The sequence below is a fragment of the Enoplosus armatus genome, chromosome 14, assembly GCF_043641665.1.
Source record: "Enoplosus armatus isolate fEnoArm2 chromosome 14, fEnoArm2.hap1, whole genome shotgun sequence".
Taxonomy (NCBI): domain Eukaryota; kingdom Metazoa; phylum Chordata; class Actinopteri; order Centrarchiformes; family Enoplosidae; genus Enoplosus; species Enoplosus armatus.
Window position 1 is genome coordinate 12060506 of NC_092193.1, and position 144179 is coordinate 12204684.

A 144179-nucleotide genomic window follows, 5' to 3' on the forward strand; every position below is an offset into this window, starting at 1 on the left:
AAGTGATGACTTCTGTTTCCAGCATTGTTATAATTATCAATTTTGGATTTATGCAGTGGGTGGTTTTGGATAATAATTGCAGTGTAATTGTATAATGTAATTGCAAAATGCCAGTTATTATGAGAGAAATTCTGTTACAGTGCATGAACTGCTTCAGGGTTGGCTCTAACCGGTTTTTCATTAATGGGATTATTTCTTTGTTGTAGACACTGAACATGACATGAAAGAAGTAATCCATTTTCAATGCTAAAGAAAGATTTGTCGTGCTGTGTTTTCCCACCATGTTTCAGTGATTTATCAGCGGATAACAGACTGTCTCACAAACACTGACGTCATGTAGCTTATGTCGTTTACACACAGTGTGAACTGTATTGTTCAGGTGAGACACCAACTTTGGCAAAAGTGAATATGGTTCAAGGAGAGGCTGCCTCATTTCTCTCAGGCATTTAGTGTTCTGCAGTCAAACATCCTCAACCTTGAGTGAAAGAATTTAAACTTGACTGTGAGCAGCAGACACTCTCATCACAGTATTGTGTGTGGTATGTTTTAACCCTCTGATGCACAACATGGGTCAAAAGTATTATATCTTTAAATGTTATGCATTTTATTTTTCAATATTTAATGAATTCCTAAGTTGTTTTTTAATTATTTTATATCTATTATTTTATTTTATTTTTGCATAAAAAACATTTTTGTATCACCACCCCAAAAATGCACAACATGGGTCAGAAATGACCTGCATGTGTTCTCAGTAGAAGTGTTATTGTACTTCTCACCTCAGAATATACATCATGTGCAGATTCATCATTCTGTAAATATGTATATGGTTAGAAAGATGTAAGAACAACATAGTTATATGTTAAAAATCATTATTGTACTAGCTGTTAACCTGTTGTAATAGCTAGTGTGCTAGTGAGCAAGTGAGCGAGTGAGAGAGATGCAAAATCCATTGTATTATAAGGCCACATTGAGTGTCAGGAGATATGAGGACATCCAAGGTCTTCGGTTCAATGATAAGAGGACCAGGACCAGAGTCTATATCAGTATAGTCACAAATAAATAGTGGTGGACTCGGGCTGTCTGTACTTCTCAAGTATTAATTGCTTTTTGTGTAGTCAGAATTTCTGCAAAAACAATACATTTGACACAAGTATGATTATGTTTTGTCTCTTTTTAGAAAATAAATTATACTAATGACTGTCATCCTGAGCCATGTCTGCAAGTTTCAGTGAGATGTGTAAACAACATTCATTTCATTACATAGCAAGACAGAGACATTTATATAATGGCTTATGACAATAAAACAAAATTCCTAATTGTTTCTTAAAATCTTGGGTGAAGACATAATTTTGTTAAAAAGATATTACAAAGAAACATTCAGCTATGTATTACATAACATTGAAAATTATCACCCATGACCCAAAGTTTTCAATATGTTGTGCATCAGAGGGCTAAAGAGGGAAAACAGGTGATTTCAGGCGACTTCTTCTATTTGGATCCACACATTCAATTTTAGATTTTTTGTAGTACATGTTTTGTTTTTTTCTGCTGCAATCAATTCAGTTCATTGAAGTTAAAGCATGCATATTTCATGTTGAAATATTCAAACAAAACATGCCATTTCTATGGCTACACCATCAAATGAAATGAAATATTTTAGATGACTTGTGTATCAATTGATTCACGTTTTTCTAACTTGACTATAAAGGCTCATGCACACCTTCAGTTTCTTGTAGACGGGGATGAATATGCCTCTAAATAGGCAATACGTTACTATAGTACAGAATTAGAATAGCCACATCATCCAAACAGGGCTTCAATACCTGGACAATAGAAGAAGAACTCATCACTAGTGAGATCCTAACTCAAATCTGAAATACAGCCCTGTGGGTTTGAACAATGCTTGGCCAAAAATAAATAATTATCTGTGAGGCTTTGATGTTGATCAGAGTTAATAATTATTCCTCAGTTGTCATAATAACGAACATGTGAGCTCTAACTTTGATCAAGAGATTAAAGTCATGGGATTGAAGTTGGGGAGACTTTTAATGTTTCCTGTAGTAGCAGTGCGTTTGGGAGACGGATGAGATGAAAGAAACAGATTTTTAGATAGGTTTGTGTGGGTTTTAGTCTGTGCATGTGCCCTTTCCCCAGCTGATGCAGGTTGAGACAGCTGTATGTTTGCCTCTGACGGCAGCGATTGTCGTGCTCAGAAGATAGTGTCACGTCAACCTCACAGCACCCCAACACTGATTCGTCACAGTGGATGTGCGAGGGCAAGAAACAGAAAATCATCCCATGTTTCTGTGGCGCTGTTACAGGAAATGTTTATCCTTTTGTCTTGTATGAATTTCAGAAACAGCCTGTATCCCATGGTTGATGTTCAATGTCAACAAAGGCATCATCTGTAAAGACCAACATGCTAGGAGTCATATGAAATGCTCCAACCTTCATAAAATAATGGATAAAATAAAATGTGGTGCTCTTCATGGAAGAAATTGTATTGTCTGATGTTCTGTGGGTGCAGGCCTTGAAAATAGTTGGCCTCAGAGTGAGAACTCAATCAAGTGTAGATGTCCAATGCTGAATAGTGTCTTGTACCCACTCTGACCCTGTTACAACAGGCTTCACAGTAATGTGGAAAATAATTACAGCCTGACAACATCAATAATAACAAAATCCCAAAGTTCACATCAAGGTTGAGCTGATCATTCTTGCCATTAAAAAGCTGTTGTTTGGATCTCCACATCGGTCAAGCAGTGCTTTTCATAGAGCTCTTCTGCCCCCTGCTGGATGAAAGTCACTCGTCAGGAAGCTGCTGAGAAAAGAAAAGGAAGGAGAGTGTTTTTACTCTGAAGTACATAGCCTTTCAAAATAATCAAATTTCTCTTGTGAGGAGGTATTGCTGCACTCATTGTCTTGGTTTCTTCTAAAATGTCAGCTCCCTCAGTTATCGATCAAAGCCAAGTTTTAACTCGCAGAGAATATTTCAAGGCTGTGTTTTCTACCACTAGCAATGAAGCCTTAAACAATGGAGCCAGGCAAGGCAGATAAAGCTGTATTTATATAGCATTCTCCATACACAGTGCAAAAGAAGAAAAAAAAAAGGAAAATAAATGTCTGGAATTGCCTGTACATGAGAAATGTTCAATAATGAAGATGGCAGTAGTACTGATAACAATACGATTCATGTTAGGTGTCATCACATCTACACCAACATGATGTATCTGCTGCAATGCCAAGCTTCTGGTTTCATGTTTTTGGATTTCAAACTGTCAAAATTGAATATGAGTAATTGATACTTTTCCTCGGCAACAGTGAGTGAGTGATCCATAAATCACACATGCTGTGAATATTAAACTAGTGTCTGCACAAATGGTGATATATTGCAAATGTCTTTATCAGTGTTAGAATATTAAGTACATAAACACCTGCTAATGGGAAAGCTGCAGATAGAGCAATGTAGACTTTATATGTGAAGCATTACTCATGTTAGGGACTTGATAGTGTTCAAAGGTCAAAGTCAAGGGAGGATTTATTGTCATTCTCTCCATATACAGCAGTCAGTATACAGAGAAACAAAACTGTGTTCCCTCAGTGCTTTAGTGTACATGAAATAGATACAAACTGAAAAAACAAGAAACCGGTATAAAAGATGAGAAAATACATGAGTAATATGTACAACATTGAACTTATTTTGTTCCACAACTTCAAGACTTCTATTTGTCTTCAGTTTCATGTTGTTTTGTTTTACAGAGGAGATCCTGCAGACCCACATAGCCCACTGGTGGTCTCCAGACGGGCTGCGTCTGGCCTACATGACTGTCAATGACACGCTGGTGCCGAAGATGGAGGTTCCCTTTTTCACAGGAACGCCGTACCCCGCCAATTTGGAGTATCACTACCCAAAGGCAAGTCTCCAGCCACAACCTCACTCTTATTCTTAGGCTGAGCAATTTTAAAGCGGCTATAAGGGATATTTTGTAATAACAATGTAATAAATTGATGCTAATAACTACATGAGAGGCACAAACTGGGGCTACTGGATGTGTAAATAAGTTCTGCTGCCCCCAAGTAGCCAAAATAAATCAGTTATAGAACTTATTTAACTCTGAAAACAACAGAAAGACAATTCCTCACTGTCTTAAACTGAAATCCAGTCCGACCTATCAAGTTTCCTCTTGGCCCTTCCAGGCTGGGGAGGAAAACCCTGTAGTGCACCTGTCAGTGGTGAGCCTCAACGGTCCCCTGCACACCGTGGTGATGAAGAAACCTGATGACCCCCGAATAGGGTGAGTGACAGCCCAACGGTGTCTTTATTCTGTTTTGAAGTAACAAGGCACCAAAAGTAGCCGTGGAGCATTCTGTTAAGGTAGTCGAGACAGAGGTTGTCAGTGGTGGTGATGTATTCTCGCCTTTTCCAGGAGAGAATATTATATCACAATGGTGAAGTGGGCTACCAGCACCAAACTGGCTGTCAACTGGCTGAACAGAGCGCAGAACAACTCCATCCTGACACTGTGTGAGGCTACAACTGGAGTCTGCATCAAGGTGAAGCATTCAGCAAAGTGTGACATCTGCCGTCACTGTGTATTTTGTGTTTGTTAAAGGTGTTTAAATGGTGTAAACAAATGGTTAAATGGTTTCTTACTGTCAACATATCCCATGAAAAGACCAAAACCAACCATGAAAACCTACTAACAACACTCATTAGCTCACCACATCCGCAGCTGAAAATAGTCCCTAACAAATGCACCATTTAGTCCTGAATACTGTGCCCAGCTGTTTTTCAAGACCCGTTCGACTATTACTCTTTCTGGTGCAGTTAGATGAGGAGATTGATACCATGCATGGGTCTGTATGTTAAATAGTATGGCACATAACCCCCAGTAAAAAGTCAAATTGTTGTGGATTGAACAAACAAGATATACTGTGTTAAATAGTGAGATTTAGAGGCGTGTACCTTTGGACAGGCTAGCTGTTTCCCCCTGCTCCCAGTCTTTGTGCTAAGCTAAACAGCTTAGATATGAGAGTGGTATCAATCTTCTCATATAACTCTACTCCAGAAAGCAAATAAACATGTTTTTCAAAATGTCAAACAATGTAATTTGTTGACTCATACTCTCTTATTGTTTTCAGAAACATGAGGATGAGAGCGAGAGCTGGCTGCACAGACAGGTACGTGATGATTGTGTGGTAGTTAGTAAAAAAAACAGTGTTCCCTCGGTGTCTGAGCTTGAACAGGTAATAACAGGAATTAGAAATGCCCCCGCAGGCACAAACCATCGTATAGACGTGCAGATGTTTTTCTCTCCTCTCTGCAGAATGAAGCGCCACTCTTTTCCCGTGACGGACACAAGTTCTTCTTCACCAGAGCAATCCCTCAGGGTGGGAGAGGAAAGTTTTTCCACATCTCTATGTCCACCTCTATGGTAGGTCATTGCACAATGATCCTCCTAATGATTGTGTTGAAGATTTGGTGCAGTGTGTTAATTGTTTCACTTTCTTCTAGCCTAACACCAGCACAGACATACTCCAGTCCCTGACCTCTGGAGACTGGGACATCACCAGCATCTTGGCCTACAATCATGAAAGGAACCTCATGTAAGACATTTTGAAGCTTTTGCTTGCACACTTTTTTTTTTAACAGCCAATCACGGTTATTTTGTTATTTGATTGTTATACAGATACTTTCTGAGCACCGAGGACGACCCCAAAAGACGCCACTTGTACAGGTAGGATTTCATTAGAGGTTACGAGAACTTCTGTGTTTTCTGCAAGTGCTATTTAAGGTACGCAATGATACTTGTCATCCTGCAGCGCCGACACAATCCCTCCATTCAACCGCTGCTGCCTGTCTTGCGAATTTAACTGCGGCTATGTGGATGTCTCATTCAGCCACAACATGCAGTACTTCCTACTCAACTGTAAAGGTGAGCGTACTCGACCTCAAATCTCTTGAGTCAAGGCTCTTTTTACAGCAGCGGACTGAGATCATTATACATCCCAGAGAATGAAAGCCTTCTGTTCAGTAGAAACTGAATTAGTGCTCCACGTCAGGCTGAGAGCTTCTATCGAACTGGACATTAGCAGATAACCTCAAACCACTGCTGGATCCCTCCGATTAGCCACAGAAATAAATGTCTCGTCTGACGGCATGCCAGCGGTCATGTGAGTGATGCTGAGCTGCTGGCAGAGAGTGTGTGGGCTTTCTGCTTTTAGTATTTGTCATATGAAATTGAGGCCCGGTGGCTAGCATTGTGTTGTTGTTTACTCGATATTCCTCGTGTTCCTCAGAGACCCTCTGTCATTGTTTTTTTCTTGCCCTTGTGGCTTCAACACAGGGGAGTAACATCGCAGTTTCTATAGAGGCTGATTTGTTTAGGGGCCGCACTCCAGAGAGGAAAAGTGCCAGTGGCTTTCTTCATTAATTGGATCTTTGGAGAGTAGCTCCATTGTGAAATAATAAGCTACTTCCTCATGGGATGGAAGTAGATTATTAACTGTAGAGCTGGCTGAGAAGTCTGTTTAAGATGAGACAGGGAGATGCTGTTGCAGAGGAGGATTGGGTTTCAGAGGGTTGATTACTGGTGTGGTGGAGCCACTTGAGTCTTTCATCAGTGCCTTGTTACATTGAATTTAATCAACTTCTATTATTGCGTCTGTGTTAACTGTTTTTTCCCCTACATTCTTCTGTGTAGGTCCATATGTACCAACTGTGGCTATCTACAGCACCGAGGACAAACAGAGTGAGTGTCGTCTCGGCGGTGTTGTCCTCCCACATCACCATGTTCAAAAAACTGTACTGAATTCTCTGCGAAGACGTTGTCATTGATAAATAGATTTGTCATTGAGAGATTGTAAAACGGAAATTTTTACTGTGTTTAACTGCAGAGGTGTTTGACGTGGAGACAAATGAAAGGGTAAACAAGACGTACAACAACATGCAGATGCCCAAAGTGGAGAACAAGACCATCATCATAGACGACTACAGTATGTGCTCGTGTTGTGTACATCCTAATGGAATTACAGCCAATCATCTTGTATTATAACCGTGTCCTGTCTGTTGTAGCTCTGACGATGCAGATTCTGAAGCCAGCTGCATTTGTAGACACAGCCCATTACCCCTTACTGCTGCTGGTGTGAGTATGAATATGTCTGTTTTTAATATTACAGAGATTTAGTATTGCACTATACTAGTCCAGAGTATGGGTCAAGATCCAAAAATGCTGGATCCTACTTTTCCCATAATGCAATTCAAAAGGGTCTGTTGTTAGACGCTGCCTGTCTGGTAAAGGCCTGTGTCTTTCAAACTACTGCCCCCAGTTTGTAATGCCGGCTTTCTGTTAAGAAATAATAGTCTCAAAGCCCAAGCAGAGATAACCCTGGAGCGCCCCTTTAATCTGTCTATTATTTTTCAATTAATTGATTGTTTGGTCTATAAAACCTTAAAAAAATCACAATTCCTTAGGACTCCAGGTGAAGTCGTCAAATTGCTTATGTTGACTAAAACCCAAAGATATTAACTTTTTATTTTATCGTATTTAAAAAAAAAACTTCGAAATCATTCTGATGTTGAACCAGTTATGATACTGACAGTACTGAAATAAAATGTGTGTCTACCTCAGTCTCTAAAATGACCAGCATGGCTGTTTGTATTGTGCACAGCGACGGTACGCCCGGCGGACAGATGGTGTCGGAGCAGTTCCGGGTGGACTGGGCCACAGTCCTGGTCAGCAGCTTCAGCACCATCGTCATCCGCTTCGACGGCCACGGCAGCGGCTTCCAGGGCACCAACTTTCTCCACAAAGTCAGGAGGAAACTGGGAAAACTAGAGGAGAGGGACCAGCTGGAGGCGCTCAGGTAAGACTTCTGCTTTAACTGCCAGCACGACGGTAGCCGAGGCCAAAACACTGGAAGGTTTACCAGTTTTCTTTCTTTTTTAGGTTCATATCCAAAGAGTCTTACATTGACAAGACTCGAATGGGAGTTTATGGAAAGGTAAGGAGATTTCGGTTAACTTGCATGCCTTCATACAGACACGACACCTGCCCCTTTCACATGGAAGTTATTAACATAAAGTATAATTAATTAGACTTCTTGATGTGTTTCTGTGTCTGCCCTACCTTTGTTCAGGCCTATGGAGGATATTTAGCCACGATGCTTCTGAGCTCTGAGGAGTTCACCCAACTTAAATGTGGAACAGCTGTCTCCCCCATCACAGATTTTGAGCTATATGGTACAACTTTATTGTATTGATATTTATTTTTATCCTTATCTATATTTATTATCTTGGTGTTCCTGGGATGGTGTCTAAACTCCTCTCCTCTTCCTCTTTTCCAAATCGCAGCATCTGCATTTTCAGAGCGATACCTCGGCTCGAAGACAGATTCCCGAGTATACACGGTAAAGTTTTAGTCTCCTTATTCAAATCATGCACAAAGGTGTTTAGCTAAAGTGAAAGTTAAGCGTCATTATTAAGGATGTTGGTGACATACATCTTTCTCTTTCCTTCAGATGGCAAATTTAGCTCACAGAGCGGGTCAGCTTCTGCAGAAGCAGTACTTGATAATTCACCCAACTGCTGACGGTAACAGACAAATGTTTTATTTATTATTTCTCAATACTGCAGTGAGTGAAACACCAACTATTTAACTGTGATCAGACCCTGATGTGTCTCTCCAATCTTATCTTCTCCACCACCACAGAAAAGGTTCACTTCCAGCACACGGCCAAATTTATCAATCATTTAATCAGCGAGAAGGCCAATTACACTCTACAGGTGAGCTGCAGTTTCATATAACTGTGATGTTTATTAATTCTTGATATTATGACAAGCTTTCATTTCTTAGAAGGAGATTCATTTAGTGCTGAAATCATGAGTTGCTTAATTGATTTTGATGTTTTGATATTTGATTGCTCATTTAAAAGAGAGGTTCACATTTTTCTTTTCATCTTAATACAACACTGTCCGTGTGTTCATTGAAACTGTTTTTAATAATTCCTCCCCTCCACACTATCTGTGAGAGATTCCTTCCTAACATGGGGGACAAAATCCACAGATCTGAGTCCGTGCAAAAATGCAATCTGAAGTTCAGCCAAAGCTAATATGAGACTTCAGGAGTTACACAAATCAAGATGATATCTTCCAAAGTTACAGTCTTTTTAGTATGAAGTTCCCTCTTTGTGTTTCTTTAGACAGGGAGTTTTGCACTAAAAGACTTTAAAATTTGAAGAAACCCTGTTGATTTGACTAACTCATATTAGCAGGACTGTGGATTCTGTCTTAACAAAAGTCAAGCCAACGTCCATTAGTAACTGTAAGCTAATCGATTATTTGGATAAATCCTTTTGGCTCCAGTCTCCATGTTTCAATGCACATATGGACATGTGAGTGATGTTTTAAGATAGACTTAAAAAAAAAAGTGTCCTTTTAAGATGTTGTCGTCGTTGGTTCCAGCTGTACAAATGTGAGGATATGCTGCATTTTTCTGGTTTTCTATTATTGTAAATTGAACATTTTGGCAAATATCGATGGCCATTTTTCCCAATTTTATACACTAAATTAACAAAAAAAATGAATAAATTTTTTGTGAGGTGCAGCTCTATATAAATCCCGGGTATTTACCTACAGATCTACCCAGACGAAGGACACTTCCTCCACAGCGATGGGACACAGCAGCACCTGAGCCAATCCCTGGTCAACTTCTTCGAGGAGTGTTTCCAGGAGCCGGAGATACTGAAGGACGACCGGCAGGAAGACGACGAGGACGACAGTTAAACCTGCTCTCAGCAGCCCCGGCCAGCTACTACAGCACAATATGCAACAGGTCTTTCTAACCCAATCAACCCTCACCACCTGCTGTCCAATCAGATTTTAGCTCCACTCTGAAGTGCAGCACCTGCATGTGCAAAAGGGGCCTCGGGCCTTCAACCCCCTCTCCTCACCTCGTGCTGGCTGCTGGCGAGGAAACCAGTCAGAAAGACAAAAGTAATCTCAGACGTGAACAGTCACAGCTCTCTCTGCTATTGGAAGATACGGACTAGCACTCCCTCTGGTGGACAAATAGAGGATCAATATGACGTCCTTTGAGCAACGCGTCTCCTTTCCAAACCAGGCACACTAATCGAGCGCTTTGCAGCACAAAATATCCCCCTGTGAAGATCCGTTCATTATGTTGAGATTTAACTTTTGAAAGGCTGCCAGTGTCTGATAACCTTGCAGGCCAACTTACTGATTATTGTGTTCATGAGTATGATTACTGCTACTTGTTTCTCAGAATTTCTCCGTTCAGTGTCGTGTCTATGAGTGGACGTCTGGCTGCATCAGTCCTTAGTTGCTTTACAAAACAAGGGCACAATGTTTAACTTGTGTTGTGCTCCAAAAAAACAAAGTGTCTATACAAAAATGGTATGAAATCATATTTTCCCTCTGCGTATTTCTGAATTGAACTCTTGTTCTTTTAGTCACTGTGCCTTACTGTGGATGAAATGTTCATGTTAGGAGCCCACATGACACTGAGTAAATGAGTAAATATGTTCAAGCCTCGTCTGAACTGTGCATTTAAAACTCAAAACAACATGATTTCATTTCCCCTTAAAATGATAGCGAGTTATTAGTGACGGAAATCACAAAGTATGGCACATTTTATCTCAAAACATGGAAAGAACTGGACACAAAATATGTCTGCTTGAAAGATGGTATTATACTGACAAAAATGTAAGTATTTAGTTTGCAAATACAGTTCTTGGTATTTACCTTCCAAACTGACATACTGGTGAGTTAACAATGCAGAATTTTCATTATTTTGTGAATTACTTTGTGTGTGAAATGGCTTGACTCTCCCCCATGTCACTTCTGTTAGTATTGTCAGTGGTTTCTAGTCAGCTGATGTACAAAGTGTATAAATCTTATATTGTTTAAGTCTTTATGTTGTATGTGCAACTTGTATATAAAGCATTTTGAAATGTATCTTTAGTTGGCTTTATTTGTCACTTTAGTGTGTTAAACCAACAAAATATGACTGCTACTTTGTGCTGCAACATTTTATGTTTCTTCAGCCAGGATGCCCCCTTCTGTGCAGTAGAAGTATTGCAGTACCCCTGAGAGCTGATGTTTTTCTTCTCCTGAGGAAGCAAAGAAGTCATATAAAGCTTACAAGCAACTGAACTAATAGACCTTTTTCACGGTTTCATAGTGGGAAAATTCTTATTCATAACATTAACAATGGCTTGATCTGAAGCAGCTAAATGGAATTCGGTCATCTTTAATTTCATTTTTGAGTCTAAAACATAAGTTTGCTCAAATCGGATTGGTGAAATCCAGACAGCAAAGGATCATCTGAATAGATTTGATCAGACAACTGTCCAACCAGGTTAGAGTACGAAAAAAGTATTCACCCCCCTAAAAGTTACTGTTTTACAACATTGAGTCAAAGTAGATTTAATGTGTCTTTTTATTTAATGTCTTTTTTGACAACGTGAAAACAGATCTCTGTAAAGTGACCTAAATTAAACAATAGTGTCAAAAGACGCATTCTGTCTGATTTGATTCAATATTGTAAGACAATAAAACTTCCAAAGGGGGGTGAATACTTGCAATAGGCACTTTATGTTGTGTCACTCACATAATCCAAGAAAGACAAGTCCAGATGAGAAACTGGATGTTGAATTTTCTGACTGAGTTTATGAACCTGGAAAAGTTTGAGAAATAGAAAAACCTTAAATATTAAATTGAATCATTATAAACATTTGTAAGATTTAAAGATATTGCAGCCTTTCTTTGCTTACATATACTCCTGTGATGCCTTTCTACAACGTGGTAAAAAATAAATAAACATGACCATTTGCCATTGACAAAATTTATTTCCAGTGTTTCAGGAGTCTGTGCACACCGCTCTAACAATCAGAGGAACACAGCATTGGTACAAACAGTCCAGCTCAATGAAGTGTTTCCTCATGCAGGGACCTCTCTCCACAGGGAGGTGCCAAACTGCCCACAACACCCACACAGGCCACATGAGCATCGTCATCTTCATCATCATCTCACAATACTGTACTTGATCCTGCAATCTGATGGAAATGAAAAGTAAAGCAGCTAAAACATGGCATTTATATGTACATTTAAGTTACTTATTTTACAAGGAATATTTAAAATTCAAGTTCTGTTAAAATGAAAAAAAGAAAAATGATAAAAAAAAACTGGAGAAAAAGAAAAATGTATAAAACATGTTAAGACCAGAGTGGAATGCCTAAGGAATGGAAGCTCGGCATTTTGTTACATAACCTTTAGAATGACTGAGAGGTCGACAATAAAAATGTCATTCACAGTAACATCTTCGTGTGTCTCAACAAAGACAATATGGCACCCTTAACATTTCATTGTGAGGCACTTCCTATTGTGAAGAAACATGATTTTCTGATTACCCATTTTCTTTTTTTCTTCCAACTCTTTCTTCCTCTTTACAATCGAGCGCCAGTCACTGACAGACGTGTGAACCACGGACAAGAAAAACACGTTTGCATCAGAGGGATGTTGTTCACTGCTCTTTAAACCACATAGCCGGGATGAATAAGAACTCTATTTCCACTTTGCATAAGTCCAGTGTCTCTTTGTCACCTCTGTACCTTTGGAAAGGCCCCTTCGACAGCAGAGAGCTTGTAGGCAGTCCACACACAGGCTGTACCAAAAACACAATTCAAGTACACAGAAAAATAGGGATATGTACACTTTTGAATGAAACACAAGCGTCTAAAGCTTTTAGTCAGTGTTACAGCAAGCATGTCTGTACATTCTTCATTTGGTTACTGAGAGATTCACTGACTTTGAACATCGTAACTTCCTCTACACAAAAATAGTTCCTCTGCAATACTAAAAATCTGAACTTCTTTACTACTCCCTATTCTTCCTAAAAGTCAGTTCATTCTTAAAGCCACTTAGCTAAACCTAATCTTAACTCGAGTGTTCACACTTCTTTGCACAAACTTCACAGGCTCATTGTCTCATTGTTGAGCAGGTCCTCTCGTCTTCAGCATAACAGAAATTTATGTTAGGAGGGAGGAAATCCTCCTGCTGAGCATCCCAAAGTCATTTGTCATTAAAAAAAAAAAAAAGAAATAATAAAAAAAAAAGTATAAACAACATTTTGTTTCATGCCTTCTACATGAGCAAGATCAACGATCCCTGTGTGCAGTAATTCTCTTTTCACAAGCACACACACACACACCGGTTACAGACACACTCCAGACAGGTTTTGTACAACATGCTCATTCACTAACATTGGTCACACAACAGACATTAAACTGACAGACTCCCAAGTACGTACACATCTCACAGACGGAGAACATACAGTCACACACACCCAACACTTCTCACAGGCACTGATAGAAGCGCGAATGGACCACCTGGGAACTCGAGAGTTTATGTGGGTGAGCCGTGGCCGAAAGACTCAGGTTTTTACTCTGGGGGACGTCTCCGTTCAGCACCTCAGATGGACGATGTGGGAGTTCAGAAGAGGACGAGGCGCCGAGGTTCTGGGAGTTTGCGCTGCACAGCGCCCCCTGCTGTTCAGAGAGGTCCAGGCTGACCTCGGGATTGCTGGTGCGGTGGCGCTCGCGGGCAATCCAGTCCCCAATGGAGAAGTCTTGAGAGCTGCACTTAGGCTTCAGCTGGTCCACAGCTGACAGCTCAGACCGAGAGCCTGATCCAATGCCAACGTGCTGCCAGTCTCCCAAAACAGACAGCTCTGCAAAGTCCCTCTGACCGCCCATGGTGTGTCTGCGTCTGATGTTCTTCTTCTTCTTACTGCGGCCCTCCGGGGACCGGCTCCTCTGGCTGCCCACGCCAAACATGTCATCCACAGACATTCGCAGACGCACCTTCAGCCTGTCAGTGATCTTCAGCTTCCATGCCGGCTCTGTCTTATCTAATTCGCTACGAGATGAGGAGCTGAGGCTGCCTGTGGAGCGGCCTTTGGCTGACCCCAACACCCGCGACAGTCTGTTGGAATCCTTATCGCTCCACGCTCCATCCAGTGAAGACTCGCTGTTGGTTTTCTGTTGAGCAGCTTTTTTTCTGGAGAGCGTATCACACTCGATGAGTCTGTGGGAGGGGAGGGGTCGAGGAGCTTCCTGCAGTTCTCGCTCATTAGTTTTTCCGACTGTAAACACTGACAGGTCGCTCTCACTGTCCGTCTCCATCGGCCTTCCCTCGCTAATGAGCTCACTTCTCTCGTCGTCTGCATCGTCTCCGCCCCGGCTTTCCGCCACAGACTGCACTTCAGGACTGAGAGTGCTGAGCTCAGCTCCAGTCAGGAACGTCATGGAGGAGGTGGTGGAGTAGTCGGAAGTGATGGAGCAAACCTCTGCTCCTAGTCCGCTGGGGCCCGCTTCTACACCCAGAGCCACCGCCCTGCCTCGCCTCACTCTGGGCACAGATGCCTGAGAGCTGGTGCTGTTCATGGTGCCGAGGTCGGACACCGTGTCGTCGTAGTTGGACGGCGGGTCTGACAGAGAGGACTGGTGAGCCATCGGCATGCCGTAGCTGAGGTTTGGGGAGTGGGAGGGCGAGGCGTAGGGGGAACCGGTTTGATGGGTGGTGGAAATGTGCTCTGTAGGCAGGGGGGGAGAGGGCTGTGATATCAGGCTGCTAGAGAGAGACTCTTTCCTGTTGGCTTTGTCAAGCTGTTCCTCTGAGCTGCTCCCGTGCTTCTCTTTCTCACTGGTTTCATCCGTCTCCCCCTCCTCCTCGGTCCGGCTGTCTGGGGACCACAGAGGCTGCTGCTGGCTCTCCCCCGGGAGCTCCTTCTTGGGGAACACAGCGTCCAGGTCGTCGTCTGAACTACTAGGATGAACTTTGTCCTTGGGCTTCTTACGCTTGCGGCTGGCGAAGAAGGAGGAGCGCAGCATCTCTTTGCTACACTGATCCTTCCCTGACCCCCACAAGCCCTGTTGATACACAACCAAAACAGCATTAAATACTTAAGAATATAAAAAAAGCAAAGACAAAGGAGGAAAGGAAAGGAAATAAAAGGCGGACATTACCTTTGATTTGGAGGAGTCACTACATGCTGAATCTGTATTAAAGAGAAGAGAGACATTAGTAAAAGTCTGCCAACCCTCTGACTTGCTAAAAACAGTCAACAAGATAAAGAAAGAGAAGAGGCAGATTAAAAGTTTGCTCAGAGTGAAACTGACAGACATGACGAGTATAATGAGGGCAGCTGAATGAAAGCAGATGACAGATTTTCGGCTCAGAGACAGACGGACAGCAGGACGAGTAACCACACTAAGCAGTATATGGAGAAGTTGAGAGAGCGGCAGAAGAGGCCTGAGATGAAGAATGAGAGGAAAGGAGGTGAAAACCCAGCAGTAAACCACAAAAAGCAGCTCATGCTCATGTATCGATGGAACGACGGCACATCACGGACAAACACGTCAGTCACAGAGCATCACATGTAGCCACCAACCAGCTGTAGGCATTCTTTCCCAACTCAAAGACATCACAGAGGAGAGGGAATGATGAGTTTGCTCTGACTGAGAGACTTAAGGGGCCTGAGCTGAACAGATCAGTGAATGTGTGTCTTGGTCAATACAGCCGGCACAGGGAAGCCTTAGTATAATGGAAGGATTGCTCTTACTCCAAGCTAGATTAACTCCTGCGTGGGCCCTTTAACATGTAGCCTGTCAGTCTCAACAACATAAAAGGCAAAACAAAGTTCACAAAACTTTCGTCTCACTTTGCAAAAGAGAAAACACGCAAACTGCAGCTAACAGATAAGATATGCAGACTAATAGCCCCTTTCCACCAAATAGTTAGAGGAACCACAAAGCCACAAGAACTAAACTCAGGAACTGAAAATCTCCTTTAAAGCATTCCTGTTTGCATTTCCACCACATCTGAAAAACCCTGGAGATTAATCATGGCTATAATGAATGGAAGCAGAGAGTTTACAACATAACCATGATTCAGCAAACTTTCATTTTAGACTCGTCAGGAGACCGACAACATAACTTTATTGTTAACATCAGGCATGACAAGAAATGTCCGGCCCTCATCTTAATATTGTTACTAGTGGGATCCAGAGCTTCCTTATTGTCTCAATAAAGCTGCAAGTGAGTTGTACGAGCAGCGAGGTTGACGAATCAGCACTGCAAACTGGCCCTGAAAGTTCCATCAGAAAGTACCACGCATGGAGCAGGGACCTTTTTGACATCAAGAAACTAAATTTAGCCACTGGATTCTGTGGTCGAAATGCATACAAAGTTCCTGGGTTCCTTAAATGGTTCCTGGGCCCCTGAAAGAGTTCCTGAGGTGGAAAACGGGCTATTAATGGGGGGGGGGGGGGTAATTTAGGTTTACAATGTGTGTGTCAGTGTATGGTGCATGGTTGGGTCAGGAGACAGTGTATGGGATGTGATTGATGTACTGTAGGTGTTATACATTATGTAATAGTAGGAGATGTGGAATTATGTGGCAGTATTTGTCTATTGTTGACAATGTGATGTTTTTAATGTTGAATGAAGACAAAGATTCTGAAATAAGGACATCACAGATAACACATCAAACAAAAAGACACAAGAGGAGGCACCTGAAACAAAAACCTGTCGCGGCAAATACTACTACATCTACATGCTGTGAGTCCCGCCCACTGCTATCTGATTGCATGTGTGCCTCTGCATCAACAAGTCACTGCGTATCTATCGGTCGGGCGTGTGTGGTTGTATGTGTGGGTTTGTTTGAGTGTCAACGCATGTGTGCTGGGGAACATCCAGCTCAGTCCCACCACTACGACCCCCACCCTCAGACATCATGACAGATTATGCCACATGACCGGGAGAGAACCTGAGGTTGACCGTACCATGCTACTTGTCCTTGCGATCAGCTTTAGAGACAACAAGAGACAGCAGAAGGGCTTTCAGAGAAAGTACAGCAGCATCGCTCTGTATCCCCTCAATTTAGGGTATTGGTTTAAATATGAGACGTGCACACCACAGGAAAAATGACAAACATCGACTTCTCTTTCTTTCTTTTTTATCTTTTTTCCTCCTTTCGCCCAAATTTAAAAGAGCTGCGGGTTTCTGCAGACTAGGCAGCTACACTGGGCACAACACTCGTCCTTCTTCCTACAGTCCCAGCTGTCCATCACTGACAAAACAGAGTCCATCAGTGACATCATCGAGTGATAGACGCCGCCCACTTGGCCTGTGTCAAGATTGGGTAATGTGTGAGTGCTGGACAGGGATAAGGGAGAAAAACAACACACTACACACAGAAGGGCAAAGGTCAGAAGGGTTAAAACTTCCATTGTTTCTTTTTGTTTGTTAGATTTTCTTTGGGAAAGAACATGCCAGGATTATGTGAGAGACGAGGAGGAGGGGAAGAAAAGAACTGAAAGAAAAGGAGTCGTCGTCTCAACACAGGTAAAGCACAGGGAGAAAAAATGACTTGAGCAAGAGGAAATCAAGAGTAAAGCAAACAAATGAACAGAAATAAAACTTGAGGACAATTTTATCTCTTTGGGCAAAAAAAACGTCAACATCAAAACAAAACAGACTTTTATCCAAAAATAAATGAATTAATAAAAAAGGCTTGGCATACTGCAAGATGTTTTTCAACAATTTTCCAATGGTTAAACCACAAAATATATTCATTGAAAAATTACTGAAAAAGCTTGCTTCAACAGAAACACAAATCAAATTTGGTAGACTTGTTTTTGCTCAAAGCATTTAAATTTATGGAAAATAGGCATGATGTTCATTGTCTTAGCATTAAAAATCCACACACTAACATATAATCTTAAAATAGCACAAACATTTAACACTTTAATCTGCTGTAATGGTAATATATTTTCTGCTGTGATGCTTGAGTGCTGCTCCAGAAAAAGTCTCTCAGATTTACCTGAGACTTCGCCCGGTGAAGCTGCAGTCCGTCCAATGTTGGAGAGCAGGTGGTCGATATTGGGCACAGGCTGTGACTGCACTGTGCTTTCCTGCTCAGCTGTGGTCTGCAGCCGCACATGGAGGGAATAACACAGTTTTGGACACGAATAGAAGAGAAAGCAGAGAGAGGATAAGTGACTGAACACAACACAAATGGGAAACACATAATAAAGTTACATTTTATTTAAAGCCGCATTAATTGATAACTACTAAAAAGATTAATTAATTGAATTAGCTCTGTTCTGGTCAACTCCTCAGTCTCCTCTCCTTTGTCTCCTTAGCTGCTAAGTGCTCCACTATGTTCACCAATTACTTGCTAACTTCATCTTTGCTAAAAAAACAACAACGAAACAACACTGATGAGAGCGGTGAGACTGAACCAAAACAGTAAAGTTGCCTTACAATCAAAACAATGAGCTGACACTAAAAGGCTCCGGCTCTGCGAGTTCCTCAATACAAGCTACATATTTCACATTACAGTCATTTGAGCCATTGCTCATACAAAAATGTTTATTATTGCAGCTTTAAATACCCATATGTGTAAACCACACAGTATACGGTTACGTTTATCTATGATAGAGAAACAAATGAATAGCCACATACAACAGGGTCCTCATCACAGTCATCAGTGAAGAACCAGTCATATTGCTGGATGAGGTTCTCAACTATCTTGCACTGGTCGGGCATGTGATTGACCATGTTGGCCATGTTGTCCTCTGAGGTTCTGACCAGCGTGGGACCAAACACAATCGCCAGGTTTCGAGGCTCCATCTAAACAGATGAGGATAAGACAAATCAGGTTTAATGAAATAATCCACAAAAAGGGACACTGGATTTACGAAGGATTGGAGGGTGTTAGATAATGACATTAACACTAACAGATCCTGTGAACTGTCGTACCTTGTTCTTTTCACAGTTGTCAGAAACCTTCTTGAGGTGAGCACAAAGGAATTTCAGAGTTTCAAAGTGATGATCAGGTAATTCATGGATCTGAAAGCATTGACAAAATAGGGACAGAGATTCAGGATTAATGGCGTGCCTAAATGTAATACTGTTCAATTAAACGCTGCACATATTCGATTTTTCACTCACCAGCCTCTTGAGCTCCTTTAATCTCTCCACTGAGTCTTCTGTTCTGTTGGCTTCAATAAAATCTGCATACTTTTCTATGAATAGAGCAGGAAAAGCTTTACTTAGAATTGCAAAAGAAAGAATCACACAGAAAATCCAACGTTACACTAAATATTTGTTTGCAATTTCTTTATCATGACTGAGTGTATTTAAAAGATCTCACCATTTGTAAACAGAGGTTCTGGAAGTTTTCGGAAGAAGGACTTTAGTAAACTGCTGATGACATTGAGGTCCCGCCATTTCTGCAGAGGAGTGAAAGGTGGAGAGAGCATTGTGTTAAAGCAGTTCTTACAGTACAAATCTGTCACGGTTAAAAGATGTTGTCAGTAAAGTGGCACACTGATCTGTGCAACCCAACTGTCAGTCACTCACGTCTTCCTGGATGTCGATGTCAGTCATGCCTTTGCTGTTGAGCTCCTCCTGCATGCTGGAGATGGCAGCGTTGTTGCCAGGGACCCTGTAGATTCCTGTGTACTCCAGACCTCTCTCCTCCACCACCTTACAGCACACCTCCACGATCAGAGGAACAAACTAGACAAAACACAACAGGACAAAATTAGATCTGACAAATCACTGAGTATGTGGATCTGAACATTTAACAAAAACCTACAAACTGTTTGGATGAGCACAGGCGGGACATGCATGCAGTTATGTGTCATACAGCCAGCAAACATTTGCTATCTGAGCAAGAATTAGTTGTCGCTTTGGCTGACAGGTTGATGCAAAATCAATATTTTGTGTATGGAAGCAACATGCTTCTCACATCCTCTGAATGCTAAACTATATTTTCTGTCAAATACATAAAAGAGAGATTGAGTCTCACCCTGTTAGTCAGTGCAGGTGGACAGTCATCAAGCCGCACCCCGAACGTGACCCCAGCTGGAGTCTTTTTTTCAAAGGGCTTCCTCATGATGCCTGCAATGCCAATTTTCCAAGCAGCTCTGTCCCGTGGTGGACTGGAGTCATCTGACAGAGTGAACACACATATATGCACATAAAATAGCCATCTGAGATTAGAAATGTCCTCTAACCACACTTAATGGAGCTAGAGTCTTTACCTTTCAGCGCCCTCCGCTCCTCTCCTGTTTTGGGCGAATGAGGGCTATGGATCCTGCTGTCTGCTTTACCTCCCAGGAAGGCTTGTTTGATGCTGAGGGACTGGCGGGAGGTTTTGGGGGAGGGTTCAGACCTGCTGCTGGGTGCACTGATCCAGACAAATAGCAGAAAATAAACATATATACAAATATTAACACTAGGTTGGCATACAATTAAAATAGATATGTGGTCCAGTACTATGTTTGAGCCTCAGGGGGCAATGTGGAGTCCTGCATACCTCATCATGTTGTATTCTTTGATCTTTCGACTGATCAAGTCCTGACTTGTTACAGTAGCATTCTGTAAAGAGAGCAGAAATACATTAATACAGTCAAAGACATTACTAAGTTTCTTCTACATTCAACGCCGGTTATTTAGATTTTTATTTCTATGACTGAATAATTGTTAATTGCTTGATATTGCTTGTAGACCCAAGAAAATAACTTTCATAAGATGTCCTTGAAAGTCAGTAAGACATAAATTCAAATCTCTAAAAAAATAAATGTGTTACTGCGAATCTAAAACTTATACTTGGTGGCAATGAGGAAATATTCACTTGTTTGTCAGACTGGTTGACTTAACTGACTGGGACTCAACCCAAAGATAAAAAACTGAAATTAAACTGCAGACAGGCCAATAACTGTAAATGACACAAGTGACAACAGTTTGCTGTCTGGGGCCAGATGTTAACAAGACTGAAGTCTGATTACAGACCTGATTAGAAAATATTAGAGAGATCCAACCAGGAGCCTCTTATCTAAATATTCCACAGCCTGATGGGATTTAATGTTTTGATCAGTGGTCAAAATGGGCCATGCTGATGTCTTACTGGGTAGTTTCACTAAAGTACAGCACAAGTATCTCAATATGTACACTTCATGTTCGCTACATTTTCCAACACATTTCCTAATCATGTGCTGCCAGACCTCCATCTCAGATACCAGAAGATATAATTTAACGTGGTCTTACTGAAAAGGCAGCTTACTTACTGGCTCTCTCTGAAATTAAAATATTCCCATCACACCCCAAGAAGAGCCACCTGTGTTTTTTTGTACTGCCCATGTAGACATTTCCTTATTTTAGCTTTTGTTAGGCATTTCATAAATAAAGGCTGTAATCCTCTCCCTCTCACTGACATCTTCATTGTATTTCATTCAAAGACAGACTTTGGTTCACTTTGTTGTCAACCTGATGGGTGTGCCTGTTATTTCTTTCAAAAGTGAAGTCTGGTCTAAACTTGCTTGTTATTCCTGTAACCGAGAACAACTGACCACAAATGCTATGCTCTGCCTTGACTTTGCTATGCAACACTAGGGTCTTGTGAGAACACACCTCTTCATCTGGGTTACTGTTTTCCTGAATGACTCGGATCCAAGACAGCATTTCATCCCTCCCTTCTGCTTGGAACAAATACTCGCAGTCTGAGGTGGTGAGTCGCAGCACATTCTTGCGTCTTGTGTCGCTATAGGAGATGTCAATCAGACAGGCCTTGATGCTGATTCGCAGTGGGTCCTCTTCAGATGGTGTTGAAGCATGAGACAGTGCATCCTTCCTGTCTTTGTAGAGGGTTAGGGTGTGACCTTGTAAAACTGCATACATCTGCTTCCATGATCTCATTCCTCCACCAACACGCTACAGAGACAGACAGGCAGACAAGAGAGACGGAGAAAGAGAAATACTTACCCATCAAAACATTTGTGATATATATGGCTGTTAAATGAAGGCATGAGTGTACAGGCATACCTTGTTTTTATCTGTACTAAGTTGCCTGAAATTGAGCAACCCTTCTTTGGAAGAATCTGCAAAGATATCCGAAGAAGAATCCCTTCGAGATCCAGAATCCCCAGAAGATTTATGCCCGTCCAGAGCCTGCAAGTGGGAATTCATGACATTTTTTTCTTGTATTATTAGCTGACAGTAGAGGGTGACATGAAGTGAGTGAGAGAGGAAGATGACATTCAACAAGGATCCCTGACTAGAATCAAACTGTGGATGTCACAGTTACATGGTCACCGGAAATCCCAATATCTAAAACATTTGTGTCTCAAAACACTTCCCAAGGAAGCCAGTGAAGGTAAATTGAGAGAGCATCAAAGCCTGTCTGACCAACCATAAAATCAAAACTGTGTCAACAAACATATCACAAATTATGTCAAGGAGATAAAAGGATTACTTTAAAATCATGAGACCTGTAGGTTGTGTTACAGCTGACTGCATTAAGCAACAAGTTCCATATTTTGGCTCATTTTACACCTTCATGTAAGATTCATCCACATTACATTTGTAATAATGTGGATCTGGCAGTAATCTGACTGCCCAGTTGGTGCCTTCACCTATAATGTTATAGTGTTTACTTCCTCATTTACGCTCAAAACAAAACTGGATCTCAATTCTCTTTCAGTTTGTCTCTTTGGGTCTATACAATTTTGGAAAAAGACTTCTTATAAAATATGAAAAAATATTTCAATTTCCAATTGGTCATCTTTTGGCTTCTAATTGACCATCTGCTCGGGTTGTTGCAGCCATCAAATCATACTTAAAACCACGTCTTCGGTGCAGTTACACATGGATTTCTATTTGCACAAGTGTTTATAGATTGTTATCTGGTCATTCCAGATGCATTTCAATCCCAGCATAGCAGCTGGCCACTGTCAGAAAAGGAGGATGACTAATATAGCATGGTATGAGCAAAGAAAAACAAAATCAAAAGTTGTAGCATGTTGTGAGTCATTTTGTAGTTCCTCACCTTTCTCAGGCCCCTGAAACTGGGCATATGCTTACTGGAAGATCTAGAGTAGAAGAACAGCAGATTTCAAGTCAGAGATGAGGTCAGACTGATTCATAACCCAATACAAATGAGAAAAATCTAGAGCAATGATCCTAATTAAACTCACCCTCTGCCCTCCTCCTGGTAGTTATCCAGACCCTCATCGTAGGATTTGGACCGCTCTGTTTTGCTGACTAAATCAGACTCCAGCAAAGCACTTCTCAGGGACTCTATACAGGAACAAAAAATATTATGTTATTGTAATTTATAACCCATGTTATGAGTGTTAATGAGGTGGCTTGGGTCTTTAGCCATGGTATAAACAAATGTTATATAAAACCAGTGAAAATAGAATATTTCAACAATGACAACATCACTGGGTTAAAGTAATTCACCTGTATTTACTGAGAATGTGAAACTGGGAGTGCCTAAATAAATTAATTTAAGGAGTAACTAAACACTACACCCAAAATTTCAAATGCTCAAGCTAAAACGATTAGGAGTCAATTGAAAGAAAACCCATCAATGACAATTTAGGTGTGTAATCATTTAGGTAATTTCATTGAAAAAATAAAACAACCTAAAGTGTCACTGATTTGTATGTATTTCCATAGGAATTCTGTAGAGCCAAGCCTTGCCTGAGATATCCATCACCCAACCAACCCAATGCCTTTTACCTTGGTCATGTGACAGCTGACGGCGAATGGGCGGGCACGGTGAGCCTGGGCTGGAGGGACCTGTAGTTATGGATGGCGCAACAGATATCACAGCGGAGGGTGGAATAGGAGCGGCCTCCCGATCGACACTGGGGCTTATTGGCTCATCTATGATGACAATAAAACAGAGATGAAACACAGCTTTTGTTCTGTATATTTTCACATTGTGTCTGTATGTCTTACATCTGTACATCAAAGACAACTTCATTAACTATCATCTGTGGGATTTAGGGAAAAAATACTCCCATGGATAACATGCCACACCACAGCTGAGAGTCGGAACAGATCATCTTCTGATATGTTTTCTGAGAGAGAAGGAAGTTCTTAACTCTCGAGTACCACCCACTCCTGGCACTTCAGCCTGAAACAGCTCTGAGTACAAAGCTGCTCTCTGCAGCCGAGGGGCTTTTGGAGCTAAATTTAAAAGCAACTGTCCTAGATCCAGCCTGTCCCCAACTTTGAAACGGGGCAAAGGAAAAAGGATGTCACCATCTCCCTAAAAAGGCCTTTTAGACTACCTTACTAAGGTTCTGCCCATAATTGATAAACATTTAATAGAAACAACTTTGAAGTCTTCCATCTTTATCTACTTTCTCCAAAAAATATAACATGACCAATCTCTTCTGCTATACTCTGCAAAGTCCATAACAAACCCAAAGGACCTGAACTCAAATGCACACAGTGAACTTTTGTAGATGAGGCACAAATACATCAAAAAGAACAGTCAGGTTTCTTCAGCTGCTGGTTTAACACTCACACTCCTGATAGGCCATGCACCAGGCAGCTTGCTATAGCAACACCCAAGGGGTTCTGCCCCAGGCCCAAACTGTTCATCAGCTACATCATGAAGCAGTCCAGACATGCTCACTCTCTGGTCCTATGTACAACTACATCAGATAAGATAATTTTCAAAGTAAAAAGATAGTATAACGTTTGATATTCCTCCAAAAGGCTCTCACACACGGCTACTAAAAGAGGTTTCAAAAAGTGTATCCAAAATTACACATAATAGCTATAAAAATGTATTAACAAGCAAGAGCCAAAAGTAAACTTAAAAATACTAACCACTGACATCTAAAGAAGACATAAGACCTGACTGTAGATTAGCTAAATGATATGATGGATTGGGCTATAGGACCAAATTACCTCAACTGACTACGGCCTGGACGAGTGGGCTTTCAAACAGGCCATTGATGGAGGCTCAGTATCTTACACAATCAGGGCACTGTTCTCCTGGGCCGGGGCACCAGTCCCAGAATGGTGGTGTTGCGGCATCATCACTGTCACTGCCTGCTTTGTCTGCACCTGGCCTGCCAGGCCTCTCAACAACCAACATTACATGGAATACTGAAGGAACAGCGGAAATACTGTGACCTCTCAGATACTCTGTACGTACAACTTGAAATTGTCACACATTACCTAGATTCAAGACCATGATCACTTTAAATATGATACTGTGTAGAGGGGGGTCACATGACCTAGAGTAAGTAAAAGTACAATAAGCATAACTTCAAAATCAACAAATCAACAACAACAAGAAAACAAAAACATGTGCACTTGCCCACAACTGAAGGCATTCTTCCAGCCCACCACTGAATATATAAATGGGGTGGACAAAATATTAAAAACAACCCTTATTATAATGCAATACAATCCAACAGCACCACAGACTACAGCCTACAATTAAATCAGTTTAATCTTCATGAAAGTATATGTAGCGCTGTTGTATTAGCATTACTTTTAGCTGGCGTACGAAACCAAGTGGCAACTGAGTGTAGATTATTAAAGGTCTAAAATGAACAGAAGTGAACAGGCTTCTGAAGTTTTACCTGGGAGAATTGAGAATTAGGAACCACGTTGAAGTAAAATCTATTTTGCAACCTATGTTACATTTATCATACACTGAACGGCTTCAAAAGACCCAAATTTAACTCAGAAACTAACTCTTCTCCCATGGGTCAAACTAAAACCTTCCAGTACTGTGGCTGCCTGTGACCTAGTTCCTCCATACAGTATACCTGCAAAGTACAAAATGTTTCCTTTATGTCCTTCCAAAATATAAGTAGATCAGCCAACAATGATAGTTTACTTAAGTTAAAGCCACCAACAATATGTGGACTTGGATTTTTCAATTTAAAAGCAAATCTGTCTTAACTGTCTTTTCGCTATCAGGAACTGACCGTCTCACTAATCATACAGAAGTCACAATAACAGTACAAATGAGCTGTGAATAACAGCACTATCCACTTTAACAGAGCCCTTACTTTTTTCATTTTACTACATTACGTGGTCTCAAAGAAAGACTGGTAGACAGACAAATGGATAGACATAATACATATATGATGAGACAGATGGAGAGAGAAAGACAAACATGGAGACAGACAATACAGAGAGATATCTGAACATAAAAATATTGGATACATTTTCAATCTGTTTGTAGATTTCAAAGAACATTGAAGAAATCTAAAAAGGTCCTCCATCTGCATACTCAGTCTTGCTTCCAGCAATGTAACTATAGCTACGTTCTCGTCAAGACACACAAATAAGCATGCTGAGAGTTCCTATCAATTATGAATACTGTCTCACTGCTGAACTGATTACAACAGATTCACTAAAACAAGACTGCACTGAAAAGCTTTGTTGTAAAATTCAGACTAGATTTAGAAATGTGTTGCCATTTCCAAAACCTGAAACGAAGCAGCGAAAAGCAAAACATTCTGATAACCTCTGAAAGGGTATGAGTTAAAACTGCTCCTTTTCAAAACACTGCAACCAGAGATGAGATGATAACTACTTAATCACCAGGAAATGCATTATGGGGCTACTGAACCATAATGCAATCCATCCTGAAGAGAGACCATCCAAGAAAACAATGTATTAAGAGGAGAAATTCAATATTTTCCAAAAGGCTTAAGCCATCCTTCACTCCGCCCTAGTTAAGCTGAATATCCCACAAAACCTCTCTGAATGCCACAAAACCCGATTAATAACATCTTACCAGGAAAATTAATTTATTTTTGAACATCTCCCCAGCTCTGTATATACACACACCAACAATAAACTGAATCAGATTAACAATGAAACTATAGCGGTCTCCAGGCTCCACAGTCAGTTTTCCGTCCATCTATTTTGAACGGATTTCTATTAGCATCTATAGAGGAAGCCCTTTAACTACAGTACGACGAGTAATGACAGCATCAGCACTACCACTCTGCCTCATGTTACTACTGCCGGTTGCCGTTGCCATGACAACGTGGAGCGCCAAGGCTTACAACTGATCATTCTCTTACCAATGAATGGAATGGAATCCAGAGACTCATCCAGGTTGCTGGAGCAGGAGGTGTGACATTGTTCCCCAAGGCGGCGAATGTGTATCTCTCGACGTGCATCATTGGGAAGCCAGCATGCCACCACATCTGCTGTGGTATCTGCTCCGTCATCAGTTACAGCCAAGATGTAGGAGGGGTGCCGCAGAGGGCTGGGGTTCTTTCCAGAGGGGGGCTTCTCCCTTAAGACAACCCCGGTCTCTGTGGGGCTTCGGCCATTGACCTGGGTCTGGGAGTCTGGGTGAGGTGGTTTGAGGATGCTAGACCTCTGAGGCATCTGTTTCGAGGTGGAGCATGAAGAAGACCTGTGTCCTACCAATGATGTGTCTCTACCTGCCTCCACAGGCAGCATGGTTTCAGACCGCATCCTGCTCTGGCCTTGTTGGGTAGTGTGGGCCACATGGTTTCCTTTAACTGCAACTCTTTGGTCAGCAAGGGAATGTTCAGCACTTGTGCTTTTTCCAAAATGCGAGGGCCTGTCTGACAGCATGGGTGAGGATCGGGTCTGAAGAAAATCTGGTCCTTTAGAGTAGAGAGAAGGGTTGGGTGCCCCCCTCATGCCACCGCTGTATCCAACAGAGGGCCTGTAGAGCATGGCGTGTCTGGGAATAGACTGTCTGCTGGGCCTCGTACCTTGGTCTGCCCTTCCATACCCTCCTCTCCTCTCATTGGGCCGAGCAAGCTCTGCAGGGTCAACATAGTCTGTGGAGTGTGCCCGGGCTTTGTGCATTAGGCCATCTTGGGACACACTTCGAGGAGGCCAGTTTCTGGTTTGGCTCATTCTCTCTGCACCGCTTATGCGGTCCTGCGAAGCACTGCGTGGGGCAATCTGAAAGTGGGGTGGAGGTCCTTGGTATGACCGATCATGGGAGGTACTCCTCCGTCGCATTCCCTTAGGGCCCCAGTCTCCAAGGGGAACATGGTGAGCACCAAAGGTGTTCTGACTGGCAGCTCGCAAATTGTCCAGCCTCTCCTGGATAGTCCGACTAGCATGGGAATGGATTCCTTTGTTGTCAATGTACTCCCTATATGTTTGGTAAGTGCGCCAATCAATGTTTTGATTGTTGGCTGGGTAGTGAGGTGCCTGACCTCCATATGGAAGCATTCCTGGACCACTGGGATAGACATCAGCCTTTCGAGGGTGAGGAAACTGGGCCAGTGACCCGGGCCTCCCCCTGACAAAGACAGGGTCCATGTAATCTATCCTATGTACTGGACCCATGCGCCCCATGTGGGCTGTATCAGGAGGAACCACCACAGTCCTCACACTGTCGTTGCGCATGCAGACTGCCATCTGGCTTTTTGGATATGATTGAGGAGGAGGAGATGGGGGCACGGTAATCTCCTTGCGGTACCCATAGTCAGGGGGTGCTGTTGGCCCTCGGCAGACCTGCTCTGCTGAGTCTGTGGCCTGGGCCATGCCCGTAGGCTTACAGTCTACTCTGGGGTAGCATACTGGAGGTGGCTCAGGAATGTGACGGGCATTTCCACTGTAGCTGCTGTGGCCACGGATGTAGGCATCCTGGGAGTAGGCCTAGAGACAGAGCAACAAAGCAGTGTTACAAAAGATGTAGTACAAGCTGCATTTGCAAGCGTGTGTAATATTCAACAGTGTGCTACTAGATGCTTACAGAGAAGTCAAGCGTGGTATTACAAATGCTACTGGATGCATGTGTGTGGGCAGTGCATGTAGCAGTATGAGTGAGAGGAGGCGTTAGCAGTTCAGGGGTGTCAGTGGTCTTCATCTGCTCCTTATTTAGAGTTCTCATGGTAATGTTCACTATTCCGTGACAGATGATAGTACACTACATAAACCCAAGTAGAAAATATTTTTCACTAAAAAAGACTTATGATGGTGCTTCAAACCAGATTTTTATGCAACAGTCGTCTTTCTCCATTATTCCTGCCTGTGTTCTCCAGACAACAATTGCTGCCCAACCACTGTGATTTTCAGTATGAAGAAAAGAAAAAAAAAGAAAGAAAAAAAAATTAACATCTACTAAAACTGCAAACACCATACGATAAATGTGGAATGGTATTTATTTGTACTGAACTCAATATTTAGCCTGCACTGTGACATTTTCAGCAAAGATTGTGTAACAATCAATACACGTTAGTTAAGACAATCAAGTAGCGAACACTCGACATATTTGAACAAACATGTACAGTAAAACGTAAATAGATGTTGAAAGGTAACAAGCGTCTTCACTCTCCCACCTCAGACTGACAGACTGTAACCTCAGACAGACAGGAGGTCGCCCATCCCTCATAGAAAAGGTGCTATATTTAGCCAGCCTTATTATCGTCCAGGGTTTGGAAGCCTATACCATTTCACAGCAGATACTAATAAAATTATTTTAATTAATACAAAATTAAAGCTAGAGCTTGCTATGGGCTTGTAAGCCTCACTACATTTATGTGCCTTACTTGTAACATACTGCACATACAACAAGCAAAAAGGCGTGTGAAGGTATGAGGACTTTGATCCTGCTACCTGGTGTCAAATTACAATCTGTAAAAAGCTGTGTGTGTCACAGCAATCAGTTCCAGGCTCTGTTCCTCCCTTTGTAAGCATGAGTATGCAGGAAAGTTCAGAGGTCACTGGCCTTTATCACACTAATGACATCTGGCATGGAGGATGAAGAAGGGGCGAGGCTTTATTAAGATGCCAGCTGGACGCCAACTTGAGCGCTCAATCTAACAGGTACTGCAGGCACAGTCCATCGGCCATTTCTACAGTCTACACATTTGAATCACCAACACAGAGCTGCCAATTAAACAGTCAACCCTGGCAACTAAACCGCAATAATGTAAAATCTAAAGACCATGTCTTGTAATGACAATGCTGACATGCATGACATATGCAAAATGAGAAGGCAAGCACAACATGTCAACGTCAAGAGGCTAGTCAGTCTGCTGTTTGCTTACCAGATTTGTAGTTTCCCGAGAAAAAGGCTGCCGTTACAGCATGTGAAAACGAGGTGTTAAAAAAATCAAGGGAGAGAGGGTGGAAGATAAAAAGATGCCAGCTGAGCAAAATGCACACATTGTAAAAAAAACAGCCACAGCAATGCCTGGGCTTGACATGCTAAAAATATACTGGAGCTGCAGCAGCAGTACAGAGGGATGAAGAACAGACATGTAGCAGGGGCTGCCACGTTACGACCTGCCTGTTTCAGTCTGTCCTGGGTGAGGTGGCAGGAGCAGGAGCTTGCCTCTCATGCTGCTGTTAAGTCTCCATGGTTCTATCCATCTTCAGCCAGAATATTACGCTAACTGAACAAGGTGCCTCCAGTCTACGTCTCTCTCTCCCTCCCTCTGCTATTGCTCACATGACAGAAGCAGCAGCTGCTGATTATACATTCAGCTCTGATGGTACAGCTCCCCCCTCCCACTCCTTCCTCCTCTCTCTCCTTTTCCCTCAGCATCAACCTGTTCAAAACACAGAGCAGTCAGCTGATTTTATCTACTGGTTTCAGCTCATCATTCATGCTGTTCCCTTTTTTTTTTCCCTGCTCTGTATTTCCTATGCTTTTCTATCGTACAGTTCCCTCCCTTTTTTTTTTTTTTTGCTCCCTGAATGTACACTCACTCCGTCTCTTTGCTAAGCAACTGCTGCCTGTTTCCTAGCAGTCAGTGTGTGCTGCCTCCTACAGTGTAATGTCATCCTGCTAGCATCTCTGATAATCCTCTTGTTCTTATGAACAGCCCTCATCAGTTTGCCTACCTATCTTTTGTGTGGTTGCTGGCCATTTACTGTGCAATATTGTGGCCAGTGTGCACAACACATGTGTAAGATACAGTGGACTGTGTAAATGGGTACAGAGGAAAACATGGCGAGAGGGAGGACCTAACATGGAAGAGGGGTGGAGTAACAGTCCATTGGTTATAAGAAAGGAGAAAATACTGACAGTAAATGTAAAAAGAGGATGGAACATTTTATTTTTCTGTGGCATTACAAGTTTAATTTTCAATGACTGATTATAGAATGTTTTATCTAAATAATAAAGAGCATTTACACATTTTTAAATATTTAGATAAATAATGGGTGTGGTGCTTAAAGACAAAGATGACTGGTTGTTAAAATAATACATATTGATATTGCAATTCTGGATGCCATACTTAATGATTAATTGATTTATCTATCAAGTCAATTGAGGATTCAATCTGCACATAAAGGATCCACAAGGGAAAAATTCAGGTAAAGTCAACAGCCAAGCTCTTTCATTATATAATTCACAAACAGACTATCAGACAACAATATACCCTTGGGAGGAGATTCCTGAGCATCCTGACAAAGCACTTAATGTGATTCGCTATAGATATGGAACAGATGAGTGCACCTTCGCTTTGCCCAGAAGAAATGCATAGTAGCTGCGTAACAGCTGCCTGCAGCATGCATAAAAGGTTAATGAGGAGATCTAAAAGTGTACCAAGATCTGAGGGCAAACCTGACTTGAAATTAAAATGTTACAATTTGTTTGGCAGAGAAAGGTTAGGACGAAGAAAGACAAAGACTTTATATGAAGCCTAATTGCATTAGGGATGGATTATAAAAGCCAAACATTTGAATATTAATTTTCAGGAATGAGCATTGCCTTAATAGGAAAATTAACTTAATATAATGTCAATATTTTGCTATTTCATCCATTCAAAAAGATAATTTAAAAAACTTGACTAAAAAATGTAAGAGTAGCCAAACTAGAAAGACAACATTTGTATGGGCACTCTGTCCTGAATTTTAATATTGACTGCAAAAAATATGCAACTAAGGAAGTCCCCTGCACTGAAGCCTCAACTTCATTTGACAGACTTAATTTTTCATATAACTAAGAATCTCAGTCCACAGTATTTAGACATTTATCTTCAGCCTAAAATGGTATTTTCTTTTTTATGAAATATTTTTCTTTCTAATGAACAATCTATAGCCTTATTGATTTATATTAATTTAGCATTCTGTATTTCATGTGCATCTTAAGCTATTTTTAACTGTCATGGAAGTTAAGTGTCATTGCCACTAGTCTTAAACCATCTACTCGGATGTCTTACAAACAGTAACAGTACTACCCGACTGCTTTCTTGAAAGCAGTCAGAAATCCCCCGGTCCTAATAGAAAGAGCATGTCACTACACTATCACCTGATGATTACACAAACATTAATAGCAAGAAAAACATCTCTTCTTTATCTTGTTCTTGATGTTATCTTGTTCTTAATTCCCTTGTTGGGTTGCCATTTATTTAGGTATGGTAAAGGAAGCCCATTAAGGGTGGTTGATGGCCTACATCAACCAGGCATACTGTATGCCTGAAAAGCAGATTCAAAATTAGTTGATTCTTTTGACAGTAGTAAATCTGCCACAGGTAACAAACCACTGAGGCTGTCACAGCATGTGTGGCATTGATCTAAATTGTGTAAGCATGTTGAGGACTCGCAGATGCATCCAGAGTAATGAGCTTAATAACTTTTCTGCAACTCACCTGTTTAATGGAAGTCTATTCTGTATAAAAGTTTGAAGACAACTTTTTAGCAGAATACACTCTTACCTTTGTGCCTTTTGCAAGTCAAAACATATGGATGGACTGTGTATATTACTCCATGATAGTATACATATATCTGTATATGTATTTTAGATAATGCTTGTTCAACTAATCCAACTGATCCATTTCAGCAGCGGTTTGAGGACAGAAATGCTGCTCTGGCCTGATTAGGAGGCCTAGATAGAGAGCTCTGATGGGATAGGCCAGCTGCTTGCATCCCGTGACTACTGTCCCAACATGAACACCTTAAAACTAGAGCAGCTCTGTAAGATCAAATATAATGTAAATGATTGTGGAACTGGAGAAACAGGGAGATATTTCTGTTTTAAAAACAATGGTTTAAAAGAGTTTAGAAAATAGGATTGAGAAACTTACCAGTTGCAGTATATCCTCATCTTTTGGCATCACACAAAGTTCAAGAAAGTCACCACTGTTGGGGAACAAAAAGAGGTTTAAAACAGGGACAAATACACCAACTGACCAGAATCACCGATACAATTTATATTAAAACCTCACCTGTCTTGGATCAAGGATATAACATCACAATAGGCTTTCCCGATGATGCTTGCTCCATTCACCTTCACTAGTCGATCACCTAATAGGCATTAAAAAACAGTAGTAATGACATCAGTAACAGACAGGGACAGTGAAGACTGAGTTGTTTGTCTTAAGAAAGTCATCTGATGTTCATGTTTACAGTAACTATGCTGAAGGTTATCTGTGTCCACTAAAACATAAAATCACTTGGGAATCTACGTAAAAAGAGCACTTTCCCACAAATACATGGCCTGACTAATGCTTTGTGTCACAGCACGAAAGCTGTCAGGCCATGACTGAAAACTGCACTACTTGCAATTTTTTTCCTTTTGCTTGCAACACTCTAAATCATCAGTGCCAATAGCTGAGAGGTGTTCTGCTCTATATGACATTATTTACAGGATTATGCCTGAGATGTTGTAATGTCATGAGTTCCTGTGTAGTTACACTCCCAGTCAATCTCTAGTAGGTCTGGTTAAAGAAGGAGACTTGATTGTTTGATGATTAATTATTACCTGTGCAAAGTCCAGCTCCGTGAGCGGGCCCACCTTCCTTGACTTGCTTTACAAAAATGGTGTCCATTGGTTCTAGCCTATTCCGTTGTCTCCCTGATTAAAAGAAACTGGTCAGTATACATTATGCAACAAGTACACAATGCAAACACATAAAAGCGTATTACATCAGTTTGTTTTGTCTGTTTTTGAACAGATTTGGTTTACACAATGTCAACAACATGATGGTTATTTATAAAATGCTTCAAGCAGCACATAGCCCAAATACACAATACATATTTCTCACAAGTCTACATTTGAGGTTTCCTTTTTTTTTTTTTACTCTAAATGAAGGAAGGAAATTAAAACGTAAGGACTTCATATTCTGATACAAGACGCTCTAAACTGAAGGTTTATTTACAACCTCTCACTTGCGCTGAGGCTGAACCTGAAATGTGAAAAACAACAACTACAAAACCTACCAATGAGAACCAGACTGAGCAGTAAATTGTTTCATGACATTTAGGTGAGAAGAGAGAATGGCTGTGTATGAAAATGAGAGGGAACTAGGAGGTTTATCACAAGATTTGGATACATGTGAATCAACATTATGACAGTAGAACAGACTGTGTCTTGGCCAGTGCTTGCCCGCAATACAACAGTCTTGAATAGATCTAATCATTAATTGGTCCAGAGAAAAGAAAAAATCTCAATAGGCGGAAATGATGTGGTTTTAGGGAGGTAGATAAAAGCAGCTAAAGAGAGGAAACCTGTTTGCTCATGCTGCTCCTGTCTCCTAGCAGCTGCATGGCTGCAGAAAAAAAGAAGGAAAGAAAAGAAATAGGAAGGGGGTGAGAAAAAGAGAAACTGAGAGAAGGTAGAGTGACAGTGTGCTCAGCTGCACAACTCCCACTCTTTCCTTAAATGAGAAATAGCTCTGGGCACAGCCAAAGAGTAACTAAAATCCTTCCCCAGTAGTTAACATTCTGGTAGTGAGTCAGTGCACGATGGCTCACCAACAGTGGATGGAAAGGCCAGTAAGAAAACTAGATGTACTCACGTTTTTTTTTTTTAAATCCTGGTATGATCAATGAAAGGGGCTACACCTTTTCAGTGTCAAGCAAAACATGAATTAATGGCTACATGAAAGACACAATATTGTGTCTGGTATTATTATACCGGCTATTTTTGCATGTTTTGGGCATTGGAAAAGGGAACACAAGCAAACAGGTGGCGTAACATACTCAGTGGTTAATGAATCAATAATAATCAGCAATAATCTGTTAACCTTTGAAAACCTCACAAACACAGACACCTCCATTTGTCTCTCTACCACACACGTTCATGAGTAATTCATGAACAATCACATCCTGGGGACTCATTATGTAATACTGCAACAGGAGTCCCATACAACTACAGCAGCAAGACATGCTCCCTCTGGTGGTGTACTATAGAAATGCATCACTATTTCCACAATGGAGAAAGAAGAAGCCAATGTAAACATTTAAATGTATAGTGGCAGCAACTCACTGTTTTTGCCTTTGCCACCTTGACAAACATGAAATAATATATGGAGACCCCAAAAATTTGTGCTTTAATATTCTATATTCTTCAACTTCAACAACAAACTGTATCTGTACATTGAGTACAATGGTGCCTTCTTTTCACAGCACTCTAAATCAGTCTGACTAGATTTATCTGATTAGATATATCCGACTAGACTGCTCCGGGCAATAAAAATGTCCAACACCCAACCATAGATAGATACATAAACTCACCACCTAACTAGTGTTTTTGGCAGCTAACAATTTTTAAAAAGAAACACTCCCAACATTAGAAGAAATGCTTTTTGTTTTCTATATCACCGAAAGTTAGATAGGATCAATATCAATTTCATCTCCATGTGTTCAGTACAGAGACACAAAAAAAAATGCTGGAGAGTTCCTTTAAAACCATAGAAAACAAGCAAATGAAAACATTGCCAGGTTTCATTTGCACTATTTTAATCACTTGGCGACTAGAGAGAGAGAGAGGCTTGGTAATGAACACGATTTGCCTCAAGTGCCTACAGTTGGCTCATGTTTATGCTCAATCACTGTAAAGCTAATGAAGACTATTTAAAAAACAAAACACTGCAGAATGATTTGTGAGTAAAAACTAAACTTAAATCACAAAACACTCTACAAAGCCTTCATAAATTTAGCTTGCAGTTTCTAAATGAACACTGACAATAACGCCTGAACACAATGAGCACAGCCAAAGACAGACTAAAAGACAGCTATGATTGAGGGGAAAGACAGCCTCTCTCGATATGAAAGAGAACAGAGTTGACAAGACAACATTAGATCACAATTGCTCCCAAACTTGAACCCAGAGTTGTGACAGAAGAGCTTTGTCTTGGGAAGCAGCAGACTCTAATACAATAACAGAATTGATGGTGGTGCAACAGGAGTGTAACACTCATAACACTGATGCAATGTTTTATTCATAAAACCATGTTTTGGCACATGCTGCCTTCTTCAGAATATCTGAATGATCAGTTCTGTCAAAGGGCGATCAACACAATGACGTCTTTGATCTTTCCAGCAAGCAGTGGTCAAAGCAAGAGGTCTTAATTTTGTTCCCATGGCTTAGAGTGTTGAGTTTTTTTGATGGATACAAGTTTAGGTGTATTTTTATTCTGAAGAGGAAAATAAGTGCCAAAAAAAAATCGATTTATGAATAAAAAAAGACTGCATCAGTGGGTGAGTGGGCGGCTCTCTCCTCCCTCCTTTTGATCTCTGCCTATTGATAGCCAGCATTTCTTTTTCTTTGGTGGGGTACTGACGAGGCTAGCCCAGTCGGGAATTAAATTCATCACAGGTTGTCTTTTTTTGTTCTTCTTCCATTCTGGCTTGCTGCCTACGAGCCCCCGTGTCCAGCATTATGCAACTGCCAGGATTCTTTAATATTCCCTGGCTTACTCAGAGCGAAGCAGCAAAGCTCCCAACTAAAGGGTCTATGTCTTCTACAGTGTTTTAGTTTTTGGGTGAAATATAAGTCATGACTGATTTAATGGGAGCTGGCTCTTCTGTGCTGTTACATTAAGTTTAAATATGGACAAGGAGCAAGCCCTGTGTATGCTTTCCAGCATATTGCTGTTACAGAATTCACAAAGGAGGTAAAAAAAAAATACCATTACGTCATGTGGTTATGGACAGATGCTGCATAAAACAAGTCATTTCCTATTTAGAGCAGTCTCTATCAAGATTAAAAGCTATATTGTGATTTTAAACTGCCTCTCTGGATATGTGTGTCTGTGCACATCTACACGTGTCACTGTGTACATAGATAAAATTCAAAGAGTCAAATTGTGATGAAAATAAAACACCACAGACAAACTAATCAAACCATATCACCATCACATTTCTTCTAGATGGAAAGTGTTTAGGACAAAACTGATGAGTTCTGTCTTCAGCAAAAGCAGAGTCATGTTAAATGCAGTTGTTATTTCTATAAATTATCAATATTATGTTTCTGATTTCAAACTTTTTTTTCACCTTAAAAGGCCATAGTTTATTCTCAAATCCACAACCTTTCAAGTATTTTAGGGCCTGTTGGGCCCCTTTACACATTTGTGGACTGCTTGCTACCACCTTTACTTGTATTTATGTGAAAAATGACAAAGGAGTAACAACCAAAACATCTTTTTAAAAATGCAGTGTTGACAAAAAAAAAAAAAGTTTTAGGCCTTTAAGGTATGTAACTTTGTATTTAAACAAATCAACATTAGGCCAGGGGTGTGATGAGAGGTTTGTCCCTTATGAAGAGAGAAAAATAGAACAGTATGAGAATAACAAGGGGAAAGAGGGTCAAACACACACAACACAGTAAAATTGAGGCCATCTCTTTCTGGCAGCCTTTTTATGGTGAGGGGAAAAAAGCAGCAAGAACAACAAAATGGAACAATATGAAGAGGAGGGTCAGTGCAGGACAGAAACAGGTGGTGCTGACCAAACCTTTCATGCCTCCACAAAGGTCAGTGACACAGAGGAGCTACATTGTTCTCATCGCAAGGAAGCAAAAAGAGCTAAAGAGTGGATGGATTAAGAGTCATTAGAAGTCAGAGGCACTGCTCTGACTCAGCAGGGCTGAAGGGCAGGCATGAAGAGGAACAGGAGTTTTTCTGCTTACCTCTGCGGCCATGATCTTCCTCCTGTAAAAACACAGAAATACTCAAGTGACTTTGTTGCTCATGGTCATTGAATTTAGGTATCAGGCTTTTTGTTGACTCAGTGTAATCTTACATGATAAGCAAACAATACTCTGTATGAAACTCATGAAGGTGTCTGATAAGTTTAAGAACAAACGCAATACTGAAATTTACCGGAAAGCAGTGCACAGTCGACTCTGGTGGGTACACGATGAAGTGACGCAGGGTGAAGCCGAACCCTTGGGAAGTTCGACGCAAACGCACGGTTTTAGGTCTCGGCCATGAGAACTCCTCTTCTGTTGGGTATTGCGCTGCAGGGGAATCAGCCAAGCTTCTCCACTCGGGAGAGTCATTCTACACAAAGAGGAAATTGCAGAAAGGAAGTTAAATTAAGTACACTGACAAGAAGATATGACAGATATCTGCCAAAGAATGTGGTTATGAAATCTTGCAATTTAATGTGCAAATGCTGGAAAACCCCAGAGCTAAAACCCAAAAACAATTATACTAAAACTACACCACAGTCATTCATTAAAGTTGGACATGATTTAGAGGAGAATGGATTTTTGAAAAACATTACTAGGTGTACAGTCAAGTCATGGTATCCCATTTTCACAGCTGGAGAGTAGAGCATGTCAGGTTTCAGGGCTTTGGACACCCACCCCTGTGTTTACTGGCTATTTATAGCCTCACACCTTTGTGGTATCGTGTGTGCAGCAACACCCCCCTTTACTCAGATCTCCCCATATCATATTCCCTATTTCAGTATGACTTTCAGGAACACCTCTGTTCAAACAGTCTTGTATTTCCACACTGAAACAGTATTTTTCCTCACCCTGTCTCAAACAAACCCTCCCCCCCGAAGCACAGACTTTCACCCACAATGTGAGGAATTTGATGAGCTTGCATTCACACTATCTCTGCCTGGGCAGATATGTTGTATAAAATGTTAGAAAATCTGAGTGAATTACCTGCATGTTAACATAACTTGCAAGAGGTATGTCTACTTTACATTCTACAAACATTCTGGAAATCTGACCTGTATGTTTTGATCAAAAGATAAATAAAGAAATCTGAACAGCTCTCCCACTTGATCCAGCTGTTGCAGGGAAACGCGAACGAGCCAAACCACATTTCACAAAACAAACACGAGCAACAGTTTGTTCACACCAACTGAAAACCACATCATCAATTGCATCGTCCAATTGCTCCGTGTATGTCACAGGATGAACATTCAGTCTCACACTCAAAATACATTGTGTGCCTGGAGGTGTGTACCAAGTTAAAGCATGTTTCACTGTACAGAATGTTTTACTGCTTCTCAGCAACAACATTTGTCTACTTTTAAGCCAAATATTTCTTAAAGATGCCGTTAACATAAACTACTATCAAAGTGTATTTTAAAGTGGCAACAAGAGCTGTTGAGCACAAATAAGGAATTAAAATGTGCATACTGTAGAGAGTAAGGACCCACAACTCTAATGTAGCAGGCTGGGAAACAGAGCTGCAGGTGCAGCTGACACCCATGTATTTTGATGAAACTAGCAAAACAGGTTTTACTGTGTATAACCAAGCTTTGGCTGTTCTGTGATACCAGCATTTCCATGTTGTAGTCTGTGTCTGTGCGAGCACAGGGTGCCTTCACGCCACTAAGAAACATTCAAATCCATACCGAGAGAAGCGCTTGTGGTGAAATGACAATAGATCAACTGGATGTTTGAAATGCCTGCATTGCTCCCCTCATGTCTCTGGGGCAAGCCAATCCCAGTCTACTGGATCTGATTTAGCAGCCAGTGCACGGGGCAATTTCCAACCCTCTGATCTTTAGATGTGGACGACAGAAGGGGGTGTGGGCCTCCTGACAGACACATGCCAAGCAGTGTTATCATTGTATAGTTAATACTGTTGTGACATTCCAGGTCAATAAATTCCAGACCCACATTTCCCTCATGGTTTCCCTTTCCTCTTATTTAATAAAAAACAAAAAAGGCTTTTATCAAAGGATGGAGAACAAAGCACGTCTAAACTTGATAGACCAGATTAATAATGCTTTCAAATAACCGTGACAAGAGGTCAAAAGGGAATCAACATAAAAGAAGAAAATTATGAGATTACCTGGCAAAAAGGGGGCTTCAAAGAAAAGCACATGAAAGGAACACCCACATCAAAATACACACCTATCCTCTCCTGCCCACAAATGAATGCCTCTCACCCATTTATGAATCACCAGAATGCTGGACTGATATTTGCGCTGGGTGAGGCAGCTGGGAGAGAGTTTTCAGTAGGCATTTGTTCTTCTGCTGGATAGCTCTTGGATTCAAGCTGTGACCAGGCCTATGTCTCAGAGCAGGAACACTAATTTCAACCACCAGATCCCACTTAATCTGGTGATATTCTATATTTTTCTTTTTGTCAACAAATCCCAAGGAAAGTACTGCCTGTGTAGCAAAAGCCTGATATACTGTGACCTCTATTGGGTCTAAGACAATTTAAAACACAATAATAAGCCACAACATTGCACTGGTTGACATGTTCCTTCATTATGATGTACATGGGCACTGTTTATTGAGGCAATCCACATCCTGCTGCCATAAAGTCACTAGAACACTAAATGTGTATTAATCCACAGCTAAAAATAGTCCCCAACAAATGCAATATTCACTTCTGTATGAGTGGCATTTGGTAAAAACTACAGTGCAGTGTTTCAGGAATTACTGAGCCCTTTTTAAAAAATTAAAGTATATATGACTTTTTAAATGATTTCCATCTTCAGTATGAATTAATGGGTTTGGGGGTGGGGGGGGGTCTGTTGAACCTTATCCTGTAAACACATCCCCCAAATAATGAATGAACTACCATAAAACTGCACTGAGATGCCCGCCATGGACAGCGACAGACAATTATGCAAGACTAAATCCAGAGTACATGACGTCATTTTCTGAGAGATAGTAAGGTGACTGCATCAGTGGTTCCCCAAACTACAGAGATTAGAGGGCAAGCAAACCAATACCTCCCACTAACTAAAAGACATTTTAGGGGAAACACTGCATGCTCAGCTGTTTACACACCACACATGTTGATATCTAGAGGATAGGTACCCACTGAAAAAGAAACTGGAATTTCCACTTCGTTCATTTCTAACAAATATTATGAAACCACACTGCATGGCCTGTATGTTTAAAAAAAACCTATGCTGACATCACCAAATGACAGATTACAAGCACCACATGACATCAGCTTTAAAAACATCAGACAAGTACACAACCTTAAAATGTGAAGAAACCTAGTTCTCTGTGGGCTGCTAAATTCTACACCACATCCCGTCCAAACCAAGCACTTAACTGTGAAAAGCCTAAGATAATGATACAGAGGGCCACTGGTGAGCCCAGGGCGTTCCAGCCATGTAGTGCAAAAGACAAGGTTAGGGGCATCATTACTCAGCCTATGTAGACACGCGGCGTGTTTCATGCATGCCACACTTCTAACATACAGATGGCACACAGAATAGTCTTGTGGCTACTGTTAATGCAGGATATCTTGAGATAAATACTGATACTCTATGAACATTTTTGAGTTTGATCTTTCTAGTAGTATTGTATTAGACAAAGAGATTAACACAAACTGCCCATCTAAACAGAGTCTGTCATAGGCAAATACTGAATTGTGGTCCTGCATATAAACAGATCCTCTAATAATCCTTAAAGTGAAAACACACATAAAGAAATATGCATTTCCACACTTCCTGGAATACCCAGGACAGAAATCCACCCAGAAGCAACCAAGTAAAACATATGGAAGCCACATTGCATCTGCTGGAAACAGTAACACTGAATGAATAACGGCTGTGCATCACCCTTGCGTAAGTCTAAATGTAAAAATAAATAACTTAAAAAACATAAAAAAGCCAGCAACCTGAAGAGTGATTTCACAGCTGTATAGTTATTTCACAAAGCTTTGCCAAAGCTGTACATTGAATACTTTTTCCTTTCACTTTTTTGTCAATATATTGCAAATATGTTTGTATAAACTTGTATAAAATGTTGATATTCAAGACATTGGGGCAATTGTTTTTGCCAATACCCTACATCCCTAATCTGTCACAGAGCTTGGACGGATTTAAGATGACATGGATGATTTTTACTGCACAGAAACAGTGCAATGAGGAAAAACTGAAGCACATAGCCCATTACTCTTGTTTTCCCCTGAGAAATCGCAGACACAACCATAAGGCAACAGGAAGTAACAGACTTCTTCTATCCAATTGAAGGTCAATTTTCCCTTCCGATTGCCATCAGTTAGCCATGCGATGCCTGCACAGAGGGTTCTGTAAAAGGCAGCCAGCCTAAATGAGATAAACACTGAGCTTTAATGAGGCCAAGATTGTGGGGACAGGGGGGTCTGTTTGTCAATAGCCCCCTGCAGTGCTAAATATGGATCATGCTTCATCATCCAAATCAGTAATTAATTTCATTCCACTCTAATTTCTGTCGTTCATAACAAGCTGAATGCAAGTATTATGAATCCTGAAAAAAGCTATAAGTCTACTCATCATATAGGGGGCACAATTGATTCATATCATATAGTTTGATACAATAAATATAGGCTAATACAGAAAATACTGCCACAGACATGCAGCAGGCTGATCAGAATCCAATCTAAAATTTCTGTTCTGCAAACTCAATATCTGACCAGAAAAATCAGGAGACATTAAACCTGATTGAACAACTGAACAACTGCTACTTGGGTTCAGCTCTAAAGTTTGAATACCATGCACTATTCAGCTGATAAAGCAGACAAACACTCCAGTGTAGAGGAAAGATCAAACCACCAGCCAAAGCCAGAGACAAAAATCTTGATTCACATCAATTATAAATATAAATAAGCACCATCTAACAGGCCAACAGCCAAAATGGTTATGAACAGGCCAAAGATGAGAAAAGACTGCATGACTGGGACAGATGGCTAAATGTTGTCTTACAAGCATAATGAAGTATCTACCATTGGGAGACAACAGGGACATAGTTCATAGTCAAATGTGTTTTTTTTAGAATAATAGAATCGACATATTTTCTAAATATCACAAAATATTTTTTTAAAAAAAACCTTTAAATCTGCCACAAGTCCAGTTTTAAGATCTCAGTTCCATTCATTTCAGTTTTTTGTTGGAGGTCTCTCTCTGTACTTCACTACATTTGAGGCAGTGACCCATCCTCTTCCTGCTGCGTGTTTACAACAGTAACAAGGCCATGCTTTCTCTGAATAAAAACAAAGACACACCCATTTATCATTTAACATCTTTTGACCGAGCTCCATCAACTGAGACCATTACAAGGTGTTTTTTTGCACAGTCCAAAAAAAAAAATTAAAAAAACACCCACTTTAGGAAAATTCTTAAGTCATTAAATCCACAGTGTCATCATTTCCAGAAAATCCCAGGACCAGAGACTCCCGGGGAGTTTCCGGCTCAAAATTAGCACATGAATTGGTTTGTGTGGTGGCCTTATTAGAAGGACTGCTAAAAGAAGGACTTTCTCTGACTGCACTGTTCTGAGATTTTTCCTCACACAGTACCAACATCTAAAAAAGAATGTTTCTTATGTGTTAAGCAAAGGATTATTTTCCTGTCATGCCATTTAACACACATTTTCATAATAAGTACTGGCACCTGTATATTGCCTGGAGTTCTTTTCTGGGAATACAAGCACATTTTCTGCATCAGAATTGTTAGGTGCTATTAGACTCATTCACTAAACTTACTGAGAAATGAAGAGGCTGTATCCAGATGGTCGTAATGACAAAGGTAAGCACGTCATCCGAGTTTGTTTTTTTAGCTGTGACAGTGAAAAAGCCAGGGATGCAACGCAAGCTGTCTCTGCAGTATGACTTGTGAATGAGCTCTAACTATGTTTAAATATCAAAAATGTATTTTCTGGGCCCTGGGAAAAACTCATGAATATAAATATAAATACATTGAAAACAAACATAATGAGACTGAGTGTATTACTTGCTAATTGATTTAATATCTTGTTGACTACTGAGGTATCCTTTGCTCTACTCTGCTCTGTCCATTGAACCAAATTCAGTACATCAAGTCCGTTAGAAGTAACATCATAAGGAGCTTTACATCCCTCATTAACAGCATATTCACATAGAAGCAGGGAGGCTTAAGTGAAGAGTTGAATATTAGATTAAAGGCAATGGAGGGAATGAAAGAAAACTATGGATTCTATAAATAGGCGGCCTTACATTTCAAAGAGTATGGGGTAGCTTCCTAGTTTACCATAAAGGTCTTCATTCAGGCGACATGCTTTCAGAGGAGCAGATGGTGTCCTGTCTGGTATTACAGGGGTCACAGCTTAAAAATCTCAAAGAGGGGTTTTGAATAAACTGCTTCCATGCCTTTGTCTCCTCCCTCTTACTCCAGTGATGACTTTGATTAAAATTTCAAACCTAATTAAAAGCTGTTCAGCAAGTGAAACCTGTCTTTTGATCTCTTCATCTACAATGATCAACCCCAGCTGGTTACAAGAAAAAAATAAGAAGCAAGGACAAACTTGTGACATAAATCTGACGGCTATAACTATCAAAAAAAACAAAATAATGAAGCACTGGTGAGACAAAGAGCAAAAACAATCCAACAGGAGTTGTTACAAGCTCAAACAGCTGGGCCAAAGTGTCAAACACATCACTCCCCCACCAACACCAAACTGAGAGAGGGAGGACACAGTTGCCCCCAAAAATCACTTTCATGATCACCATTTGAAACATTTCATTCATCATTTTACAAATAATGTCTGGGGTTTGAGTTGTGTTGTGTTTACCTCACAGAAAGAAGATCTTGCTTGTTGTCTCTCATCATCCTCAAAAGAAGGAACCCAACGCGATGCCATCATTCAACTTCACTTAAAACTCTGTTGTCTGTGAACGCCCACATTGAAAAGGTAGCTCCAGCAGGATGAAAGAAAATATGTTTCACTCTGTCCAATTTACACCTCCATCCTGGCTCGATTTCTTAGTCCATCTGTTAGAGAGGGGGTGCAGAAACATATTATTACTGCGTTTTGTTTTGTTGAATTACAGGCATACTTTTAAATTAACTACTTAGATATGGTATCTCACACTGTTCAAGGGTCTGTAAAATAACATGATTCAATACCTCAGTTGTTTAAGGCACGTAATAGTAGACCATCCGTGCTTCACTTTGGACAATCAACATTATGCAACAAGTCCTAACGTAACACTATTTTCTACCTGATGTTTGTGTGACTCGACTCTAAAAAGCTTTACAGAGTGGGAAACAGACTGACTTGTAATAATATGCAAACCTGCAAGTTAGTTACAAAAGCTGCTGTTACAAAAAGTATTCCACGTAAGAAGTACATGTAATTGTAAGAAATACCTAAAAAGTTTGTGGACATGGTGAAGACAGTGGTGTGACAAACCACATCATTATCGCATTATTCACGCAACAACAATTTTAGGCCTGTTGTCAACAGCTTGAAGCACATCAACGTGGATAGTCAACACTGCATAATGAATGGCCAGCAACAAGTGGACTAAAGATGGGAGGCAGGGCGAAATAAAGGTCCGTCACATTTGAAATTAAGTTATAAAAATCCTATAGAACCGGGATTGTACAGCACAAGTCACTTAACTTGATTATTCGGTTTGTATTTCAACAATAAAACCATTAGTTAGTTGATTTAGAGATGGTATATTTGAATGTCTCTTGTTTGAGATCGATGGTCAACTCAGGCACGCACATAGCGTGTCGAGCTGTTGTTCTCAAAAGACCGACAAACGTAGCTTTTCCTTTGTTACTTTTAATAAAATACCAGCTCAAAAAAGTTAAAAGCGCGACATGAGACGCTGTACCCAGTTTCCATTTTATGTACGGCGTGAACGCCACCTGTAAAGCTCATAAAGTGGGCAAAAGCAACAACCAAACTGCAGCAACAGGCTGCTAGCGCTGAGGTTAGCATCCATGCTAACGGCTGGAGTTTAAACAAAGTTACCTGTGTAGTTGCGAAGCGTCATTACAGGCGGGCAACGGCGGCGGCGGTTGTCCATAAAAGCGAGTAGACAAAGTAAAATCCTAGCGTGGGAGCTCCAAGATGGTCGAGGGTTGTCATAATTTAATATAGTTTGAGTACAAACGGCTTCCCGGTGATTATTCCAAACCCCACTCAGGGGAGGCGCATGGTGCCGTTTAGAAGCTGGAATTTTTTGCTTCCAGCGTTCCCGACTCTCTGGGAGTCCACCTTCGGTCAACAGGACACTCTCTGCCAATCACAAGCGGCTTTGCATGTGACTGGGCCAATCAGGTGCGAGTTTACAAAAAGTCGCCGATGCACTGTTAAAAGGTGGCGTTTTAACCGTTCCAACGGAGTTCAACGAGTCGCGAGCACACAGACGCTCTCTATAGGGGACAAAGTAGAAGTAACACAGACGCACTGTGATATCCACACTTCACATTTCAGGCATTTCACAATCCTACCCGCTGTCGTTTCATATAAACAACGCTGAACGAACAGTCACATGTCCTGGTTCAAAGTGAGGTCGAGCAGGGCTGGCATGTGGATGGCAGTGGATGAGGAATGTGAGTTCACACATACCAAACTGCATATAATCTTTGCTCTCATCGTGCTTCCATTGTCTACTCCCCAAAGTAGATAATTAAAATTAAATACTTAACATTGACAGTCCTTTACTACATTGTAGATGTAGACTAAAACAAATGCTCAGATTCTCAGGCCCTGACAAATGTCCCTTTTATTCCTCCACAACATAAGGGACCACCTGTTCTTGGGATTGGCAGCTTTTGTTGCAGAGGTCAGTTAAGGGAGGAGACTTTCACAAAGCTGTCCTGTCCAGCCAGTTCTTCTTCCAGGGGCTCTACCATGGATATAAGCCTTGGAAAATATCTTGTAAATACAGACAGATCATCTCTGTGAACTACTTATTTGACAGCTAGAGTTGCTTTTTTCTCTGCAGGTTCAGATGTCACATACAAAACATATGATCAGCTCATAACATATGGTGTATTGAATCAGAATCAGAATTCTGATCCAATCCACCATATTTTATGTTAAAACTAAACTACCTAACACTATTAAAAGTCATTGAAATTAGCTCCAACTAACCAGCTACAACAATAAAATGGTATTTACACATTAAGGCATCAGTGATAGGAATCCAATAATATAATAAATAATAATATTCACAGGGGCCAATTCGGCATAATTTAAGTGCACTTTTCTAGTAATACTTGTGTACTTTTCCTCAAGTAAGATTTTAAATGCAGGACTTTTACATATCAGAATCAGAATTTCTTTATTCTGATTATAGTGGAGTATACAAGTAATAATGTAATTCTGTTGGAGTACTTCATCAAGTCATTATTTCTTGGAGCTAAATTCTGTTAAAAGGTCAGAGAGTCAGTTCACAGCAATCCCCAGCAGACCTCAGTACAAAAAGAAAACGGTTATGTCTTTATGGCACTTCATGTTCCCTGCTTTTAAGACTGGGAGTCATATGTCAGGTGTATACAAAGAGCAGGGCAGCTCAACTCAACGGGCCTCGTTTTGTTCCTTTTACTAGTTAATTTGAATTTCTTTTTACCAAAGAATTGTAACCTGATGTTTCAGGATGTGGCTTTGGCCAGTCTTAAAACTAGAAAAATACAATCACACACCAGTTAACAAAAAGTTCAGGAACTTTGGAAATTGAGGAGTCCTTGAAGGAGGACGTTAACCCTAACCCCAGCAGCTTAAAACCATAAAACACATAGGGATTGTATAAACAGAAATGATTAAATGGCAATCAACATGATGTTTTCATGACTCAGTGCCCTCCTTTGTACTGTATATCAGCCTAAGAAAAACATGTGAGGTACACAAGGCTTATCTATCTTGTGAGACACCACTTTTAACAAATTCTATCAATATCTGAAGAGGCAACAGAGGATGTGAGAATAACACAGTGATCAATAACACAGAAATGTTAAAAATATTTTACTGATATGTTTATAAAAGGAAATACAGAAATGACAAAAGTATCCCACTACACCTCAAATACTGAAAAAACTAAAAGAGGTAGTAAGCGCACTTGTTGTTTAAAGAACTACTTTGTTTGCCCCTGAGTATTAAAGGTGACAGCAGGAGAACTAGCTAATGGAACATCAAACATGTACAGGTGAAGAAAATGTAAAACTATCATTAATTTCCTAATTAAAAATAACTCCCTTTTCTTTGCTACCTCTTCACACACTAACTTAAAAAAATCCATCACATTAATACAAGTCATGATTATCAAGTTCCTTATATTGCATACAAGAAGAAGACTGAAATGCATTTGTGTTAGAGTCAAACTAACCATGGCAAACAGTAGCAGTAACCCTAGCGTTAAACATTTTACACGTACATCAGTTCTGTAAACATGAAGAATAAGGTTGCAACTTTTTTCAGTGTCTATTGTTAAATCAGATATACGTTTCAAAGAGAGGCATGTTATAACAAAACAGGGATGCTTGAGATCAAATGTCACGATAGCAGCTGTAAGTGAACGGCATCTCAGGGAAAATGTTCAGGCTGGCTGTGAGATGACATCTGTGTGACAGTCGCCTGTTTCGCAGTCCTTTTTTTTTTAAATCTTGTATTTCATCTTCCCACTTTCGCTGATCACACAGATATGCTAAAAACAGGAGAAAAAAGAGAACAGTCAAAAGACAGAATCTGACATTCACAAAAAAGTCTTGATTTGATTCATGTATGATGGTCAGTGTTACTAGACACTCAGAGTCACTGTTGTCTACAATTAAAAAAAGGTGCTGACTTACATTTAGGTCTCTAAAATACTCATTGTAGTCTAAAGCATATCCGACCACAAACCGATTGGGTATCTCAAAGCCGACATCTGACATCAAAAGGAAAGAATGAACATTAGTTCTTAGCAAGTATTTCCACAGTCCACTGACTCACTGAATAACAAGCTGCGACAATTGTTTTAAATGTGAGTGAACCACTGACTCATTAACACATAAAAGGTTGGTCAGGTACGTACAGTCAGGAAGACATGCCGAGTTATGTGGAACTCTCTTCACCAGCAATCTGGGGGAAATGAAAGCAGAAATTTCTACCTGTCGCGTAGGACGTCAAGGGGCAGCTTTAAAACAGTAGTAGCTGAAACCTGCGTCACTTATTCTGTCTTTGTCTTGCTCTCTGTCTAGACTGGAAGGCGGAAATTGAGTGATTCACAAAGCAGGACAACTAGGCTGGTTTTGTTGTGAGGTCTTTGCAGCCATAACTTACCCTGCTACTTTGATCATTTTGGGCCTGAAGGCTTCAACATGTTTCAAGAGAGTCTTCATTGTCTTTCCGGTGCCTACAATGGCCTGTGAAAAGGAAAAAGATAGAAAAACTGGATTGAGAAAGCAAGAGATTGCCAATACGGAAATGCAGACAAAAAAAAAACAAGTGAAAAGGAAGAAGTTGGTCACACTGTACTAAAAATGACTTGACTGAAAAAAGGGAATTTAAAAACCAACACGTGATGTGACCTCTTACATTAGGAAGAGGTAAAAGTAGTGGTGGAACGAGGCCACAGAAGTGTGCTTTGTCATTTAGATGTGGGTCAACCTGCCCGTCATAGAGAATGGATTGTCCCAACACACTCACGCTAAACATTTTTCACATGTGACAGGATATGAGCAGAGGATAAAAGCAGGTGGAGAGAGCGCTCGAGTGTCCTGTTGCTCATGTAGAATGCTGTTTAACTTAAATATTACACAAGTAGAAGTATGAAAAGCTAATCAAATAAAAAAAACAAACGAAGAACAAATGCAGCTTTTCATTTTATTTTCAATGTTCTAATGCATTTCCATGTGTAAAGCTGTAAAGTTGTCTGGGTTTGAAAGATATTAGACAAATAAACTTGCCTTGACTCACATATGATCATATAATGACTGTAACCATTTCAGTATAAATACACTCCCTATATCCCTCAGAAATACAATGAGGACTGTCAATTTATATTTTGTATAAAAATATATTATATACTTATATATAATATAAAACAGGCTTAAAAAGGTGTATCAGCCTGACATATTATCTCCCCAAAGTTGATTTGGCTAACGTGTTAGCAAACAGTTTTGCAACGTCAGCATTTATTTTGAGTCGTGGCTCGGTCACCTGATGACTGTCAGCTCTGTTTTGGCTCTTTGGCTGCTAAGTGCTCCGACCAGCTAGTCGCTAACTTTGCCTGTCTGCTGTTTGGAGCTGGACAGGTAGTGTACAGTGGGTTTCTCAGAGCTTTTTAACTGAAAACAGCAGCCTGCTGCGGCCGAAAACAACACAGATGAGAGTGGTGAGGCCCAGCCAAAATAGCAAGTTTGTGCGCCGTAAAACCAAAACAAAGAGCTGAATGAAAACGCTCCTCAGAGCTGAGGGGAAACTGCAGAGCTGGGTGATAGCCCTCTGGGTTCATCATTATGAGCAACCTCTTTTTAAAAACTGTGACACTAAATAAAGAATAAAAGACAAACAAGAAACAAAACAAGCCAATGAGGTGCAAAGGCATATCCACATTTGGTTGAGCACTGACTAATGACTGTTGTTTCAAAATGTTTACTCATGCTATGTCTACATACAGTCAGTAACCATCACTGAATGACCATATTGATTTCTTTCTTGTAAATGTCATTTCTTCCTGAGTGCACCTACTCCCAATACAGGTCAGTTATTGTGCTAACAAGAGAAAGTTTATGATCATGTTGGAAAAAAACAGCTCTCTTATTTCCCAAATATAGGTCAACCCAATTTTAAAAAGTTTCCTCTTGTTGAACTAAGCTCCTGCGAAAGAGAAAAAAACTTTAAATGGCTCCTCTTGACCTGGATAACGAACCATGGCAAGGAAACACAATAGGCCCCGTTCGGAAAAACAAGAGAGGCAAAAACATGGTTGACTCACCTCCACAATCAGTACGTTCTTATGGGAGCATGTTGGGGAGAGAGGGAGGGAAGCAAACAAATTATTCTTGGTTAGGAACAGATAACAAACTGCTGTATCTTCTGATGTATCTTCTGATCAACCACACACACATTCCAAGATAACAGGACTGTGTAGCCGGTGATCTAAACAGCAACTAATTATACACTTGAAGTGAAAAATAAAAGAAATATTTTGAATACTGAAAGTTTTGTGTTGTACAGAAACAGAGAACTAAAAGGAAGGAATCCATGAGCTTCTGAGTAAAAACAGAAGTGTTGAAACATGGCCTATCAATCGAGTAATAACCAACCAAACGCCACATCAGTAAGACTTTTATTACACTTTATGATATCAGTAATTACACAAGGACATGAATGTAGCAGAAAAAAATGTCAGCCTGGTCCAGACTGGAAACCTACGTCCCTACAGTCCATCTTTGAATGTTACACTCAAATAGCTGAGATTCTGCAAATGTTTGTCTAATCAACTGGAGACAACTGGACACTATTTATTTTAAGAGTCCCAGTCTAAGCTCCAGTTCAACTGGAGCTAGGTCAAGATAAAAAAAAACAAACTTTTAACTGCCAAGTGACTGTTTGCAGATTACTCTACTTTTCAAACAAAGGATTCAGCCGAGCACACGGTCACGCTTTATTCAGGCTTCATTATTCATACAGAGTGCAGTAGACCCTGAAGAAATATAAAAAGGAATAAGCTATATATTAAAGTAAGAAAAGAAAGAGGACGCTACTGTCTGTCAGATACACTGTAGGGAGGGTGAAAGGCGTAACATGAGCTATGTAATATGTTCCTTGTCACACAATTAGTTCACTTCTTCCAGCAAAACATCGTAGCTCTGCGTCACAAACAGGCGACTAAATTTAGTTGTACATCACAGGGAGCTCAGGGATTTCACAAGCACACTTAAAATACTGCGAGCAAAGCAGCCGGCAATGACTCAAGCTTACTACCTCATATCCTATTCATGTTTCAGGCATTTATGCCACGCCTGGCTATAGGGCATATTAGTGTGTGTGCTCAGCTGAAGGGTGTGTGTGTGTGTGTGTGTGTGTGTGTGTGTGTGACTGTGAGTGTTCAGATCAGCTGATTTATATTACCTAGAAATACTCATGACTTATGACTCCCGTAGTAGTTGTTGAGTAATTCATCCCTGTGCTTGCTCACTCTCTCTCTCTCTCTCTCTCTCTCTCTCTCTCACACACACACACACACACACACACACACGCACACACACACACACAGTCTACATCAGGTGAAGAAACACCTGGACAACAACAACAAATCAGATCTGATGTGAAGTTGTGTGACAATTCATCGATTAATTCAGGAGAGTGATGTCGTTTTAAATGCTGTTGTATAAGTCAAGTGCAAATTAAAAATGAATCAACTGACTATTTTACATTTAAGTAATTTTTTAAACCAAAAGGCCACACACTCTCTGGATGCAGCTTCTTAAATGTAAGAATTTGCTGCTTTTGTCTGTTTTATGTGACACTGAAATGAGCATCTTTGGGTTTTGGACTGGCAATTTTGAAGACGTCTCTGCGGGTCTCCATGACAATGTGGTGGGTATTTTTACGAATTTCTAAAATAATAGGCAGATTAGTCAATCATGTAAATAATCGTTAGTGTTCATACAAGCCATTGTAAAGTGCAACAGAAGAGCCATTCCCACATTGTTTTTCTAGCAGAGCCAAACAAACGGGACCTCGTCTTCTACAGACCTTGCACTGAAGGACTCTTCTACTTTCAAAATAGACACAATGTTTTGTTTTTGTAATTTTCAGAGTTTAAACTGATTACCTTTATTGGAACACGGTACAAGTATAATTATCTATACCGGTGGCTCTTAACCCCTTTTTGCTTGAGACTCCTAAATACAAAGCAAAGTCTGGTTGCTCCAAGGGTGAGTTTTTTATTCTCACACTTTTCTTTTTGAGGCTCGAAGAGGTAAAACTGCAGTATTTCCCAAGAAGAAAAGCAAATATTAGAGAGAAGTCTCAAAAGTAAAAATGATTTTGTGTAACAGAATCTTTTTCATATTTCAAACCCCAGAGATCATCTCACAACCCCTTCCATTCAGTCCAGTAGTTGTGGTATATTCTGATCACATGATAACAAGACAAGCAGATGAAAACTGAGCCTGTAACAACTAGACCGCTGTCATCCTCCTGATCTCCTATGATAGCGAGTATATCCTCCCATTTACACGGATTCTACGTTTTGCTTCCACTGAGATAAAGTGGAAGAGGCCCTTAAACAATTACATTACAACAGCTGGTATCTGATCACCGCTGGGTTTGTCAGAAACTGCCATCTTTGATCTCCTTTACGGAAGCACTGAACCATTTCCTCAGGATGGAGAGCGAGATGGCAGATTAGAGGGAAGGCTGCCCTCTTGAGGCTGCCATCTATCAATAACCACCACCTCCATGCCACATTTCATTGTAATAAAGCTTATAATAATGTTTCACTGGACTGCTTTATTAAAAGTCGGGCTGTTTTCAATGGTGTAGATAACAGGAATATTACCTTTCCAGCTAAAAAAGACAAATCCTCTGCTCCGAGTATGTGAAGATCCTCTGTCGACTGGTCATTCTGAGGAAATAGAAATACAGAAAACTGACTGTTGTGATAGTATCAGTGAAAAAGATGTCATCCTGAAAGGTGTGGGTATATTCCCAAATTTAAAAGAGGTGATTCCTACTTTGATCCAATGTCAATTAGGAAAGTAAAGCACATTATTTTGCCTTTTCCAATTATTTTTATTTTTTTTAAGATTTCCACATTTTTGGACAGAAATCATCTTTAAACTTGAAACAAATGATGAACTTAAAGGTCAATGTGTATTTTATAGCACCGCACCATCACATAATATCATTGGTATACTCATTTCAAAGTCTGTGGTATTTCTCTCCTTTGCCTAGTCTTCATGGTGGCCACCGCAAACAGCACACTGTCATTACGTTGTATAAAACATAACTCACACATCTTCTGACTAAGTCATGGGACTCATCATGACTGATAAGCTTAAGCATGAAGAGCGCCCTCTCCACTGAGCGCTGTCTGTGCAGCAGAGGCTCACCAGGTAGCTCTTGAGACGGATGAAGTGGACCCTCATGGGGATTGTGCGGTCGGAGTTGCGGCTAAGAGCCTTGATCCTGTCCACCAGGTCGGCACAGAACTGGTAGCCTCCTTTCAGCACACACAGCACCACGATGTCATGGTCCCCCAGGTCGTCCATGATGTTTCGAGCCAGACGTTCTGTCCTGTAAACAACGTGTAAAGTGAACTTCATCTAAAGAAAAGTTGTGGTCTTGTCTTACAGGACTTACAGGAGCTAACATACGCTCCAGGAGTCTTTTTATAACAATGATCTACCCAGCAAAGTGATGTTTCCACCCGCCATGTTTTCACTCCTGTTTGTAAGTTAGCATGCTATCTCAAAAACATGAAATGAATATGAAATTCACGTGGAAGTTTAGGGCACAGGCTAAAGAACCAACAGTTTTTTGTGCAGATCTAAGAACCTTTAAACTATTTCTTAACAATGCAAGAGGGTATTTTTGAACATTTTTATAATCTTCTCAGAACGACTTTACTACAGCTGGGCAATATTCAGCAACAACAAAGGAAGAATAATATTGTAATATAAATGTTTTGTGTTGTTGTTTTAAATACTAATGTAGGCCTAATGAATGATTCTGAGTAGACCTGCAACGATTAGTCAATTGACAGAAAATAAAGTACTGCAAATATTTTGATAATCTAATAATCGTTTTAGTCATTTCTCAAACAAACATTTGCTTCTGAAATGTGAACATTTGATGCTTTTCTTTGTCATACATGATAGTGAATTGAATAAGTTTAGGTTTTGGAATTTTGGTCGGACAAACAAGACATCTGAAGATGATGTGGGAGATTATAAACGGCATTTTTCCCTATTTTCTGACATTTCAAAGACAATTAATGGAGAAAATAAGTGGCAGATCGATCAATAGTGAAAATTATCGTTAGCTGCATGAGCATCAATAACTAAGAAATGTCTTGTTTTGCTTTACATGTGTGAAGAGTTTTGTCCCATGTAATTACAATGGACATTGATTTGATTATATTCTATGTGACTGTGTGCAAACATGTTTCATGTTGTGATATGTCACTATTGAAAAAAAAAAAGTGATAAAACAACAACACAGCATTTCTATAAATGTAATCAAAATTACATTAACTACAGGGGATTGTGTGGCACAGTGCTGTCAGAATGATCTGTTTGTGAGTTGTGGAGCTTTACAGTAATCATGTTATAGAAGATATGCCAAAACAGTTTCACAACACACCATAGTCTACATCAAGTGATATCCCCTGAATCTTCCCCAAATCCCCCAGATGTGTCAAAAGACACGTACAGCTTTTATGCAACCTCTGAGGAGTCACAGCAGAAACATCTGGGGAGCTCAAGCAGCAGCAGGATTTGAGTCAGTTTGGTGTTGTACCTGTCCATTATCACTCCATGCGGAATCATGACACAGTCTAAATCTCCGGAGTAGTGAGCTGGATAGCTGAAGAGGTCTAAACTGTAGCCTGGCCAGTCATCGTTAATCTGGGAGGGAAGAGATAAACGCAAACATTATGTAGTAAAACACCAAACACGAGCTTTATTACACCAAACCAGCCTGAGAGACACATGTGGCTCTGAAGGAGAAACCTCTACAAGGTGCGCATAGCCGAGCCTGTGCATCCATGAATGACTAAACTTTTTCCTGCGCTGTGAGACGCCATGCAGCACTTGTCCCGCATTCCCTGTCCTGTTTTCTCATTTAATTACCACAATCCCGCCGCTTCCTCGGTCGGACTGGACGGAGACGTCTGCCATGTTGTTTTTCCGCCGACACAGAAAAGCCTCTTGTCTGAGGAAAGTGGTAGTGCAAGCTTTCAGAAAGGATTTGGCACCATGAGGAGAGAGGAGGAGCATCGACGTGAAGCTGCTTGTAACAACCAAACAGCGTGCACCCCCCTCTGTGTGGTGCAATACAGCTCTGCCGCCGCCAGGGGCGACACTGCACCTACATGTTACTCACTGTCCTCAGAGCTGCTGCTGCTGAGGAGGAGGAGGAGGAGGAGGAGGAGGCCCCTCTTCAGTGTTTGTTGTTTCCTTAAGAAAAAGTTCAGAATATTAGAGTCAAAGTATACTTAAAGTACCCAAAAGTAAAAGTACTCATTATGCAGAATGGATCTTTAATGTTGAAGCTGGTAAAGGTGGTGTACTTTATATATTTGATCTGACTTCTTAAATTATATATTAAAATTTAAGAATATAAGAATACCAACAAGAAATAGTCGTGCATTCAAAATTTAAAAGGAAAGTAAAAGTACAACAATGTTTTATCAGCAAAATGGACAGAAGCATTAACAGTAAAAATGATCCTTATGCAGAGTTATATTACTATGTGTATTATTGTATATTATTACTGAGGCATTTGTGTACAAGCAGCACATACAGAGTACTCAACAAAGTACCTCCAACAAAGACATCATTCAATGATCACACAAAAATGTAAGAATGACACACACACACACACACACAGAGGGGGGGGGGGGGTAGATAGAAAAAGAGATCCGCAGGAAAGACAAGCAGAAGACTATGCCGGGGACATTATGAATGTTTGTAGAGTTATGTAAGAGTAACTGAAAAAATGAAATAAGTGAAAAGCAAACTGCTATCAGAGTTTCAATTGAGCACCAATAAAACTGTTAAAGGCAATAATGAAACTTACCTTCCACTTTAATTCAAACACCACCCTCATCATGTGGATGATATGAATGTTTTTGAACAAATGTGTTAACATCGCCACCATGTGGAGAGGGACAGACACTTCTGGCCCTACTGAACGCTGCTTTTGTTCTAATCAAATCAATTTGTTTGTAATCTAATTTAATATTCCCCATATTTCTGATTCATACACCCTCTTGAACATTCTCAAGCATTATCTCATCTTATTTGGGACAAACAAACAAGGGAAAAGAAAGACTTGACGGCCTGTAATTTAAGAGATCCAGATGCCACACCCAGTCTCCTGTGCACATTATAATCTGTGTCTGTGCGACAGTGTGTGAGTGAGTGAATTTAGGATGAACCAGTGAGGGACTCGTGTGGTCAGTCAGTCCAGCAGCAGCAGCGGGGTCTGGGCTGTTGTGTCACTGCACATTAGAGCAGTCTGCTGGGCTCTGTTGAGAGGGGGAGGCAAGGTGTCAGGGCCACCCTCCCATTCTCTTCTGCGGCAGCTGTAATTATAAACAGTGGTACAATGACAGCTGGGGAGGCAGATGTCAACAGCAACATTAGATTTCAATCAGCCTGCACAGTGTCACCACTCCTGAGGAATGAGGAGGTGTAAAAAAAGAAGAAGAAAACGACGCTGCGTGACAAAACCCCTCACAAATGCGCAAAATTCTCTGCACAACTTATTTCTTAAATTATTTGTTTTTGTTTCAGATGATAACGCAGCAGGCTGTGAGGTGTTGTTATTATGATGAGCACTGAGCGATGCTGCACAAGCCAGAAAATGTATTTTTTTTTTTTTTGGATGAAGTCTTGTCAGATTGTTTCTGATGCCCTCTCTGTGTTTGGTGAGAGCAGGCTCCTTCGCTGCCCTCCAGGCGCAGGGGAGCAGTCTGGGTTTGGCATTTCACACTCGCTCAGCAGTCAAGGCCTGTGACCGTCCGCAGACTCTACAGCCAACTGCTCCCTTATACCCTCGTCCCTGTTGTTTGGCCAATTATGAATATTCAGCTGCTATGAAAGTAATTCTGTCAGACATGCAACTGTCCAGCCAGATAGCGTCAGCGGTGTTGTTTGTATTATTTGAAGGGAGAATCTCACAAGGACGCAACCATTCTTCTCCTTCACCATCAGATTTTGATATGTATGATGAATGTAAGATGACCTAAATACAACATATTGCCTGTTTCTTTCTTTCTTTGTCTAACCAAAGTTTGACAGATTATTCCTCTGTGCAATGGACCTCCATTGTTGTCAAAACACTGTTCACACATCACTGACCCACTCTGTTACACTGGGTGACATGCTCCTTCATTAGCGACAACATGGACTCGGTAGTTTGTTTTCAATCAATCCCACATACAGCACACCGTCCTGTGGCTGTAGATATCCACAAGAAGAGCACCAAATGAGTATTAATCCACAGCTGAAAATAGTCCCCAACAAAAATAAATATTTAGGCTTGTTTAAGTGATGTTTGCTAAAAACTATTGTCACCAGCTGTTTTAGAAAATTGGTGAGTTTAAAACAAACAAACATGTATTTGTGACTAGTTTTTATAGTTCTACATCATCAGTAGGAACGAATGAAGTTGAGTGCCAAAGACTGGGTAGGAAAGTCAGACTAACATATTTTTCGTTTTGGTCTTTTCATGATATGTTAACAATACCATACATATAGAATATCACCAGCCTTCTCCTTTAATTATAATTAATAATTTACTGTATCACCATGGTCATGTATAGCAGCATGTGTTAGTTCATAAAAATATTCATAATGTAGAAAACAGCTTCAATTTTCCGATTTTTAATAGTTTTGCTTGTTCCTAAAGGTCAAATGCAAATATGAAAGCTTCTCCAAAAGATAGTGACATCTGTCCAACTGCTACTCTAACAGTCAAAACACTAAAAACCTGACAAACTCTGTCTTTAGGTGTCTGTCTTTCTTTCTGTCTGTCCACTGTTACATAAACTTGATTTTGGTATAGCGTGCGTGTGTTTGTCTGAGAGCATGTACACTAATATGTTGGATAGGAGCCATAATGGAAGGCAGGGACACACACAGAGCCATCAAAGGCTTGATGTCTACTGGCGGTCACTAACCTTGGTTGACTTTCAGTTATCACAACAGTGACCGTCGAGCCACTGATGTCTTCGTGTGATGCCGAGCAAAATGAGAGAGTCTTTCCACAATAAAAAAGAAAATGCCGATGTACAGTCTCGCTGTATTACATATCATTTTTTTAATGTGTTGAAAACCCTTTCCAACAAAGCAAGTCAAGCACAATGGTGCACATAAACACATGTTGAAAGTTCATGAGCTTATTCACGAGTAGGAAAGCAAAAAAAAGTAATAGCCTACATTAAGCATACATAAAAAAATAACAAAACACAAAAACAAATAGGCCACACAACATAAAGTGTCTATAAACAAGGTTAGACTGCTCAGAAAACACATTATTTGACATAATGACTTGTCCCTTCTTTAGTGCTTAATGGTTAACATTTACAATGCTCATAAATGTTTTGACACTGAAAAAAAATCAGTTTGATAGTACAGAGACAAGCATGAATCCCATATGTCTACATTTGTTTTGGTGTCAATTCTAGGGTTACTAAAGCAGTACCAGCAGAATAATATATGAATGATTTTTATGTAAAGAAACGCCCAGAAGAGGACACAATTCATCAAAATGTGGAACGCAACATTATCTTTACATCAAAGTCCTCGTTGGAGCTGAGCGGCAGTTCAGGTACGTCCAGATGCTCCTTTCATGGCGATGATGTTCAGCAGCTCCATGCTGAAGCATTTCTGGACCTGTGCTGTAGATTCAGGAGCAAGGATCCACCGTGTGAGCACGTAAAACTCTATTAACATAATGACTTCCCTGTTTAAGTGGATTGTGGTTCATGTATTGAAAAACAAACTCAGTTACAGACGTTCTTGACAAACTTTCTCTTCTGCAGAAAGTGATATTTCCTCCTGTATTTCTTTCAATGGGACAGTGTTATTCACTCCATCGTAGCACCAGAGCTAAATGACAGAAGGCAGTGATTTAAATGAGCAGAAAAAGGCGTGATGCTGTATATATTTGATGAAAGAATATATTATAACTGACTTCATGATGACATGCTTTTTTTTGACAGTTTTGTTTTGGTTACATCAGCATTTTGGCATCGTCAGAAACTTTTCCTTCTGTAGCAGTGGTGGTGGAAAACAATAGAAATAACATAAAGGATTCAAGTAAATAAAAATATGTTTTCTCCTTGCCCAGCACAGATGAACAGAAAAACACAAAATTCCCGTTTTTCTAACTGCATCAGTGAATCCTGCAATTCTGTGACTGTCACTCTACCAATATGCTGCAGAACCAAAACCAACAGAGTGAAAAATTATTGTGTTTTTAAATTGATATATCCTCCGTCTTAATGAATGATGTCAAGCTTGTCCGATTTGATGACAAGTGTTTATTTATTGTTTTACAGATAACATACTTCACAGGGTTACCTTAGAGGTAAAGTCTCCTGACAGAACTCTGTTTTGACTCGTCGGAGGGGGGGGGTGGGGGTGGGGGGGTTAACATACTTTTATCAAGCACACATTGTAAACAACTGAGCAATATTTAAGTCTAAATGGCGTACCATAGAATAGGTGAGAGACAACAAAATGTTAAGTAAGAAGATGTGCCTCTTGCTTGCAAAGACAAAAGTTTCATTTTTACAAAACAAATAATGGTCACTGACATATTTTTTCTACTTTTTTTAGTGGCTGAGAGGTAGAATGAAGTATTTTCAGTTAAAACCAATGATTTGATTTATTTACTTTATCATATCATTTCATCATTCTGAGTGAAAACATTATGAGTGAATGAGTAACCCCAGCCCTCTGAATATAATGTGAAATCTGTACAAACGTCTCCATTGATTGCTGTATTGTTTGGATTTTTATTGTGAAACTTTTTGTTTTGTATCCCAAATGTCCAACGTTATAAGCTGAGGAAATATTATTCATTCTTTTTTTAGGATTTCACAGTACCTCTCCAAACTGTGGGGCAGAGAATTCCTTTGTTTAATACTGTGAACAGGAAGGTCAGTCCATTTTTTTTTGTTGTTGATGAGGTGTAGAGATGGATATATTCAGTTGGAAGTATCCGAATGAACGCTCCCGGGTCCTTCTGTTGGCGATGTCACTGACGAAGGAGTCGGAGCATCTTGCCAGCCACCATTTGTCTGCGTAGATATGACAGAAAGTAGTTAGCTTCATGGTGACACATTTTATTGTATTATACAATATTGGTATATTATTGTCTTTAAGGATAAGGTTGGTGCTATTCTATATTTGTTCTTACTGGCACTGAATTCATACTAACGAGCAGGCCTGATATCTCGCCTGTGCCATAGAGCTCCACTGTTGTTCAGAAACTATTAAAAACACATCAGGTACCAGCCACCAATGGTATATATTAATCCAAAGGTGAAAATAGTCCCCAACAAAGGCATATTTACTCCTGTTTGAGTCAGTTTTGCTATAAACTACTAACTTCTGCAGGAACAGTTGGACTCGGGGATGAGTGCCACAGGCAGGGAAGGAAAGTCTAAAGTATTGAGAGACGGACTAACACATTATTTATTGACAATAACATAAATATAGAATACCACCAGCCTTCTCCTTTCATTAAAATTAATGAAACTGGATATACTGCATCACTATGGTCATGCGCATTGATTTTTAAAAAAATATTCAGAATATAGAAAACAGCTTCAATTTCAGAAAGAAGAAGTTTTATTTGGTCCTTAAAGTAAAAGAAATATTACATAAATCCTTAATTCAAATGAAAATACGAAAGCTACCAAGTCTGTCCAACTCCTACTTTATAGTTGAAAAACTGACAAACACAGTTTTTAAGAGACTCTTCATTAAAAATGTCATTGTGCCACTTCCCTCATTTTTCCCTCCAAACGTCTGACATAATGTGAGATAAACAGAGGAGATGAAACATGGAATACGCAGACGCTTTCATATATCTCAGAATATACCCCTGAGATGGTTGATAAAAGAATAAATTATCACAGTAGAAAAAATAGCTCTTTAAAATGGAGGCCTTCTCACATCATGATAAAAGGTTGACTAAAGACCATTAAGGACATTAATTGCAATTTCCACGCTATTAGTGAGAGCTGGGAACGTGCTTTGGCAGCCTCTTATTTCCAAACCCTGTTATTTCGCGTAAAGACTGTCTGTCATCTTATTCAGAAGTAAGAGGGGGGAAAAAAAAGGATGGAAAAAAAAAACATTTCCAGCCTCTGAGAGAGGCAACACCCACCAGCAATTTGAGGGGTGTAATTGCTGTTCAAGGATAAAGAAGGCGAGGTGAACCACGAGAGTTCAGTCAGTGGATCTTAGAAAGGAGAAAATATTATCTGGGCTAAATAAATACAAGCGCCAACACTTCATTCACAAGCTTTACTCAAACACGGCAATTTTAGTTTAAAGTGTGTTTATTATAAAAGAACTATAAGAGAGTCATCTTCCAAAATAAGTTATTTCTGCTGATGATGTGTTTGTCCTGATTATTATAGTATGATTATTTACAGACCTGGACTGGACTGTGGGCTCATTGATTGGTTGAACTAGTTGTTGTAGCGACCCTTAGTTTCATTATTTAAATTCAGACTATTTATTATTGAAAAATTATGCGCTAAACATGTGTTTCTCTGAAAAATAAATACCTGGTGATCTTTGAACACATACAGCTGTTCTGAAGGTTCTTCCAGAGTTTTTCTTCTAGACATCTGGATAAAAAAATACTATTGCATTTCCTAATCGAGGTAGCTGGAAATGACATAGGTCCTTAATATTTTTGTTATTTTGTATAAAACATCCATATATATATATATCAATGTAACTGATAAAAAAACTTTAAATTTTGAGTAAGAAGATGTGTGATTTCTGGCTGCCATCTAGCATATTACAGAATATTTTTTCATCCAGATGGTTAGAAGAATCTTTAAGGATTCTGGAAATACCTTCAGAACAGTGTGTTAAATGACCTCCTGGCTCTTTTAAAGATCTGGAGATTTGGATACTTTGCTCTGTGACTCCAATGTCATGGTTATACATGAGAGGCACAAACTGGCACTAGAGCTTCATAAGACATTCATGGTTCAATTTGGTAATTCAATAAATTTGGTTTAAATTCCCAAATTCCTACGAACACTTGGCGTTGCACTTTAAAAAGTACAAAATATTTTGTCTGCTTCCATTAGTCTAACACACCAGCACAGTATATCGAACACCTATTTCCAGTTGAGGCTGTTTGTAAGTGGCTTGATGTAGCCGTGTGCTTATTTTAGCAGGAGGGGTGTTGCAGGCTTGGCTGTCAGTGCCGCTGTTCCCGTGGATGAATGATCTGACCAATGTGCTTGGACTGTTAGCCCAGAGCCCCACTCTTTCTGTCCCTGTGACTGTCGTATTGATTCTGTTCAGCCCCGCGCAGCCTGTCGCTATGGATCTACATGCTAACGCACTGCCTCCAGTGTTGCCTGTCCCGCCCAGCCCAGCAAGGAGACCTAGAAAACTGGCCCGGCCTTTGACAGGCTAGTTAAGGAGTTATTTTAAGAATTAGCAACTGGGAACTTTTTTTTGTGAAGAGGGACGGGAGGTATGACTTGTCCTATCGTGCCAATGTGAGAGCAGCGTTGGGAGGGAAGATGACACCTGTGTCCTTGTTCCTGTCGACTGCAGGTGTCTCGCTAACGCTAATATCCTCCGACAGACTAGGAGCGTGTCCAGCTACTCAGCCTGGTAGCTGCCTCATTGCCTGCCACCTAGGGCACGGCTGGAGCAGGGGGGCAACTGGCTGGACAACAGCCCAACCCCGGTAAACTCTGCTAAATGGCATCCCAGCGTGCACACAAAATTACACAATATTATACACATCCTGCAACTGGGGAGTCATTGCACAGTAAGACAGCAAAGACAACGTTGAGAGGGACAGAAGGAGATTGTTTACAGGTCTTACGTTGATGCCCTGTGGACTGTACATCTGGCTGGCTGCGAGGCTGTCACTGTATCCTCCGGTCTGGCTGATAACATGGCGAAGGGTATCCACCTGGAACAGTGGGGACACACAAACAAAAGGCCTGGTCAGACAAAAGCCCTGGATAACAAAGACAGCCATGCACAAGGAAAGGTCAGTCTGATAGTAAAAGGGTACCATAAACAGGAAAAGGTTACAAACAGTGAATCTGAATGATTTTGGCTGCTATTACAAGCTTGATAACAGACGTCGCAAAAAGGACAAAAATACAAGAAAAAACGACAAGAAGTAGCTAATTATGAATGTATTTGATTCTTCTACCACGCATGACAAAATGCTCTGTGAATCTTCATGTCGAAACACGTTTACCCAACATGGCTGCCAATAAAAAGATGGTGTAACTGAGGTCTTACATTATTTAATTATTAAAATTTTTATTGGAAAAACGCCATTTCAATGTTCGTCACAGATTCACTGGAAGCTGCTTTGGTGCTCTTGGCAGAGCAGCCTGCCAGGTTATGCATGAAAACACACCTGCCATATGGATTTCACAACAAATAATACCTATTTCTACTCAGGAGGCCAATTTAGTCAAAGTTGTACTTTCTCTTTTCTTTTCTTTTGTTGCTTTCTTTTAATTGTACAACCCTGAGAGCGAGGAAATTCTGACATGTTCAGAAAAATAACCCTTTTAAAGGAACATGAGTTTCACTAATTAAAGGCCAACCCTGCAGACCTCTTTACCTCCTGTAAGGGTCGTCCCCTTTTGCATATTCATGAACAACCTAAAGCATTTGGAGAGCTGATGTGAATAGAAAAGAGGGTAGGAGGGGGGTGGAGGGATGCCAAAAGCCCTGAAACCAAATGAGAGAATCACCTCGGGTGGTGATTCCTTAATCTATGGTGAGAGTTGTAACACTCAGAAACACTGTGCTGGTCATCACTGTCCACTGGGGCAAGGTCAGGGAGCCACAGTGCACCAGTGGCTATGTGAACTCTTGTCAGGAGCGCTGATGAGTGTTGCACCGTTTCCAAAACTGTCTGCAGTCGTCTACTCTACTGCGGGTTGACAATGGCTTCCACATTAATGTAAAGCCTCAGGCAAAGTATAACCTCTGTTTCACTGTGTAGGTCAAGTTGTTGTGGGCATCTGCACTCGCAGACTGGACAGTGGTTGAACAATTTCACATGTGATCTCAAGAGTTCACGTAGGACGCTAAACTTGGAGAGGCGCCTACCTGGGATTGTATGTTGGCCCCAACCTGCCCCCCTTGGTACGAGTCCCCATTGAGGGACTGCACACTCATGAACAAGTCTCCGGAGTTTGACATGTTAAAAGAGCCTGCAGAACCTGAGAATACACAGAGGCAGAGAAGAAGAAAGAGAGCAAGAGAGTAGGACACAGATGACAGAGGAGAGAGAGAGAGAGAGAGAGAGAGAGAGAGAGAGAGAGAGAGAGAAAAGTAACAGGGAAGAAGACAGGAACAGAAAAAGGAGTTAAAATGATCATGCATAAGCAATAGTGCATTAAGTGGGTTAGTTTGGGAGGGCAGCTGGCATCATGAAAAAGGCTTTTTCTACAAACCTGAATGCTACAGATGCAGTATGCGTACATTAAAATATCACTGAAGCATCATTTAAAAAGGAAAAATCCAGCAACAAGAAGCATGAGACAGATAATCATCATAAAACTGTTTAAGTCCAGTCTAAACGAGCCTTATGGATTGTACTGTAGTTAAATGTCCGTGCTGCTAGTGTTTCATTAAGGAAGTAATAATTGATCTGCAGGAAGACCCAAAGAATTGTCTTCGTCCTTTAATGGACCCCAGCTCCCCAGATGTAAAGAGACCATCGCGTAACTTGATTTCAACACCCGGTCCTAATCCAATACAGTTGCGAAGTCTCTATATGACAAAAGACTCCGCTTGCCCTCTGAGCAGCTTAATGGCATGCACAAGGTCAACCGGACAAGAGGCAGGAAAAATTAACGTCCACAAGAGCAAGAGGTCAATAACAGAGATGGAGAGAGAGAGAGAGAGAGAGAGAGAGAGAGAGAGAGAAAGAAAATGAGTGAGAGAGACAGACGGCTAAGGCGGAGAAGAAAGAGAAAAAAATGGAACAAGAAGAGCAAGAAAGCCACATCATATTACTGTGTTAGTTCAGGAGAAGAGGGGCCGTCTGTTAGTCTGAATGAAACAGCACCAGAGACTGAATTCTTGAGTCGGGGCTCAGGTATGAGAGTATTGTTGTGCATCTATCTGCTCTGGTATAAAAAGAATATTTTCTAATTCTTCTATCTATAGAGCCCCTTTTAATATAACCAGTGGTCTGTGATCAGTTGATGATTCGGCTCACCTGCTGAGTTGGGGGTCGATGGGGAGTTTGCCTGGCTGCCGTGAGCAGACACACTGGTAGCACTGACTGCGGTCCTCGCTGCGTACATGTTGGCCTCTTCCTGGAACTTGCCGATGTTTTTCTTGTATCGGATTCTCTTGTTCCCAAACCAGTTTGATACCTGTCGAAACAGTAATGACAAGCAGTAGCTGAGTTATGATAAATGTAACCCGATATTGATGCAAACAAAGCAATTAAGGACAAATAATGAGTATTAATACTTAATAATTAAGCCTGGCTTATGCTTCCACCGTTTTTTGGCTGCTGTGACATAATTGGTTTTCACATGGACATGGTCTAGGTTTTTGTACAGATAACTTTTTTCTATGATTTTGTCTTATTGGACAGAAAAAGTAAAAATTCCCATACAATACTATTCATAAAATACTGTATAAATGCAACAAAATTCGGTATGCAGCCAATGTTGGCAGCTTATGCTGATGTTTGGTGATTCAAGTGATTATAAGTTGAGTTTTACTTGAGTCAGTGCCAATAGACAGATAGCAACCGCAGCATTGCAGCAATCCAAAATTATGTTAATATTGCATTTCTTTCTGCAATCTTTTTACTAGTGAGTAAATGTTGATTTTGATCGATTTTCACCAAACGATGAACCTCACAATCTAAGCAGATAGCTTTGTTCATTCTGGTTACCTGTGACACTGTGATGCTGCATTTCTTGGCCAGCTCTTCTTTAGCCTCCTCGCTGGGATAGGGGTTACTGAGGTGGGAGTAAAAGTACTCGTTTAGGATCTCTGTCGCCTGTTTGTTGAAATTCCTCCTCTTTCGTCTGGACAGCAGAGAGGAGACAGAATGGAAAAGAAATGTATAAAAATACATGAATTCGTCACTTGTACCTTCATTTAACCAGGTTAGGTTTAGTTTATCTGAACAGTGCTGAAACAGTAAAGAACAGTTAAAAGCAATGCATTTATAAAAAAAACCCCAATCTAACAGAATCTGTCTGACCAATGGGAACAAAATAAAAATATATATGCCTTTTTCAAAAACACTTTAGAGCACAAGGAATTAAAACTGAAGGATAGTTTTGTTAGATTTTGTTGCCCACATGGACACACACAGACCTGGCGTCGAGAAAGCGTGAGCGCAGGATCATGACGGCCTCGCAGGTGCTCTGTTTCAGCTGCATCTGGATGGAGCTGAACTTGCGGTGGATGATGCCGACCATGCGCTCAATCTCTTTGGGCGAGATGGGTCGTGTTCGAGACTGCTCCCTCAGCAGGTTCATCACATGGGTGGTGAACTCATTGCACGCCTGGATGCACAGACAGACAGGATTCATAAAAAGAATAACTATCATGGAGGCTGGGCAACTTCAGACAGAACAAAAAGGGGTGAAATTGGATTCTGGAGAGGCTGCACCTCCACTGGTAGGCCTTGGCCTTGTAGAAGCAAGCAGCGCTGACAGTATAACAGCAGCAGCGTTAGAGGTAATAAGAATAGTCTAAATTAAAGCAGCAGACACAGTGCGATGTTTCACGCCAAACAAATGTGGCGGTGGAGTCTTACAGTGGAGGCAGCGAGACTCGCAGTGCTCTGAATATTAAAAAGACTTCTCTTCAATGGAAGAGAAAATGTGACAAGTGAAGAGAAATCTAAAATGACAGCAGGCTTTCAGTCCCGTTAACGTTCAAGAGGTTTAAACTGTCTCGCTCTCTTTTCACTCCATCTTTCAGTCTACCTCGTTCTCTCTCTGTCTGAATCAGTCACTGGATATGACTGCATTCAGAGTCAAGGTGTCTGTTGCTTGTCAACACCAGGGTTACGTCAGTCAAAGTGATGCACCGAGCAGCCGTTCTGCTTGCGCACACACGCCAGACACTACTCACTCAAACACGCGCGAGGTGTACGTAGCGCGGTGACACAAAAATGCTCAGGTGTGTATTGACTGTGACAGTTAGCGATGACTAGCCTTCCTTGGAGAAGATGACAAACCCAGAATGCTTTGACTTTCCGAGGGAATGACAAGACGTACAGTCTTTGGAAAAGAGCTGGTGTGTGACTGATATAATGGCTGCTCGCCTGCTGAAGATAGCATCTCTGAAAGCTTGGCTTGTCATGAGTTGGCCTGTGAGAGCTGATTTCAATAGCATTATACTTAGTTAAAAATATCTCATCCATCATTTCATACCAACTTATTTCTATTTATAGTAGGTTCACAGATGGAGATTTTTCTAGCATGCATTGGACAAAGGGCAAGAGAAAAGCCTTGGACACAACGCCCAATAGTTATGGAGCTAAAACACAATATTCACTCTCATCACTATGGGCAATTTAGAGTCTTCAATTCACCTTAGCTGCATGTTTTTTCACCATATAAGGACAGACAGAAAGTTTAGGGAGAACATGTAAACTCGATATAGAAAGGATAAAGACCAAGTCTCAATCAAGTATTATCACCGCTACATCTTTTGTCCCCACGAAGCCCACAGTAAATGTTTTTGCAATTTATGAGTCAAGCCACATGTCAACAATGGAACAATTTATAAAGACTAAAATCACTGACAGTTTTTTTCTCTATCCATATCCACCATTAGTCAAGATGATGTCCAGCTGTTTCAGTAGTTTCTATAGTCGCCACCTGAGTAGTGGGAGGATTTTGGGAGACATTGATGTGAACTTTCTGTCATGAAATAATGAAGTAGACACTCGTAAAGGTGAAGTCAAAACACTGAGGTGCAACAGGGGATCTGTGAAGGGAACATAAAATAAACAAATAAAGGGGCTTAAAAGAGTGCCAGGCTTGTGGACATACTAACAGGGCAGATATTCCTATTAACGGGGGATGAGTGAAGTCTATCATCCACATTCAATGTGTGGTATATGGGGTATTTAATGATAAAATACTTATATGCAATATGAATATCTGCTACAAGAAGAGGAACTGAGCTAAATAATTGAGAATAACAAAATCTGAGAAAATGTTAACTGTGTTTTGGAGTAGCAGGAGAGCTGGTGGTAAAACAAAGTATTCTTCTTTCCCACCTGTTCATACTTCTCCAGCTCCGTGTGGTAAATTTGTCGGATCTGAGTTAGCTTGGCCCGGTAGTCGGAGTGTTCTGCTGAGTTGTCGGCACCAATGCCACCAGTGGCTGCTGCCGCGGCGGCAGCAGCTGCTGACCCACCGCCTTTCTCTGGCCCGGCCACGCCCTCCGCCAGCAGCATGTTGTCCAGTCGCATCAGCTGAGGATCCGGAGGCTCCTCCTCCTGGGCGCCACGGATACTGAGCACTGCGGAGGACAGGAGAGGAAGACATGAAAACAATGATAATAAACAGTCCTATTTACAGGAATGTTCAAAATGACTGAAGAGCAAGAATTTTACTATGACTGAGCAAGAGTCTTAACTATTTCTCCCGCTGCAGCTCACCAAGTGAACTCCCTGAAATATGGCCATCGTTTTAATAGTTCAAGTCTGAGCCATAAAAACCTGCAGCCTCACAGAGGCTGGCAGCTCGGCAGGACCATAAAACTATCATTTTATCGATTCTGACTATAATTTCATGTAAAAAAAATTAACACAGCCTTCCACCAGAGTTCATCTTTCATTGCTCTCCTTATGCTCAGACTATGTTTAGTTTCTGGCTGATAGCTTTATTATGTTGTCAGATGCTATCTAAACAGAAAAATAAACTAATAACACAAGTTAGACACAGCATATTAATGCAGAGACACCTGGCTTGGACAAGTTAGTTAGTTCCAACGCTCGATTAGGATACACAAATTGAAAATATAATGACTAAAAAAGAGCAAGCAAAAAAGTATAGTAAAGGTAAAAGTTCAATATTCACTATCATTTGACTCGTGATCATTAAGGTTAAATATTAATAATAACATTGCTCTAATTTCAACATCAAACTGGATGTGCAGTATTTTGGATTGGTTCTCCCCATATCAAACAAATAACTACTAAATGACCATTGTAACATCACACCTGGAACACCGGTGCAGTATTCATAGTGTTGTAATCCTAATTTAGCAGGACAAAGGATGTTTTTTACAACTGAGACAGTGAGGTCTGTTTACACACTTGTTTGGGGGTTTGAACCTGCACGTCTTCACACACCTACAGGCGCTCTGCTCTCAGCCAACACTCAGCTCCCATGGTGTGGAGAGTGAAGTGTAAACACAACAAAGACAGGCCTGCTGAGATGGACATGTACAAACAACATACACACTAAATGTACACATAAACAAATGCAGTCTTGCGCACACCCAGATATACTGAGCACTTGCACAAAAACTATGCTGCTGACTGTTTGAAAAATGCCACTTTAACTATATTCTAGAGTATAACACACACAGGTGTTTCCCCAGGATTTTTAATTCAGGATCAGCTGTACTGCCCTGCCTCTTTCTGCCACCAGAAGGCTCCCTCGGTAAAGCAGCCGAGCGTCCTGCTTTTCTCCGAGGTGCTGACAACAGCCGACCAGGTGCAGCCCTCCGTTCCATCTACTGTCTTCAAGGACAAAGACAAAGCTCACGCTGCCACAACATTTTTCACACACACTTTAATCTACGCATCTATCAAAAACGTTTCAGGAGGACAATCTAATACTACATCCTGGATGTCTCTTCCATGATGACTGTAGACAGTGACTGTAAATGACAGGTTGTGTGACAGAGCAGTAAAGCCATATTGTAGCCCACAGTCTCCGGTCACAACGACGGCTCTTTTGTAATGAGGATGTAAGGTTGAGTCGCCCTGTGACCTTTCTGGTGAGCAGGGGGTCCAGATGCATTCCCGGGGCCGCATGGGAAGCTTGTCTACCGTGGTCCTCCTCTTTTCAACCCCCCCACCCTCCCCCCACCTCTCCTGTTTCCTTCCCTCTCTTTTTCTCCTCCAGCAATAACATCATCCATTCCCATCAGCTCCAACACGTGAGCAAGCTCAGCTCAAGAGGCAAATGTCAATGGCTATCAGACGGCTGGAAAAGGTCAGGAGTTCAGATGGGGAGCAGACGAATGTGTGTGTGTGTGTGAAGGGGGGGGGTGCATGTGCATATGTGCTGGTAGATGAATATGTGGATATTTTTCATGTGAATCGCACCAGCGGGAAATTATAACACTCGCCAATTTAATTCTGACAAAATAGTGGCACATCCCAACCAGAGGGGGGATCTAATGAGCCTAAGAGTGATTTATTCATTCCCTCCAAGTCCCCGAGTGCACAACTAAAAGCATGAAATGGATTAAATAAATACAATTAATAAGGAAAATCAAACAATTCACTGTGCTGTGGCATAATTACCCTAACCACAGCCATCAGCTTTATTTATTTCTGTTCAGTAATAGCAATGAAATCGATTAGACCTCAATGCCAGTCAGAGTGCTCGTTGTGAACTCTGCAACCATAGACCATACATTAACATAATCACCTGACAGAGGGAAGTGCCCTCTATTACAATACATCACATGCTCCCAACACTTGTATTGCAACACCAGAAACCTTTCATACGCACTTTCTAGTCTATTGCAGCAACAAAGGCATGGAGTCCATACCGCTCTGCAATTCCCTTATTCCATGGACAGTCACAGATTAGTATCTCTAAAAGGAAGATGGCCGTCATCTAATCTTGATCATTACCGACAGACTTAATTGAACAATGAGAGGACACAATTCCCCTCTCTGTCGCTTCCTCCCTCCCTCCCTCCTTCCTCCTCTCTTCTTCTCTCCTCCCCTTTGTGCCTGCTCTTGTATAATTCCTTCCCTGAGATGTGGGGCACTAAACCCAAAAAGGCAAAGCATAAAAAATGAATACGTATCATAAACAATTCTCGAGCTGTTTCCTGAATAATGAATGGAATTCTAAGAATAAGCCTTTGTTTTGGTTATTGACTAAATTAATTTCTGCTGTTTTACTTCCTTAAGAGCTGGCTCATACCCATCGCCACACTGCCTGCTGTTTGCAGACAACAGGAGAGTAAATAAACATGACGATTAAGCCACCCACTCATACGGGGAGAATCAAGGTGCACACACACACACACACACACACACACACACACACAAACAACACAAACATACACTTTGTGCATGAATGTAAGCACTCAAATAGGCACTCACACACACACAGGAAGATACACAGCTATACACATTGGCAGATTACCCTGAGCACCCAGCCTGGCGCCCTGCGAGTGCTTTTAAATGAAAACATGTTTAATTAATGATGTTGAAGTATTCTGTCACAATTAGGAAGATTTACGGTCAAACAAGGCAGCAGTGATGTCCCTGACAGCCATGATGAAAGTTTACCCTTCTTGCCTCTGACTGGCAGCTAGCAGCCAACACTGGACTGGATCCATTTCCCATCAATACAGTAATGCAATACACTCCGCAAGCACTGTAGTGTATATATGTGTGTGTGTGTGTGTGTGTTTCTGTGTGTCCTTCCTTGCTTAGCTCTTGTACACATCACATGACCCCAGAGAGGGGCAGGCAGTGGCTGTGCTCTCTATTGATTGTGTGGGCACACGTCATCTAGGGTTTCAGCAGTTAATAAATCAGGCCTGCTCCTGACACAACCGTGTGTGTGTGTGTGTGTGTGTGTGTGTGTGTGTGTGGGCCTGTCACAGACCAGTCAGCAGGAGTGAAAGCGACAGCCACATGATAATGTAACATCACCACCATTCATCCCTGCCACACAGCATTCTGAGACAAAACAACAACAACCTAGGAACCTGAAAAAAAAAGCAGCGTGATTTACAGCAGACATGACAAGTATCACTAATACAAATCCTCCCCTCCCCGCTCCTTGAAGGAGTTCAGCATCCTGCTCTCATCTGCATTTCATACAAGCCCAATAAAGCAGTCTTCATAAGACACAGCACTGTTCCATATTTCATATTGACCCACACACTGGAGGTAAACTACAGTGCTAAGCAATGCTATTATCATTACTGAGAACACTAAATGAATATTATGTTACATTACATCCAGTTTACTGTATATGTTGTCATTTCTACTGAATTGAATCTGGGCTTTAATAAAGAAAGGACAATCATTATGGGATTACTAATCAGACCATTAAAGCCTGTGCCATGAAAACAATTGCTGTATTCTAAATATTGTTATTCAAATGGTGTTTAAATGTTCTTTACTGTATTTGTATTTAATCTGATGAAAACTAGATTTGTGGTCTATCCATGAACTCAGTGGGTTCTCTCTCCAACACCAGATGATGGGAAGCTGTTAAAAGAGTGCTGCGCCAATTTAGCATTGAAATCACACAACACTGTCGGACTCATGATGGACAGTTAAAAACAAACCTACGCAGCAGAACCAGAGATATCATCTTTTTATTCCACCTAAATTACCCACAACGCAACTCGACCAGCGACAGTTTGGTCGGAGATTGGGGTGTGTTATGCTAGTAGTGTCTAATGTAGCTTTGAGTCGCTAGTCTCAAGCAGAGATGAGGAGCTACCGAGGTGACATCACTTGAGGCAATTTATCGGATTTCTCACCACAAAAGGCTTTATACAACTTTGCCTAAATAAAATCCAGTCTAAAATTGGCATCTCAATTAAAATGTCGCACAACTCTTCTCCAGTACACCTTTCTTTATTAACCAAAGGTTTATTGGCTTTCTTGAAAGCAAGGTGTTCAGTTCAAAGAATAAGTCAAAGAGGACGGGGCTTCAACTAATGATTCTTTCCATTATTTCATTATTTGGTCATTTGGTATATAAAATGTCAGAAAATGGTGAATCATATTTACCCAAACGTGATGTCCAAACAACAGTCTAAAACCTAAAGACTTAGTTTGCTGTCACATTTGACAAAGAAAAGCGAGGAAGTAATGTTTGACATTATTGCTAGAAAATATTTTGTCGACTAACTAATAATTTCAGCTCAAAAGAAGAGTATGAATCAGAGCAAGCATTTGATGACAGTTTCCGATAGGAAGTGCTACAGACCAAAAAAGTATTGAGGTTCAAAACCAGCTCTACCAATAAAGCAATCATCATAAAACGCAGCATTGTGTCATATTTCATATACTGCCCCACATAGAAGAGGTAAACTACAGTGCTAAGCAATGCCATTATCATTACCGAGAACACTAAATGAATATTATATATATTGCATTATATCCAATTTACTGTATATGGGGTCATTTCTACTGAATTGAATCCGGGCAGTAATAAGGAAAGAACAATCATTATGAAATTGCTAATCGTAGCTTAAGTCTATGCCATGAAAACTGTTGTTATATTCTAAATATTGTGTTGTTTAAAATGTTCTGTACTGTAAGCTGAAAGCTAGATTTGTGGTCTATCCATGAACTCATGGGAAACTTTCTCAGGCCTAAAACGTTCTCTCCATCACCAGATAATGGGAAACTGTACAGCCTCAGTACACAAGGGCATAGTCATAAAGTACCTCTAAAACAGCTTTATGTTTTATCAGCTATCTCGAGTATCATGTGCAGAAAGGGGGCAGAGCCAGGGTGTTGTATCTGACACTGGGTGGGGGGATGGGGGATACCAAGGACAAGGAAATACTGGAGGGACAGGCAGAGGCGAGGAGATGTGGATGGTACAGGCAAGGAGGGAAGAGAGTGATGGAGGGAAAATGAAAGGCGAAAAATAGAAATGGAATAGGAAAGCGAGGTGTCAATTAAAAAAATGAACCCCAGTGCATTTGGGAGGTGACAGCTGGTGGGAGACGAGCTGACAGGCGTCACATTAGGCGGATTTGGTGGCCGCTCCCCTCATCCCCTCCTCTTTTTTTTTCTCCTCTCCCTCTGTCTCTCTCCCTCTCTGGCTTTCTCCACTGGCGATCGGTAGTTTCTCATGCGGCAGTAGTGGCGGCAGCAAGCGAGGCAAGAACTCAGCTTGGTGTTTTTCAGAACAAGTTCCCCCTGCAGCTACTCCTAATAACGGTAATTATCGTCATCATCTGAGGCTTAAGCAGGCCAGTTTGAGGCCTGAGGGGCTGGCCTGATAATGAGGCAGCCAGCGCCAGAGGAGAAGACCATTCAGAGCACCGCCCTGCCACCAACGCAGAGCACTCCCATTTAAAAGCCTTCATTAAAATAATTCATTATTCAAAATAGGCAATACATTAGCCCCCTGGCTGTCAGTCTTTCTTAAGGTGTCTTAAAATATATATCTACTTGATTGAATCAATCTCATGCTCAGCCCATGCAGCTTTAACAGCTCCAGGCTGCACTGGAAACCTCGGTGGCTGAATAGCTGAGGAGAAGTCACGAGCTTGTGGAGCAGCGAGCTGCACAGTCGGCCTGCTAGCAGAGAGACAAAGACGTGTCTATGGAGAGAGGACCGTGCACAGGACAGCACGAAGTACACAAATGACTGGTCACACTAACTTTTTGATAAAGCTTGTTTCCCGTTTCCAACCACGAGTCAACATTGGGGTTTTTTTAAAGCATGACCGCGACTGTTCCATAACTGTAACCACATGACAACGAAGCTCTGCTAAGCTTAGCAAAGTACTTCTTTTTAACCTAAACTATGATATTTGCCTAAACCTAACCAAGTCCTCATTGTGCCTAAACTTAACCAAAACTTAACACAGCAGAGTCATATCATAAAACTGATCTATTTTTCAACAGTGATTTGACAGATGATGTCATCGGGCAGATAGATCAGAAAACATTAGCATGTGTTTTTGTACAAGTAACAAAATTTGACGTTTAATTTGGAGGAGTTGTTGTTCATGGTTTTCATGGTCAGAGTCTAAAGGGGATAGTACGCTTCAGCAGAACTGCTTGACAATTTCCTGTTACAGGAATCTGACATTCACACCCACTTCATGCAACCATTGGCTGAGTGTGGAGGTGAGAAAACAGGGTTTAAACTTCTACCTTCAGACCTTTCACTTTTGTCACTGTCTGTCTGTCACCCTTCCTCTGTATGAAGGCCAGCTTTTCACTCCATCTTTGAGTGTGGTCGTTTGCCTTTTGACATGACGTACATGCAAACTAGTTATCTTCCAGAACAACCTGGCCATTAGAGTCCAAGGCCACCATGACGGTATTTGTTTCAGATATCATGATACTGGTGCCAATATACTATCTGAGTTTACGAACATTATAATGTTTTTCAATACCTTTTTTTCATTTAACCATACAGTTACTGCGAAACTCGGTCAGTACTCAACTGAAGTATTATGGTTCGATACCCAGCCCAAAGCTTGGGAGGTTGGTATTAGTAGTCTATATGCTATAAAAACACTTTAAAAGGTCACAAATGACTGCAGACAATCTAACCAAGATGTCCTTAATGTATCAAATTTGTCATCTACTTTTCAGCAAATAAATGCCAGTGTCTAATCAAATGACAGCCAGCATAGTGATGCTGTCCCGGGCAACAGTTGGTGAGGAGGTGACGTGTGAAGCGCTCGGAGCCCGGAGGAGATGGTCCATGACAGTTAGCGTCCTGCCATAACTGTTGCCCTACAAGCCCTCCCCACGCACCAGGACAAGACATGAAACAAGAGGTCCAGTAACACAATCCTCCTCAAGTCCCCGTGGTGTGTGTTCCTGTGCATGGCACATTTCATAAGGCTCCGCTCTTTGACTGGTGATGAGTTTATGCGAAGGTAATTAACAGTAATTAATCCTTAATTACAGCAATTAGCAGAGTCGCAGTAAATTAAGCCACATCTGGAGGCATGGAGCAGGGCGAGACAAGTAGGGGTGGGCTTTTTGATAAGGGGGAGACGCAGAGACCACGTGACAGAGATTGTTTAGGTCTACCTGGGATGTCCAGGTTGCCATCCCTGCTTCAGGCTGTCTGGTGGGACCTGAGATACACTGTGTGATCTCGGAGGTGGATGATGGGGCAGGCTCTGATGAACATGGAGGGCTGAGAGAGGAGGTACATTTCTGAACGAAATTGTTTCATCTCGGGGAGAAAGGCTCCCTTAAGCTACCACGCAAGGACACCCACCATATGGCCGCTCATAGACAATAGTGCTGGTGGTTCTGCTTCGCTGTGCTCGGCATCTCGAGACAACATGTGAACATGCATTTTACACAACGTCGGTAGATAGCAAACCTGGCTCGCTTTTTGTCTCTCTGGAAGAACAAAATTACACCCACTAAGTACAAGAAGAAGATACAGAGAACAGAAGCACACAGGGATGCTGCTGGTTCATTATTATCATCCTGTGCAGAGTCTATGCAGAGTCACATGGCTCAGTCTCTACTATACGCTACTATTAAAAAAGATTCTGAGTGGTTACTTAGATTATCCCATGATGCATTTCATCTCCACTGGGAGCAATATCTTCCATGATGACAATGCTCCTCCCCATAAAGCACAAGTGGTCACTGAGTGCTTTGAATGGCATGATAATGCTGTTAGCCATATGCCAATGTCTCTTCTGTAAATAGATATGATCCTATTGTCTTTTCTATATATAGATACAATCCAAACGGAGCATCTACGTATAAGTAGATGTAAGTAAATATCTTTCCAGATGAACAATATGAATTGACAGGTAATGTCAGCTGGGATAAATGTTCATTTTGGTTGGTCGAGCAGTGATATTCCTAATACTTTCGGCTTTACCTCCTTTATTTTGAAGAGTAACTAAAAGGTTGTATGGGGTAGATTGCTGGCAGACTCTTACGCTTCCCTCATGGCTGTCATACAGCAGAAACCCTGAAGCCTTCCACATGTTCAGATCACACTCTCACAAAACTACAAAGGACACTTTTGTTGTCCCATGACAAACCATGGAAAAGCTAAAAATATCAGTGTGGTGGGTCTTGCAGAATGATGTTCCAGGATTGAAATTACAACTGCGAATGTTTACTGCTTTGATTATTGATTATTCACACAATATTTATTTAGGACTAAACAATTCACTGTCACAACGGAACTAATAATCATTCCCTTTATTGATCAATCTGCAGTTTATTCTCTCCATCGATTAATTGTTTTGTTTAAAAAATGTCTGAAAATAGTAAACAACGCTCATTATAATTTCCCAGAATGCACTGTGATGAATTGAAATTGCTTATATTGCCGAAAGTCAGAAAAACAAAGATATTAAGTTTCAGAAATTGTCAGATGATAAATACAGCCACCAGCAGCCAAACAGCAGAATTGCTTGTTTTGTCCGAAACCCAAAGATATTCTGGTTGAAATGATACAAAGTAGAGAAAAGCAACAAATCCTCACATTTCAGAATCTGGAACCAGTGAATGTTTGGCGTTAACTTAAATGATTAATCAGTTACACTGCTGCAATTTGTGATTCAGTAGTCACGTACTGGTCATCAAAACACAAGTCAAAAGTGGCCCTATCTTCAGCGCAAAGTCGCAGTGTGGAATCTGGCAGGTGGAGCGATGCCATCCGAATGTTTGATAGGCTTTGAGGGCCCATTAATATCAGAACACTTGAGAGATTTGCTCCGGCAGGAAATACAGTCTCTCCCTGCATTTATCAGGGAGCTTCCCATCACGGCAGACTAAGTCGAAGCGGCTTTGTTTTGCTGCGTGTGCAGTTTGTTTGGACGCTGTCACAACTGCGGAAATCCCTGCGAGGTTTACTGTTTTGCTGAGGCCTGGTGCTCGAAGGACTAGTGATGCCTAGTCTGCCCCTAGCTGTCAGGAGAGAAAAACAATGTGAGGGATCACCGTCCATTAGTAAGACCAGCTCCAACTCATACACTCAGAGATATTTCTTGCTCAGATATCTTTGTTAACATCCGCTTTTCAACACGCTTGGTGCACCAGATAGGTGATGGTTTGTTATGGATAAAAAAAGAAAATCAGTGCCAGAAATTTTACATAAAACAGAGGCCTTAAAAGACAAATGAAGGTACTTTTTTATACCACACTCAACACTACTGACACTGCCCTAATGCAGAAATGATGTAAATAATACTGGACTAATGTTTGCTGTGAGAAGCTGCAGCATCTTAACTCATAGCAAAAGCAAAACAAGTGAGGTCATGGTTATGCTGTTTGAATGCATGTGTGTGTGTTGCTGTGTGTGTGTGTGTGTGTGTGTGTGTGTGTGTTGGAGGGGGGTCAACTTGGGACAAAGGTTTAGAGCTGTAACAATGAATATGACAATGCAATGCCTGTAGGCAGAGCGAGAGAGAGACATAGAGAAACACAGAGGCAGCGAGAGAGGGAGTGTGTGTTTACAGCAGAGGTAGTGGTCCAGGCAGTCTAAGTGGCCTGGCTGGCAGGCCTACCACACCACTAGCGGATAAAGCCTAGTCATTAATCACAGGCCTGTGGGATCGTCCCACTGTACCACAATACTGGGTCAGCTGGAGCTCCTGCTGTCAATCAGCACAGAAATGTGTGTCTGTGTGTCTGAGTGGAGTGGGACTGTAAGCGGGGGAGTGTGTTTTTGATGAGAATGTGTCACTTTGCCTCCAGCTAAAAAAAGCATACACTGCTGAGGAATTAATGCATTAATGCAAACACCAGTGTGCAAGTGCTAGACGCCATTTACATGAAAAGCATATCGAGTCATCCATCGGGAATGAAAGCAGCATTTTCTGCCCTGAAAGCTACAGCTTGATTTTAAAATATAAAGACAACACCGCTCTCTGTAATGCAGCGCACTGCTATACTATGCAGACAGCCCTGTGGCATCAGCAGCACACGCCAGAAACACTAATATCCCATAACTAGGGACTACTGAACGCATGTTCGACCAATGTTTGACCCATTTCTTTCATGCTGCTGTCACAGGTTAATACTCTGTCATAACCGTTCACTAACACTTGACTCTGCAGCTGTGGTTCCTTAGATTTTACTTCACAAAAGCACATGCTGACCCATTCAGGTCAAACACCAGTGTAGGTTTAACCTGGATCACTGTGTCGGTCTGAAAGGATGATAAGGGAACTGTCATCTGCCAAAGCACTCTACACATGTCGTCATCACATCAAGTGCTTTGGACAGGGAGGTCAGAGAACCTGGGTGGACCTTTCAAAAAAATCCAAAGCTGCTGAAAAGGCCCAAACTCAGGGCCAACAGCACTGAACTCTTTATTGTACATGACAAAACGCAGACGTGAAGCTTGTTTCCATAAATCCTGGGATACTTATCCAACATGGGAGCCTGTGCACCAACATTGATGCTGTGGTCAGCTCTGTCAATATAGTAAAGTGCATAATGCAGAAGTAAGGACGTACCTGTCCTACTATGTTAAAAGATCAATAACTTAAACAATACATTTAAAAGAGCAACATTACCAAATGAAATCCCATTAAAAGTACTAGTGTATATATGTTTAAATAGCTGTTTTGCTTTAACCACAACTAGTCAAGCATAATGTCGTCACAGTAACCCATATTCTCTGCATCATTGCACCCCGATAAACACACTTCTAAAAATGTTGAACATTTTCACTCAATTTGATGGCACCGAGATACTGCACAGAAGAAGACAAAGAAGAAGAAGAAGAAGAAGAAGAAGAAGAAGAAGAAGAAGGACCGTTACAGACCAACTCGCAGTCTGCAGCGGAACATTCAGCAGTCTGTAACCATGGAAACAGCGTCAAACGTTCCATCAGGATCCACCATTCACCACCGTTATGTTCCTATATATCCTCTTTGTTTAGTTAACTTTATTCTATTTTATAGAAATACCTCTTGCATCATTTCTTCACTCTCTTTCACACTTTTGACAAGTGAAGAAATGTGGAAAAGAAATTCTATCTTATTACGGTTATTACTTTTGTCTTCTGTCTTACTGTCATTGTAGTCCTTATTTACGAAATTCAAATAACTCTAAAATTATTTCTACTTTTAGCACATCAGGACAAAGCTACAACTCTGAGGGAAGCTTTATGTAGTATATTTCTTTTTAAAACTGACGTTTACACACAGATTTGGCAGGAGCGCTTCCTTCTGTAACATTGAGCAGATCCTTTCCTTTTCTAACTGTACGTCATTGTGTCTAAAAAAAAAAAAAAAAAAAAAATACATTTCTTTTTTCCAGTGGAAGCGCCTGTTCCTCAGTCTCAATTGTCATTTTGTCACATGGAAGCACGTCACACATTCAAGTGAGTTTTCTTTAAACGTACAAAACAATGTAACGAACAAGTCAATATTGTGAACTGTGGAAACGATAGCATTACGAGTAATTGTGAAGCCCTTTAACTATTTCGCACAATAAAGTTACCCCAAATAAAGTGTGGTAACATATGACCATGTTGGCTTCCAGTATCACCAGATATACAGTTTCCAGGCTCCACAGCCTCTCCTCCCTCCCCGGCCCCCTGGGTGAGACAGCACTCATATTCTGTCGGTCAGCCTCTACACACCTGCATCCCCAGCTGGACCTCTAATCCCCCCCCATCCTCCCTCCCTCCCTCCCCCATGCTCTACAGTGCTCTACTCCCAGCTGCCTGGGCTATTTATAGGCCCTGTTTCATTTCCACACCTGCAGGGAGGCAGAGTTGTCACAGTGGGCCCACAGAGCCTCTCTGGAATACTGCATGGGAATGAAAATGCACCTTGCTGATGCAGGAACTTATTCTTGTCACTCTCTCCCCGCGGACTCGCATGATACTATTTTGTTGTGGATGTGTGCAGTGCAGTATGTGGTGCAAAGATAACACGTAATAAAGGAATCCGTGTAAATAAGATTCCCGTGTGAGGAGTGTGAGGTATATTGACATGGATTACACCTTTTGAATAATCACGTGTATGCAGTCACACACACACACACACACACACACACACACAGAGGGATATGTTATATTTCCTCACAATAGGCTGCATGGACATTACTCCTTTATCAACTTGATTAACTAGAGCCAGCGAGGTAACGCTAAGTAAGTGCAACAACACCTAAAAGTTCCCATTTTCTTCCTACATTTGCGTTTTTTTCTTGTCATGCTTCTCTCTGGATGTAGTGGGCTGAGGATCCAGTCAGCGGATTACATTATCAGTCTGACCTAGTTGCCAGCTATCTCCTGAGACCTGAGGAGCCAGGCTTTCTGCACAGCCTTCCGCTGCTACAACACGCACACTGTGTAACTTTAATTTATCAGGGGGAAGAGGAGGGAGAAATGTGACAGGTTGACAGTTCTCTTTGCCTGCCACTCCGAGCACTCCCTCTCCCCACAGCGTGCCGGTTAAGGGTCCTCGCTATGGAACAGTGCATTACCGAGAGTGACTTTTATTCAGCGCGCTGGAAACTCATCAGCAAGGTTGGAACCCTCTTATTAATCTGAACATTTACGACGAGACTTTGATTGATTCAGGATGTGGGCAAGGAGCTTGAATTTCAGTAATTTTTCCTTGATTAAAATACCAAAAAAATTCACTTAAATAAAAGTAGCAATACAATGCATAAACATGTAGACCAGAGTTTAATATTGTAGTTGGTCGAGGTGGAGCTAGTTTTAACTGCTTCTGAATACTGCTGGGTAGTTTAAGTATCATATTTTATAAGTTGATTATAAGTTTTGTATGTAATAATTCAATCTGAAGTACCAACAGCTGATAAAGAAGTAAAACGTACAATATTTCCCTCTGATATGTAGTGAAGTATAAAGGAGCATAAAATGGAAATATTCAAGAAAAGTACAAGTACCTCAAAATTGTACTGAAGTACAGTACTTCAGTAAATGTATCTAGTTACTTTCCACCATTGGTCATCACGTCAGTAGAATTATATTAAAGTATATGACAATATAACACTGATCCAGCATATACCAGAAGGACTTTTTCATATGTTCATAAGAATATGGCCTCCATACTGGGCAACAAGTGTTCAATTAATTTCATAAAATCAATCATGTAGCAATTAGTCAAGGAAAGGCACAATTTCGGCATTCAAAAGAAACAATTTGGAGCGGTTATTCGAAAAGCACAAAGGACTTAAAATCACAAAGCAGTTTGCAGTAGCAGAATTAAAATCGTGACACAGTCAGTCCTGTGAAAGGCAGTGTGATGGCAATATACTGTGAGAACAAAAGACTCAACTAATCAGCCTGTAGATTAAAAAATGGAAAATGGAGTTTGCAACAAAGGGAACACTGATGTCCAGGGAAGAAAGAAAAGGTGAGTGTAGAACTGATTCCGTTCAACTCAATGAAATAAAACCTTGACAGTGGAGAGAAGAACATGTTCAGCAGAGGAAACATTACAGTGTTTATTCTCCGTGCTGAGCGTATGGTGATAGATGATCATCCAAAATAGCAAAACAAGCTGGACTAATTTTACACCTGTTAACATTCACAATCTGAATCATCCTGATACTGTAACTCACATCCAATTTGACAGTTTAACATCAACGTTTCATACAATATTACAGGCTGAGTGGGACCCATACATGCAAGCGAGAGATATAGGTGAAACACTTGAGTCTTTTTGGGTCATGAATGTTTCACCCAGTTGGAGAAAAAAATAGCCAATATGGTTTTTCTGTGAAAATTTAGGAGGGGGGGGGGGGGGGGGGTGGAGGTGGGGAGAGATGTGCTGCTGCCAGATTAGGCTCCAGCCTGTGCCAAGGTTATAAACAGGCTGTTATCAGGCCTCCAAACAGAATAATCCTCCCTGTATCAGCGCCCAAACATATGGGGCCACACAAAGCAGCAGCAGCCCCTGACAGACACCCCCTTTTAATTACACAGAGGGGGGGGGGGGGGGGGGGGGGGGGGCAGGACCTTTCTCACCGCGCCTTTCCCTTTTCTGCATTAGTTCCTCTCTGTCTGGCTGTCTAAGAAATGCATTTGATTTTAAAAGGAGGAAGCTCATGTGCAGCGTTAAATAAAGCTTAAAGCTAAACAGCAGCAGCCTTGTATCGCATTGACATTTCAGATATTGCAGATTAGAGCTGAAGCGATTGGGCAATTAATCTATTTGTTGATCAACAGAAAAAAAATCAGTCATTATTTTGATAATCAATTAACAGTTTAAGAAATATTTTAAGCACAAACACCGATTCCAGCAACTAAATTGTGAGAATTTACTGCTTTTCTGTCTTTTGTGATAATGAACTCAACATCTTTGGCTTTTGGCCTGTTTTTCAGACAAAACACGTCATTTGAAGATGTAAACTTGGGCTTTAGTAAATTGTGTTGGACACTTTTCATTATTTACTGACATTTTATAGACCAAAAATAACCAGAAGATTAATCAATAATGACCCTACATTTAGGTTTTAGACTGTAAAAAAAGGCAAGATGTCACCTTTGGCTCTGTAGTGCATTTTCCTAATTTGTAGACTAAACTATTAACCAATTAATCAAAAAGATGAACCGCAAGCTTAATCAATAATGAAAGAAGTTGTTTTTTCAGCCTTGATTTTAATCCTGAGATGTCATCCTATAAGACCCAACACACTGACAGTATGTCTGTGATGTTTTTTTCACATTTTTCAGACATTTTATCAAGAAAATTATTGACAGGTTAGTTGCAGCCCCATTTTAAATAAAACAAAATGAGAAGAATACAGACATCTAATCTAAAATATACTTTCTTTTATAAATTATTTGATCTAACAGAACCACGTCAATCTGCTCCACTCAGGTCTGAACTGTTGGGGGACTCTCCTCCCATCTGAAAGAAATAAATTCCTCGATGTTTTATATACTGCGTACAGATTTTAAAGTCTTGTTCAATAAAGTTTAAATGTCACAGAGGTGTAATAACGGGGATCATATAAATGCTGGGCTTGGAAAAGCTATGCAAAAATGACGGCGTCCCTTTCCGCTCATGCAGTAAAGTTTTATTTGGCAGGATCGGCCAATAAAAGTGGGTTTTGAAGGTTGTCAATGGGGAGTAATTGGTCCGTTTTACAGGAGCGATCATATTTCTCAGGAGCTTTTTTTCATACGGCAAGAATGAGTCTTGACAGCGACACAAGGAGAATCTTCTTGTTAGAGATGTGACTTCCTATAACAGAAGGGGAGATAAAAAACTGAAAAGGGAAGAAAACAACATCTGGAAAACCTGTACAGTGCCGGTAAAGGACACCACAAGATGAATATGCAGGTCTGTGCTGCAAACCCGTCTTTGAGATTTCACGATGGAGATACACAATAACAGCCCATGCTTTCGGCAGCAGCAGAGCCCATTTCACACACCCACAGACAGTGGACAGAGTGTAGACCTTAATGACGTCCAATCTTCTCTGTCACGCCGGGCTGGAGGCTCACCAGGGCAAAAATCGACCGACAGCTCAAAGTGCTGTTAACCGGTTTTGAGGACTCTTCTCTGATGCACAAAGCACACCTTTATTTCAAACACAGGTCGCAAAAAGCATGCCATCACGGTCTTTCCCCACAATTTAAGTTCAGACATTCATGCTGCATATCGGAAAACCAATGTAGATTCCCAAACATCCAACCGTGCTGTGGTGTGAAGCTTGAAACACACACACAGCTTTTCAAAATAAGACGTTTGGTCTGAAGACAATTTTGCTTTTGATAGAATCGTGCAGTCATAATGCGTTTCATCGTACCTACTGTAGTAAGACATAAATGTCAACCACTGTAATGATTTGTAAACCAAACAAACACACACCAAAGCCGACGGTAACCTCGCAGAAAATAAAAGGAGGTATCTTTATTTTGCCATAGACGTTCGCTTTGAGATCTGAAGGCTTTTTGTCTGCATGCTTTTCAAACTATCTCTGTCTGAAGTCAATTTGTCTTTTGATTAGGACTTGAGTTTTGAACTATAAAGATATGTCTTACGTTGCAGCTTGTAACTTAAAATTTATGACTACAACTGTGATCTTTTTAATTAATCAAAGTCACACCTAACCTTGATGAAACAAAGCAATTATCACCTCTCACCTTAAGATCTCCACGTTTTTTTCTTTATATCTTTATTTTTTAAACACTTTTGCACCTCAATACCTGGTTGGCTCGTGGAAAAGTAATACTGGATTAAATATGCAGCAAAGGGGAAGTCAAGGAGTTTTGTTTTTGTCGTCAGGTCTGGCCTCGCTCGTTGATTTGATTTCACAGCTGGAGAAGCATTTGGTAAGGAAATATCTGAGTGCAGCTGTGAGCCAAAGTGTCAGTGTCTATCCATCCCAGTAAGAAAGGCCCAAAATAATAATCAAACACTCGTGCCTCTTTGGAGCAACGCTGCCAGCGCCACAGAAAAACAGACAGACAAACACAATGAGTGTCTCCACATCCCTGCTCTGACAGGAGACGCTGGCAGAGTCGGGGTAAACGGACGGCGCGGTGCGGCACGGCAGCCCCCTAATGATCCCCCCTCTGTTTCAGCGGACTGAGAAAAGCCATTACCTCCCGCCACATTACCCTGCCATCCCTCACATGGTGGATGGCTCCTCTCTCCCATGAGCACCTTGCTCCAGTTATGGCTGGCAGTGCTCACCTCCTTACTGCCTCCTCCTCAAGCCCCGACACCCACCCCCCACCCCGTCCACCCCCCTCTGAAACCCCCAGCTCTATACATCACATTTAACACTTTGACACTAACAGTCTATAATGTTTCTATTCTACAAAATCACTCTGCCAACTCCGGGATAGCAGAGCAGAGTCTGAGGAAAATAAATACCACTCTCAGCCGCTGGCATTAAATTCTAAAGGAAAAAAGAAAAGTACAAAAACAGCCTCTTATATACTCTGCCTCTTCACCTGAGAGGTCCTCCGGCTGCGGTGGGGGTGAGGGATAATTTCAATTGATAAACATTACAACTTCTACTGACAGCAACAGCTCACACTTTACATGGAGGATTGTCCGCGCAGTGTAAGGAAGCCATATAACCATATTTTTCAGAGACGTCAACACTCCTTTGCGAACACTTTATAGCTGTATGAAAGAAACATTTCACAGCATTAAATTATTAAAATCAAAAAGTGGCATGAATAAATAAAACCGGCCTGAATAAGAGATGCGACAAGACAGACTTGAGGCATGACCTTTGAAAGTGTCTCAATGTGTCAGCGGACAAAAAAGAGAGGGACATGCTTTAAGTATGTGGCTATTTATTTTTTTTTAATTAAGAAATCAAAAAGAGGCTGAGTTGTAGAAAAAGAGAAAGAATAGAGAATAAAATAAAATGAAACATGTCAGGAAATATCAGTCTACTCAGAAACAAAGAAGGAACAATAAACATGGAGAGCGCCCACACCTCATTGCATTACAATTGTTTCTTTTGTCTCTCTCTTTAATACAAGTGTTTACTTGGGCAAAATCCAATCATTTCATTCTCTGCGAGCGTATTTCATGTATATAAACAAACATTTGCTCGACCTCACTGGAGTATTAGCTTTAATGTATCGTCAGCAAGCCCGGCGTTGAGAGGGCATTAATTTCAATTCGCCGATTTAAACACTCCAGTTTGTCGCAATCCTTCATCGCAGTGCGCCACCAAGTCAACACACACAATGGGCCTATTTTTCAATCTAATGGCAGAGCTTACTTGCCATTAGTGAAAAAAAAAACTGCTTTTGCCTTTGAACAAGCCACTCAAAATCTAACCCTGCATTTCAAAATGAATTTGAATAATTAATTGCGAGTTAAAACAGACACGAACCCCAAGAAACGGGCCGGGGAAGGGAAGCTGGAAATATATTTTTTTGCCCCGAGGCCAGAAGATCTCTCATCTTAGAAAGCTGGAAAATCTAGTCTTTGAGGATAGAGTGTGTAATCTCCAGTGAATCTAATGTAACAAAGTAAAAGATAACGCCACATTTCATCACATCGGAGATAGAGCGCTTCCTCTGGGTTGCCCTTGAGGTGGCAAGAATCCATAATCTGAGGAAATCATTCTTTTTATGTAGTTGAGGTATCACAAGCCCCTGTTTGACCCAACTCTCAAGACAATTGATTTATGAGCAGATCCGAGACTTGGAGCCAAAAGTCTACACCTCTCCCTCAAATGATTTATTTTATTCTTTAAAAAAAAGGTCTTTCTGGAAAAAAAGGTTATAAGACTAACAACTCTCTCAAAGCAATTTAGTTGGAATATAGCCTCTTCTTTTCCTAAAAATGACTCCTCATTTAAAAGACAAAGCGTATGAACCATCAATGTAGATTTGGTGATGGATACGACATTTTGTGTCACCAAATGTTATTGCAATATCACATATTTACAGCACTGCATCCTCATATATGTCAAAATCAGACATTTAGAGAAGCCGCCTCTCCTTTCTGACTTGTCCTTGGCCCATTCCTTTGCAGTGAGCTTGTCTTTATTATTTAATTAAGCCACTACGGCCGTTACATTAATAATTGAGTGTGAGAGGAGACCCAGGGCAGCCGCAGGCTCTGGCGCATTGGGCTTCCTGGTGAGGAGTGTATTAAAAATGTGTGTGTTTATGTCCCCAGGGCGTCTGTCCTGGCTGCATAAAATTGAATTGGTTATATCTAATATATCATCCCCTAAGGGTGGCTGGCTGGCTGGATGGCTGGCTGGCTGGCTGGGTGGGTGGGGAGGAGCAGGGGAGAGGCGAGATGGTCGCATCCTGCCAGCAGGGAATGAGTCCGGTCTTAGAGATTCAGAGAGACGCATGAGGCCGTGACGTTAATGTCCCTCAGAATCAAATCGATGGCTGTCCGAATCCTCAGCGTGCATGGCCTTAAGCTAGGAGCACAAGACAAGCCCAGAACCAGATTAAACCCACTCGTTACCGCAGTCTTTGTTCACTTCTGGTGTCTGGTGATGCATTCAGTGCATCAGTGAGGATGGGTGGAGGATTTCTTATGAAAACGGATTACAACCAGATACCAAATACAGGCAAGGAAAAAAAAGCTTATGGCATTCATATAGATACTAAGAGGATGAATGTTGGTGACAATGTGAGTGTCTGAATGTAGAAGCAGGAAAAACATCACTCATGATCCCTCCTTTCACAGACTGAGGGGCTGACTGCAAATACACTCTCCCTCTCTGTCTTCCTCCACCTCTCCTCTTATCTGCTTCTCCCACCATCCCCCACTCCCACCTCCACATCCAGCCAGCTCCGTGGCTTTATCCAACTCTGCACCTTTAAGGCCTCCAGACTCCAGAGGAATGAGCGTTTTAACACCACCATTAAGGTCAGGGCCTAAATTATTGATCTGCCACCTCTATCAGCATAACGGTCACGTAGCCAGTATCACAATCTAACCCTGCCGCCCTCGGCCAGCTCGCTGCAGCTCCCTCAATTAGGGAGAGATTCTCATTACAAAGAGAGACAGCGAGAGCGAGAGTGAAAGAGAGCAAGGTAGAGGAGAGAAAAAAAGAGAGAGAGGTCCATTTCAGTCGGGGAAAAAAGGGGGACAGCAGGCATTCTTTACACCCACCCTCTACCCCTCATCCACCTCCTCCTCCCCCTTGAAGTCTCCCATCATCTCCCCAGACAAGACCTAAAGATGACAGGTCTTATCCTCACCAAAATGCAGGCGATAAGGCAGCTGTAAAAGAATAATAAAAGAATAATGCATGGAGGATGAAAGAAGAAGGCAGACAGGGAGTGAGGCAGAGAGAGAGAGGGGAGAGAGAGAGGCAGGCCAGGGAGGGGGCAGCAACATAAATAAAGATGCAGCACAGTTGTGCTGGATCTCCTAATGAATTTGGAAGGTCCTGGATCAATAACATCAGCGCGCTGACGACACATCACAAATGCCAAAGGAGCTCTCTCCGCTTTGAGCCCAGCTCGAGGAAAAACAGACATTTACTGCATCCGTCCGCTCCACGAAAATGACTGAAAAATGACCGAATGCTTCAAAAATCGCCTGTGCAGATTGTAAAACAGGGAAGAGTGTGTTTGTGTGTGATGCTGCCGCCGTGAGTGGCATCAGGAAGCAGGAAGCAGCCTTGATGCTGGGTAATGGGGATGATTTCCACCTAGGAGATGCCGTGATAGTGGCCGTGCTATCAGTGCTATTAGTGATGCTGATGACAGATGGTTTCTTTGTCTCTATTCAGATTTATTTTCACAGCTGTCAGAGAAGAAACACACTGAGTACATCATTACCCGGCACAAATAGCTTGAAATGAAACAACCCCTGACATGACGGTCAAACTGTTTGCTGTACTGAAGATCTATGAGTGAAAAAAACGAGAGAATATGTTAGACAATGTTTTGGCAAAGAGTCTCCTAGAAGTGGATCAAAGCAGACATTGACTTGGGTCCCTGAAAACGTGCCCTCTCTCCCCATTCGCTCATACACAATCATGGCCTAATGGCATTCCATTAACATAATTGCCAACATAACTAGTGTTCCGTGTCTGAGAGCCATTCCCCAACTACACGGGGAAAAAACAGAAAGATGAGAGGAGATGAAATCGAGCCAAACTGGGACCATCCACAAAAACATATTGTGGGTGTTCAAGCTGGATCCCCCCCGCTCCTCCCCTCCCTCTTTTCAAAGCTACAGCGCTTTGTGAAGACCCCCTGGGAGGGTTCTGGCATCTCAAGGAATGTGATGCCAGAGTGTGTGTGTTTGAGGGCACACGCGCACATGTTTGTATGCAGCACAGATAGCAGGCGGAAGGAGCAGAGCTTCCTTCACATGTTGGTAGCTGCCTCGGCGTTCAAAGATTGGGCCCCAACGCACGCTTCACACCAAACACAACCTGCCAGGCGAAATGAAATTCCCATTATTTTTAATTAATCCCTAATTAAAATATATTACTCCACAGATTCCACAAATCTCTCTTAATATGCAAATGTGGCCAATTCAAGGATATTTACATATCATTAATTAAGGCAGGCACATTCTCTTAGTCTAATGAGCTGTGGCCTGGGTCTGCCAAGGAAAACTAAACGCTGGGCTCAGGAGTGAGTAAGCACAGCCACAGGGGGATGTCGGTGCTCTGTTGAGTCAGGACTATCAACCGTTAACGCTGGGGTGAAGTAGACAACAACAACTCTGCTAGGCTCACAGGAAAAAATCCACCCTAAACACTTTAACATCATTAAAAACTGCCATCGGCGTGGTACAGCAGCTCGCATCTTTGCGCCTCTTCGGCCGGGTGGCGTGTTTTTCATGTTCCTGAGGAACGAAGAGGATGTGACATCATGCCGAGGTGTTTCCTGCAGAGCTACGAAGGAGTCTGATATGTTATCACTGTCACTACCACTATTACTCTGCAGCAAAGGCAACAAGTATATGCCCTCCTCTCTGGAGACTGTCGAAACGGTTTATGTGGACAGAAGGAAGTCATGAGCTGAAACAAATGCAGACGGGGTACGCTGAGGTTAAGCCTTTAACATCCACTTTTGCCCTTTTATTTCCCCTGAAGCACCTTTAATTCCAGAAAAGTCATCTTATTCCACACTCTCTGACAGCAGCACATACTGTATATTCTGTATCAGTTTGTTCCAACTCTTAATTGAAGGTATATGATGAGTGAAATATTAAAACCCACCTTTTTAACGGCTACACTATTTTATCAAATTGAAATATTCTTGATGTCTTGTGCATCATCTTATTCACATTTCCCCAAATTCCGCCTGACATATTTGGTATCTTTGGGAACTTTGGGATCTCAGCTAGAATTGAAAATAAAGTTCTGTGGGTTTGAAGTGAGGACTGGGGCACCAGCTGGTCAAAAAATCTAAAAATTATATCACAAAATGCACTGAAGATCACAGATCGATAGCAGCGGAAAGCCATTACTCAAGTACTGTTCTTAGCTACTTCTACCACTTAATACTTCTACTGCACTGCATTTCAGTATTTTTATACAGTATGTTTATTCCACTACGTTTATTTGACAGCTATGTTCACCAGTTACTTTGCAGATCATCCTAAGTGTGGTTTTAAAAAGCTGCGACAAACATATAAAATATAAAGCACTGTTGTACAGCAGATCAGTGGTTCCCAACTCCACCAGCTGCAACATTAAAATGACGCTTACATATTAATCCGTAATAATAATCCAATAAATAATACATTATAACATAACACTAACAGGGAACATTCTGCAAATCTATTTACTTTTGATTCTTTAAATGCATTGTACTGATAATACTTAACATTTTGAATGCAAGCCTTTAACTTTGAGTTTTACACTGTAGTATTGTAGTACTTTTTCTAAAGTGAAGGATCATAATACTACTTCCACCACTGCAGATTGATGATACTGTGTGTAACAGAGTGAAAGTACCTCATGGTGAATATTTTCACTGTACCTCACTGTATGAGTAACGTTTTATTAACTGCAGTAGCAGCTTCTTAATCATTAAAGTGAATACACGGAGTGCATCCAACCATTTTTGCATAGTTGTTACATGGATACTATTCATGAATATCATGTTGTATTAGGTGATTTGAAGGAGAGCGAGGAAATGAGGTGGGGTGAGGTGTACCTTGTCCATCTCCTTGTTCTCCCCTTTTGCAGCTGCTCTAATTTGACACCTTGAGTATTGGAGGGGGGGGGGCTTAGGGTTAACTAGGTGGGGGAGTGCAAAGACACAGCGGAATTCATTAAGAATAGCAACCCCTTCTCTGCCTTCAACCTCCCTCCAACGCTAATGACATCAGAGGTTAGCAGAGAGCGGACTAGCCGAGAGATGGGAGGTGAGGAGCGAGAAGAAGAGAGGCAGAGGGAGAAACCAAGAGAGAGGGGGGAGATGCATGAAATTAGAAACATTTAAAATATCTATATTTTCAGTGGAAGCTAGTGAATGGCTTGACATGCTGCAGCTCGTACACGAGGCGCTCTGACTGAACCATCTCATTGAGGCCTTGTTTGCCTGGTTTGGTCCGAGTGTATTTCTGCATCCTTTTAACATTCACACAAAATGAAAGAGGTTTCAAAAACTGCCATTTTACCTCTGACAGTCCTAATGCACTATGATGACATACCAACAACCGACTGCAGACCTTCGAAAAACCCATTTATGCCACACTTTGTAGGTTGGATGGAGTGCAATCAGACCTTTTTCAACATTGTGATTACTACGTACTGGCACAGTAATCTGTGGCTGAGGAATTGGCTGGCTAATGGCAGTTTCACATCAGCCATCTATAGGGACCTTGCAGACAGGTAAAGTGGTAGTTGCAAGATATTGAAATGGCCAGTGCCACCTGGGATGAAAGGCCTTTAAAAAAAGTATTAAGAACTTATTTTCTTTTCTCCAGAAGCATCAGCTTTATCTTTGCAGTCACTTAAAACATCACACACCTTTGCTTTCCCTCACAGCCACTCTGAAGCTGCTGCTTGATTTTAGACCTGGAGGGGAAATGATTGAGGGGCAAGATGAAAAAAAAATGTTTCTAAGCTGAACTGAAATCCTTGCTGAAACAGTGTCATGAGACCTTTCAAATGCTCATTTCCATTTATCTACCAGTGACATTTTTCATGACGTACTCTCTGGCAAACTATCTGACTCATAAATCCAATTCAAGCCTATTACTGAAGAACTTTTAAAGCTATCCTTCATTAATGTTAATGGGTTTTTTTAGTGGAGGCCAGTGGTGGTTAGGACTACATGGCTGCTTTCCCAAGCTTGTTTAACAGGCTCCAGACAGAGATGGATGCTTCTTGTAGTCCGATAGGCTCTCTGAGCCATCTATCACCCAGAGGACCCACCCACAGAGCTGGCGTTCCATAACAAAGGGCAGGCAGGAAAGCTCCTGATTGACAGCTTTATGTGTGTGGTGGCTAGTCAGACAGCAGAGAAGAGACATGGTATCTGTTTCTGGCCTCAGTGCTGGCCCCCTCTCTGAAAATGAGTTGTGAAGAACAGAACAAAATAATGAGTGAGCAGGGGAATCAATCAATATACCGACATGCGAGATAAATGAGAGAATCAAACACACACACAAAAACATCCCTAATGCTGCTGAGTAGGTACAAAGCTAATCAGGCAAATGAAGCTGCCCCAGCAACATAAACTGTGAATGGAGAGCGGTGTTAAGGCATAAACAGTTATTATCATAAAGATTATTACCTTTACACCTCCAGACTCACTAATTAGCGCGATAAACAGCCATATTCTAAAATGTATGGCTGGAGCTTGCAATAAAACCTGCTGTACATGTAAATACAGACACTGCAAACACAAAGACACAAATAAAAAGGGATAAGACACTGTTCTGCAGTCACTAAATTCCAACTCAAAAACATTAAAATCTGTACAAACACACGTACAAGCATAAAGTGCTTTGCTGCTGCCACAGCTGTAATCATTTTACGAGAGGCCACAGTTCCTCTCAGGGCGGTATATATTCTTGAAATGCAGACAAAAAGGAAGGGGGGGAGGGTGTTTCAGAAGAGACACACTAAATTTGGACAGTAAGTAGTATCACCCCGTCGGCGCGGTACACCGCACATTCGCAACGCCCCATTTAACCGCACACGGCGCTTCCCTCTACTGCCTTCATTTGCATACTTCAACGGGGCCCTGACGGATGAAGACGGATGGGGCAAAATCAGCCTCACTGAAACAACTGTTTTATCAAGGTTAAACTATCCAAGAAGCTCTTAACCCCCGTGCCTTTATCACACTACAGCTCTCCCAATATCAATCTATCAATATGATCTTATCAGCAGGGAGGGGGCTGAAGACGCTCTTCGTAAACTCGAGTAATAGGAACATAAAGGAATTTTATGTGTTTAGGGGAGGAGACTGCTAAACATGGTGCTGAAGGACATGTCCAATAAAACAGGCTACAAGATGGTGCCAGCAAGCTGAATAAAATATAATAGAAGAAGAAGAGCTGCTCGCCTGGAGGCGTGAGTGGCATGTGTGGAGTCACAGGGTAGTCGGTTCACATCTTATGAACGACTGGTGAGAGCATGAGTAAGAAACACTAAAAGGCCAATTTTAAAAACAAGGCTCAAAGTGAACTTGAACAAGGTACTGGCATGCATACATACACACACACACACACACACACACACACACATTGCTCCAGTCAAGGTGCCTTTTATCTAAAAGCCAAAAACTATACTTGGCATCTGCCATCTTTATAACGTGTTTATAAAGCGTCTGCAGCAGGGTGCTACATGTGTGCTCAGTCAATCTTGATAAATAAAAGACAATAAATAAAGATTCCTCAGCAGAACTGTAAGAGGACATCACCTGGTCTATACAGAAAGAAAATATGTTTTTCAAAATAAAGTTGTTATTATTATTTTGAAAATTCATTGTCTATGTATGTTCACTTATTGCTACATATTTAATTTTCCCTCCATCTTATGAGGAGAAATAGATGTAATGTAAAATCATGTCATGTGGTGTCGCTTCATGTAAAGTGAGAGTTCTTGACTCTAAACTAGCACACTTGCCTTCCTGTGGTGAGTACAGTAGAAGTTATGAGGACAGTAAATTAATCTACTTGTGCTTCAACAGACTTCAGAGTGCAGACAACCACAGTGCGTGTGTGTGTGCGTGTGTGTGTGTGTGTGTGTGTGTGTGCGTGTGTGTGTGTGTGTGTGTGTGTGTGTGTGCGTGTGTGTGTTGGTCAGTTACAGACATTCAAATTCAAATGTTGAGATTAAAGCCCTTTGGAAAGTGTTTTCAACATTAAAATGTATTATTTACTGTCTATTAACACAAGCACACAAACACACATTCACACACTAAGTGACTCATTTAAAGGGGGGTTTTCCATAAACAACACTGGATTCACAAGACAGCATAAAATCGGAGATTAAAATGACAGTAATAACCAGCATGAAAAATTGCTGAGAGAGAATTGCTGCATTTTCCTTCATCTTTAAATATTGTGTGTTTGTTCGTTTGTCCATATTAATTTCGTAAATACCTAAAACCTCGACAGAACAACAGAAATAACGGAACCACCTTACAACATGAGGCCATCCCGCAAAACAACGCTACAAAAATGGCCTCAAAACTTCTCCGTCTCAATGACAACAAAAACTTGTTTTCATGTTTTCATGGTTTTAGTACGCGTGCTTTTCAGGTGTTGGTATTATAGTGTTCAAGCTTGGTGCAATAATAGCAACTAGAAGTGGATGGTCAGAATATTATATGCAAATTACAATACTGAGTTGTACTTTGTCATATCACGTTTTTGTTCTGAATGACGCAATACATGCATCCACCCAACATTTCAGAGACTTTTTAAGACATACTGCTCCTATAATGACAAACTATTACACAAAATGACAAACTGTTGATGACAACATTTGTGCACATAAACCCACATGTATGCACACATCTTAAGGACAAACTACCTCCTAACTTTTGATCTTTGAAGGGTAAAAACTCTGTTAGAAGTGGCTTGGTAATAAATGAACAGAAGTATATAATTTGCTGATTATGCTCAAGTAGAAAAAAAAGAAAATGACAGCAATTAACATAATTTCAGTTGGAGTTAACTGTCCAGAACTAACACCGCCAAAGGCAAGCTGGCAGACAGACGGCAGAGAGGAAACCCACAGCTTTCACTCTTTGGGTTGGGATACGGATATCTACAGTACAGGGAACCAGCAAGGAGGCATCACTGTATTATCAATCCTCATCGCTGTTACTGTGGAAAACAGTTCACATATTTCACCTTGTTAGACGTCAGATGAGTGAAGACTATACATTTCAAAGTTTGGTTAGTTTTCACATAATATAATAACAAAATATAATAGTGTAGATTTCCCATGATGAAAAGTCATCTAATAACAAGTGAAACCAGCTGGTGGTTAATAAAAATCTTAATGAGAATGTTCATGATGCAAGTTGCATTAATGTAAATTGATTCAAGGATTCTTTCAAAACATATCGATTTGCATTGGAAACAAGTTAATTTATCTCACCCTAATGGCAGTTTGGACTGGCTTTTCACAGTACATCCCTGCATCAAGTGTTTTAATCCACATTATAGTGAGTTTTGCTGAGGGTTCCCTTTTTTCTTTACCTCAAAGAGCCGACACTACTTCAGAAGCAGGTCTAATGGCCCTTATCTGCCTTTCTGGGATGGCCTTTCCACTGCCAGGCAGCCAGGCCAAGTGCTGACCTCTGCTAACGCTCATGCTCTCGCCCCACTGTGCTAAATGCTACCTGTGGTGTCACATCTGCCCTGGGAAGTGATCCAAACCTGCAGCACCCCGTGTCTCTGTAGGCTCCACGGAATTAGCAGCAACAATCCCCAGAGACTGCCTGCCTGCCTATTTCTGCCCCTCCAACACACTCTCTGACACACACGCTGAAACAGTAGATACCACACACCAGAGTGAAGATTGCCAGCGTGAGGCTGTTTGATTTTGCAGCCACAAAAACGACTCTTTGTGTGGCTAAATTTATCATCGCTCTCCGCCACAGTATTTGTGTCTTTCTCTACAGTTCAATATCTCTTCTCTATTTCTCTCCCAGAGAGTGTGTGTGTGTGTGTGTCTGCACTGTTCTTTGTCTGCGCCTTTCCTTCCAGTGAAGGTGCCGAGGTTACCAAGGCTCATCTGTGGCCCCTTTGTCTCTCACGGCAACAGCAAGGTTTATTAACATAAATTAGAATAGCTCACCGAGAGAGTACCTTGTCGCTATGCGTTACCCACGGCAACCTCTTCTCCACTCTCAATCCACCTGAGCGTGTGTGTCTGTGCATGTGTGTGTGTTTGTGTGTGAAAGAGAGAGAGAGAGAGAGAGAGAGAGAGAGAGAGAGAGAGAGAGAGAGAGCACCCTCCCCTGCATCTAAATGTGAAACTACTCTGAAATGAGGGAGACACATCCACACCCATCTCTCCCCTGTCCTGATTAAAATAAATGGTGCTATCTGCACTGCATGACTCACTACACCATGGCATTACTATCAGTAATTGAAACATCCAATCACTACTGAGCCATCAGCCTCACTGCTCTTCCCCATCTGACTTTGTGGCACCTGATTGAACATCCCACTGTACGGGAAGTAATACAAGATATGCCTACGAGTTTATATGAAGAAATGCTGAGGAGAGTAGCAGAAATACTGCATCAACGGGGGGGCAATTCATGTTTTTTTTTTTTTGCATGATATATGTGGCTGAATGTTCAGGATATATTTAAATGTGAGTGTGTGTGTGTGTGTGTGTCCCACTCAACAGCCTAAGCAGATATCCAGGGAGAGTCGGGTAGCCTCATTGATTGGTGTTGATTCCATCTGGGCAGCGAGCAGCAACTGACAGTGGATCTAAGCCGCTGCGAAAGGCAACCATTAATCTTGGTCCTGTTTAAGCAGCATGTATTAATTTATGTCATTTTTACTAAGTCAGCCAGGGAAGAGCGCTTGCCATTTTATGTTTGACTGTTCATCGAAGTCAAGGGGGGTGGGGGTGGGGGTGGGGTTCCTTTGTACAACCCCAGCATGCTGCCAACACGCTACTTACATCGTAGTGGCAGGGTGCCAGAGAAATGAGATCCCACGCCTCGAATTAAAGGTTATCAACTGCCAGGGCAACTACCTCCATCAAAGTGCCCGTGAAAATCAGAATGTATAAGTTGCATTTTTGATATAAGGAGGGGTACGTCTCTTCAGTCAAACAGAGGGGGAAAGAAGGTGACGTGTAACCAAACTGATTTAATACTATGAAATATGAAAACAGCGTAATTCAGAGGTAGTTGGAGTACACAGTTGGAGCCCCATGAACATATCAGTAATAAGATCTGCAGGTGTTTCAACGTCAACAATATGAGGATATACGCGTCCACCGGTCCTGCTGTGTGAGGCAATTCCACGAGACTGTGGAAAATCCAATCAAATCCAAACAGCACCAATAAGAAAAACAATGGCTGAGGCAATTGCAACTGCAATAATGTCACCAGAGCTGTTTTGTAGACACTAAAAGCTGCTCCAGAGACAAACATCTGATAAAAAAGAAACTCCACTCCGCCATAGAGCAAATTTCCTCTCTAAAGCAATTTTATATTCGATAAGTGGGAAGGCATTCTTAGCGTAATGGATCTGAATATGATCTCTGTCAGAAAACTAAGAACACAGCCTTGTATAAAAGCCCAGTTCGCAGTATGGCCAGTACTGCTGCATCAGATAACCAGACAGGAAACAAACTATAGATAGAGATGCAAAGCATTCATAGTTCTGATGAATAGGTGAACTGATAGATCTCCGTCCCTCTGTCCTTCTTGCTGTTTCCATGAAGGTGAAATGTTGAAAAAAAATGTATGTGCTGGGGGGAAAACAGTTCTGTTCTGTTCTGTTTTAAACATTGAAACAGACATGGAATGCATGTAAAGAGACCAAACTCAACTGATTTTTCATTTGTTTAAAGGCTACACGAGACAAAAAATAGCTGCTAAAGCTGCCAAAAAACAAGCAAAAACAAACACAACACACATCTAGTGAACAACCTATGCTCTCACAAACACACACACACACACACACACACACTCCCTCGCCTTACGTCGACACACAGAATATGACCATTCTACAGCCAGATCTGTTATCACGGCTAATTACTACTCCCACCTCAGATATACAGGGCTGTAATTAGCCTCTTAAAACATGATTAACATGTCTCAATTAAGCCAGTCAACATTTGCATAATATATTAGCTGTCCTAATTGTGAGTGAGTTTATATCAGAGGACAGGGAACAGCAAACCTATTCGCTGTTGCCTCTGTGCACTGGTAATGTAGCAAATATGAATATGAATATAGAGGAAATGTCAGTGGGTAAAATGGAATCCGGTCTATTTATGTTTGATATAACTCACTTTAAAAGCAAAGATAAACTTACAATCAGCACATCCCAGCTCAGACTACTTGTAAAAATATATTGCATGTTTGTTATTATTCACTTAGAGGAACGTTTCTGGTAAGTGGAGGAAGAGTTTCCTATAAACTCGCAAATCAAAGCCCAGCAACATTTTCTCAGGAAAACTTCGCGCTTGTTTTGAAAGTTATTTATTTGAAGTCATTTATGAGAGAACAGACAGGGTCCTGTTCGGCCTTATTTCCGTGGAAACTAAAACATGGGGGGGATAAACTGCTGCTTCGGCACTTCCAAGCCGGGGAGAGATATACAGTCTCCCAGCTAGCGCGGGGAAACCAAGGACATAGCCATTAGTTTCAGGACAGCGCCACATTGGAGACTAATGCCTCCATCTGTCACTAGAGATGAGAGGAGAGTAACAAAGAGAGGCAACACTAACCCCTGAACTCATCATGGACAGCCATGTCAATTAAACACTGAAAAACAGCAGCACAGGGAGCCATAGTGACCAGTCTATCCACTGCTTCAGGGGAGCTCAACTAGCACCTCCGTCACCTCGTTTAATGTTAATGTCACAGAAAATACCATAAATAGTCATTTGACATTTTATCACCATGCACCTTTACATTTATTTCAAGCCCACCAACCAGAGCTGAAACGATCAGTTGATTAATGGAGAAACTGTCAGCAACTATTTAGATAACTGATTAATGATTTCAGACTATTTTTAAAGCAAAATGTTTGTTGTTTCCAGCCTCTCCAATGTGTGGATTTCCTGATTTTCTCTTTTTATATCATATTTACTCAATATCTTTGGGTTTTGGACTGCTGGTCAGACAAAACAAGACGTCACTTTGGCCATTTTGTAGCTATTTTTCAAGATTATAGACTAAACAATTACTCAAGAAAGCAATCGGCAGACTAATCAATAATGAAAATAATTGTTAGTTCCAGCCCTGCTACCAACACAGCACTTTCAGGGACCGTTATCTGAAGAAATGCCTTGCTTTGTGCAAATGATGAACACTAGTTGTCCCAGCACTCACGAGTCCTGGCAGGAGCCTTGAAAGTGACCAGATCAACACCGCTGTGAATATCTAAAATGTGTGTACACATCTAATTAGCAGCGCAAGCTTGGGGGGGCTGCAGTTAGCGGGACCGACTGATTCAGCAGGTCTCCAGCTTTGATAAGTTCAAGCGGTGTAATGCATTATCCGTCTGATCACATTAGTCATGCAGGAGCTCTCCATCTGACCCGAGCCTGCAAGGGGGTAATGTGAGGCTGCTGACACAGAGTGGCCTGACGAAAACAGTCCCAGGCCCACAGTTAGAGAGACACAGAGAGGCAGAGAGAGAGAGGGAGAGTAGGCCTGAAATCTGACACCCAGAAACACTGACTTGGTGTCTGGCTTCTCTTACTTAGTCAACCTGTACGTGCCAGCTTCCCTCGCCGTAATGGTTCCACACAAACAAAGATCCAACTCTCTTCACAGGATGTGAAGCAAGCACAGGAAAACAAATTGTAAGTGCTCTCAGGAACTGTAGAAACAATGATGATAGTTCTTTTTTTTAAAAAGTCAAGAGGGGCCGGTTGTCAGGGGCAAACGTTTACATGAAATACAACACTGTCGGCCAAAAGGAACGTCTGTAAGTGGTAACACAAGCCTCCGTTGGTTTTCCATAACCCAGCATGCGAACCTGAGCTTGTTTAAGCTTGCTAAATACTCTCCCGCTGTGACACGGGCCCGACCCCGGCTCAGATATACAGGGAGAGGGGTGGGGTGGGGTCATCAGTTAAGGCCTGCTCTGTCCGCTATTGGCATGCATTCCCGCCTTGTTTGTCAGCTGCCTGCCAATGGACACCTCACTGCTGCAATGTCCCATATTGCTGCTGTCAACACTCACACGCCACTGATACGCCACAAAGAGGTACACGCAACACACATGTGAATAACTACATGCAACAAATGATACACGATCTAAAGAAACGCTTCCTCCCTTTCGGTAAAAGGTCGAGGAGAAGCTTCAAATCTGAGCTGCTGCACTCATCTCCCTCCTGCTCGCACTTCCCTCTAAAAGACACTCTGACTGCAACAATGTGGAAACCAAGGAGAAGCTGACTCTTTATAAAGAATATAAAAAAGACCTGACAAATTACAGGCTGTACTCCGCTCGCATACACTGCACTCAGCACATTTGGCTGTAAATGCCATGGTGAAGGTTTGAGTCATTTTCTCTGTCACTGCAGTGAAAGGATTTTCAGTTTCGTCTGCACAAACCTCCTATGGGCGAAGATGAGCCGCAGCTCAGCTCTTCAAAGGCAGACAGGGAGGACACAGTGAGGCAGCCATTAAGTCTTGATTCTCTCATAAATTGTTATGGGTTATTTTTAACTTTTAAAATGCTTTCCTGTCTTCATGAAAAACAATGTCTTGCTGATTTGTGGTTTGGAGCAATTTTTTATCCACTCTTTGAGTAAAAATACATTAAAAAAAAGAGAAAATATAAACTATGTTGAAATATGTTTGTTTCCAAACTTGGTCCTGATCAGAGGGAAAGAGAATTTGCAGGCTGAGGGGAGCCTCTCTCGTCAGAGGCTCTGTGAAATCCCGGTTGCCAAGAACGGTGGGAAGAGAGGAGCCAGGAAAAGGTCCAAGTCACTTTGTTCTTCTTTTTGGAAACGAACTCTGGTTGAACCCAGGGAGACGCCAGACAGTTTACAAAGAGCCAGGCATTACTCTCTCACTTTTTCAAGCCTTGCAATTTAGAGACAGGGCCCCAACCTACTATAGCTTCCTCCTCACAGACCGCACTCTTTAACCTTTGTAAATCTGGTGAAAATCCCAAAGTGTCTGCTGGTTCCTTCTACTGTTTTTTTTTTTTTTTGGGGGGGGGGGCTGTGCCAAACTCTGACTCATAACAATGAAATGTCAGTGAATAACACTTAAAATTAAGGAAATAGGTATTGCCTCCACACCAGCCCTGTGTTTTTTTTCTGCTGTCATGGCTGAGAATGCAACAACACCAGACAAAGTGACAAGGCTCTCTCAATAACCTCAAAGACAGCTTCAAAGTTGTGTTCACAGATAAGGTTATATTGGATATTTTGTTTTATTTCCTCCCTTGAAAAGCTGCCTCTTAAACAGCGCTCCGCCACATCCCTCAGAGGATATTCACAGGCTTTCATCATGTGAGCCGCTCTTCGTTTAATCTGCTGTTAAGTGAGTAATAATTCACACATTCCTTTTCATGACTTTGACCCCTCGTTTAAAACATAAACAGAGAATCCCTCTGACCTGCCTCTGCGTTAAAAAACAGCCCACTTCGGCCAAAGAAAACAGACAGAGAGGGGTGAGAAAGCCCAGCCTTAGAAAGGCCCAAATGTCGGCATGAAAACACTCCAGTCCAATGACAGCACCTCATCTGGGGCCAGTGCTGTTCACATGCATGGTGTGTGACGTTTGTCAGGGAAAACGTGTCATAAATCATAAGAAAATGTTTTTTCATGCCAAATAAATTTTCAGTGGCTTAAGAGAGGAATGCCACGATGATCATGATCTGTGCTCTGTACAATTGAATCTATATTCTTAGAAGAACAACAATAAAAGATGGATATATTGTATTTTTAAATAAAAAGGAGTGATGCTAAGATCCTAGGAATACACTATTAGACCATAAAATGGGCAGTACTCTCATTAGTATCAGCTGCACGCAAACAAAAAACAAAAATCCAGCAAACAAAAGAAACTATAAAACAGAACGTACCTGTTTTCTCTTTTATTTCACACAAGACGTTGAAGAGAGCAGGTTTCATTCTGTGGCAGTTCAGTGCATGTTTCCTAAAAGGAGGACAAGACACCACTCTCCAGATCAATATTCAAACAAGTGGCAACAGAAACAAAAGAGTGGGGCATTCTCACATCACTAAATATCATCATAAAGACTCGGTTTTGCCTCCTGCCTCAACTGTAAGAAGCAGGGTAATCTATAACACATGCAGGAGCCAAAGCAAAGAGAAATTTCAATAATATTTAGATTGAAATTGTATTATTTCTGTCACATAAATACACAATGAGAGACTTAAGACCTTTGGAAAACCCTGATTTTTCTTACTTACAACATAACAGGCAACACAATCCACCCAGTTACACTACAACTGTAACGTGCCTCAAATGTATTTTGCATCATATTTTTGATTATAATCACTGACAATTGGGTCAAAACTATAGGAGAGGATCTGCAACACGTTATTATGGCACAGGAGGATTACAATGTAAGCTCCTTTTGCAACAAGATAGAAGTGTCTGGAAAACTGGAGGGGCAACAGTATCATCCTAATCATACAATAATTATTAGTTTTGATCAAAATATGACGCTAAAAGTTGCTTCAAATAATCAAATGTGAAGTTTTTAAGGCTTTTTTTCTGCTTTCGCGCAGTCACGGCACTTCAGTGGGCGTAATTGCTTCATTTAGAGGCAGTCTTGACACAAACCTCAATGTTATTACCCCCCCCCCCCCCCCCCCCCCCCCATCCCTAATAACATTAGCTAATATTTCCGCTCTCCGATTAATAATACAAGTGTTTTTGTGTGTGTCTGTGTGTAGCCTCACCTCGCCTGTGCTTCGTCTAAGCTTTGGTCTGTGATGGTCATTATTTGCTGTAATATGTCTCCGATGTCCTGCTTTCTTCCCTCTCCGTCCGTCCCCGCCGTGCCATCCTGCATATGCTGCGCCAGGCCGGGGTGTCCGGCCATGCCTACCCCGTGGGAGTGCATCAACCGAGGCTGCTCGTCCATCCTTGACCACGGTCCCTGCTGCCTCGCCTCCAACTTTTTTTAAATTTTAATATCAAGAGGGGGCGGGGGGGGGGGGAAGAAGGGAAAATATCCTCGGAAATTCCTCTGGATTCCTCTGCGTCTCTCTCACACCCGACACTCCTCCTTTTTCCTTGGTAAGATTTTCTGGATTTGGGAGGAGGGAGACTGACAAACCCTGTCCCTGCTCTCTCTCTCTCTCTCTCTCTCTCGGTCTCTCTCCCAGCTGGTTTAGGTGAAATCTGATCTGAATCGCTGCTTTTGGCTTTGGCCACTCCTGCACCGCTACTGTAGGGAAGGAGAGAGAGAGAGAGAGAAAAAAAAAAGCAGGATTGAACATTAAAGGCTCCTAATCTGATTAAAAGTGGAGCGCGTTGAGCTCCTCTTACGAAACCTCCGAGATACTCGAGAGCTTGATGCGCTAAAACGCGCTACAGACTCAACTTGCCTGTGAAGGTTTTGGATACAAAGTAACCACCAACTGTTATTGTTTCGCTTATGTCTGGTAACTGACTCATAATCAGAGTATGGATGGAAAGCCTCCGCCCCTCGAGCCACGATTGGAGAAGAAGGAGCGCGCAAGTCCCACCTCGGTCCTCTCCGAAAACGTCAATCATCCTCCCCGGGAAGGTGGGACACTGTAATAAACATAAAGAGATGTGACCGGACCGGGTGGCTATACAGTGATGGATAGAGAGTGAATATGTAGCCTAATAAATAATTGTGAGTGGCAGTGAAGCTCTGACCCAACAGGACAGCATGGTGGTGCTTGGAAAAGACACCCTGTCACCCAGACTATATATTTTACTGCTGAATATTTACATCCGTGTAATCAGTCAGGAATAATAAATCAAGATGAATCTATTAGAACATGCAGCAGTTTGTGCAGAGCACTTTTACAAGCCTTATGTTGGAGCACAACAGTTGTTATAACAAATGAACTGATTCCACAGTCTAACCAGCGTTTAAACATCCTGATGCTCTTGTTGGCATCACACATGTAGTATTTGTAGTTGCTATTAAAGCGACAACAATTAGTCCATCAATCGATTAGTCAATTCATAATTGATTAAAGGGGAACTCAAAGTCTGTTTGCAGGTGTATATGTGAAATAAAGTCACATAAAGCCTTTTGTTGCTGAAGCTGAGCTAAACCTGATAAATTACCTCAAGTGATGTCACTTGAGTCAGCGTGGGTTGGGGTTGAAGACTACAAGTTTGAAAAGCTTACCAGACCTTTGTAGCCCGCTCCTCCTCTCTGCTCGAGGCTACATTAGACGCTGCTAGCGTAACACACCAGAGTTGCATTGTGGGTAATGTAGGCGCCAGGTTTTGACAAGGAAGCAGAATGTGTGGAATAAAAAGACACAATATCTTTGGTTCTGCTGCATCGATTTTGATCCTTTTTCTACAAGCCACTGTCCATCGTGAGTCCGACAATGTTGAAATGCTAAATGAGTGTGAGAATTAATTTTAATCGTTCAGTGTGACAAAAATTCACCAGTTCCAGCTGATCAAATGTGAACATCTTCCAAGACATTAAAAGGAATATTTTGTTTGTTTTTCGACTGTTATGCTGTCAAAACAAGCAATATGAATCCTGAAAACTAGGGCTTTTTGGGAAATGTTTTTTTTTTTTTTACTATTTTCTGACATTTTATAGACCAAACAATTATTCAATTAGGAGAGAAAATAGCCGTCAGATTAATCAATAATGAAAATAATTGTTAGTTGCATCCCTAAACCAGACCCGTATTTAAAAATCTTACCACTCTTTGAATCAAAAATATAATATTTGTTATTACTTGCCAATTATCTCCCATTAACACCTAAAATAAATAAATAATAGTATGTATATGCAGCAGTTCTGTGCCTCGGAGTCTGGTCTGTGTTATATCCAAATGCCTGCTTCCCTTCTTTTACTGACCGGACAGAAATCGATCAGTCAGTTTTCTCATTACGTGCTGAATAGGGAGGTAGGGCAGTAATTGTCACAAGGGGCAGGGTGAGGTTGAGGGTAGTGGTGGTGATAATGTCTGACACTCAGGAGCTGCAAGACTGCACACACAGCCCTGAAATGGAAGTCTGCAGTCCAACAGCCATTCTGCTTTATTTTATTCCCTATTTAACAGGGTCATAATGACGGAGGATTATCTTTGTGTTGTAGACCTTACAAAAGGAGATGGTGGTTCAGTTGTAAACATGCATACTCTAAAATATGGAAAAATATGACAAGAATATCCTGTTTTTCTTGTTTTTGACCCAATCATTTGTCTACAGTGAATATTAAAGCACTCTCTGATGTCAGGTTGGTTCTTCAAATCCCGATCCATACCTCCCACACATCAGTCTTCTTAGGTCTGATTTAAAAATCAAGGGCAGCATTGATTAGTGTGAAATATGATCTGAAGAGCTCATTCTTTTTGCTCTAAATTCAAATTTATTCCACTGTAAGCCAATAGACAGAAATGACCTTATTGCTTGCGGATGCTTTTGGGAAAGTAAACTCTGAATAGAATAAATAAGACCTTGTTTGTGGCTCTGATTGCTGTATTTCACAAAAAGCAGCATTTGCAGCCTTAATGAAAGAGGAAAAGAAATCCTCTGACATCACATATTTTCCCTCCATTAAAACCAAATGTGTTGTTACAGCATTAATAATCCTGCAAAATAACAAGATTAGATTATAATTGCAAATGAATTTTGATGTAAAATATTCTTATAAATAGTAGATGTTTTTCTCCAGAAGTTGCGGTGTTGTTTTTCAGAGTCTGAAAATGTTAATGCCAAGCATGTCGGTATTTCCCCAAAGAAATGTGAACTAGTTGAGTTTGTTGAGTTGTGTTGTGTTTACTATCACCCAGTGAGGCTGCTCTGATAAATATGGAACAGGACAGAATGTACCATAAATTATAATACATCTGTGATTGGAAAATGGTAATTGCCTTAAACTAAACCTCAACTAAAATAACATAAGGTCTAATGTTTGGATGGTGTCTACCAAATATAAAGACTGTACATACATATACATATTTGATAACACTTCATTTTAACCCCCCTACATAATTTAACATTAACAAGGAGTATATAAATATTTGATAAATGGTTAATAACACACTTTAATATAGTTGTAACCACATTTAAGGAAATTTTAAGATCAAATTATTTTGTTACATTGTTTATTAATGTATTTATCTTCTACTAATGCTTGATAACACTGTATAACGCAGCTGCATATGGTATTTATTAACAATACACACGTCCAAATCATGCCCAAAACTGTTAATACATTCAAAACTCATGAAAACATCTCATTACATATAATTGCAACTATGTTCTCAAGCATCAATTAACTGTTTATGGATGTTTATATGTTACTTATAATGAAACCATGTAAACCAAGTCCTGATATTTTGAGCTTCATAACAAACCCCATGCTGACTCCACACCACACGTTCTCCTATCTGGACCAGGGTCAAACAACTCCTCCCAGAGAGAGCTGCAGGTCAGAGCAGGGTAAGTTATGTATGAGCTAGGAACACATCGAGAGAGAGAAAGCAGCAACTGCATGGCACATCTCTCCAGGAAGTAACCTTGATGAAAAATTCAGTTGTTTGCAGCTCCCGGTGTCCCCCAGGCATGAATAAAGTGAGGCCCAGACAGAGAGAAAAGACCTGGGCTCAGCTTGAAACTACTCACCGACCCACTGCTGAGGCGCACACACATCGGCTAGCATTAGGAGATGGGCACGAATTAAACTTTAATCGCACCTCAAATAGATTAAGCGACAGGGGTCGAGTCAGCATTTCCAAGCCCTTGCTCTGCCTCTGTTGACCATCCTCCTTTGAACTCCTGCTAAATTAAATACCCACGAGCCCCGGTTTCTTTGCACCTCGGATTAGCTTTTAAGTCAAAGAGGTACTTGAAACAAACCTGAGGTAGAAAGCAAAACCTGCACAGCTGGCCAGTCATTAATGTGATATCATATATAAATCATTTAGTACTGCGCTTCTATAAAGTTGCAAGAGGCAAATTCATTGTCAAATGTGATGCAGCTGAGGTCAAGATATCCTTTTAGTCCTATATGTTTTACACTTTTATCCCTTAGTGTAGGTCAAGGTCTAAATATGCTGGATCCTACGATAAAACCTTTTTCACCAGAGACACATCACAGTAGGAAAAGCACGTGTAAGTGTAGATAGTAAAATGAATGATGGCTGAATTCCATTTAGCTGCTTCAGTTTCAAGGTCCTGGTATTGTGCATGCTGGCCATGGATGTATTAAGAAAACTGAATTCCACATTCCAAGATGCCGCTCCAGTCATTCCTATAAAAGTTGTTCACTGGGAGCATACGCCCAAAACTTTTTCAGGCTTCCGCATTTTTAGTCTTTCTCCAGTCAGCTGAGTCCCTCTTGGCTCTCCGCTCACATGAATGGCATAAAAAAATTCGATGATACGGCTATGTGGACGTTTTATTGAGTCAGTTCAGGATGTTTGTGACGCTCAGAAAAATGTTTTCATCATTTTACAGCCGTTGAGTAATGACTGTGAACAGGAAAAAGTATTTTTGAGCCAGTGTGTGCGCCACATCACCCTGCAATACCGAATGTGGCCACTATGCCATATTCACCTCACAGCAGAGCGTTGTTTCTGGGGTCTTGATGCTAGCTCCGCCCTGGCTTACTTGAATAGAACCGAGCCATCGTTATTGTTAGTTAGTGACATCTGTGTTTTTCCTATTATGACAAGTCGAAGTGTCTGCTGTGAAAAACATCTATTTCCATAATGAAACTCAAAAGCATCTTTCAGTAGACCTTCCCCTTTATGCGTAAAATTGATGTTGTGCCCCTTTAATTTAGTTTGCATGATGACTGTTTTCTCAGTAACCACGTCAAGATGAAGTTTACTGTTTTGTCTTTTCTGAAACTTTTTTGAAATAGGATTTTATTTTGAAAACAGGTGAACTAATGTTGCCCCTGTTTTTGAGCCTTCAGTTGAGGAAATTACATTTCAAGACTCAAGAAGAGTCTGTTTAAGATGGAGATTTTATGCGGTGTTTACTTGTTAGTTTGAGTAAACAGATTCCTGCCTTTAACGTGGCAGGATTCGCCTGCATCTTGTAGCTAATGATCATTTTTAGTGTGGAGGAGCTGCATGTGTCTTTGTGCAGCTGAGGCTGGGTCAGGGTGAAGGATGACTGATATGAAGGGGTTGACCTGTCACACAGCATTTGACTTACTATCCTTGGAACAGGATAAAAGGGAAGCCAAATGTCAAGTGATACAAGTGACGCATCCTCGCACACACACATACACACAGAGGGGGTTGAGGAGATGAATGTTTTATAATAAAAACCTAAAACCCACCAGCCATTCTGCGGATGGCATGTAAAAACAGTAAGCTTATCATTTTCATGAAAATAATAGTCACCGGTGGCACTCGCAGTGTGTCAGCCACAGGATTTCCATGCCCTTTTCTATGAGTGTGTCTGTTCTTGCTGTAGGGCCCCTGTAAGCCCTTAGACCTCTTGGCAAAGCGTGGGTTGTGCCTGGTGGGGGGAGATGTGACGGATGCCGGAGCCTCGGAGCCCGCTAGCTGCTCTGTGAATTTTCCCAGACTCATTTGCATTCATAAAGAGCCTACTCCTTGTCACAGAGTGTTTTCTTTTTTAGTCTGCCTCCAAAAATCCTGTGCGACTCCTGGTGGGAGTGCGCCGGGAAAATCCGACTGTCAAAGACGACAAGACGAATGAATCCCTGTGTCAGACAAGTGTGGCTTCAACGATGACAGATGGAGGAGAGCTGTCCCTCCGTCGATCCGCAGGCTTCATTTTGGAATAAATAAATCTGAATTTCACCCCCTCCCATAATTACAAGTGTTGCTTTATTTGACAGCTCTCTGTGTTTGTTGATGGGAGTGTGTCTGTTGATGGGAGTGTGTGTGTGTGTGTGTGTGTGTGTGTGTGTGGTGGGTGGTGGCACTGACCAGGTGACAGCTTGATTTAATTCCACATGGGAGTGACTGCGGTGTGTGGTCTAACTTTTCATTCTAGCTTTCTAATCAAACACCGATGGAACAGCAGGTGAATGTAAACAAGCAATTAAATGCAATTAATTTCCAAATTCTCCCCTCTCCTCACGCATCTGTTCCGCTTAAGTGTCCTTGAGCAAAATGCTGCATCCCTGCACTCTGACCTTGTGTGGAAGAAAGGCTGGGACATCACAAGGGAATCTGGTTCCCCACTTCTTTGCTAAATTAATCCTAGAGGACAGGAGTTTTATCAAACTCATAGGAAAGAGGTCTGTCTGAGGGTACATTTAAAGAAGCTATAATTTATATTTCTATAATAACAACGTACAGTATTAAATGACAATGTGAAAGAGGTCGCTCATAGTGATGAACCTACAGAAAATTATCACCCGAATCTGCAGCTCCTCTTGGCTTTACGAAGCTTTATAGCGAGTGTCAGCTCATTGTTTAGCTGTCCGACACGCAACTTTAATGTTTTGGTTCAGTTGATCCGCTCTCATAGCGTCGTTTTTGGCCACAGCAGGCTGCTATTTTCAGAGAAAAACCTCTACAAACCCACCGTACACTACCTGCTCAGCACCAAACAACAGACAGACACAGTTAGCAATAAAGAGCCAGATAGTTCCCTCATGAGTTGGTAGAGACCAAAAACAGAGCTAAAAGAGAGCGAATATTTGAATTATATTCATCACATACATGACTCCAAATGAATGATAATGTTGTTCTGTAACTGCTTAACCTCCTAAGACCTGGCATCCACATACGTGGACATCACATTTTGATGCTTAGTTTTTATACTTATCAGGTCCCAATAAGCCCAAATAGCAAAGAGAAATTAAGATAGAGCTTGGGTCTTAGGAGGTTAAATAAGCAACTGTTTAACAAATTCACTATAGCAACTTAAAAACGATGTCAATGTTGTGTTCACAACTTCTTTCCACTGCCAAGAAATCACCTATTGCAGGTGAAATAGAAAATTTTAAAAATAAAAATAAAAATAAATAATAAATTGAATATGTAACATTTTCCGTTCTCTAATTATATGTCCCTTCGTTAAATGGTATTATCTTTTTAATATTTGCCAAGTAGAAGTCAAAAAATAGTTTTTTGGCATGTTGTTATATCACAATTCCTCTCTTTCCTCTTCCTGTAAAACATTAAAATATTTTTGATGACTCATCTTGAACTCGGGCCAGTTACACAAGTGTATCCAATCAAATTACATTTTGGGGCGATTAGCTAACCCCTGGATAGTAGTTGTTACCAGGGTAATTACTGAATCCAAATAAACAATAAATGTTACCAGTTTACACCAGTTGACCAAATTGATACCTTATCATTATTTTCTCCTAAAAAACAAACAAATTACTGGACAATGAACTGCTGCTACTGGAGGACCCGAAAAATGAATTTAACTGATAGTTTTATGTAAAAATGAAAAGAAAAAGAAGCTACACAAGGATTTGAAGAGCGTGTTGTTTTTTCCACGGAACAGCAGGAAAAACAACAGAGCAAGTTGAATGTGAGCGACACAGATTCCCTAAACCTCAAAGAACACGGTGCAAGTGGAGGATGATAAAAAAGGAGAACATCTGGTGAGCCGAGCACAGTGCCAGGACAAGACAAAGCCATGTGTCTGGCAAACACATACCTACTACACACAAAGCTAAACACACACACACACTCAAACATTTATTCATGCATACACACTCAAGCCCGCCTGCCCCCAAACTTGCAAACAAGCAAAAAAAATCCCCCCTACACACACACACACACACACAAGCACACACACACACGCACGTTACACTCATTGTGCCGACACTCACGCACAGCAGGGTGCAGTAAGAGGGAAGAAAAAAGAAAAAGCAAAAGTAGGATGTGATTGGAGAGTCCACTGTTCAGACAAGACTAATCTGCATACTCGGAGGCTGAGAAGTGAATATGCATGAGGGAATAAAACGATATGCCTTCAAGCAGACCACCCGCTCTCTTTGGATTACTGTACCCACCTCCGAGCCTTTTATCTTCTTGTTGGCACGCAATCAAGCTGATTTAGTGTGCAGTGGCTGATGGTTCCACACAATGGATTTGACTTTAAGAGATGTTAACCTGTTGACAAAGAAAAAAGAGTCACAAAAGCAAAATTTGAGAAAGGGTTTATGTTTAAAAAAAAATTCGCCCAAATATGTTCCAGAAATATCCTAGAAGGTGTTTTATTGTGCATATTTTTCAGATCTGTTTTGGTTAACTGGAAGAAGAACCAACTGACGACGACAGAGAGGCAAAACAGAAAGGGAGTGAATATTTGGAGGAACTGCGCAGTATTAGACACAGAGCTCTGATGACCCATCAAATATTGAAGAAATGTCTGCTGGAACCATGAATTCATATTTCAGACAGACTTCCTCTAAGACTGTCCTCGCCAATGAATGAATATTTCATTTCAGAAAATAGAGTGGCCCTGAAAGGCACCATTACCAAACCCTAATGTCAGGGGGAAAACATTCTCCACATTTAGCTGAAAGTTAGGGTGAAATGATAAGAGCCGTCCATGCGTAACACAATCTGATGGGGTAATGCATTGGCATCACATTAGCATGACTGTGTTCGACTGCATGGCAGCGTGTGTGTGTGTGTGTGTGTGTCTGTGTGTGTAGTTTTCCCAAATGACTCAAATGAAAAACTGGGGAACTCAGAGCACAAGGGTTTTCAATTTATCATCGCGCTCATCTGGTGAGCAAGAACAAAAGTCAGAAATGTTTAAAAACTCAATTCACACACAGTCAGTGCATTAACGTGAAGAGCAATAATCTGACGTTCGACTGTAGTTTTTTCATTTTTCGGGGTTAAGAACATCCCAGTTATGTGATTCCTGGCAGATTATACCAAGTGTTTTGCAGGTCTTTAAGTGTGCACATGTGCATGGAAAAGACTCAACTATATTGAAACTAATAAACGAGAGAAAGGGCATGGGTTTGGTTTCAGGGACACAGGCAGTGGTGGAAAGTACATTTATTTAATTACTCATCTCAGTACATCTTTGAGGTACTTGTACGTTTCTTGCGTATTTTCATTTGATGCTACTTTATCCTACTGACAGTTACAGTGACTAGGTCCTCTTGGCTGAGGCTTGCTAAGACTTAACATACAAAACATATGATCACCTTTTAATATATAATACACTGAAATGGAACAAACTACCCAACAATATATTTAGTAGTTAGAATTAACTTGCGCTCATGCAGAGACAACGGGAGGAGAAACAGGTAGAAAACAACTAAAATCAGAGCTGTCACATATTTCAAACACACACAGTCACTCGTCACACACGCGGTTGGTGTGGATGTTGCTAGCTAGCTAATCAAATTTATCAAATTTATACACAGCCTGGGAAGAAACATGGAGGAAAATGATTTGATGGGAGGGAAGAAAATAGAAAGACATGCAAGATCCCACTACAGTACATTGTTATTTCCCTCCCATTGGAAATATTTTCCTCCATGTGCCTTCCTGGGCTCTGTGTATTTGTATATATAATGTGAGCCAAGCATTTCTTTTTCTCAATCCATCATTGTGTTTCCATCATCAGTGGTTAGATATGCTAGCTAGCTACCTACATAGGACGAGTGTGATACTGAGTGACTCATTCATGAGTTATGAGTCATTAGCTTTCACACTTACTCTGTGCTTGTCTACAACATACTTATCAGATGGGATTGAACCAATATGAACATTTGTTTGATCTTTGCTATTACAGGCCATAATGTGAGTAGAGATATTTCCGAGTTCATATCCATATCATCCCTACAGAAATAAATTAAATATAATGGTGAAGTAAAGTCCTTTTTTGAGGATGTGGGAGGAAATGGAGTGAAGTGGGGTAATCAGACTAATGCAACACATGCAAACGCTTTATCTGATCTCCTGTCTTGCATTTAAACACAGCCATGTCCTGCTGCACAGTCTATAACAAGAGCAGCAGGAGAGGTCATCCCTGAGCAACAACACCTGCAAACTCTCTGCTTCTCTTCCTCTCTCTCCTCTGCGCAGAAAGAAAGACAGCGAGAGGGCGAGAGCCACAGACAGAGATGTCCGTGGTGTGGAAATAGTTAAAGCCATAAAGACGTACAGTACCTCAGCCCTGACCCCGTGCCCTTCTAGGTATCCCCCTGCGCAGAATTCTTATTCCCTACCAAACTGACAAAGTGTTTTTAATCTTTTCTTTCCCTCTCTCCTGGAGATTGGGGAAACAAAAATCAATAGCGCCTGGCAGGCGATCTAGCAGGCTGGTGAATTACAGGGTCTGCGCTGCAACCAGAGCGCTGCATCACAGGGGCCTTGGAATGAGAGACCTTGGGAGAGGCATCAGAGACACGGAGGTTGCAGGGTCACTCTGGGTCCGCAGTCTGAGGAGTGGGGTATTTACTGCCTCGGCCAGCTCGCCGCAATGAAAAATAACAGCCACACAGCAGAGAGAGGGATTGCTGGGGTGAGAAAGATGGTGAGAGAGACAGATAAGACAGACAGAACAGAGGAGAGGGAGGCAGAGAGGTTGGTGGTGCATATACGAGCAGCTCAAGTCTTGGGAGAGTTTGCTGTGATTTGTGTGTACTCCCGTCATGGGCTATGTGCAGTACAGGTATGATGTCAAGTAGAAGACTAATGCTTTTTTCCCTTCTCTCTCCCAAATGGGAAATGATTCATTAGCGTTTGGTTATTTAGAACGTGGCAGTGCTGGCCAATCAATATGCATGGGCCCATCTGTCAATACGTGATTTCTGCTGGTAATTAGCTGATGTGGGCCAGTGGTTGTGAATATTGCCTGGCAACTGACAGCCTGGTTGTTTCTGTCATCACTGGGGGGTGCGCAGGTGGTGGTAGCTCACTGCCGATCGATAAAATACTGTGCTCCAAGGCTCAAACCAGGTTCATAAAGACATCCTCCTTGATAAAATAAGAGCCATTTCTACATTTTCCTTTATTTCTGTGTGAAGGAGGGTTTAGATTTATGTAAAAAAAAAAAACATTCAATCATGAATCATAAATTATAACAATGACAAAGTCAAAGTTTTACATAAACTTTGAACAGCCATTTCTGTAAACATACATTTGCTCCAAAGGTGGAGGCTGCATCTCCGGCTCTGTTGAGAAAATGTGTCAGATCACTCAATTATAACAACTCGAGACAGCTGGCAGCGAGACAATTAGGAGTGTGAAAATGATAATGATGATTACCATGAACAAAATTTTTAATTGCTTTGTTTTCAAAGCGAGCAGATATTTGCAGGCTAGTTGTGCAACCCTTAGTCTGTCCGAGGCCAATGTGGATTTCAGGATTGGTTCAGTTGTCTACCATCAACTGGAGTGAGTTTTTTCAGATAAACTGAGGTATTAAGTGTTCCTTTGTATCCCACTTCTTATGTAAAACAAACCATTTAAAAACCCAATGAATTATAAGAAAAATGACGCAAAGCGACCACAAAGAGATGCAAAACGACCACAAGGAGACGTAAAACAACTACACAGACACACAGCAACAACAAAGATCTCTTTTAGTCTGGGTGTCTTGCTCCTGTGTAGGAGGGGTGGGGGGGCTTTTACACGTCTGTGCCCAGGGGTCCATTATCTTATAATCTGTCCATGATTGTCACAAAGCTGAGAACTGATTGGCTGCACTATCTCGTGTCATTAAAACGATGCCATTCATTGAACTCTAAATGTTAAATCTGGTGAACTTTGCTTTTACTCTTAAACAATTTCTCATCACTGCTGGACCTGAGCTGTTACACGTGTTATATTCCTTATTTTATTCTCACAATACGTGTCCAAGTTTATAAGTCCACTTAAAGAGAAAAGCCAACAGGCAGAGGTGTTGTAAACCCTGCAGAAGGATGCCTCTCAGTCTCTCATTGCCATTTGCATATTAGAGTGTTTTCTGGGGAAAATGAGCTGTAGAAATTAATTCAGGATTAATTGGTGCCTTTATCTCGTTAGGACAATCTAATTTAGGGGATGATGGAATTGTTTAGACTCCCTTTTGCATAATTGGATTGCGGTGAATGGCTGTCATTACCGTCTTTTTAGCATCGTCTGTGGGCCCCCTCTCTCTCTTGCAGGCCCCAGCCTCATAAAGAGCGATGATGTGTTACGCCAGTGTTTTGCTAACCCCTGGAACACACCAGCCATGCTGCAAGAGGCGAGCATGTGGCTAACCACGCAGCAGTGATTAACTCTCTTTTCAGAGCCATTAGCATTACAGCAAGCAGCACGCTGTTGAGGAGATCTCATATGAACACATAAGCATGTGGCTAACAACACAGCGATCATCGACTGTCAGAGGCTGCGATTAGTTTTTAGTCTCCACCGCTGTCACACTTTGTGGTTTGTGGTTCTGACAGCATCACCTGACCCCCAGAGGAGCTGGACATGACATCTCAAAATCTCTCAATGCTTTTTCTTTTTCTTGTCCAGCACATTTCCGACACATTTCGCCCTTTCATTACTTCCACAATATCTCTGAGACAGTTTGCAGTGGGCTGTTTTTTTGCTTGTTTTTTTCAACGTGGGATGAAAATCAATAGGAGAGGAGCAAAGCTCATGTAAAGGATCACTCACTGGAATACCTGATCTTCTCACTTCAACAACATTGATGTAACTATGGAAACAAGTTCCCAAGATGAACGGGGATATGCCTATCTCCTGACAAAAGGCTTTTTTATATCTCTCCCAGCCCAGTTACCCTATACCACAACACAGGAGAAGCTTATATCTGCTGCTGCTCCCCGCTATGATACCATCATCATTTTTCTGAAAGCACAAATTGTATAGATATTATTCTGCGGGCCGCTCTCTGGTAAACAAGGCAGAGTGAAATCTAATCTATGGTGCTGATACTCAGGCTGTGCCAGGCTAATTGAGTTGATGTAGTCTGTCCCTGGAGGAGCTGGACATACAGTAAAGACAGACTCCATCAAGTCATATAGCTCCTGTACTGTACTTACTGGAAGTGACTCGCGTTTATATTGTCACAGTTGTCAACGGTCACCATGCGCATGAAACTACTGGTTTCTACTGAAGTACAATCTGATTACTTACATGCTGTTACGAGGGATAAACTGCAGAAAAGAAACAACATGCTACTGTGTCCTTCCTTATGTCTGCCGTCATTCTCTATGCTCCCCCCACCCAATGTTCGTGATGCATACTGTGTCATGCTTTTGATGCATTTTGGCCCCCCTCTCCTCGTCTAGTGCCATTTCCATTCTTTGCATAAATGCAGTCTAACAGTATTAAGTATTCATGCGTGTTGGGGAAGGTGGTGCCTGTCCTTCAGGGTAAGTGTCAGGCCTGCGTGCGGCACAAGAAAAGCCCCGGGGAGAGGAGAACATTAGGATCCATCAGCCTGACAGACAAATCATTCTCTCATGTAAACATAAATATGAGGGTATGTTTCCACCGCCGTCCCCACTATCTGTTGCTAGGCTACCTTGCATTAAGCAGTGTAGCTGTCCCTGTTCATTTTGCTCCAGGGATTCCAGCAATACCATCATATAACCTGCTGAGTCTTAATGAGAAGGCCTGCTCATATGAGTGGATATGAACATGGTGCGATGTGAAATTTATTCAAAACACAGGAATTCAGCTGTCTGTCAGTGTAGAGTAGCAGCATGGAAATGTTTATGTATTTGAAGTGTTTTGGAAAAGGAGCTTTGAGGGGAATATTTCTCCATCTGTGCACAAACACACCTGACACAAGAAAAGGTCACAATGGATCAACACACACACACACACACACACACACACGCTTGCACACTTGCTCAGACACACACACACGCGCACAATAAACAATATGTGACGCTGAGCTCCATAAAGGTCATTTGTTGTTGAGAAATCACTGATCCCCAAATGCATTAACAAAGTCAATTAACTATTCTCCGACAAAGGAGAAAGGAACCCATCTCCAATAAAAATAGAGCGCAGAGCGTCTTCCAAGCACCCCCTCAATTACAACAACTCTGCGTCCCCAGATAATTATGTGAGCCATAAATGGGGAGAGAAAGACAGTAGGAGGCAATGGTCACTGAGAAGAAAGAGCAGGGAGATGAGGGAAAGGAGCGCCAACAGCTGGTTTGAATAGATTGTGTGTGGGATGAATTAAAAAGTTGAACCTTTCCCTGGCCGTATTCAGATGTCTGCCTCTGGGTGATTAATCATGGCCGTCAGGACCTGTAATCCTTTTCAGTGGGAAACAAATGCAGCCACTGTCCTCTCTTCTCCAAAGCGCCCAGGGCCACCATCCCGCCTGCCTGGTCACAATACCTGAACCACAGAGAAGGCACCCTGGGGAGCGGGGATGTGTGGACACACTGTAATCTGCTCCAAACATGATGGCATGAACAAAAACGCTGGATTTCAACAAAATTATATGGCACCCTTTATTGGTTTTGTACATCCTTTTTGTATCTCGCAGTCAATAGTTGAGGCAGGTGGCACAAGTGCAGGTCCAATTGGTGAAAGGTAAATGGAGCAGCTGCAAAAAACAACACAAACACACCTTTTGAGCTGATGATCTTTTTGAAAAGAAAAAGGATTTTAAAGAAGCCTGTGAATGGATTTCAGATGACAGAGGAGTTTTCTCTCTGGCTGATATCAGACCTCTCCTGCTTGCAGCTACTTTAGTCAGTGAACTTCATGTCACGCTCCTACATGGTGGTAAACAGCTGATCTAGTTCAGAAAAGACAGTGAGAAAGTCAAGAGCCAGCAACATTGAGAGCCCGGGAGAAGAAAGTGTGTCATCAGCATAAAAATAGAAGCCTGCTAACGAATTCCTAATCATATCCCCCATTTCCTCAAGGGGCTATGCTAAAGAGGTTAAAACACCAGCCAGTAGATGAGAATATGTGGCACAATAGCTCTAGAGATTGTTTCTTGGCATTCCAAAGGTTTTTTCATTGTTATTATTATCTCCACAGAACTACAAAACAGGACTATTCTGTGTGCAGCCATGTGTCCTTCCTGCAAATGTTAAAAGCTCAATAATGGAGAGTAATTTCTCCTCAATTTCTAACACTAGTGAGGATATCAGGGCTGCCTTGCGCCTACTTTGTCAATCAATCAAGTGAAAATAATATCTTAAAAGCAGAATACACCACTTACACATCAAAGGCAGTGGAAAAGTATCAATCTAGACTTAAGCTCGACTGAATCAAGTAATGCCTGTGTGGCTTTTAAGAGTGAATAAATTGAATGCCCTTCAAAAGACAGCCCCCATACTGATTCGAATGGTGTATATGGCCTCAGAGTAATCACCTAACAAAAACGTAGAATTAAAAAATCTTTTGTATCCGACAAAAGGCAAATGTCAGTGTTCCTACTGGGTGAAGGAGTGCTTTTATATGTGTGAAAGGTTGTGAGGGTAGTAATTCAGCACGGCTGCAGAAGGTGGTGTATGTTGGCAGCATGGCAGACTGAGAATGGGCCACGGCCAGCCGTTTCCAGAGCCTTTGTGTGTCTCTGTTTGACCAGGCGTCTCCTGGTCCACAGGAGCACAGCTTCAACACATCTAGCAAAGGAACAAAGCAGCCATTATCAGCCCTATCTCATCCCCACCCTGCATCGACTCACTGACACCCAGGGACAAACAGTGGCAGGGCTCAACCGCTCGGCTTTGCTGGGGGACTCTGAAGCGGACACTGAAGCGGACTGGGAGGTCCATTAAACACATAGGCGACACCTTAGCTGTGGACAAACATCAACACAATAGCATGCAGCGCTGGTTGCCACGGAGATGGGAGAAAACAGAGTACAGCGCCAGCGGTGACAAAGACAGGGAGGGGTCAGGCATCATGGGCCACTGGCAGCTGAAAAGCCTCTGCAAACTGCCCTGTGAAACACAACACCCTTTTTACTTTGTGTCACAAACCCGGTATACTTAAAGCATCCATTCAGTTACATGTAAAGAATGTGATTACCAACAAGTCAGCTGCATACAGGATCTCTGTAAAGAAATCATTCTGCAATAATGTAAAGCATTTGCTTAAAAGAGTAGAGTTCCTCCCAAAAAAAGACTGAAGCATTTGTGCAGTTTCAAGCTTGAAGTAACTCTACTTTTATACTATAAATATGAGTGGATCTCCTGTTAGCTAATAAACAGTGGACATTCCTTCAGTGAGTTAAAACATGACATGCATTGTAGCAGACTTGCTGCATTTGGAGTCATTTGCAAAACACAACATACTGTATATATCCATCTATGGTGAGGAGTGTGAAAATAAAGTATCCCCATATTCATGATACATCTATATTATTATAAATTGAATTTAAAACTACCATCGCGAGACAAAAAGTTGCTAGATGCAAAAAATAGCAAATTACTGTAAGTTCTCACTCACATAGACCTTCATCACAGAATGATGATGGACTGAGTGAAGGAAAGCTTAGACAGTACATTTAGTGTTTGTAATGAAGGTGTGCAGATGTTTTGATTTTTTTCCTTTTGTTAGTTGAGAAAGAAATCTTCTCCTCAGGCTAAATCTTCCCATCGAATCTCATTAAAAAATGCCTTGTGAAAAACCTTAAAACGAGGCAGTTTTTCCTTATTTCATGAAAAGTTGACATTTTGGACATATGTGTCTTTCATTGGACGGCGACACACATGCTAATGTTGTGCTATCAGTCTGTTAACAAGAGTTGTTTTTGTTTAATAATGATAGATGGCTCATGTTGCCAGCTGCTCCTTGTTACGTCCACAAATGCAGTTCAGTATGTGGCGTGGACTGTGTTTCTGATTTTAGACATAAATTGTGAAAGTACAAATGAGTGAAGTGAAGACAGAAAAGCTCAAAGACGTGGTTTACAAATTGTATGCTTCTGCCAGTACCTTTAGTGGGTGTTGATTTGAAATAAATTCAAATCACTGAATGACAAAACTTGACATTCTCACAAACCCAAGTAAACTAAATTAAAGGCTGTTCGTTGTCTAGTTAGTCATAACATTGTGTTGATGGCTGCTGATACTGAGAGGTTTACTGACCAGTTATAAGTTGGGTATTTGCATTGTTTGCAGATTTTATGGACATTACATAATTATATTTTCTTGCTGGGGTGCTACAGTCAATTTCTCTCTGCCTAAGTCTGGAAATACCAATCATGATATCCATAAATCATAAAGTATTTACAAATGAATGGAGTTGAGGTTTTGCCTTTAGATGATGATTCAAAGTGTAAATCCAATTCAGAAGCTGTGTGGGCCAGATTCAATTGGACATGTTAGCTGAGGAAGCAAATATGCTTCAATTTATAGAGAGTATTGTGAAAATTGGCCACACATTCAACAATGTTTCATGCTTTCATTCAGTGGTGATTTATAGTGTTTTTCTGCATCACAAGCTTTTGCTGTTCGAGCCTGCTTTCCGTCTCTTTTTCACTTATGACCGGCGAATAAAACCTGTCGATACAATCATCCCCTCTGACCTCTGAATCTGACAGCATATCTGCTAAACACTTCAAGTTTAAGACTCCGAGAAGCAAGTCAGTTTTTCTCTCTCCTCCCTCTTCTCTTTCTGCACTGCTTGTGCGCACAGCTCTTCCTTCTCTCCACCTGCCTGAGCTGCTGTGGCCTTGTCTGAATCCTCTGAATTCCCAGTCCACTGCAGTGTATCCGCCTGGAAACACCACAGATGCCAGCACTTGGTAAGTTGCAAAAAAAAATAAAAACAAGGAAAGTGATGGGATGAAGATGTCAGTTATGGCAAATAGAACTCTGTCACACTCCTACAACATCTCTGTCACTGATTATCAGACCGGAGAGTCGAACACACACACACACACACACACACACAGTCGGGCTGATAAACAGAAGCACGAGAGGAGCTCTAATAATGCTGAAGGAACCAGATGACACAGATTTGGAAATTAAACAGGATGTTTGGGAGAAATGAACATAATGAAGAGCACTGTAAGATCATAGACACTGATTAAACTGGCTGCAGCATTTTTGAGTTTTTTCTTTAGAAAACTTTAGAAGTTTAGAACAATGTCGGACTCATGATGGGCAGTTTAAAAAAAGGATAAAAAACAATGCAGCAGAACCAGAGATATTTTATATATATCTATATCTTAGATATCTCTTATATTCCAAAAACCTGGCATTACCTACATTACCCACAATGCAACTCAACCACCGACAGTTCAGAAAGTGTATGAACTTCAAATGCACTAACACAGTAAACCTTTCTCAGTGTGCAGGCCAGAGTAAGATGGCTTTCCTCTTTTGACTTATGCTCAGGCCGTAATGAAGACCTAAAAAAATAACGTTCTAAAACCTTCACACACTAATTACAGTATGTTGAGGGAAGACGGCTGAAATATGCTGAGATTTCAGATCATGCAGACTTTCTTAAATGCGCTTTTTCAAATGCACAATGGATGTATTAATAGGAGAAGGCTGCATTTGTACGGGGCCCAGATTTTTGTGCTACTCCTCTGTGAGGAGACATAGAACAGCGCGCTCTGAGAAAACAACAACCTGAGGACCCAGCATTGATTTCATATCTAATTTATTTCAGGCCAGACAGGGGTTTGAGTGAAGGGAGGGTCTTAAGCACTTGGGTTGTTTTTCTTGAGTCCTTCGGGGTGGGAGGGAAGGATCACGGGGTGAGGAGTCAAGGGGAGGACAAGGTGACTGATTGAGCTGAGGCATTAGGTCAGCGTCGGGCAGCTGAATCAAACCCAACCTCACTCTCCTCACAACTAACTATGATCAAATACATCATCCGGCTCTGTCAACACATGCGTCCAGCTGGACGCTATATCATTTCCACATGTGCATTTGGGCCGAGCTACACTGCAACACACATTAACGGGCTTATCAGCATGCAGCTCAAAGCAGAGCACTGACAAAAGCAAAAGCGTTTCGGCGGAATAATAGATGCATGAAATCAATCTGTGAGTTTCAAAAGGTCATCATGTGCAAAGAAACCATATCATCTCTAAAAGAAATCCGACAAGAGGACATTAATTGGAAACGGGTGAACACGAGTTAACTTGTTTTAAATTCAAAACGTGTGTGCTTTACACATTAGCCAGATAATTAATGTGCTGCAATCATCACTAGTCGCTATTGGGATGAGAATTAATCTACACCAATAGCTCCATTTCAAAGAAAATGTATCACAAAGTACATGATTCTTTTCAGTATTCTTCCAACATTCATTCACAGTATTTTCAATATAGAATTCAATTATGCGGAACACCTGAGCAAACAATATCTCACAGCCAATTATTCAGTGCCTTGGAAACCATTGGCAAACAAATTAGCAATGTTAATGTGAGAGTGTCTTGATATTTTTGGCTGTGTGTGCTCACAAAGGCAGCAGCAACCCCCCCCCCCCCCCCTCACACACACACACACACTTTGGGCTATTGTTGACTGATGAATTAAACAGATTGGACTTGATTTGAGAATAAAAAAGTAAATTTCAGGTGTCAGTCTGCGCCCCCTTCCTCAGACAAGAGTCATCTTTGCCGATTTCTGCGTTCATCATTGTTAGAAGCTTCTAGATCATAAAAAATGATGTTTTTTCGACTACAGACAGCCGTATTTCAGCTTGAGTTTGAGCAGTGCTATTCTGGTTGACATTTCAGCTTCCAGACAGAACAATGAAAAGCTACCATGAGATATCTTGGCAAGACTATTGCCCTGTGTATTGATTGGGCAAAGGCCCAACATCCCCTCACTAAAAAGAGATTAAAATATCAGACTTGTCTAAGACATTTATGGAGTCTGTGACCTCAGCCAATGCTAAAGTGGAGTACATACATCATAGTCTATCTCTGTGAGCTACACTGAGTCTTGAGTAGCACTGACAGAGAGAGGAAAGAGGCTGAACATTCAACTGCACCTTCATGGGCTGATGCAGAGGGGATTTAGCTACAAATCGTGGGTGTAAATCAACTTAGTTGCTGTTTCATTAAAAATTCACACCACGTTGTTGCATGTAAATGTTTAACACTGTGAGCTGTTGTCTGGGATGCTTCTCTTACACCTTCTCTTTTGGTTAAAATGGATGAGATATATTCTGTGGGAAAGGCAGGGAGACAAAAGCCTGAAAGATGTGTGTATCCATTCACAGCTCCAGAGGACCTTCATTACAGAGCAAGCAGGTCCTGTCAACGTCTTTTCATTACATGGTCCCATATATCCACCCCTGGTGTCCAAACGGTCCGCTCTGTCGCCTGTCAAGAATAGGCACTCTCGGGGAAAGTCCTCCTATCTCCCCGATCCCCCTCACCACGCCTGCTTCCAGACTGCGAGGCGGGAGAGGCCAGGCAGAAAGGGAGGAATCGTGTTTGCCATCAACAGCTCAAGAGAGTAGCATGGCAGCAAGATTGATGACACCCTCCCTGAAAGTAACAAAAGAACTCCTGTGCACGAGGGCCCGCTTATGGGGCTTGATAGAGTTGTCATCCTCTTAATAAACAGCTCTGATATGTCAGCAGTAGTGGCAGCAGGGACTGCACCATGCTCACCCACCAAGCCATGGGCAGGACCACCTACTGGCATCACGGCACACACATCCGTGGGCAATCTCTCCACATGGAGGCCCCTGTGGGCATTAGTGGGGCGATTACTGGAAAAGAACAAAAACATTCCTGTCTCTTGATTTCATTGTTGTGCAAGAGACTCTGAAGGTAAATTATGCAATAACATCTGTGAACAAAAAATTTAAAATTGAATTCATCCTGGTTTTGTTGTGGTTGAATTCATCTGTGTGACACAAACACGTGGCATTTTTTTGATTTTTAACTTTATGAATATGGGATTAAATTAAAACATTAAACTGGCAGACAATAGGTTTTCATTGAGGGGCTGACGTGTGCTCACAATACAGATAAAACTCACATATTCGGAGTTTACCACAATACAAGCTACTCTCTTGAAACAAAATATTTTTCTACATTACTATACTAACACTGCCTGGTGACCCACCTAGTTTATTAAAAGAATTATTCAAAATGTGTTGACGATACAGCTTGAAATTGTCAGTTGACAGTAACGTTACAAGTTTAACCAGTTGACTAGCTAACAGTTAGCAGTTAACAGATTCATACACGTATGTTTTGTTGAAATGCTCATTCTAAAGAAATGGAGACGGTTAAAGGGATAGTTTGACATTTTGGAAAATACGCTTTTTCGTTTTCTTTCTTCTCTGTTCAATATGAAGCTGGAGCCAGAAGATGGTTAGCTTGGCTTAGCATAAAGACTGAACACATTAGGAAAAATAAATCGTTGAAGTTATTGTTCTTGGCCAAGGAAATAGTCCAGCACGAGTTGTTTTTGTACAGAGATATATTGTAACATGGTGAGCTTTGGTGGTGCTGGTTGGCAGGTTTTGTTGTCGTTGGACAGAACCAGGCTAGCTGGTTTCCCCTGTTCCCAGTCTTTATGTTAAGCTCAGTTAACCGTCTCCTGGTTGCAAGAGAAAAAGGCCAAGGGACCAAAACAAGAAAAGAAGTGTGAGCATGAAACAGGACCAACAGCTACAGTAGACCATCAAAATTAAAACACGTCGTAGCACTCATCTCCAGTATATATATCTCCATGCTTTATTTATTATTCAGGATGGTGTCTCCTTACATACGGTCCAACAATCAGTCACATGACTCATAAATCACCTTAGGTACGAAATATGAAAAACTGAAATTAAATTGCCATAATCTTTTTGGAATCGTTTTTGCAAAATATAATATTGCGTTAAAGCTCTCACTGGTCTGCACGTTGTTGTGTGTGTTCTCATGGGAAGACATTGTAGCTACAGTACACAAACCAAAAAACCCAAATAACAAAAACATAATAAATAACGGTCTTGTTTGACTTCATGCTGCAATTCTAGTAAATTGAAAGTCAAGTGAACGTTAGAGATGGACTGGAAACTGACTTGAAGAAAAAACTATAACAAAACTAAAAACATTAAAGTAGTATATCAGCTATTATAATAAGGCATTATACTACCATTTCCATTTTAAATTGTGGTTCACAGGGGCATGAATTCTGTGTTCTCTGTTTTGATACAAATCTTAATTTAAAAAATAAAATAAAGGCAGCACATTTTATGAGCTGTAGACATCCCATATGAATTCAAGCGACCAGGATGACAAACACAAATTCATGCCAAGAAAATGGAGCAAAAAATCATTTTATATAGTCTGCCACTTACAATATTCACTTATTTTTCACCAGAAACGTTGTTGTCTCTGTCACGATTCAATCTGCAGCACACTCCCCACACGCTGTATAATACCTAGTTAAAGCCAGCAGGGTGTGAAATGGTATTTGGAAGTAAATGAAACTGACTATGAAACAGTGGAGTTGGGAGATATTGCCATGTCAAGATGACAGACAAGTCCTGCAATGGAGCAAAAAAGTTATTATCCCAAAGAGGAGCAAGGCTGGATTAAATATAACCCATGATGCCTCACGCTGCTCTGCCTTCATCCTCGCTGATACCGGAGAGAGAATATAGACAAAAATCACGCAAAAGGCAACAATCCCGGCAGCAGCTAGTGCTCCTGCTGATTTTCATTTGAACAATCAATAGTATTTCATGCTGCCGTGCCAATTAGTGTTATTGCAAAGTGTTTGGTTATTGATGCTCCATATAAAGTGTTCTGAAGGAGCTTTAGAGGAACACAATCCCTCGAGGCTCTTCCTGGCCTGATTTACAGCTGAACCGATGAGTCACAGAGGACATGCTGGGCATTGAAATAGCGACAAGTATGTTGTCAGCCTTATTAATTTTTAAGGTAGAGTGTTGTCCTGTGGTTTGTGGAGGACATTATGATATATTACGGCCGAGGGATCGCAGGGGTTAGGGCCTAATTGTCAAAAGGTTGAGTGGGGTGAAGGCGTAAGATGTGTGGAGGGTTGTTCATCAATCTCTGTGCTGCAAACCAGGAGGTGAGTTTTAAAAGTCTGGAGAGAAAGTTTGTTGTGCGCTTCACTCAAAATCCTTTTCTGAGAGTAGACAGTTATACAATACAGCTCCATTGGAAGAGTCACATGGTCAAAAACATCCTTCATTTGTATCTCTGACTTCAAAAACCTCGCCTCAATACATTATATTGATATCACTGCTAAAAATAGCACCACTGTACCCTGCCCTGTCACTTCAGTTTCCTCTATACAGGCCTTCAATTATATTTTGGAGAGCAGTTTGCATGACATCATACAAGATGTGACATGTAATCATTTTCATCAAAGTGAATGTTGCCTTTATAATATATACAGAATTACACAGTAAAGATTGGCTTTGTATGAAGTTAGACATGTAGTTTTAATATTCCTCTGTTGAATGCATGTTGAATCCAATAAAGATAAATCTACAGGTTAAAGAGGAAAATGACACTTTAGTTGCTCAATGGCTCAAAATAGAAACTATGGACGCTGGTTTCTGCCAGATGAAGTCCTATGTTGGTAACTGCTGCCCTCTGCTGGAATATCAAGTGATTCTCCAACACAAAGAAATCTCTGTTTAACTACTAACTAAATTAAACTAAATCACACACAGTTCAGTGATTAGCACAGTAACCAACAACAACAGCTTCTGCTCACGTCAAAGAAACAAACTACTATTTTTACTTTATCTTTTACCCATTTAACTTCAAACTTTGTATACTTGTATACTGCAGACCTTTGTCATTTAAGAGACTCTCATTTGACAGTCCGTTGCTAAACATAAGGATGCACCAACTTTTCCCAAATGTAAAAACTGTATATCTCACTGCAATGAACTCATTGTGATCATTTGTATGTAAGGTAACATTTGGCCAGGGATTGCTATGGCACCAAAAGCTGAGTCAGCGACCCGCCATGACTGAATAAATGTAACTGATATTGATGAAGAAACTGTATTTTATGTGGATCGGTCACATCGCGTCCGATACCAGGTCAGCGTCGGTGCTGATACCAATCAGGTGGATCGGATCAGTACATCCAGTGCTAAAAAGCACTGATTTAATGAGAAGGTGTTTTTGGGAAATCAAGCAAATCAATTAAAAGTTTGTTTTCGACGTGTTTCCCACGAGCACATGAACGCACCAACTATGAAAAGTTCCCAAAACAGTTCGTGCTCTCATTACCATGTGACAGTAATGTAACCCTGACAAAGTAAAAAACATCATGGATCATTGCTGTGTCTCAAGGAAGTTCCAAGTTTCTGCAATTTTGATTTCCATATTGTTAAATGATCGGCGATAAATAAACAACTAAATTATTGACTTCAGGGTTATCAGTGGTTAAATGTAATTGATTCTTTAATATTTACTATCATACTATTTACTATTACTTATTTGAAAAACAATCTTTAAAATGATTCTTTAAAATTGCATTTAAATCCAAAAACAAAAAAATACTAGTAAAAACATAATAGTAGTGGTGATTAAATTGCCAAATAATAATTATATTTCATTGAATAAATAAAACAGATAAGACATGTGCACTGGCATTAATTAAAAGTATTAAGATAGATTCACTGATGTCTTCATATCATATTGTATGAAGTTTACAGTCTCCATTTGTGCTTTAAACACGCCTCTGAAGTTCCACGTGCAGAGATGTAGCAGGAGCTCTTTCCCTGTCCAGTCATCCCTCTCAGCGCTGATGAAATTGGGAAATACTGCATCATTGTAGGCAGCAAAGAGGAGTCCTCTTTCGTGGGAGAAAGACTCTCTCATGAAGTCACTCGTTTGCTTTGATATGTTTATCTACGTCAGGACAATCAGCATGACAAGGTGAGATGGGGACAAATTCATGAGATGTAAACGCGGGAGAACTCCTTCAAGTCACTTCAGCTTTGATATGAAATGAGTGCCATCATACTGATAACACAGTCAGTGTTGACAGTCACATCCGATTCCCCCGGTATCAGCAAGTCTACACTCCGCACTGACGTGTTCTGGCTGAAATGTCTACAGTACGGCACGGCACATTAGAGTTTGAGAGGTATATCAGAATTTAAAATACAGTGATAAATATCTTAGCTTTATGATGAAGAATGGCCTGTTGATGTCATTTTTTTATGTAAATAGCCACTCACATGGGCTGAATCCACAAATACTCTAAATAAGTCCTCGCACTATAAGTAAAAATACATGCATACATGTTTTTGTGTGTGAGATGAGACGTGTACGTAAGAGAGTCACGTCCCTTTGGTTGCCAGTGGTGTCCTCCCTCTATATTAGGCAACAATCGACAGAAAACCCACCACAGACTGGTGGAGCTTGCATGGTGCCTTCAGGCAAATGTGACAATGATTAAGCTGTGAAAACTCAACATGTTTTGTCTGAGAACGACGAGTCGCTTAACATTTCAAATGGAAGGTCATACTAAGTTAAAGCCATCACCGTTACCATTTTGCAATCAAAAACAAACAAATCAAAACAACAAAAAAGTGTCATTTAAGTTGTTGTTTTACGTGTGCAAAGAGTCTTGAGTTTTGTCTAGTGTAATATATACGAGTGTAACTTACAGATTAGCCTTCAACTGCATTTCATCTAAGTATGGAACTTTGGTCACGTGACAGCAGGCAGTTGTAGATAGAGGGGAAATTGTAACCCTCGTCTCTGTTCGTGGTTGGCATCAGACCGTCTTCACGACAACTGAGCAACCTCCAACCACTGATGAAGCTCAAAAGATACCAAGTAGACTTTGAGTTAAGGTTATTTTGTGAAACTACTATTTCCATTGATTGAGAATGAACGTTCATGTTCATTAAATTTGATTATTTTAAATGTGACTTTGCATTTATTTGCTGCATTGTGATATTCATTGATATAGAAAAAGATTAACATCAATATCATGATGTTGACATATTGCCCAGCTTTATGAAAAATAAATATCAATATCTTTAAACAACAAATATGATTCCAACTGAAAACGGCAGCTTTCCAATCAGCTAAACTTACTTACTTGCCTTTGTAAAGAGCAGGTAGAGGGAACTTCTCCTTCCTGAAACTGAACCTTCCTCCTCCTCATCTTCATCAGCTGCTCTGGAGCTCTGAGTCCATCAGGTGGTGCTGTACATCCACTGAACTGCAAAACAAAACAAGAGCAGAAGGTTAATCATGTTTTCAGCAGGTTTAATTACCAGTTACAGTATGTGAGAAAGCTTTTGTCATCCTGATACATACATAAATATATAAATATATATATATTCATAAGAAGGAGCCAGAACCAATTCCAAACAAAGAACAAATGTTTAAAGGACACAACAACGGACGGATTCACAGTGGATGCCATGAAATGTAATTCTGTGTCAATGTTTTCTCAGACATGCGAATCTGTTAATAGTAATACTAATATTTAGTTACTGAATTTGCTCGGCACACTTCCTGCTCGCCAGTTTGAATCCAGGGCACAACATGGCCGGAGGGCTGCAGGCTGCAGAAGATGCGTGTTTGCGGTTATAGTTCATTTATGCCTCTAAAGATTCACACCAAGAACACCAAGATATACTGCAACAACATTTCTGTCCAGAACCTGCTGCAGAGCTTTGGTGGGGACATCTGCTGTCTTTAGAAGCGGGTTCAAAGAAGTGTCCAGCTCATGCCTACATGCTAAGCAGGTCATCATAAGAACCCCAGCCAGTGTATCAGCAGACAATCCTGGACAAAGGGGGACACAACAGTGTCTGCATGCAGACATGAGAAGGGATCTCTGTCGCTTCATCCAAGCTGGACACGATTTTGGACATATAAGTGGGCAGGTGACACTCAACTCCTCTGTGAGGGAAATGGGTTTTCATGGATGTACTGGCATCAATTTTCTTAGCGATTATCTTAACATTATTGGCCAATGTCTGTATTTTCCCCTACCGATCTACTCCTGGTGTGCACTTTGTTTCTACACTGTCTCCTCATCCTTATCCAGGGTAACCATGGTGGTCGCTGCAAATTTATGTTATGATGAAACATTTCTATCCTGGAGGACGTGTTCTCCTCCAGGATGACAATGTCCACATGGACAGGGTCACTGAATGATCTGAAGAGTATGAAAACCATATGCCAATTTGCCACCTATCTGTACTGCCCTACAAAGCCAAAAAGTATTAAGTAACGTTACATATTCAGTCAAAATTTAGTTAGGTCAAAATTTTGTTTAGAGGCTAAAGGCTTTAAGTTTACAATATATATATATATATATATATATATATATATATATATATATATATAGTTATATATATATATATATATATATAACTATATATATATGCCAAGTGATTTAGTTAACTAGCTTTAGAGCTTTAAACCTGTTTCACCTCAACTTCATCCTTTCTTTAATTAACATTACTGCTGTGTCTGTGTTGGGCAGTGTAGGCCTGCGCACACACTAGCTAATAAAGTGCGGTGAGTGTAATCAATCAGAATCAAACTCCAACAGGTGTAATAAAACATCTCTGCATTGTTATTGATTGATTTAACGACGATTATTATTGGTGCATGTTGCACAGAATTTGCTCACGTGGGCATCCATTACCACCAGACGATGATTCTTAGTGGGATTACACAATGTCTCCCATTAAAACCAGTACACACTGGCTGTAACCGACTTCTACCACATGGTGGCGTCTTGGACTAAGCGGTGAACTACCTTGTGGTTTTATGCTGAGGAAGTTGTACATTTTGTCCCACGCAGTCCGTCTCCAACAATGAAGCGCGTTTTCGAAAAATGATCTCAGCCATCATCACAGTCTAGTGCATACTTTTTGTTTTAATTATGATTCCTCAGGTCATGTCTAAATGTGAGGATGTGGATGCGCACACACACACGCGTGCGCGCGCGCGCGCGCAAGTGGAGGGTCACGCATAGTAACACGCTGCTGAGCTCCTGCTAGAGGGCGTTGCAGCTCCGCTTGCAGTCCGTCCAATGATCGGGCTTGGTGTGCCTTCAATCACCTTAGAGTAAACACGCTGCCGTCTCTCCGACCAATCAAAGACGCGACATCCCAGTTCCTGCTCTTATAAATGTGCTCGGGTCCGGAGTCTCGGTACCGGAGAATGAGAGAGACACTAGCGAGACATCAAACGACAAGACACTGGACCTGCCAGTCCTTTAGTTTTTATTTCAATTTCCTCGTTTCTCCAGGTAAACATCGTTTTCTTTTTTTCTTCTTCTCTGATTTCGTTCCGTGTTAAACTTCCTCGCGGCAGGGCAGGCGCTCAGCATGTACTCATTGTACCTGACTTCTCGTTGTTGACCACTTCAGACAATGAGCTCTTACTTAACCACGCGCTTATACCGTCAGCTCGTCGTTTAGCCTGTTTTATGTGTTTGATTTTTTTTAAGTAAGGCTTTCAGTTGTAGGAAGTAGGTGATGGGTCTCATCGAGGAAGCTTATGATGTAATGTTGCCTCACTCTGGCAACTATTGTAACCATGACTACAACAACAGCCGTATTGGCAATAAGATGGACAGTAGCGATGTGTTTCTGCTGAAGTTGTTAGTCAGTGTGTGTCTGATTCCTTTTTTTAATAATGTGGTTCTCCACGAGGCATCCTTTCTGAGCAGGCAGTCTATCTTGTTAAATGTAATAGTCATGGACGTGCGGTGACAAGGGGCTTTTCCCTTTGTTTCCAAAGTGGAGAGGGAGGGAAAAGACTGGAAATGTGCCTTCTTTTACATCCTCAACGCGTTTTTCATCCCTCCGCCTTTCTGGAAGAAGAGACAATGGTGCTGTTTTTGTGTTTTTTCGCGCCCCCCCCCCTCCAAAAAACCATGTTACGCAACACGTGATCCGGAGCGCACCGTGGTCTCATACCTGCATCTCCTCTGCTCTTCTCCTTATCCTCCTCAGGTGTGTTATAGTAGGAAATAAGATGGCCACGTCCGCCAGCGCCACATTGAGTAAAGCTGTCAAGCAGCAGTACATGGATCTCCCTCAGGGGGATAAAGTCCAAGCCATGTATATTTGGATTGATGGAACCGGAGAGGGGCTCCGGTGCAAAACCAGGACGCTGGATTTTGAGCCCAAGAGCATCGAAGGTGAGCATTCTCTTGAGTCTTCCTGAAATGGTTTCTAATATTACCCTAAGCCCCTGAGTGTAATATATCTGCCCTCCTCCTCCTCCTCCTGTAGATCTGCCTGAGTGGAACTTTGATGGCTCCAGCACCTACCAGGCTGAGGGCTCCAACAGCGACATGTACCTGATTCCTGCTGCCATGTTCCGTGATCCATTCCGTAAAGACCCCAACAAGCTGGTCCTGTGTGAAGTGCAGAAGTACAACGGTAAATCTGCAGGTAACAACAACACTCGGAGTCTGTAAAGTGTTTAAGTTGTAATGAATGGAATAACTTGCAACAATATGGCAGAAATGGCAAACTGTCTCCCTCTCCAAAATAACTCTTTATATAACATGTATAACATATACATTTTTATGCTGTAACTTGAGTAGGAGAATGCAGACTTGATTGGTACGAGGTGGGTGGGGGAGAATAATACTACTAAAATAAAAAATATGGCACAGTTGCATGCACACCCACATACGAACAGGTGTGCACACATACACATGCTCTGACACAAATGCACTCGTCTGCACATGCATGCACTCATTCATTCTCACGTGCATGCACGCTGATGCGTTGAGGCTTTTGCACGTTGAAGTGATGTATCAGCCTTTAATCTACCAACATTATGAGCAGAAGAAACCAAAACTTAAAACTATTGGTTTCACCGGCCCAACTTCAGTTTGCCTTGAGGGACTATCTCACACTTGCACTTTGTATATTGTTGCATCTCATGATGGAGACCAAATTAGTTGGAAAATTATTAGGATGTTTTGTATAATTTCCTATTAAGATGACACTAAAGGTGACTTGCTTAACTGGACTGTACTGGTGCAAGTCTTCTAATCTGAGCTTTTTTGTTGTGTTCTGCAGAAACCAACCTCCGAATCACATGCAAGAAGGTGATGGAGATGGTGGAGGACCAGCATCCCTGGTTTGGCATGGAGCAGGAGTACACCATCCTGGGCACAGACGGACACCCTTTTGGCTGGCCATCTAATGGTTTCCCTGGACCACAAGGTAGGCAGCTAGTTTAAAGTCGCCTGTGTAAATGTCTTTCCTGCATGAGTCGATGTCTGGTATGTTAAACAGTTAACATGTTTACAGGTCCATATTACTGTGGCGTGGGAGCTGACAAAGCCTATGGCAGAGATATAGTGGAGGCCCATTACAGAGCTTGTCTGTATGCTGGAGTCCAGATTTGTGGCACAAATGCAGAAGTGATGCCTGCACAGGTAAAAATAATGATAAATCGAATACATTTTTAGACTTTGCATATTATCATGGTTTTAACAGCCAGTTAAAAATGTAACTTATGACCTTTTTGTGTGTTCAGTGGGAGTTCCAGGTTGGACCTTGTGAAGGGATCAACATGGGTGATCATCTGTGGGTGGCGCGCTTCCTCCTGCACCGTGTCTGTGAAGACTTTGGTGTTGTTGCCTCATTTGACCCCAAGCCAATCCCTGGTAACTGGAACGGTGCCGGCTGCCATACAAACTTTAGCACAAAGGAGATGCGGGAAGATGGTGGCTTAAAGTGAGTGTCAAAGGCATCAAGGGGTTGACTTTGACAGCAGTGCTGCTGCTGCAGTAGAGTATTTGCATGAATGGTTTTAAATGTCTGATGGGGTAATCTCATCATTTCTGCTTTCAGAGCCATTGAAGACTCCATTGAGAAGCTTGGGAAGAGGCACAGCTATCACATTCGTGCCTATGACCCCAAAGGGGGGCTCGACAACGCCCGCCGTCTCACCGGCCACCATGAAACCTCAAACATCAACGAATTCTCCGCGGGTGTGGCCAACCGCGGCGCCAGCATCCGCATTCCTCGCAACGTCGGCCAGGAGAAGAAGGGCTACTTTGAGGACCGCCGTCCGTCTGCCAACTGTGACCCATACGGTGTGACCGAGGCCCTGATCCGCACCTGTTTGCTGAACGAGGAGGGAGATGAACCTGCGGATTACTAAATCCACAACTCATAGACTGACTCCCACTGCCCTCCTGACTTTATACTTTCTTTAAACTAGTACTGTATTTTTTTTTTTTTTTTTTCCCCTCCCACTGAGATGATTTTAACCTGCATATTAATGGTTAAAAGTTGGCTGGTCAACTTAAGATATGACAAGGTAATGAGATCCTTGGTAGTTATGAGCTGGTAATGGCAGGGTATGTCTTTCCCCTCATCTTTAGAAGGGATCGGCTTTTGTAACACTGTTTTATAGCCCATGTCATAATTTTCCCTTTTTGTCGGTGACTAAAATGAACTAAAGCACACGGACAAGAGTAGAGCTGCTAAGGCTGGGTAGCATGTGTAACTTAATGAATCTGACTAGTTCATGTACTGTTAATATATGTTGACCTGCCTTTTCAACTATCCAGTCTTCAATGTACTAATTCTTTTGATTTTTATGAAGTGTCTATTTTTAAATGGCAACGTTTGATGTCTTCAGATTTTGACACACTGGGTCAACTTGTATGGTACACTTTGTAGATGTCTGTACCCAGACGTATGTTGTTCAAATGTGGTTGATCTGTCCGTAATGCCATTTGTAGATTTCCTCAAGGAGTTTTATCCTTTTGTTAACTGCGATATTGTAATGCACCCGATTTGGTAAAACATTATGTTTACTGAACCTGGTGTTTTTTATTGATGCATTTAAAACTTTTATTTTTATCACAACATGGCTGTATGACTCTTGACTCTAAGACGTTACAGGAATATTTTGGGACATAAGCTTATTCGCTCTCTGTCAAAGTTAAAGATCGATATCAGTATGTGTGGTAAATATAAGGCTGTAGCTATCAGCTGCTTAGCTTAGCATAAAGACTGGAGATAGCTAGCCTGGCTTTGTCCAACAGTAACGGTCTACAGACCAGCACTTCTATAGCTTATTGATTAACACGTTGGGAGATGAATTTTGTTATCTTCAGATGCAGCCAGCTAGCTGTTTCCCATTGTTATGCTAAGCTAACGGGCAACTGGCTGTAGCCTACTTTTTACTGGAGAGATTAAAGTGGTTTTGATCATCTGACTAATAGCATGATGCACTTTACTTTTCCAACACTCCAAGCAATGAATTGATAATGATACAGCAGACTTATAAAACTCTGGTGTTACACTCACTAGGGCTGAAGATTTCAGTCATCTTGTAAACAACATACTTCATTAACAGAATTTCGTAGCCTCTACCTGACCGCAGGAACAGTTGCGGCTGTTCTCCCATCTGAAACATAAATGCCCACATTTGTAAAAGCTGTTCAAACATCCGGTGATACAGCAGTTTGCTCTAAGCAGTCAACATAAAAAAAAAACCAGTAAAACAAAGTGCACCAAAAGGTAACTCTAGTAAAGGCTCTCCTGCTGTGCTTTCTTTTGCCAAATGTTCTGGTGTTTCAGTCTGGCTGATATCTTGGCAACAGCTCAACAGCAGCTTTGTTCTGGCTGGTTTTTTAGGACCCTGTGGGAAGTAACTGGAAACTGGCGTACTCACGAGACAGTTATTGAACTCCTTCACAGCAACAGCCCGGGGCCAAATATTCCCAGAAGTGCTGTGTCATGAACTACACAGCACCTCTGATTGCTGAGGCTGAGAACTAGACTTCCCTTGTCTGGACCCTGTTATTGGCTAAAAAACAAATAACACAACAGGTTGACACATTATAAATACACTAAATGTCTTGGGTACTGCTTAGTTAGAGCTGTATGGGGCTTCTGGATTGAGGGTCAATTTCTACCAAAAAGACAATGTATTTTTTAGTTGCGTTTTTTTTATCATCCAAATACAGTTGTAACTGTAAAGTGCTAATGTAAAGATTTCCTAAATACCTCAGCATATGTAAAGTGCCTGCACATGATGTCTGTGACCAAGCCTTGCAGCTTGTCAAGAACATATGTGCCAATTCAGCAGTATTTAAGACAAAGCTTGCTTTTGGGAGTCAGAACTTCACGGATATAAACACAGTGGAGGAATTATTTATTTCCACACCGACAGAACATAGACACGTGTCAGCCGCGCTTCACAAGAAGCAAACAACATCCTCATTTCATGGGACATAAACATTTACTTCTAGTGCATTCCCCCTACTTGGGGGAAGGGTTAGTAAGTTTGCTTTGAGACCTTTCCCCTACATCTCGCCTGCCTCACAACATATCGTCAGTCTGCTCACTGATTGGCTTTGCCAGGAACAAGTTAACCAATCATAAAGTTGAGGGCAGGTTCAGTCCTGTTTCAGAGGATGTTGGCTGGCCTGAAACACATGTACTCTTAACTTTGTTTTGGTATTTTTTTCCTGCCCAAATCGGAAAACTCTCTGCCCTTTTAACTTTGTTTTGCGCACGCCTTTGCAGGTTTCCAAGAGTTTGTGTTAGATTTTCAAGTAAAAACGTGATACAGAATGCAAAGTTTGGATTCAAAAGAATGATGTAACAACACAACAACAAAACAAGCTGATCTAGCACAAACACACACAAATATTCTTTATCTGTAGGTCTGTTTCTCCCTACATCCATACAGAAGCTGTTATGCAGCACAGCTAGAAAACAGTGGAGCAATAGTGGAGAAAATGTAAAGTTAAACTCCCTCCCACACACATGCTCTCATTCTTGCCATGCACCAAAAACTGAGACCCTAACAAAGATGACACAGACCCACATCCAAAAATCCAGCCACCAACTGCTACACACAATTACAGGGAATTAAACTGGCCCACACACTGCTTTACAGTCCATTATTCCCAGTAAAACTTCCTCCATTCCCAGAGGCAAACAAGGACACAATGTTCCTTTCCCCAATCCACCTACCCACTCGTGCCACCTGTACCAATATTTTTTTATGTCCGTTTGGACACGTGAATAGTCAAAACATTACCTCAAGGCAGCAGTGACATTTTAATCGAAATGCATGCCTTTAATCTCAATCCCTCCCTCTAACTACAGTTCAGTTTATACATTTGACAGAAAACTATATGGATCCGTTGTGCTCAGCTCTTGGTTTGGTGTTCTCACCCTCTTGTTCAACACTCGAGTGTTGTAATGCCACTGCAGGATGTGGGGTGTGTACCACATCGCTACGATCTGTGAAAAGCACCTAATGACATTCAGTCACCATTTAACCCCCCCCCCCACATCCCCGCTTCCTCGCCTCAAAGCTCAATTAGGGGGTTCGATTTGCATGCAGAATCCAAACTACCTTCCGCCTGGGAAGCTCAAACGAAGGGGAGACACTGGACAAAGGATGGAGAGGGATGCTGCCCTGTTGCTATGACAACCACCGGAATGTACAGGCTGGATCATGGTGGTTCTTGTGTGGAGTGGGGGGGGGGGGGGGGGGGGGACGTTATGTAAGGAGGAAAAAATGGGGTCTCATAAATGGAGCTACACAATGACAGCCGCTGGCCAAACACAACGTTAAGATGCTAGTTAGCATGCACTCACACTGTGGCATCAGGCAGTGCAAATGCAGCGGTTTTTACATATTATTCAAAATAATGACTGACATATTTGGTAATCTAACATAAAATAGCAAGTGGAGCTACAAGAAAAACAGCACGTGCAGTGAGCATTTATCATGCCGTCAGTGCATGCACACTATGATTCTCGTCACTTGTGCTGCGTTGTTGTGTAACACATTGTACTAGTTCAAACCAGAACTGGCTATGGCTCAACAGAAGAAGGCAGCTCTGCATTAAAGCCATGTGTTAGGAAGGATGAGGGAGTGATGAAATTTGCAAAACGGCTTAGAAAGGAAAAGTGTAGCGCTGTAGTTTTTCATGCAAAATGCTGCAAAAGAAAACGGCAAGAGATGGAGAGGAAATGTCAGTGGAGAACAAAGTTGCCTCATGGCTCATTTGTTGGGAAGAAGCATGTATAATCCTATTAAAGAGAAGAGGAGAAAGGAAGGAAAAGGATGAGTTTGGGAATATCTGAAGGGGTTTTTCATTTTTTTTATACGACAATAGTGACAAAAATAGTTGCTATTTATGTGAATGTGGTTTCATCAAAAGCCAAATCTTGTTTTCTGAGAGCAACTTTAACCCTTTCATGCAGATCCCTCTCCCACACAGGTACACAATGTTCACTCTCACATGCAGTTACACACAAGGGGGAAGCTGATCACACATGCTCACGTTAGCTCTCTGAAACACATGTGCTTCTGCAACCCTGTCTGCTGCAGAGGGCAGAGAATAACAAGCTGCTGTGTGTTTACGTTCACGGCACGGCCACACATGCAGGCAGCTTGGTATTTTCACACAGACAGATGCTGTGCCCTGGCCAGAGGCATCCTGATTGGCTGAGCACTCTGGTGTGATTGGGCTAATACTAGATCCCCTTCAGCCACTCGTGCTTACCTGCGCCGTGATTGGTCATGCCATTACTTATGACACAGTGACACAGTTTTGACTATACTGCTGCAGCACAGATGCAGTTCTCTATCTTTCTTTCAGATAGTTAGAACAGAAAGTGTGTTGGGTTTTTTTGCAGTGCAGCGGGGTAACTAAAGATGAAATGAAGAGAAAGGGGAAGGAAAGTTTTATAGAAAACAATGATTCAGCATCTGAAATGTGTTTACAGTCTGCTTTTGAAACACTGTAAAGGTGGAATCAAGCCCAGACATCTACTGAGTTATTTATAAACCGAAGTAATGTCCACATTTAAAGCATTGAGGATTTTAACCCCCTGGCTGAAAAAGGTGGCGCCACGCATGATCTTCCACAATCATACTTGACCTACTTGGATTTATGGGCAGAATCTGTATTAAACTTCTTTGCACTTGAGCAAACATTTCTTTTGCACATGCATCCAATAATGCTAAAAAGTTTCTTTGTTCTAAATTGTCTTTTAAAGGGTTGTTCATCCGCTCTTGTACGTTACTCCGGGGAGGAAAACAAGTGGTGAATTTATAATTAACCACATGTAGCTTTGGCATTTTAGCTCACAAACTGTTCCGGTCACAAATAGTTTCACTCAGTTTCACCAAAGTTCAAACAGTCCACACTTGAATAGATGGCCAGATGCCAGTACTCTTGCAACTCCAAATTCACAAGGAGTGCCCCCCTCCCAAAAGCCTCCTGCTGATTTATCTGGAGGGCTTGTCCCTTCGTTCACTCACAAAACAATGGACGATCTGCACACTGTCTGTGTAAGTCCACTGTCTGTGTAATTTTCCACGAGATAAAAACATCCTAACAGAAAGCTTTTGCTTGTACACTTTGTCCTAATGTTTGTCGAGTAAGACTGTGTCAAGTCAAATGTAAAAACTGATAATAATATGAAACTTTAATGCTTCATGTGGGGACACTGGATCTCTGCAGCAGCAGACTGTATGTATATAAAACAACAAAGAAAGAAGTGGAAATAATTGTCGAACAACATGGAGATACAATGAACAATTTAACATTTACATAATACACATATATCACAGATTCAATCACGTACATAAAGATTTTTAGATATTTTGAAAATATAGGTGTATTTTCTAATAAAACCTGGTAAAAATGCTTTCTTTAATTTGTTCCATACAAAAACGAAAGGTGCATATATGTATCACAATACATGGGTAATAATGTTAGAGCATGCATGTATGAGCATAAGATGAATTGCATGTTGGGGTTTTCAGGAGTTTAAAGAAGTCATGTTTATGCTGCGTGACGCTGACAGCTGCCTCTCACATGGCAGCCATTATGCTAAGGCTGATTGTTTAAAAGATTGACCCACTAACTAAGGTCAACGTTTTGGGTCAACTTTAGCAGTGAATGGACACGTCTGCCAAACAGACACTGAACGAACAATACCACCATAACATCAGTCTGCCTGAAGCACCATCCCTCACACCCACTCTCAGCGTTAGTCACAGCTGTACACACCTTTCTAAATTAAAAAACGACATCCCACTGACTGTTAGGCAACATACTCAGCACTTTGTGCGTCATGTGAAATTGAACTGCTAATCCTTAGGCCTGCCAACAACTAACTAACAAGGCTAACTGGAATAACTGGCCACTGACGCCATTGTTCTGCAGTGAAGTACTCAGATCATTACTTGAGGAAAAGTACCAATACATGAATGTAAAATACAAGTAAAAGCATTCAAAATCCTTCTTCAGCAAAATAACAGAAGTATTATCAGCTAAATGCGTCTAAAAGTATAAAAAGTAAAAGTTCCTGTTATAGTAGGCAAGTTGTCTTTATGAACAGTTTGGTAGTTTAGTCCAGTGGTTCCCAACTCAGGGGCCAGGCCCCTCTAAACATTTACAAGATTGTGGGGTTGTGAGATGATTAATGAGGTATGAAAGAAGAAAAAACTAAAAATCACCAAACCAAAATGTGCTCTTTTCTTTTTTTACTTCAATCATTGTTTTGTTTCACTTCATAGACATCTGAAACAGGACAAGGAGCCCCAATTCCACAGCAGCTTTTATGTGAGGAGTCACAAGCCAAAAAGATTGACAACCACTGGTTTAATGTGCTGTATCTTTTTAAGCTTGTTAATGTGAAATCTTTGTCTCAAAAGTAACCAGTAACTATAGTTGTCAGACAAATGTAGCGCAGTAAAAAGTAAAATAATTTCCTATGACCTCATTACCACATGACCTCAGTACCTCATAATTGTAGCTCAGTACACTATTTATTTATTTATTTATTTTCCACCACTGGTAGCACAGTAATGCACTTGTAAAACACGAGTAAAACGTTATCAGATTAGTCAGTTACAAGCACACAGGGTGTTTTTTTTAATAGCTGCTTTGGTGGCACAAGTGAACAATAAAGAAATCAATTGATGCCTAAGCTTCTGTATTTGTCATGAGAGAGACTCCCACACTTTGGACTGTAGCGAGCAGCATCTGTGGCTACTCATCTCAGTTCCTTCAGAAGAAGTATGGTGTTAAACTTAAACTGACCGGGGTCCTGTTTTGACCTGTTTACACACAGCTGTCTGTTAAGTGCCCTCAGTGTACGCATCTTGTTTTAATACATTAACTCTCCTCTCTGTAATTGCTCCCATCAGCAAATTGAAATGTTTCTCAAGAAGCAAATGATAATGATCTACATGTTGCTTTTGCTTTCGCACCTACTTCTTACTCTATGTCTTTGCTGGCTGGATGATCCTGTCTGTCAGTGTGTGCTGCTGTGCAAATATAAAGTAATAGCAATCAGGTCCTGACAATATACTGAATTAAGAAATACACACAGTATGTCTCATTAGACAGTGTGTGGCTTAAGAGCTTAAGAGCTAATTTTTGATTGTCCATTTGTCTTGTAGGACCATACAAGGAAAACGGCACACGTAGTGAAGCAAAATGTAAGTGGCTCAAGTTAAATATTTGAGACCATTGTTGACACAATTGATTGGTATGATGGAACAGGGTGGGGGAAAAGGGTCCATGTCAAAAAATAGCAAAGGCTTACATTTTAAGACCCGACCAGAAATGTTTGAGTAAACTGGTTGTAGCTAAAAATCAATGACGACTGACAACTTCCACTGGGAATATCTTTCCATTTCCACTGTTAAAGGTGAAATGCTTACTCAGTTTATCTGCTTTTCATATTTCATATTTCTCTGGCAGCGCAGCCTAAACGCGTGCCTGCTCATTCGAAAATCTTTTATGTCTCCATCAAGAGTATCTGTTTTAGAAGTGACTAGAGATGTATTCAGACCAGATTTATGTAAGTACTGTCATGTCTGAACTCTAATCTAAATTTTAACCATTGGTTTTTTAGTGCAAATATTAAGAATACTGGCCATAAACTCAATAATATAATAAGGTAGATATACAGTATAATTATATACATGTGAGGTGCTGCTTTCTGGTAGCTCAAAGAAGAAGAAGGGATGAGATGGATCTACCACCAGAAACATCAGCTGTTCAACACACACACACATATTCAAAGATATATTCATAGATACATTCAAACAATATGTTAAAATCTCTAAAATCACTCCCTACTTAACTACTTAGCTAACACACTACTCCCTCTATAATAAACACTGTGATTTTGGATATTGTGCGTCACTGACAGCTGTTGTGCTGCTGTACAACAACTCACTGAAAAGAAATGACAGTAAATTTAGTGATAAATAGGGAGTGAGATGTTTATGATCCCCTTCAAAGTTAGATATCTTCACATAAAAGTGCTGTTAGATGTAATAAAATGTACATATATATATTATATTATAATATTTACTACATATAGACTTAACTACAATTAGGAAATTACAAAGTTACAGTGAACTTCCTGATATCTGAATGCTGTGTTCTCTAACATACAGTAGAGTTGGCTCATACTCGAGTACCCTCTTCTGCACTTCCTGCACTTTGTTGTATTTCTACATAAGTTTGTCAACAATATGAGAAAATAAAAGCAGTCAAAATGGTACTGTAACAACAAGGAAACCAGGAGAATCAACATACACAAAGAATCTGGGAGCTGATGCTCTTATCTATATTAAAAACATCCTACAAACTGAGTACTTTTAATTTTGGGGCCAAAATGGAGCTTAAGAAATTACTATTACTATCTGCAGTGTGATGCACTGCCGCTAAATTCAAAATTGATCACTTTCTTGTATGGAAATGATCAAGGACATCCTTCCTTTTGTACAGCTTAACTTCAATCCTACTACCCGCTGTCCTGGCACCGCTCTACACAAACAACACCCTGCATGTCCTGAGGATATTAAGACAGGGCTGGACTCTGCGTAAGGCAAACAACCTGGGTAAAGTCCATCGGTGGTTATGGCGAACAGGCACTTCCCAAGGTCCAG

The 144179-nt window shown here is 41.2% G+C and overlaps 5 protein-coding genes across 11 annotated transcripts in view; 2 read left to right on the plus strand and 3 right to left on the minus strand.

Annotated features, from left to right (window-relative positions):
- The window catches only part of dpp6b (dipeptidyl-peptidase 6b), a 58249-nt gene extending 48468 nt beyond the window's left edge, over positions 1 to 9781 (plus strand). Inside the window, exons 9-26 of the mRNA XM_070918404.1 lie at positions 3757 to 3911; positions 4195 to 4292; positions 4425 to 4551; positions 5140 to 5178; positions 5325 to 5432; positions 5513 to 5604; positions 5688 to 5735; positions 5821 to 5933; positions 6702 to 6749; positions 6895 to 6993; positions 7073 to 7142; positions 7669 to 7863; positions 7947 to 8001; positions 8137 to 8239; positions 8351 to 8406; positions 8518 to 8590; positions 8709 to 8782; positions 9635 to 9781. Coding sequence (XP_070774505.1) covers positions 3757 to 3911; positions 4195 to 4292; positions 4425 to 4551; positions 5140 to 5178; positions 5325 to 5432; positions 5513 to 5604; positions 5688 to 5735; positions 5821 to 5933; positions 6702 to 6749; positions 6895 to 6993; positions 7073 to 7142; positions 7669 to 7863; positions 7947 to 8001; positions 8137 to 8239; positions 8351 to 8406; positions 8518 to 8590; positions 8709 to 8782; positions 9635 to 9781 — 1700 coding nt within the window. The remainder of the gene's footprint in view (positions 1 to 3756; positions 3912 to 4194; positions 4293 to 4424; positions 4552 to 5139; positions 5179 to 5324; positions 5433 to 5512; positions 5605 to 5687; positions 5736 to 5820; positions 5934 to 6701; positions 6750 to 6894; positions 6994 to 7072; positions 7143 to 7668; positions 7864 to 7946; positions 8002 to 8136; positions 8240 to 8350; positions 8407 to 8517; positions 8591 to 8708; positions 8783 to 9634) is intronic.
- Positions 9782 to 13219: 3438 nt separating this feature from the next.
- arhgap21b (Rho GTPase activating protein 21b) lies at positions 13220 to 44626 on the minus strand. Its single transcript, XM_070918537.1, has 24 exons — positions 44555 to 44626; positions 37908 to 38087; positions 37715 to 37736; positions 33566 to 33658; positions 33030 to 33108; positions 32889 to 32943; positions 29904 to 29930; positions 26940 to 28509; positions 23611 to 23757; positions 23061 to 23163; positions 22913 to 22955; positions 21910 to 22035; positions 21499 to 21798; positions 20405 to 20466; positions 20130 to 20275; positions 19895 to 20037; positions 19444 to 19602; positions 19235 to 19313; positions 19033 to 19106; positions 18841 to 18930; positions 18544 to 18711; positions 17900 to 18005; positions 15043 to 15074; positions 13220 to 14946 (listed from the first exon to the last, which is right to left on the minus strand). The coding sequence occupies exons 1-24, from the start codon at positions 44624 to 44626 to the stop codon at positions 13372 to 13374; spliced, it is 5451 nt and encodes a 1816-aa protein (XP_070774638.1). The 3' UTR covers positions 13220 to 13371.
- Positions 44627 to 47796: 3170 nt separating this feature from the next.
- Positions 47797 to 55624, minus strand: prtfdc1b (phosphoribosyl transferase domain containing 1b). Its single transcript, XM_070918458.1, has 9 exons — positions 55567 to 55624; positions 55235 to 55341; positions 53827 to 54010; positions 53274 to 53339; positions 50700 to 50717; positions 49043 to 49125; positions 48795 to 48841; positions 48571 to 48647; positions 47797 to 48425 (listed from the first exon to the last, which is right to left on the minus strand). The coding sequence occupies exons 1-9, from the start codon at positions 55612 to 55614 to the stop codon at positions 48378 to 48380; spliced, it is 678 nt and encodes a 225-aa protein (XP_070774559.1). The 5' UTR covers positions 55615 to 55624; the 3' UTR covers positions 47797 to 48377.
- A 4224-nt stretch (positions 55625 to 59848) lies between these two features.
- pbx1a (pre-B-cell leukemia homeobox 1a) lies at positions 59849 to 104329 on the minus strand. 6 transcript variants are annotated; one of them, XM_070918313.1, is made up of 9 exons: positions 104123 to 104329; positions 103276 to 103349; positions 68960 to 69204; positions 67039 to 67229; positions 66608 to 66743; positions 65915 to 66074; positions 64822 to 64910; positions 63542 to 63631; positions 59849 to 60749 (listed from the first exon to the last, which is right to left on the minus strand). In XM_070918313.1, exons 1-9 carry the CDS (start codon positions 104305 to 104307, stop codon positions 60657 to 60659), a joined length of 1263 nt encoding a protein of 420 aa, XP_070774414.1. In that variant the 5' UTR covers positions 104308 to 104329; the 3' UTR covers positions 59849 to 60656. The 6 variants fall into 6 exon arrangements, with proteins under 6 accessions (XP_070774414.1, XP_070774412.1, XP_070774413.1 ...); XM_070918311.1 differs by having other exon boundaries at positions 64798 to 64910; XM_070918312.1 differs by having other exon boundaries at positions 63533 to 63631; positions 64798 to 64910.
- A 28060-nt stretch (positions 104330 to 132389) lies between these two features.
- Positions 132390 to 136448, plus strand: LOC139295967 (glutamine synthetase). 2 transcript variants are annotated; one of them, XM_070918184.1, is made up of 7 exons: positions 132390 to 132498; positions 133208 to 133395; positions 133490 to 133651; positions 134291 to 134437; positions 134525 to 134652; positions 134754 to 134953; positions 135071 to 136448. In XM_070918184.1, the coding sequence occupies exons 2-7, from the start codon at positions 133230 to 133232 to the stop codon at positions 135381 to 135383; spliced, it is 1116 nt and encodes a 371-aa protein (XP_070774285.1). In that variant the 5' UTR covers positions 132390 to 132498; positions 133208 to 133229; the 3' UTR covers positions 135384 to 136448. The 2 variants fall into 2 exon arrangements, with proteins under 2 accessions (XP_070774285.1, XP_070774286.1); XM_070918185.1 differs by having other exon boundaries at positions 133490 to 133639.
- Positions 136449 to 144179: the final 7731 nt, after the last annotated feature.

Excerpts from the sequence above, each read along its gene's own strand:
- arhgap21b (XM_070918537.1), bottom strand. The coding sequence starts at position 44,626 with ATGATGGCATCGCGTTGGGTTCCTTCTTTTGAGGATGATGAGAGACAA. Across the intron at positions 33,659-37,714 it reads GGAAGATCATGGCCGCAGAG|GGAGACAACGGAATAGGCTA; the intron begins GTAAGCAGAAAA and ends TCTTTTAATCAG. Across the intron at positions 23,164-23,610 it reads TCAGCTGTCACATGACCAAG|AGTCCCTGAGAAGTGCTTTG; the intron begins GTAAAAGGCATT and ends GTTCCTGTATAG.
- prtfdc1b (XM_070918458.1), bottom strand. The coding sequence starts at position 55,614 with ATGGCAGACGTCTCCGTCCAGTCCGACCGAGGAAGCGGCGGGATTGTG. Across the intron at positions 55,342-55,566 it reads GAGGAAGCGGCGGGATTGTG|ATTAACGATGACTGGCCAGG; the intron begins GTAATTAAATGA and ends CTTCCCTCCCAG. Across the intron at positions 48,426-48,570 it reads AGTATTTTAGAGACCTAAAT|CATATCTGTGTGATCAGCGA; the intron begins GTAAGTCAGCAC and ends TCCTGTTTTTAG.
- pbx1a (XM_070918309.1), bottom strand. The coding sequence starts at position 104,307 with ATGGACGAGCAGCCTCGGTTGATGCACTCCCACGGGGTAGGCATGGCC. Across the intron at positions 103,350-104,122 it reads TTAGACGAAGCACAGGCGAG|GAAACATGCACTGAACTGCC; the intron begins GTGAGGCTACAC and ends TCCTCCTTTTAG. Across the intron at positions 66,104-66,606 it reads CAGCATCACAGTGTCACAGG|GCTACTGCTTGTCATTACTG; the intron begins TAACCAGAATGA and ends TATCATAACTCA.
- LOC139295967 (XM_070918184.1), top strand. The coding sequence starts at position 133,230 with ATGGCCACGTCCGCCAGCGCCACATTGAGTAAAGCTGTCAAGCAGCAG. Across the intron at positions 133,396-133,489 it reads TGAGCCCAAGAGCATCGAAG|ATCTGCCTGAGTGGAACTTT; the intron begins GTGAGCATTCTC and ends CTCCTCCTGTAG. Across the intron at positions 134,653-134,753 it reads CAGAAGTGATGCCTGCACAG|TGGGAGTTCCAGGTTGGACC; the intron begins GTAAAAATAATG and ends TTGTGTGTTCAG.